This window comes from Pipistrellus hanaki (assembly GCF_964339955.1).
Source record: "Pipistrellus hanaki genome assembly, chromosome: 10".
Lineage (NCBI taxonomy): Eukaryota > Metazoa > Chordata > Mammalia > Chiroptera > Vespertilionidae > Pipistrellus > Pipistrellus hanaki.
This window is the reverse complement of record NC_140512.1, coordinates 38,145,234-38,289,412: the sequence shown is the minus strand read 5'-3', so window position 1 is coordinate 38,289,412 and position 144,179 is coordinate 38,145,234. Positions and strand designations below refer to the sequence as shown.

Below are 144,179 nucleotides of genomic sequence, written 5' to 3'. Positions count from 1 at the left end.
CAGGACAATACTGGTTTTGCACGCGTGGAACTTGCAGCTGGTGCGGGAGGCTGACCCAAAGCGGTGGAGTGTGATGTTGGGAAGGGATAAATGCACCGAGGGAAACTAAGGCAGAGTAGGGGATGGAAAATGATGGTGTTCACCTCTAGGCAGATGAGAGCAGATGAGGGCGGATGAGGGAAACCTTCTCTGAGGAAATAAGTGAGAGTCACAGGTAGAGAGACCTGATAGGCAGAGAATTTCCTCCAGGTTGTCCCTTTGACTACCATCTACTTAGCTGTTCCAGCGAGGAATTTGGTTGTCTCCGTAGGTCCTTCCTCATCTCTCACTCCAGACATCCATAAAACCTATCATTTGTGTGACCTTACTGTTTCTCAGGGTTGTCCTCTTTTTTTTTTTGACCCAACTGCCACTGCTTTAATTTAGCTCTTTATCCCCCTCCCCCCCCCCAACCTGGGTAGCTGTGATGGCCCCGGAGGAGTGGCCATGTCCCCGTGTTAAGCCTGCGGTTCTCCATCCACTGTGGCGACACGTCTGTGCATCCCCTGATGCCTCTGTGACTCCTCGTCAGTTCCCCCGGCCTCCAGGGTGAAGTGCGAGCACCTTCCCTGGGCACAGGAGGGCTTTGATGACTTGGCCCTGACTTCTGTCTTGAACCTTATTTTTCTCTTAAGCAACACTATTGCTCAATGTCCTAGTCATGCTCAGCGATTTTCCAAATAAGCAATACTCCTTTTTGTTAGTTCCAGGGTTACAGTCAAACGACCCTGAACCTCTCGCTCAGCCTGTGCTTACCTCTTTCAAAGGGCTTCGCTGACTCAACCATCTTGACTTATTTAACTCAACCGCCCCCAACTTATTTATTGTGGAGGCTCCAGCCTATGACTCACAACCGGTCCTTTGTTGGATGTATGAAAAATAGATGTGCACTATGCGTTTTATATTAATATTTAATTTTCAATAGGTACTGTACTTTATAGAGTATGCCGTCACATTTCAACCTCAGACCAGCTCCTTTGAGATAGCTGCACTGTCCCCATTTTACAGATGAAGAAACTGAGGTGCTGACCGGTCAAGTCAATTCAGAGTGATACCTTACTGCCTTCCTGGAGCATTAGAAATGATCCTTTTCAAAAGCTGCAGAACTGTGTGTGAAGCACACAGACAGTAACCTTATTTATTTAGAGTTACCTTTTGTTGGAATGGCAACAATTCCTCCTCCCAGCTTTCCCTGTGCTGGGAGGGAGAGTAGAGAAGAAGGGAGCTTGTCTGAGGAGCCCACATCAGTGTGAAATGACCTCACTGTAATTTGGAGATGGGTGAGGAGGTGTGGACAGATGGCCAGTGACCAGAAGGCTCCCGCTACCCCGAAGGGGTCTTAGAACTACATAGGGTCCAGGGAAAATGCCACGAACCCGTGCCAGTTTGGGCTGCGTGGGGAACCCCGGTGACTCAGTTACATTCTCCTGCCTGCATGACCGAATGGGAGTGCATCATAAAATTGAATTACTTCATGGCTCAGTGGATAGAGCGTCAGCCTGCGGACTGAAAAGTCCCAGGTTCGATTCCGGTCGAGGGCATGTACCTTGGTTGCGGGCACATCCCCAGTAGGGGGTGTGCAGGAGGCAGCTGATCGATGATTCTCTCTCATCGATGTTTCTAGCTCTCTATCCCTCTCTCTTCCTCTCTGTAAAAAATCAATAAAATCTATATTTTTTTAAAAATTGAATTACTTCATAGCGAATAAATAATTGCAAACGTTCTGTGTAGTGATGGGCTTACTCTTCCCCCACCCTAGAGAGAGTTGTTTTCCCTAGAGAGAATCAAATAGCTTTCCCCCCCAGAAATTATAATTATTTTTCAATGATGCATGTATTTTCATTTACTAGATGTGCCATATACTTAAGAAGGATTTAACGTAGGGCCAATGGTGTACTTAACGAAAGGCAGGGTTTATCGGACTCCAATCTCTCACGCAGGCAGTCAGCCATCAGATAAGTCGTAGAACTAAAATAGAAGACCGTGTCACGGGGAAATGTGTGTGAAGCATTTATCTGCTCTAAGTTCCCCGGCAAAGCTTGTCTGAAGCCTGGCTGTCTCTCTGAGAGCTGGAAATTCTGACATTTCCCCACTTTGTATATCTTTGAGATTTAATTCCTATTGGCATCAAAGGGGAAAAATGATGGCATGCACATCAAATTCTTGTTCAGAAGAGGGTTTCAGGGGCTTGTCTGTCTTCCTAGAGAAAACAAAAGCCTTTCTGTTTCCTCGCTTGCTCTGGAGCAGCTACCACCATAAATGTAAACTCAGCTTTATGTTTTCAGTTAGGAACCCAGGACTGAAATGTCCTTGAGTTTTTTCTGTGTCCTTTAACTTTAAGCAAATACATATATATATATATATATATATATATATATATATATATATATATATATATATATATAGTTGATTTCAGCAGAGAGGAAGGGTGAGAGAGAGAGAGAGAGGTAGAAACATCAAGGATGAGAGAGAATCAACAATCAGCTGCCCCCTGCATGCCACACCCTGGGCATGGACAGTGGGAGTCCCAGGCATGTGCCCTAACTGGAATTGAACCATGACTTCCTGGTTCATAGGTTGATGCTCCACCATTGAGCCATGCTGACCCGGGTGTATCCTTTAACTTTTTAACGTAGGTAACCCCAAAACACTTGAGTTGATATCCGGTCATGGAACAATGAATTCCTCTTCTCCGTTTGTGAAGTCTCAGCTCGGAGGCTATCCCTGGGAGGGTGGGGAGCCGCTTACTCCTCTGCTCCCCAGAATTCCTGGCCACAAATATTACTGTGGGGGCTCTCCTGCCTGCCCCCCAGCTCTGGGTCAGTGTGTGGAAAGGCACTCATCATTAGATGCTGCCACCACTTTATTTCTTCTGCCCTCTTAGCTTCAGCTCATCCTTTCTGGGCAGGCTGTAAGCTCTGTGGTGATTACTCACAAAAGCTTTCTGTTTGTGGATCTAGATGAGACAAAGGGGAAATTTAACATCTCCTTTATTATTATTTAAAAATTTTATTAATCCTCAGCTGAGGATTCTTTTTTTCTTTTTGCTCTTATGGTTGGTGTTTTTTTGCTCCATCATATTTCAAATCATTGCTTTGATTCTTGGAATCCTCTAGTCTACTATTCAATCCTTGTCTATTAATCTGCAGAAAGATCTGCAGATTCCTCCTCCTTGTATTGGGTTTGGAAGTGCCCAGACAAGACCCAGCTATGAAGCAAGGCAGGCTGGTGCTGGTGCTGGTGCTGGTGGTGGTGCTGGGTCTTGGGCCTTTTATTGATAGGTTTGGGGCTCCCTGACCCATCTGCAGGTTGTTTGATAGATTTTAGCCTGAGCAAGTACAGGCCATTTGATGAAAAAGCCATTGCTCACAGATCGGGTGGGACTGTAAATTGAATGAGGCAGAATCACCAGGGTGGAGCAAACAGAAATGGCTGCCAGTTAGCTCTGTGACCAAGGAGGTCCCAGAATAAGAAGAATGTTCCCTCCATCTGGTAGAAAGCTGCCCCTGAGTTCCTGCCCTGAATCCAGACAATCCAGTTCCTCCTTGTATGTGTCTGTGTCCCTCAGAGCCTTGCCTGGTGCTGGACCTCAGGGAAAGCAGGACCTTGTAAGTTCTGTTTGTCTTGCTGGTCTTTTAAGAGGAACTGCTGGGTCTCCAGCAGCATCTGTATCATGGAGCCCTAATCTGCATTGGTTTTACAGCCTGTAGTTCTTACTGCCCAGAGGGACTTCTTTTCCCAGCTCTGGGAGCCTGGGCTGGGGGTTTGGAGTGGGATGGGACCCCTTGCTCCTCTGGGCAGCCTCTGCAGAGATAATCTCCCTCCCAATTAAAAAAGCAGCCCATGTCAATGCAGGACCAGCCTGTTCTGCGCCTCTGCACCTCCTACCAGCCTCAGTGTGCTTTCTTCTTTACTTCTCTAGTTGTAGGACTTCCATTCAATCAGCGTTCTGGATGGTGGCTGTTCTGTATTTTAATTGTAATTTTGATGTGGTTGTGGGAGGCTGTGAGTACAGGCATTTACCTACGTTGTCATCTTCCTTTCTCCGCCAAGCCTCTCCATTTTTAACTGGTGCTGAGTTCTCTTTTTGTTCTTGCATGGATAAAGCAAAACAAATTTCTTGGACCAAAACATTGTCAATCAGTATTGCACATATTTTTGTTCTTTTGCTCCTCTCTTACCCACTCTTTTCTTTTGTGATGAGCAATGATTACAAAGTGCTATTAAGGGTCTAAGTAACTCTTCCTTCCCTATGGATCCTTGAAAGATTTTTAAATTCTATTTTATTTACGGACTCCCTGTAGACTGAAATCTCATATGCCTACTGGGTCAGCGTGGCCTAAATCGAGGAAGATGACATTGGCTTCTACTAAGAGAGACCACATTCACATTTGATGTGGATCTATAATATCTTCCATATGTGACCACAAAACAGCCCCAGTCCTCCCTCCCAGGAGACATGGTGAGGACTCAAAATAAACCCAACACACAGCAGGTGATGTGGTAAATAAGGCTGATTGGTGGCTTCTCCTTGCCCCAGAGGCTTCCATTTAATAATTAATATGATTTTAGAAGCCACTTAAAGACACTGTCTGGGGATTATATTGATAAGAGCAGTGAGATGTACTATATAACTTGTTTTTTTTTTTTTTTCTTGTCCACTTGAATTCCCTCTGCCTGCTGCTTCTTGCAAAGTCAGGGTGACATTATGGCCTCATGTCTTTTCAAGGGTGTGTGACTAAGTAGGACAATATATATGATATTCCCTGGTACCAGTGTTTTCAGACCCTTTATCATGAATAAAGTCCAAAGAAAAACATTGTTTCATGTAATACTTTTTAAACTGGAGTGTCTTGAAATGAGTAGGATACCCCGTAGCTTTACAGTTAGAGACACCAAATGGCAGAATAATGACAATCTTCTAAAACAGCGATTTTCAACTGGGGTGCCACAAGAATTTTTAAAGCATGCAATACCTGACTATTTAGTCAGGGGGGACTGTCCTCTTTTCCCTTAAGTTGTCAAATAAAAACAAAATGACAACAGTCAATACAACAATAGCCATCTGATGTTCAAAATTATAACTTTTGTTTTTTTCTGGTGTGCCGCAGAATTTTGGTAATTAATTAGTTTATGTATGCCATGAAATGGAAAAGGTTGAAAATCATTGTTCTAAGAGAAAATGAATAAGAACAATACTCTCAATTCTCAGAAATCTCTAGGATTCAACAGAGATAACTTTCAAGGAAGTTATTTTCTCTGTGAAAAAAGAAGGTGGATTGGGGGTGATTCTGTGCCATTTTTTGAGGCCACAGGGTTTAGTGTGTTAGAAAGAGTAAATGCCTTATATTAATCATGTTTCCCTTCTTTTATTGTCAGTGTGGATTAATTTCATTATTCCTTATTTTTTTCTACTTTTTGTTAATCTTCATCCAAAGATATTTTCTCCACTGATTTTTTTAGAGAGAGTGGTAAGGAGGGATGAAAAGAGGAGAGAGAAAGAGAGAGAGAGAGAAATGTGAAAGAAATTCATTGATCAATTGCCTCTGGCAAGTGTCCAGACTAGGGTCAGGGATTGAACCTAAAACCCAGGTATGTACCCTTGATCTAGAATCGAACCAGCAACCCTTCTATAAGTGGACTGATGCTCTAACCATTGAGCATACCAGCCATAGCCCTTATTTTTTTTTATTCTTTTACTAGTGGCCCCGTGTAGGAAATTTGTGCACTGGGGATGTGTGTTCCTGAGCTCGGCCTGCACCCTCTCTAATCTTGGACTCCTCGAAGGATGTCCTATTGTCAATTTATAGGGATTGGGCCTAAACTGACAGTCAGACATCCCTCTCATAATCCTGGACTGCTTGCTCCAGCTACTCACCTGCCTGCCTGCCTGATTGCCCCTAACAACTCTGCCTGCCTTCATCACTGGGGCAACCCAAACCTTCTGTTCACTACAGCTCCATGGCTGCTGCCATCTTGGTTGGGTTAATTTACATACTTTCTCCTTATTGGCTGGTGGGCATAGCAGAGGAATGGTCAACTTGCATGTTTCTCTTTTATTAGTGTATGTGGGTTTTTCCCCCCCATATTACTTGCTATCATCTGGCCTATGTATTTACTTGATTGTCTCTGTTCTGTCACCCCAGTAAGATAGAAGCTTCACAATGGCAGGGACCATGTGCTCTAGTCTATGCACCTATACTTAGCACAGTGATTCGAGTGACAATAGCTAATATTCACTGGATGTGCCTGAGAATGTTCTAAAGCACTTGGCATTTATATTACTTGACTCCCACAATAACCTTGGAGGGAAGTAATAGTTTAATCCCCACTTCATAGATGAGAAAACTGAAGCTTAGAAAAATTAAGCAAATTTCCCCTTAACGGGGGCAGGAAACTTGACTGCCTTGTGTCCCATTGAGTCCTCCAGTTCCAACACCTACTGGGTTCTCAATAGATATTTTTAGAATAGATGGACGTTCAGCCTGAAGAGGGATGCTCCTGCCTCATCAGGGACGATGGCCATAGGAGACGGAGAGGAGGCTGAGGCATTGCTGGGATGAGCTTCTTCTCAAGCAGTCAGGTGGGGTCCTGCTCTCTAGGATGACACAGGGCTGCTCCCATCCCTCACCCGTGCTTCCCCCGTCTTCATCTGCTGTCTGCCCTTCCCCCACAGACAGGCGCTGGGGCGAGGGTTGCTTTGGAGTCAGTGAAGCTGAACTCTGGGGGAAGCCTCTCAGGGAAGACCTTCACATGCATCCAGGTCACCCATTCCCCGGGTGTGCAGCTGAGTTGGTGGTGCCAGCAGCACCAGATCATGCCCTGGATCTCATCCCAGAGCCCCACAAGTGGCTTAGCCCAGGCAATGTGGACTCCATTGACTCATGCTGTACTCCTCAGATGTCCTTCGTTAATAGCTCTGTCTGGGGACAAGCCTTTGACTTCTCCTTTTATTGTCAAACTGAAAAATGCTTTGATGTGTCTGTGTCTGTGTATATGTGTGTGTGTCTGTGTTAAATTACTGTGGCTAGGCCCAGAAAGCATTTGCATCAGATCTTAAAAAATTAGATATAAAACATTTAATTTCCCGCTTCTCTCTTTTGGCACAGCTGTTGAGGTGTATTCTCTTATACCTCAGCAGCAGCTTTGGGAAAGATCAGTGTGTGTGTGTGTGTGTGTGTGTGTGTGTGTGTGTGTGTGTGTGTGTGTGTTTGTGCACATAGGTGCGCGCAGGTTTGTGCACTTAGGTGGGAGGAAAAGGGCAAGAGGTGGAGGGTTCCATGGCAGCTAGGTTTAACTATCAAAGCGCAAAGGTGTTGCTTCAGTGGGGACTGTTAAGCTTTGCAGCCTATTAACACACACCATGGGGGGTCGTGCACTTGGAGGGAACATAGAGCACTTCCTACCTGGACACAAAGGCAGCCTTGGGAATCGGGTTGCTCACCACAGTCCAGGCCTTTCAACATGAAAGAAAATGAAAGAATAAAAGAGGCCTTCATTTGTGGGTAACCAACGAGCTGAATCCTGCCTCTGTTATCAGGGAAATTGGTTTCAGGATCGAGGTCTGATATAAGCCCATAAAAACTGAGCGAAGAAATTGAATTACTGTTTAACAATCAAGGTTCTGATAAATGTAAAAAATGCCTTTGGACTATTCCATGTTTCCAAACAACAAGCCAAGGGTGTAACAGTGTGAACCTCATCTGGCAGCCAAATATCCTTATTTTATATCTCATATTTTCATGCGTGCGTTTGTGAGCTTTTATTTGGCTGAATACATCTAATAAGGAAATGCCATCCAAGCTTTTCATTTATATCAGTGTTTTGGTTTTTCAGCTATCCTTGAATTCCAACATTCTGGTGTGTTGCTAAAAGCTCTTTAGAAAGGTGAGTTATAGGGCATGGTTGCCATAGACTCTATCTTAGAAGAGGTCTCAGGGAAGGGTCTTTACAGAATATTCATTAGTTTCCCAGGTGTGTCCTTCAAGAACTTGGTACTTTAAAATCTCAACAGCACTTTGAAAATCTTGAAAACTATGATGTTAAATAAAGACTCATGTACCTAATAGTTAATAGTCGATGTTACCTACTTTTTACATGCTCCAAGAAGATTATAATGCTCTTTGTACAGAAATAAACCCTTTCTACATTATTATTGAGAGAAGGGTAGTTCATTAGTCATTTGTTAAAAAACAAAGCAAAAAAGATACGTTTTTTTCTCTGGTAGTCTACACTTTTGGGGAGGAAAGGTCTAATACAAATAAATAAGTACAGTATGTCCTAAGCTAGAAGGTGATGAGTGCTGTGGATAAAGAGAAGTATTATGGAGAAAGAGAAATTAGGAACAGAGGTGGGAGATCTATGGCAATTTATAATATGATGCTCAGGTTAGGCCTCACTGAGAAGATGACATTTAATCAAATGTAGTAAGCAGACAAAGGAGTAAGTTATATCTGTGAGAAGGACATTTCCAGAAAAGGCAACAGCCAATGCAAAGGCAAATGTGTGAGCATACCCAGCATGTGTGAGTGTCACCAGAAAGGAGCTAGGCCAGGGGTGAGGCTGCTTTGGGCTGGCCTGTAGTTTTTGACTTCGTGCAGGAAAGATTTCACAACACAGGTCCAGGTGATGTTGCGGACAGTGAAACCAAGGATGGGCTTAGGTAAAAGGAGTAACAGGAGAGAGCGTAGGTAGTGCTCAGCTTTGGCTCCCTAGAAACCGGATAGAAAAGAAGTGAGCCAAAGAGGGGCTGCTGTTAGCTCACTGGGAAGTCAGACAAAAAGGGGGCCTTTGAGACAGGCTAGGGATAAGCTGGAAATGAGCTACCACTACCCGCTGCTCCTCTGGCTGCCAGTCTCCTGAGGATCCTTAGCGTTTCCGACAAAGAAGGTAAAAAGTTCACGCCCTAGAAAATGTGTGGGTAAGCTCCCAGAGAGCTCATGTCCACATCCTTTGCCTTGAGTCTTTTTCATCTCTCTTCTGCAGGCAGGAATCGTAGAGGAGGTCTCAGGAGAGGGTCTTGACAGAATATTCATTAGTTCTCCAGGTGTGTCCTTCAATATGTTGATTCCTCAAAATGAGCATATAGGTGAGTTTGGGGTTATTCTCTGGTCAGCTTCACTGCTTTACTTTTCTCTTGTATCTGTCTGGCTCTAATTGATTTTGTTGTTGTTATTTGTTCCCCTGACTTCATCTGTCCTTGGGTTTACTTGGCAAAAATGGCACTGTTACCTATATCCCCAACCAGAGTGATTTAAGCTGTTTATTCTCTTGCTAAAAGCCCCTGAGAAAGGTGAGTTATAGCAGGCACAGTCGCCATAGACTCTATAGGGTCAGGGAGGAGAATTAAACAATTTGCTCGCAAATGTCCTGAGTTAGGGAAGATAAGGTCTTGTGATTCACCAGCTGGCTATAAATTGGTCAAATTTGTTCATGTGTAATGATCTTGTCTCAGTTTCCCATTCCACTTGCTCAGGAATTTTCCCAGCTTCTTACTATTCTGACTCATGAGGGACAGTGAAGAAGAGTATGACGCTTGGGTTCAAGCAGGAGAGTAGGTTTAGTAGATCAACCTAAAAGATCCTACAACTCTCCTCTGCTCTGACCTCTTGGGATTAGAGGTCAGAGCAGAGGAGAGTTGTAGGATCTTTTAGGTTTTGTAAAGACTTTGATTTCTACTCTAAAAGAAAAGGGAGCTATTGTAGAATTTTGAGCTGAGGAATGACTTGATCAGGCTTATTTAAAAGAAGTAGTCTGGGTAAAACTCTGGATGGTCCAGATACAAATTAGAAGGCTATTACCATGTCTATGTCTTAGTTATCTATCGCTGTGTAAAAACTCTCCAAACTTGGTAGTTTAAAACAACAACAAAACAACAAAATATTATGTCAGAATTTCTGTGGGTCAAGAATTTGAGCATGGCTGAGGGTCTCTTGTAAGAATGCAATCAAGACATCAGCTCAAGGTTTGATTAGGAGAGGATTCACTTCTAAGCTTACATGGAATTTAGTTCCTAGTGGGTGTTGGACTGTGGTGTTTGGTTCCTCTCTAGATACTGGTCAGAGAGTATTCTTAGTACCTTGACATATGATACTCCCCATAGGGGAGGTTTCAACATGGCAACTTACTACAGAAGAGAAAATAAGGAGAGAGAGAGAGAGAGAGAGAGAGAGAGAGAGAGAGAGAGAGAGAAAGAGAGAGAGAGAAAGAGAGATCATCGTAACTTAACCTAACTTCTGAAGTGAAAACCCATTAGTTTTTCCTATTGTTTGTTAGAAATAAGTCATTAAGTCCAGCACACTCTGAAGGTGAAGAGATTGTACAAAGGTGTGAATACCAGGAGCTGAGGACCATTGCCAGCTATTTCAAAAGCTGCCTAACAAACTGGGTAAGAGATTATGCTAGAGTTGTAGCTGTAGAGATGGTTAGTGGTGATGACAAAATACACAGAAAATCTTGGAGCTGTAATTCATGGTCTATTATTCTGTTGGAGATTTCAGAACCTTGTGTAATATCTCTCAGATTCATTTTTTTCTACATTTAATTTCAAGTCTATTCGCCTACTACTATACAAGTGTTAGTTAAAACATAAAGAGTTCAAGTAACTAGTCAATGTTTACATACTTTATACATGATAGACCCTGTATTTAATCCTTAGCAATCTGTTTCTACAACTTTAATCTGGGGAGGATACCAGAAAGGATAAAGCAGCTGAAACTATTTTAAAAAATTCGAAGTGCTATACAGTTACAAGTAAATCATAGTCACCCACCATAAGCATAATAATAGAGATGGCTTGGTTTTAAAGAACGTTCACCCCAAAAGAGGATGCCAATGTCCGTTTTCCTGGGTGGAGAATTTCCGCAGTGCCGGACGAAGGATGGAGCCCTTCTGTCTTGCCATGTGTGTCTCATGTGTTTCCAGGGGGTGTGGAAGCAGAAACGAATTCCTGCTCTAGCCTGTTTCCACACAGTATGGCAGCACTTAGATGCTCCCCGGGATAAAGCTACATTAATTTTGACTTAATGTTCAATAATTGGGACTAGAGAAAAAAGGATTGTTGAAACAGATGGAAATTTGATTTAATGTGGGGCCAGTTCTGTTTTTAACCAAGAAAGCATGTGGCCCTGACAAGGCAGAATGGCCTCACAGGACCCTGCAGTGGCATGAGGTCCGGTCCAAAGTGAAATCCACCAGGGGATAGGAAGTTTAGGAAGAAGCTTAGGGGCTGGGCCAGGCTTGATAGTTGCAGTGTAAGTAGAAGGTAAGTCTACAAAGTCAGACCAGTAGAACAGAATGTGAGGTAAAGCCTAGGTGACACTTGGGTAATGGAATCATTGACATTATGATATTGATATGGAAATTTCAGCTTTCTCACGCACAGTTTTTTGCATGGTAGCTCTTTTTCCCTCCTTTTATTTTACACTATATCTTTATATTTTAAAGGAATTTCTTAGTATCATATACTGTAGTTGTGTTGTTTTTAAAAATCTGGCCTGACAATCTTTGCCTTTGAATTAGTGTTCAGATAAAATACAGTTAATGTACGTGGTGATGTAATTGATTTTAAATATACCATTTTGTTACATCATATACAAAAATAAGCCCAAGATGGATTAAAGATTTAAATGTTAGACCTGAAACCATAAAACTCGTAGAAGAAAACATAGACAGTCAACTCTTTGACATCAGTCTTAGAAATATATTTTTGGTTGTGTCTTCTTGGACAAGGGCAAGAAAATAAAAAAACAAAAAACAAAACAAAAAACAAATGTGACTATGTTAAAGCAAAACCTTGTACACAGTGAAGGAAACCATTCACAAACTGGAGAGGCTGCCTATTGAATGAGAGAAGATATTTACAAATCATATGTCTGAAAAGGAGTTAATATTCAAAATATATAACAAACCTATAAAACTCAGCATTAATCCCCCAAATAATCCACTTGAAAATGGGCAGAAGACCTGAATAGACATTTTTACAAAGCATACATTCAGATGGCAAATTAACATGAAAAAATGACCAACATCACTAATCATCAGAGAAATCCAAGTAAAAACCACAGTGAGATATAGTCTCACACCTGTCAGAATAGCCACCATCAAAAAAAAAAAGCAAGTGTTGACGAGAATGTGTAGAAAAGGGAACCCTTGTGCATTTTTGGTGGGATTGTGAGGTCACTAGGGAAAATACTTGGAGGGTCTGCAGAATATTACAATAGAACTACTATACAGCTCATAAATTTCAGTTCTGGATAATTCAGGTTAGGTGACGATTTTCTCAGCTTTTGCTTTTCTAAAAATAGCCTTTATCTTGCCTTCATTTTTAAAGATATTTTCACAGGGTATAGAATTCTACATTAACGTTTATTATTTTTTTTTTTTTTTGGTAAAAATGCATATTATAACATCCACTATCTTTACCATTTTTAAGTGTATAGTTTGGTAGTGCCAAGTATATTTACATTTTTGTGAAATAAATATTCAGAACTTATCTTTCAAATCTTAAATTCTATACCCATTAAACAACACTTCCCTCTTACCCAAGCCCCAAGCCCATTTTTATTTCCATTTCTATAAATTTTACTATTCTAGATAGCCCATATAAATTAAATATTAACCCCTTGTTAAATATTTGATTTGAATATATTTTCTTCCATTTCCTTGGTAGCCTTCTCACTCTGTTAGTTGTGTCCCTTGGTGAACAAAGTTTTTTCTGTTTAATCTGGAGAGGATACCAGAAAGGATAAAATATATCCCATTTGTCTATTTTTACTTTTGTTTCCTTTAGGTACTTGTTTATTATACAGTACTTTAATATGTCTTCTAACTTGTATAGTTTCTGGTGAAAAGTTTGTGCTAGTCTTACCTTTGTTTCTCTTTTCTCACTTATTCTGTGTTTTTCTCTTAGGCTGTTTTTAAAGATTTTCTCTTTATTACTGGCTTTAAGAAATTTGCTTATGTTGTCTTTTAGCGTAATATTCTTTGTATTTTCCTTCTTGAGTGGGGTTTTTTGAGCCCTTAGATTTGTGAGTTTTTGATATTTATCAATTTTAGAATATTTCCAACCATTATTTCTTTGTTTTCTTTCATTTTAGAACATTTTCAATCATTTAAAAAATTTCTTCAAATATTCTTTCCATTCACCTTCCCTTTCCTTTTGAAATTCCAATTATATTTATGCTAAAGCTCTTGATATTGACCCATAGTTCACTGAGGCTCTGTGAAATTTTTTTTCCAGTATTTTTCTCTCTCTATGCTTCTTATTGGATAATTTCTATTATGGTCTTCAAATTCATTCATTTTCACTTGAGCAGTTACTAATCTGTTATTCACTGTTAAATGCACAAATGGAGAATTGAGTTTTGCAATGACCTCCACAGGGAAATTTATTTTAAGCCAAAAGTTTTTGAAAATAATTAATTACTTGCTGTGTTTTTTAGTTTACCTATTTCATGATATTGTACAATATAGAACACATCACAAACATTTATAAGAAAAGGTGTTTTACAGATAATTGGATTGCAACAAATTTCTTTAGTATTATAGGATAATTACTCATGAGGATATTCTGTAAACTTCCTTCAAAGGGTATCACGGAGATGACATATGGCCCAATGGATTTGGCATCCTTGCTTCTCAAGAGTGCAAACCACCCTAAAATGTTGGCACCAGTGTTTACCAGAGAAGGTTGGATAGAGGATTGTTATAGGTTGGATTTTGACTCCCCCACAATTTATATGTTGGCATCCTAACCCCAGTATCTCAATGTATGACCTTATTTGGAGGTAGCATCTTTACAGAGGTAATCAAGTTAAAGTGAAGTCATTAACATGGTCCCGACCCCAATATGATGGTTTTCCTAATAAAAAGGAAACATTTGGACATAGAAATAAACATAAAAAGAAGATGACATGAAAAGGCATAGGGAGAAGATGGCCATTTACAAAGCAGGAGAGAAACATAGAAGAAAGATGACGTGGAAAGGCGTAGGGAGAAGATGGCCATTTACAGATGCCTCACAGCCCTCAGAAGGAACCAATCCTGCCCACACCTTGATCTCAGACTTCGAGTCTCCAGACTGGGAGACAGTTTCTGTTGTCCAAGCCACCCAGTTTGTGGTGCTTTGCTATGGAAGCTCTTGCAAAAGCATGCAAAGGTTAATGCACAACTACTTATCACAGACTGGCAGGAGGAAAAAGCACGTGAGAACAGTGGGCCGCCATGAAACTCCTCGGACGCTGTTGGAATGTTAGGTAGGGATCGGTGTGTGGATGGATACAAAAGTTGCCTAGACTGAAAAGTACAGGGCAAGGCAGCAGGGCTAGCCAAGGTTTACTAAGAACTCTCTACTTTGTGCTCATATGGGAGGGATTCAGAAGTAGAATAAGACTGGAATTTTCTCTGTGAGTTGTGAGGAGCTTTGATGGCGTCAAAAGAGATTATTTGGAGCACATAGATGGTTTGAAAAAAAACAACAGCACATAAATACTCAAAATTTTGCCACTGACGTTCAAGAAACATAATAGGCTGCAGCAGGCTTAAGTTTTTTACCACTGCTCTGAAGGATTATAAAGTGTATGGAACACACACAAATCTCATTTCAATGAAATGTCTAGGACTTCTAATGATCCACCTTACTTCTCTCTCTGCCTCTCTTCTCTCTCTGAATTGTGTGGCGAAAAGCATATATATATATATATATATATATATATATATATATATATATATATATATATATATATATTATCCCTGGCTCATTATTTTACCTACTGGCTCATTTTGTTTATAATGACAAATTTTGTGGCAGTCAAGATGGCAAGATGGTAACTTTCCCGATATACAAAACAAAGAAGGGGGTCCAATGTCACCTCCCAAATCGTGAGACTTTATTAAGAGCGGAAGTAAAAAGCCCCAAGACGCTCACTGAGCAAGTGAGGGAGGCAGCTGGGGTGTCCCAGGCCTGTCAGCAATCTGTCCAAATGGATGCCGGTCCCCTTCCTCTGACTGTGGTATCATTTACAACTCTGTTGGTCAGTGCTTCTTGACTTGATCACAACAGTTCCCAGGCTGTGAGGAGTTAGGCCAAAAAGGTTTTCATTATTTGCCATTTCCCTGACAATTTTAGGCTCGCTATTTCAAAGAAAGCTTGATCCCCCACTGGGCCAACTATTTGGTGAGAAGTTTCTCTTCTGGGAGAGAGCCTGTGGCTCAGATTCCAGCCTTCCAAATGTCAAGTGTTACTCATCCCCGCTCTGGCTCTTGTAAGCATGTGTAGTCCCTTTTTATTTTCACTTGAGAATGTTTGCTTCCACTAGTAGCTCAGGGAACTGTTACTTGCTGTTTGAAATCTAACCCCGATACACAAAACGTATGACTAATCCTACTTACTGGAATTTCAATGTTTTCATCAAGGCCGCAGTTTCCATTTCAAATTTTATATAACGAGGGCAAAATACCAACTGGCAAACGCGCTTTCTTTCTTTTTCTGTTGGTGTGCATCAAAATATCTGCTGTGATATAACAAAACGGGGCGTTTCATAATGGTGATTTTTGCAAATGAAAGAAAACAGTCTCCATCTGTATTTAAAGAGAGGAGAGCTCCTGATCTGAGTACCCAGGCAAGTTATTAACTACCCAATGAAGCACTCCAAGTTAAGCTGTCAGCTACTTTGTAATCTTCTGGACAACAGGGATACGGAGCTATCTCTAACCGTGAGGAATGGTGTATGCGCTGGAGTCGTGGCCAATGGAAAGACTTTAGAACAACATACAAATGCTCATGCCATAACAATGACTTAGTTAAGCAATCATTGTGATGGCCATTGAAAAGATGAAAGAATATCAGCTAACCAAAACCAAATTTTTGCCTTCTTCCACAGCAATCCTTTATCACTTCCTTATGCCGTTAGTTCCCCAAATACGGGTTTCTGTAATGCTGTGGGGAGAATTCATATCCGGAAGCTCCAGTGGAATTGGGATGAGATTTATTCACCAGGCAGCTCTTTTTATTTTTTTTTAAATATATTTTTATTGATTTCAGAGAGGAAGGGAGAGGGGGAGAGAGAGAGATGGAATCATCAATGACCAGAGAGAATCATTGATTGGCTGCCTCCCCACAGGTCTCATACTGGGGATTGAGCCCCTAACCCAGTCATGTGCCCACACTGGGAATTGAACTGTAATCTCCTGGTTCATGGGTCGACACTCAACCACTGAGCTATGCCAGCTGGGTCAGGCAGCTCTTTTAAGGCAAGACCTGCCTAGATGAAAGGGAATATGGATGTTTATTTGGAACAGTCTGAGACATTTTCAAACCCTTCTGCTAAAAAAAAAAAAAAAAAAAAAAAAAAAAAAAAAAAAAAATTCCCAGAGATTTAAAAAAAATCTAGATACCCAGGATCCATTCCTAGAATTTCTGGTTCAATGGGTCAGTATGTGTGTGTGTGTGTATATATATATTCATTTCCAGATTATTCTCTACTCAATCATGATAGAGAAACTCTGGGCCCATTTGCCAGTTTGCATAACTGTGGCAACAAATAATTATTCTGAATTATTGAATTACTTATGTAGATCTGCTTAATTTGGCATGGAAAGGCAAACATTTTTTTGTTTTTGTTTAATCTGTAGAACAGCTTCAAATCTCCTGCTGTTTTTATGGCTTCTTTAATTCCTCATGGTCACTTGTGTGTCACTGGATAAGCAATCAGCTAAAATCTTTCTTGTCCTGAGCCAGGCTGGATATCAGAAACACCTGTGGAGCTACTTGAAACTATATTTTCTTCAGACCATCTACATCATAATCGAGGTGTCTGACCTCCCTTCTTATACAGACCACAGAGTTGATTTGGAAAAGCAGTTAATTTTGAGAATCTGATTATACTAATGGGGAGAAGTCTGGTGTTGGGGTGGGTACTGAGTGAAGCTGAAATGCCTATACAGAAATCCTATTTATTCTATTGAAATAACTAAAACCACCCATTTCACTGTTTCATGATTAGCTTCTGCATTTGATCAATAAATAGTGGTAATGGTCCTAAGTCCTATTGAGAAGAGCAGGGGAGATCTGTAACACTTGGACATATATAAAAGCTTTCAGACACAGTTTACGGTGAATCTGGACATGTGGAGAGGATCTGAATGGGTGAGTAAGGAGCAGAGAATTTGAGGGAAGGAGGACAAAATGAGGGAGGTGACTAAGATATAAACTTGAATTTCATGCCAATAGGACAGTATTACAACATAGCAAAACATATGTAGTGGGAATAGGGGAATATAAAATTGCTTAAAGTTGAAAAAAAAAAATGAGAAACCATTACAGCACTTTGTGTGAGCACAGGGGTAAAATGGTAACATTTAGGTAGCGTGTGCCAAAGTTTGGGGCCTGGGCTGTGGCAGTAACTCAGAGTGAGGACATGGAACTTGACCTTGGCTAGTGGCTGGGGAATACAAGGACTGGTTTGGTAAATATGGAAGTAGCCTCATTTCCTTGGCAGATATTTAGAACTTTTTTTGTTTAAGAAGAAATCATATGATGCACAAGAAAGCATGGAATAACTATCTCCACAATTATTACAAAATAATCACAAAATAACTTCTTTGGTCAAATTGGCTGCTGGGTTAAACCATCAGCAAAACGTTCAGAGCTAGCATTAGCAAGATTTTTGGTTATGTCCATGGGTGAAACTTAATATGTGTTTGTACAGCAAGCAGACAGGCATTTAGGCATTTGAATATTATGATTAAGCAAGTAGAATAAAAGAGTATAATGATCTGCAAAGCTATTTGAATAGTCTCCCCCCCCCCCATTATGCATAATGTTTGCAAATGATTCTGTACAAACAGAGTGACATTTAACTCAAATGAGAAAGATCCTGGGTTTTTCCTGGCTTCGTTACATTATAATAATGCCCCAGTTTATTATTTCAAAAATGGCCTCACAGGTAAATCTTTTCTTGAATGCTCCTTTGTATACATCACCTCAAATCTCAAGGCTTCAATTGCTCCTGACCCCTCTTCTCTCACTCCCAGAGTCCTGATACCAAAGGACTCCGTCAGCCGCTGTCTTTGGCTCAAGGCAGCAGATGGCCTGTGTAAAAGTCAGAGGCCTCCTTCTGCTCTGACAGCGATGCAGGGGAGGAGACCCAGACCGGCGGGGATGGACCCCTGGAATCTGGATCTTACTGCAGAATGGGGAAGCAATGAACTTGCCAAGAACTTGGAAAAATATACTTTGAGATGCAAACATATCAGGTTTGAAAAGGATGAAAGTAGTTGCTTTCTAGGAAGAAAGTCCCCTGTTCAGTTCTACAGACACTCATGGCCGGGCCCTGGGCATGTGGCATTGACTGAAGCTGGACACAGTCTCTGTTATTATGGAAACTTGCCTCAAAATGAGCTCAGTTTATGATAAAAGGGGGATTTTAGAACGTATATAAATCCTCTACATTCTTTGACCCTATGCCAGTCACGTGGCAATAACTTGAGTCTTGCTGGAAGCAAAGCCTTCTGATTTTATGAGATTCAATACTGTGTTTCTTCATGTCCTCAAATGTGAAGATGGAATGGAAAAGAGGACCTATCTGAACATCAAAGATATCAGGGGCCAGTTCTTAGAGTTGAAGTAAAATACAATGGGGGTGGCGTGTTTTGTAGTCCAAGGGCTTTTTCTCAGAAGTCCCTGTCCATTTTTTTTTTTTTTAAATTAAAAACTCTCTTTGGAAATCCCCAGATTGTAATGCTAACTAATTTCTGGATTTTTATGTTTTATTTTTTTAGTATAAATATGTCTCCAATCACATGTCAAAGAATGAGCCTGGCCGGTGAGGCTCACTGATTGAGCATTGGCCCATGCAGCAAGAGGTAATGTCATTGATTTTATTCCCAGTCAGGGCAGATGCGCAGGTTGTGGGCTCGATCCCCAGATGGGGGCATGCAGGAGACAGCTGATCAATGATTCCCTCTCATCATTGATGTTTCTTTCTCTATATCTCCCTCTCCATTTCTCTCTGGGGAAAAAAACACACACAAAAAACCACACACACACAACAAAAAACATGTTTTTTTAAAACGACCCAAATTATCACTATAAATAAAACAGGAGAAAAAAAATGTGTCAAACATAGTTTAAATCATAATGTCAGTTTGAATTTCCCTTAATGAATGGTGAGTGCTGATACCTAGTTACAAGAATCTTTGGACTAAGTGGCTGCTGAAGATTGGACTTTAAGCTAATACTTAGGCTAATTGTGTCTCATGTTCGTAAGTCTCAGTGGGGGCAATTAAGTAGAATTATAGTGTATCCGTGTCATAATATGTTTTGTCTTCCTGATTCATCTGTGAACTCCTACAATTCCTCCTCCATGGGAGAGAAAACGCTAGAAGACTCCATCCCAACAGGGTGTTCTTTTATGGGTTAGGTTATTGTGACAGGGCAATGTGAGTGTTCATCTTCAGCAGCATCATTTCCTGGAAGGCAGAGCCACTAGACAGGCGAGTATTTTGCTGGAAGAATCATCTCCACATGCTTCTTCTACCTTTTACTTTGACCACACCCTCAATGGGGATCCAAGTATGAGGTTAAAAGATGTTCTTCAGCAGCCCTTGAGGATGTCTGACTTCAATTCATAGCAGCTGTCCCTTAAATATAAAGAATAATTAAGCTCAATCAATACTTTGATATTTTTGAAAGAAAATGAACAGTTTTCAACATTGGGAAACACGGAAGTATAAGCACAGGCCGTAAGAATGTTATATATTTCACACTGTTCTTTCCAGATGTATATTTAAAAGCTGGATAACACGGCGTTAGAAGGTTAATTTATGTTTTGGGTTCAGTTTCAGAGCTCATCATCTGGCGTTTATTATGGGTTCACCTGAGACTTACTTTATTTTTTAATTATTTTTTTAACTACAGTGCCCAGTGTAAAACACCACTTGAAACATTTATTCCACACTGTTATGTTCCCTTCCCCCTGGGCTGTGCTCTTAATATCAGATATTTTGCCTGTTCTGTCTTCCAGTGCCAGAAACGCCCAGCAGATGTCATTGTAAGGCAGATCTGTTTAGCAAGCGTTTTCCGGAATAGCAAACAGAATTGTTGCTTGTAGTAGTGATGGTGTATTGGGTACTGGATTTAATTCCTTCTACTCTCACTCGGGTGGGGATTTTTGTAATGATGTAAATAGACTCCTGGGATTCCTGCAGTCTCTCCATAATGTGAGGAAATTGTTTTACCTCGGTATAAATCAGAGAACAAGGAAGGGCAGCCTTGCATTTCCTGGGGTTCCCAGCTCCGCACAAGGCATGGCTGTGCTCTTTGTGGGGCACAGAGCAGTGTGGAGAGACAGCTGCTGAGGCACATAGATGGTGAACGAGAAAGTTGGTTTCAGAACGATGTAGCCTCACTCACTCTAGACTCCATGCCCTTAGTGTTGAAGGGCAAATACAAATGGGTATAAAAATAGGTGTCCTCACCATGCCCAGTAGAGGACACGATGGGTCCTCATCTGAATAAAGAAGGGGAAGAGTTATTTTGGAACTGCCTAACATTTTTTGGATTTCAAATCCAGTTAGAAAAGATAGTTTTCCCAGGGAAGGCCTGGGCTCATTTACTGACTTACTGTAAATATGGATGCAAGTCCATCTAAATTCTCATTAATTTCCAATTAGACAAATAGTGATAATTTTTTCCAGCTTTGCTGAGGTATAATTGAATGTATTAAAGTGTACAACATGCATCTAGCTGGTTTGGCTCAGTGGACAGAAGGTTGGCCTGCAGATTGAAGGGTCCTGGGTTTGATTCCAGTCAAGGGCACATGCCCGGGTTGCGCGCTGGATCCCCAGTGGTGGGCGTGCAGGAGGCAGCCAATCAATGATTCTCTCTCATCACTGATGTTTCTATCTTTCTCTCCCTCTCCCTTTCTCAATGAAAGAAATGTATTTTTTAAAAAGTGTACAACATGATTATTTGATGAACATAGAAAAATGATTCAACAATTAAGTTATTAACCCATTCATCACATCACACAGTTACCTTGTTTTTCTTTGGGTGTATGGTGAGAATGCTCAGTTTATTATCTTAACAAATTTTCAGTACACAAAATTATCAACTGTAGTCACCGTGCTGTGCGCTAGATCCCCGGACTTACTCGTCTTCCAGCTGAAAGTTTGCAACTTTTGATCAATATCTTCCCCATTCCTCCCATTGCTAAGACTCTAGCGACCACCGTTCTACTCTGCTTTTATGAGTTGGCCTTTTACATGTAAGTGACAATATATAGTATTTGCCTTTCTCTGTCTGGCTCAGCTCACTTAGCATAAAGTCCTCCAAGTCCTTCTGTGTTGTTGCAAATGTCACAATTTTCTTCTTTTTATGGCTGAGTAAGATTCCTTTATACAGGATGGGGCAAAAGTAGTTTTACAGCTATTCATGTGGAAAATAATAAATAATTAATAAGTAATATGAGAATAAACTCTGTGTTTCATGTGCTCACCACTGTCAACTTAGTTTTGCTCTATGTGTGTAGGTATCAGTATCACATTTTCTTTACCCATGTATCTATTGATGGATACTTAGGTTTTTTTTTTCTCCATGTCTTGGTTGTTATAAATAATGCTGCTCTGAGCGTAGGGAAACAGATATCTCTTTAAGATACTAATTTCATTTTGCTCAGATATATACACAAATGGGGAATTGCTGGATCAAATGGTAGTTATGTTGTTGTTGATGTTGTTTTATTAAAAATTTTGTTAATGTTGACATTATTGTAGGAGTCCCCTTTCCCTCCACCTCCTTTGTCCACTTCCACCCTCTCTGCCCACCCCTTCCTTGGCATTTAAAACAATTTTTATTGATTTCAGAGAGGAAGGGAGAGGGAGAGAGAGATAGGAGCATCAATGATGAGAGAATCATTGATTGGCTGTCTCCCACATGCCCCCTATTGGGGATTGAGCCTGCAACCAGGGCATGTGTTCTGATGGGGAACTCAAACTGTGACCTCCTGGTTCACAGGTTGACACTCAACCACTGAGCAACACTGACTGGGCGCTTCTTTGGCACTTTTGAGGAATTTCCATATTGTCTTCCACAGTGGCTGTACCTTCTCACATTCCTTCCTGCAGTATACAAGAGTTCCCTTCTCTGCACATTTTCACCTGCAGTTGTTATCTAACTTTTTTATAATAGCCATTCTACCACCTGTGAGGTAGTATCTCACTGTGGTTTTGATTTGCATTTTCCTAATGATTAGTAATGTTCAGCACCTTTTCATGTACCCGTTGACCATTAGTATTTCTTTGGGAAATGTCTATTCAGGTCCTTTATATATTTTTAAATTGTTCTTACTTGGCATGGTAAAATTGTTCATTTTATTGCTATTAAGATATATAAGTTCTTTATATATTTTGGATATGAAATCCTTATCAGATAGATGATTTGCAAATAATTTTCCCATTGCATAAATTGCATTTTCTAGGAATTTATCCACTTTTTCTAGGCCATCTAATTTATTGGCATGTAATTGTTCATAGTAGTCTCTTATCATCTTTTGTGTTTCTGTGTTATCAGTTGTGATATCTCTGGTTTCTTATTTTATTTGTTTGAATCTTCATTTTCTCTTAGCCCAGATAATGGTTTGTCATTGTTGCTTATCTTCTTAAAAAGCAACTTATAGTTCCATTCACCTTTTTTCTTGTTTTTTTTTTTTTTTTTTTTTTTTTTTTTTTTGGTCTCAATTTCATTTATTTTTGCTCTGATTTGTTATTTCCTTCCATCTGCTAACTATGAGCTTAGTTTGTCCTTCTATTTCTGGTTCCTTGCGTTATAAAATTGGGTTGTTTATTTGAGATCTTTCTTTTAATGTGTTATATTACTTATACACTATATACACTATAGCCTCCTCCCTTGCTGCATCCCACCCATTTTGGTAAATTGCATTTACATTTTCATTTGTTTCAAGAGAGTTTCTTAAATTTCTCTTTTGATTTCTCCAACCCATTGGCTGTTAGAAGTATGTTGTTTAATTTCCAAACATTGGTAAATTTCCCAGCTTTTCTCCTGTTATTGACTTCCAGTTTCATAGCATTGTGGTGAGAAAAGATACTTGATATGACTTCAATCTTCTATTTGTTAATACTTGTTTTGTGACCTAACATATGATCCATCCTGGGCAGTGTTCCGTGTGTGCTGAGAAAAATGTGTATTTTCGTGCTGCGGGAAGGTGTGTTCTGTATATGTCTGGTCTTCTGATTTGAAGTACAATAACTCATGGAGTTTTCTGGCTGGGAGGGGGTTCACTTTTTTGGGGGCTCTATCTTGCGGTACTTAATTTAATCCAGCTTTCAAAATTGCTGCAAATATTAAAAACAGGTACATGTTATTCATAATTCTGACCTCACATCTTAGCAAAATTATGACATTACTAATGATGGTGATGACAAAAGAGTATTTTTTATTGGTTTCCTTCCATCAAGTTTAGTTTTGGAATTGTTCAAGTTTAACCAATGCTAAAGTGAGAAGCTACTCTGTTTCAAAGACATGAGACTGCTTTTGAGGTTTGAGGAGATGAAGGTGGAGATGGCCATGGAAATGGAGAAAAGAAGATGAAAGAAGAAGAGAAAGAGAAAGAAAACAGCCTGGGTAGAAAGTGAAAGAGCACCTCCTAAGCATCAGTTTATTGTGCTTTGATTCCTTTTGAACCCTGGTGAGAAGACCTTTGCTTATTTGCATTACTCATTAAATTAAATAGAATAATATGTACGGATCATTACATATTCATATATGGCTATACAAACCTTTCCTAGACATTTTACATTAACTCCCCCCCCCCCCACACACACACACACACCTCTAATCCTTTGGTTTTGCAAAGGAAAAAATGCCGTAATCCGCTTGAGAATGGTAGTTGGACAAAAATATTCATCAGAATGAGTGTATCGTGTGGCAAACAGCGCACAGAAAACCAAATTCCAGTTGTCACTCATTCTCGGTCAGAGAAATTTAATTACAGTGCCTATAAGCTCATACTTCCAAAAGGCAACGTTTGCTAAAAGGATAAGAATCGTTACTCCCCTGTAACTTAAAGACTTTTTCCATTGCGGAATTTAAACATCTGGGGAGAATTCCCTGAGCAACTTTAAGGCGCATCTGAAAATGGGATTGATCTTTGAGCTTTGGGGCCACACGCCAAGCTGCTGACGGCCGCCGTTCCCTCAGTGGGATATTGCCTCGGGGTGAGGTCTAACATAACCTTGGCAGAGAGCCCGAGATTTCTGCTTCTGGGTGAGTGGCTGGGGCTGAATTGCTGGTGATCCTGGACTTTGTTCCAGCCTCACAACATTATGACCTGAGACAGCCGGGTGGGGAAAGAGGGCGAGCCTCTTTAAAAACTTTATTTTGCGAGTCGGGCGGCTCCCAGTGCTGGAAAGGGTGCCGAGCTGGGTGTCAGGCGATTTGGGTTCCCATCCTACTGGGTGATCTTGGCTCCAGCACTTGAATTCTAGGCCTCTCTCTTCAAGGCTTAGGAATGTGGACCGAGTTGTAAAAATTCTGTGGAGAGAAATTAAACCTTAGCTGCCTTTTCCTTCTCAGGAATTCTTCCCAGGGTTTTGGAAGCTTGTTTGCGGGACAGGGCAGGGGAGTGGGAGTCAACTAGACTGACATCTAAAATCCAGCTTGCACGATACATTTTGGAAATTCCGACCCTTAATTGCATCCTGGTACATCCAACGTGTCGATGAAGACGGGCTAAAAGTCTAGCCCACAGTCAAAATTTGAGGCCATCATGGAGCCCCACGTAGCCCAAGTTTTGGGTTCTGTTATTTTTAAATCTCTTCCTGTGAGGTTCCCTGTTTAGATTGGACAGGTTTGGTGCCAGGTGATCTGAATGTGGTGGAAAGGACAGACCTCTGATCACAAACCACAGGCTGCGGCCCAAGGCTGTGGCTGGCCAGGCCACCCTGCCCCCGGGCAGCCTTACATTGATCCTCCTTTTAACCTGAAATACTATTGTTTCCAGGAAGATACCAGCAGTAGCTTCTCAGGGCAAACCATAATGAAGGTCATGCTGAATGCACTGTGCACTTCCGGCTGTTGTTTTTTTAACCTATAAGGTTATAGGCACTTTGGTTCCACCTTCCACAGATCCAACTTCTGCTACATTCAGTTAAAAAAGGAAATAAAGTTTGACCTTGCAGCAGCAGATATAATAGCAGCTGCAGTTCCTCTCACACGGACAGACACTGGGAGGCTGAGCTCAGTGGCCCACACACGTTAACCCACAGGGTCCCCCTGAGGCAGGTCTGATCGTTATGCACATTTTACACACCAGGAAACTGAAGCTTCGAGAGATTAACTTGTTCAAGATCTTCTAAAACCACTGGTGTTTTTATCTTTCCGAAGTTTTTAAATCTACATTTTACCAAATAACCTTTTTTTAAAATTTCTTTATTGATTATGGTATCACGTAATTGTCCTCATCCCTCCCCATTCCCATCTCAAATCCCTCCCCACGTATGCCCCCACCCCCCTGTTGTCCGTGACCACTGGTTAGGCTCATACGTATGCACATAAGTCCTTTGGTTGATCTCTCCCCCTTTTCCCCACTCTCCCCTACCAAATAATCTTTTAAATGGTATTTCTATTGCCTACTATTTCTGCTTCTCTCTCTCTCTCTCTCTCTCTCTCTCTCTCTCTCTCTCTCTCTCTCTCTTCTAGCTCATTATAAATACTCAAAAAACAACAACAAAAAGTTCTGGTTCTCTTCCCTTTCAATTCCCTTCTCTCACACTTGAGGGAGATGGTACATTTAAAAAACAGGGTTGAATCCAAATATTCTACCTCCTTGTGGGATGCATTTCTCACCATCACACCCGCTTCCCAGAAAGCCAGCTCAGAGGGCAGGGAGAGAGGCCTGTCTGCAGAGGTCACTGGTGTGACCCGAGGCCCAGGGATGCTCACCAAGCTGCTACAGAAGAACTCCGCGGCCGATGTCATTAAGATCCTCCTTGGTAATTGTCATGGGCACAGTTTTCCAACCCTGTTTGGTTTCCCCAGAATCCTTCTCAACAGCCTAACTAAAGCTGTCAGTCAGGAGGCAATTTCTTAACATTTCACCGAACTGATTTTTCCGTGTCGGTCTTGCTTCCTTTGTGTATTTAAGTGTTTTTGACGTCCGTCCGAGTGGTTTCCAGCAGAGTCTAGCTCCGACATTCATTTGAAACATTTTGCAAAGTTGCCTTGTGGATCTGGGTGCACACCTTTGGAGGAGCAGGTCTGTTTTCAAAGCAGTTCTTGATGCCAAGAGGTTACAAAGTCTGTTTCACAGAATAAGTGTGCTTGCCATTTGGAGAAGCAAAATGATAAAAGTTAGAAGGGACTAGAAGAAACCACCTGGCAGCTCAGCCATTAAGCCATCCAGGAGGTAGGTTCCCCTTTTGTGGCTGTGGCTCATCCAGGACTAAAGTGCACACCTTTTCGCCTGCTGAAACCACTCGGCTTCCAGTCCCCGCCACAGACAGCAGAGCACAGTCAGGTTCTCTGATGGAGGGACTCAAACCATTATATCGTACCCCCGAAACGAATCTAGAATTGTATGCCACCTTCTTCAAAAGAGAAGTCATGGAACAGCAAAGGCATCTGCAAAGTTACTAGATAAACACCCTGCCCCTTGGAAGAAGCTCAAAACGCCCCGGATGACAGTGTTTCCTCGGAGAACAGTTTCTAGGCAGAAGCTGTCAGGCCTGCGGGCCTGGAGGCTGTGGTTGCCTAACTGTCCTCGGTGGCTCCTCAGCTCCAGCTGACCAGTGTGAAAGGGCTGTGGTGCGCATCGCCTCTTCAAAGCAGCAAGTGGGGAAACAATGACTCATATTGTCCTGTGGAACGGAAACAACCCAGGCCCAAACCTAAGCTATGGGGGGACTAACTAACCTAACAGAGCTGCAGAACTCGGAGGGGAGTGCTCCTGTGCCCACGGCTCCCGTTGGAGCTGCTGGGCTGATGGATGGAGTAGTTCCCAGGGCCGGGGCTCTGGTTGGACAGGGTCCCTGCTCTCTAGTTCCCTTTATCCCTCAGGCCCTGGGGACTCAGCCCGGTTCTCCTTTCTCTGTAAGCCCAAGCCTGGCTGTGGAGTAAGAACACCCCCTTTCTCCCCAGCCCAGGGCCTTCTCCTTGTGTCTTTGTTTTTGTGGAATGTTGGGAACAAGAAAATGTGCTAGTTTGGAACTTGCATTCCAGGTGAGACAGAGTTGGGTTTGCACCCTTTGCTTCTTTGTAAGCGCGGGCAAGGCACTCATCAGAAAGAGACCTTCTGTTTGTTCAACTGTGATAGTGCCTACCTACTGTATTATTGTAGGTGACTAAATAAAAATACCCACAAGAAACTCTCAACACAGTGTCTAGCAAACAGGAAGTGCAAAAATGAAGGTTAGCGATTACAGCGGATCTTGTTACAAGTATTTGTTTACATACTTGTCTCTTCTAGCAACTCACTTTTCCAGGAGAGAGATCGTTTGGCATCCAATTTACCTAGCAACGTAATTTGAGCATAGAGGTTGCACAGTAAATCTTTGACTAATGAATAACTACATCTAGGTGTGTATACACACTGTATGTGTGTCCACACATGCAGAAGCATTCTTAGCAAATGACATAACAAGGCCTTGTGAACCTCTATTGTACTTATGGATATGGAGAGCATCACTAGGAGAATTATAGATGGCACTATTAAAACCATGGAGAATTATTTTGGAGTTATTTTGGAGAATTTCCATCACCATAATTGGAACTTTTCCAAGTTTAGCTCCTCTGAACCTTCAGGGTAAGACTCAGTCCCCAAGAAAGGAGGAGGCTGCATATCCGTCTACTAAGGATGTGCTTTCTCTGGGCAGATTTGGGTTGGGTGCTTCCAGACAGCAGATTTTGAGGATCAGGAAGATCCCGCGGGTCCCTGTGTGATGCCAGAGTCCCCCACAGGGTCAGATTTTTTCAGAGTAGAAAACTTGGCAGGTGATAACATTGACCCAAATTGGAAACTCCAGAAAGGGTGTGGAAGAACCAGATTTGGGGGGAAGAAAAGTTAGCTAATGACATTCTGAGGTTTTTTTTTGTTTTTTTTTTAAATATATTTTACTGATTTTTTACAGGAAGGAAGGGAGAGGGACAGAGAGCCAGAAACATCAATGAGAGAGAAACATCGATGAGCTGCCTCTTGCACACCCCCTACTGGGAATGTGCCCTCAATCAAGGTACATGCCTTTGACTAGAATCGAACCTGGTACCCTTGAGTCCGCAGACTGACGTTCTATCCATAGAGCCAAACTGGTTAGGGCTGACATTCTGAGTTTTAATTGATATTGTATTTGAGGGGGCGTGTCCAGAAGACAGAGGCGATGATAATGTTATGGAGGAAAAGAACTTCCTGGCAACACCCACGGCGGTGAGAGATCCCAGAGCCTGAGGACTGAGGAAAGCTGTTTGTAGTCATTTAAGTCATTTCTTTCTGGTTATCTGTTCATCCCGGGTGTGCGTGCTTTGCTGTTGGTTGACAAGGAAATCACATAGTCTGGTTAAGAGAGAGCTTATTTTCATTTCACAAATAAAAGCGAGGGGTTGAGAAAGTGTTACCAAGGAGATCTACAATAGACTTCAGTCTCCATATACAGGCCAGTGTGCTTGTGCCCCCTTTGTTAGCCAGCAGTTTGCAGCAGAGGTCAACTCCTGGGAATGGAACTGGGACCTTCCTGAGCTCATTCTCATTTGTTTGCACAAACCCAATTTGACTGTTTGAGAGTTAAGAACCAGAAGCACTGAAGCAAACCAGGTGCCAAAAAGAGAGAAGGAAAAAGACTTGTAAAATAGATAGATGATCAAGGGAAGATTTTTATGAAAATGACAAGCTAGAATGGAAGAAGAGAACAATGGTGGAGAGAGAGAGGTGGCAGATGCTGGAGGAAACAACAGGGAGCAAAATCTAAGAAGGAAAATGAAGAAACAAGATGGAGAGATTGGGGGTTAGTGTGGGAAATGAAACCATCTTCCTCTGAGTCGTGAGGGGAGGATGAAATGGTACAAGGAGAGTCAAGGCCATTTTGGAATAAACAGGGTATTTGAGAAATTGTCATGTTATCCTGTATAATAAAAGGCTAATATGCAAACTGTCCTTTCCACCGGGAGTTCAACCAGGGAGTGGGGCTGGCCTGCCAACCTCCCAAATCCCCTTACCCTGCCAGCCCGCCCTGACAGGCCCCTATTGGGGTAGGCCAGCCAGACACCATCTGTGCTCAAATTCATGCACTGGGCCTCTAGTTGTTACATAATCATCACTAACCACTTATTGAGTTATTACCATTTGCCATGCACTACATTCACATTAAATCTTATGACGATCATCAAGTTGGATATTATTATTGCCATTTCATAGAGGAAGAAACTGAGGAAGAGGGAGTGTAAGTAACTTGTCCAAGGTTACATAGCCAAGCGGACAGCCTGAACCCACATATCTGTGCAACTTCCCAACTTGCCTTTTTGCCAGTTTCAAACAATCTTCGAACATCTGATGAGAGTGGAGCGGTCTTTCCTGTGATTAAAAAAACAAACGAACCCAAAGCCATGTGATCACACCACATTTTACATACATTTGCTGGAATTCCATGACTCCCCCACCCCGGAAACTCGTCTATGGGCCCCCGCAGATATCTTGACACCAGGTTAAGAGCAATGAGCCAATTTTCAACAAAATAACCTTTAAATATGTATCAGTCTTCCAAGCTGTCACAATATGATGTGATTCAAATGACATTTTTGTGGCTCCAAATAGTTCTGAATGGCTGGCTTTAGAATGTCCTCAGAGTCCGTTTACTGGCCACAGAGGAAAATCAGTCCCAGTTACTCACTTTTGTTTTCTCCAAGCAGTATTTGTTGTGCTGCCCTGTGGATTATCTCTGGTTTGGAACGACTTTTGGCTATTTTCAAAATTAAAAACCGTTCCCAAAGCATCCCATCGTTAAAGAAATACAAAGAATGTGCAATAGGCTCAGAAAAAAACAACTCTAATGGGACATTTTACAAGGGGTTCCATCTGAGGTGAAACCTTTGGATAAGGAACTGTTCTCAAACCCACCCATATGCAGCTACACATGCTGTCTATAGGTATGGCGTTAATGATAGTAACTCGTATTGCAGTGTAGGAGGTAAGGAAGGTTTGCCTTTAAAACTATACCAAGTTTAATTATCAGAAGTTACTTAGTAAAATTTACTGCTTTAAGGTTCTTGTTTTTTATTCTGGGAAGTAGAACTTGTCCCTTTGGATAGTATAGGTACACTGAAGTATCACTTTTGCAAATATAGTCTTTCAGTAAAACAGTGTAGAAATAGTACACATCTTAGACTCACTTGGCTTGTTGGTTTCTATAATCGGTTAATTTTCAATGCTCCTGAGGAGTTACTGAATAACTATACTTAAAATAATGGTTTTTAAAAACTATTTCTTGCATTATCCTTTTAAAGTCTGACTGAAATATATATATATTTTAAATTAATTTTTAAAAATATTAACTTGAAAGTATATATATATATATTTTTTTTTTAAATTAATTTCTTTACTTCTTGGATCATTGGAAATAGTTCTAGAATTGTTTTTTCTGAACTCACTTGGGCTGTTTATCAATTATATTGACTAGAGAAATTTGCTTCTTTCTGACCACATATACTTATGGTGCTTTAAAAGCCAGAAACCCTATATTTTGTACATAGACTTGAATATGTAGAAGGGTATGATTAAAACTTCTGCAATCTCATCCTGGCCCCAATCCCACTTAATTGATGACTGACTTTGCTGATGTATGTCCTTACCAACCTGATGGGCTCTTTTTCTGGAATGTACAGAGATGAGAACACTTCTCATACATAAAGCAGTGCTTCTCACCTTCATTTTCCTCTGCCACCAAACACTCATAGACACCCATTCACAAGTTCTTATGGGCAATGCATCGCCATCCCACATCCCCATCAGTAACCAACTGGTGGGCCATCGATCATTACAGGCTGTGGCGCACATGGGTGGTTTCAAGTCCAGGCACTTAAGTTCTACTTTCCTTTTCACGGAGCTAGAGGAGTGTACTGCGGTGATGTGATTGACAGCCAGATGATGTCCTTCATATCTCCTCAATACATTTGGTGTTGGTTATTGGTACTCAAGGTGTGATGCAGGCATGTGCAGACCTGGGAGTTTAGAAATACCGAAGAGCAGGTCCCAGTCCAAACCTACTGAATCAGCATTTGCAGTTTCATGAGACCCACTGCCCGCGTGACGTGTGCTCGCACTGGAGTTTGTTAGATTCTACATAAGCTCACACATGTAAAAGTTGCAGAAAATACTGAGCTTCTGTGTTTTGGGTTATGCAGATGGACGAATAACAACAACAAGCAAAACAAAAACAAAACAAAAACCCAACAACAACACACAAGTAGACCGAATAGACACAACAGTTCCCTCTTTGTCACGTGATGGGAATAAAAATGTGTAAAATGGCTAAATTCCAGATATTTGCTTACCCTCTTTAGCCTTTGGAATTGGTTATTTTTTCATTTCTATGGCCTTTCATGTTAAGTTTGGGCTCTGTTCACACTCCCGTAGTGAAACTGACTGAAGCTAATCATCCAAACAGGCATTTTAAATTCGCTTCTCCTGGGAGCAAGATTTTGTGGTTTCATCTCAGGCGAACTACAGTGTTTGGGAAACAAGCTAGTTTCATCCCAAATCAGTAGCAAGGTTAAGGACACAACCAACTAACTAAAAATATATTGTAAATTCAAGATGCAGCCTCAAGTCCGTGTCAAAAACAAAGCGCTGTGGCGCTGCAGAGCCCGGATAGCACTCTTACCTCCTGAGCCCTTACTTGGTGGGATGTCGAAGTGGATCCCCCTTGTCCCTTACCTGCTGCTGAGAGTGCAAACTGGGATAAGCCTCGTAGAAGACAATTGTGGTAAACATGTACAAAAGCCTTCAAAAATGCATATTCTCTGATCTAGCAATTTCATTGCTGCAAATTTAAAAATAATCATAGACCCTGGCTGGGTAGTGCAGTTGGTTAGAGTATCATCCTGATGTGCCAAGGTTGCCTGTTAGATCCCCAGTCAGGGAAGATACAAGAATCAATCAATGAATGCATAAATAAGTGGAATAACAAATTGATATTTTCCTCCCTCTTTTCCTCCCTTTCTCTCTCCCTCCCTCACTCCTTCCCTTCTTCCCTCCACCTTCCTCTCTCTCTAAAAAAATCAAATAAAAGTAGTCATAAGTATGGCTGAATAAGTGGAGTGGTATGTGAATTCTATGAAGACATGGCTATAGTCAAAAGAGCCCTTCTGTTTGGCCCGCATTGGTACCCCTCCTTCTGCTCTCTGTGACCATCCCCAACCCCCGCGCCACTCAAGTCATCTTCATAGTAACTGAAGCTCTTGTAGTTAAGCATTTCATCCCACTTGGGCTCAGTTTCCTCCTTTGGACAATACAAAGTTTGGGATGAAGGCCATGTTTCTCGGAATATTGTCTATGGAGACACCCCCAGCCAAATCATGCGTGAAAACCAGATTCCTGGGCTGGGATGATCACAGCATCTGCGAAGGAGGGGTTGTTTCCTTTGTATGGAGGAGGAGACTAAGGCTCCGAGAGACTTTCGTTTTATTCCTGGTGAGAGGTAAAGCTGGGATTTGAACCTCCACTGATGGAATTCCAATGCTTGATCTCTCTCTCTTGGTGCCAAGGAAACAGGTAAACAGAGAGGTGCAGTCCCCTGCCTGCCCTGTGAGCTCACATTCTAGAAGTGCAGATTTTTTAAAAATATATATATTTTATTGATTTTTTACAGAGAGGAAGGGAGAGAGATAGAGAGCTAGAAACGTCGATGAGAGATAAACATCGACCAGTTGCCTCTTGCACACCCCCCACCGGGGATGTGCCCGCAACCAAGGTACATGCCCTTGACGGGAATCGAACCTGGGACCTTTCAGTCCGCAGACTGACGCTCTACCACTGAGCCAAACCAGTTTCGGCAAGAAGGGCAGATTTTGAAGTTTATTGCCATGTGCCCCGCATGGCTGTTTAGAGTGGCCTTTTCAATGAAAATACTTTGTAAAATGTAGATTTACTACCATGGAAATAGTAGAAGATCTGGTTTTAGTTGTTTCTTCTTTAAAATTATTTATAGAAATTGAGATTCTACTCTCCAACTGTCTAATGCTCAGTAGCCAATAGAAGTGTAACATCTCACTCTTTAGCAGGAATGCCTATTGCTCGGCGTGGCCGGATACTGCTGCTGTGAACTGGAGCAGGACTGACCCCACCTGGAGGTTGCATAGGCTACATCTGCTCTAGTGGGATGTGCAAGCCTTGCCCCTTATTCTAGGAAAGTCCCTGTTTCATGGCGAGTGGTTGTAAGTTGGATACAGCCTCAATTCTGTGCTGTTTCTATCTCCATTATTCCTTCTGAATTGTTTCTCAACTGTAAGGAAAAAAAAATCTTCTAAAGCATTAATTACAAAAAATATTTACTGAGCACTTTTCACTACCATGTGCTTCACTTTGGGCAAATACAGGGGGCTAAGCAGTGAACAAATCCCCAAGGACCGATGTCCTCATCAATTCAGATCACCCTGTCTGCTTTCAAATTCTTTCCCTTTCATTTACTTAAGCTTCACTCTGAAATTTAGCTGAAAGAAAATGCTCGGTTAAAGTGACATTTTGTATGTAATTTAACTTATTGGAAGGGCAATAGTGTGCAGCATCCTGTATACTTAAAGCATTACTTTCAAAGAGGAAGACCCACAGCATGTTAACTCCCTATCTTAAAATTGTGAATTATTATTATTATTATTGCAAACAGAGTCACAAAATCTGGTTGCTTTGAAAATCCTGCCATGCTATTTAATGCTCCTTCCTTATATTTGAACTTCAATTTTATGGGCTGCTTTGGTTAGTGATGGTAATAGCGGAGAATTGCTGTAACCTTCAAGAGGATGGAATGAGGAATGGAAGTGATTAAAAGTAAGTTAGCTTTTTCATGTACAGGAAACAGGAATAGTAGAGAGCAGTAATGCATTCTTAAAATGATTAATTAACTGACTAGGGCATTTTGAAGCCTCATTAAAAACCAACAAATTGATCTTAGTGCATCTCAGCTTGTGTTAGCGGGGTTGCCCAATACTTTAAGGCTCTGGTAAAAATGGGCTCAGATGATAGTCTCCACTAAATGGCAGTAATCTAACATTTGAAAACCATCGTTCCTTTCTGTTGAGTTTAGTGAGGCAAAGACAGAAAAAGGTGGGCCCTTCCTTAGAGTGATTTTCATAAAATGTTAATTTTAATTTATTGATGGCACAAAGTAGAAATCTGCCAGAATTGCTATTGCATCTGGGATGTGTAGGGCCATGCTGAGAGTATAAATGTCTTTGCTGAACACCAGCTATATCTCCCTACACTTTAATAAATTAGAATCAAAATTCTACATCTCTAAGAACTGTTTACATTTGTCATCATAGTATGAAAGATGCAAGATCAGAAAGATGGCCTGGCCTGTGGCTCAAAAGCAGTTTCAGGTCAGTGCTGGGCCTTTGTTCCACTTATTCTTGCTCAAACAGCCAGAGTCCTTTGGCTGTTTGTTACATTCACATCAGCAAATCAAGGATACTGCTCAGTATTCATCTCCACAGGACACCAAGCTTCTCTTGTTGTGCAGGCATCATTATTTCACATGAAAATCATGGAATTAGGTAGTGTCCTAAAAGATTCTTATTCAAATCCATGCCTTTAAATTTGTTTCTGTAGCCCCACTTTAGGCTACTAGCTTACATGAAGGCATAGAACTAGAATAAGTGTAAGAGAGTCACACTGTCTCCTCCCTTTGCTCATCACTTCTCAAAGCACTGATCATATCCTCCCACCCTATTCATTTATTCAACTTGCAGCGTGCATAACACACACACACACTCACACACACACACACACACACACACACACACACCATTCTCCACTATTTCTAGTTATTTTTTAAGTGGTTTGATGATACTTTTGAAGCAATCTTCTAGACATGTCTTTAAAGCATTAAACAATTCCCCAGGATTTCCAATCAACTCATCTATACCTCGTATAGTAGCAGTCTTTTGTTCTGGTGGCTTGCATGTATGAATCTTTGCAAAGCATCCATTTTAGTTCTTACAGAAATTATGGAATACAGTTGTCGTTTTCCACCCTTATTTCATAGGTTTGCAGAAAACTTAATGGGTTGCCCATGATTCGATAATAAGTGTGATTGGAACTTGTAGTTTGGAGAGCATACGCACTGACACAACAGGTAGGAGGAGAAGTGCAAGGTGCCAGGGGTGGATGTCGTAGCCACAAGTGCCCAGCGTTCCATGGGGATCGGCTGCATCAGTTAGTCTGACGAGTTGGTTCAGAGGATGCTAAGAGAGCTGTGATAACTTACATTTATAAAAGGTTTATTCGGAGTCAAGCCTCAGTCTCTCATCTAATCTTTACTGCGACTGCAAAGATAGGCATTATCATCTCCATTTATACAAAAGCAAAGTACTTTGTCCAAAGTCACAATGTTAATGAGTAACAGAATAAGAAAAAAAAATGCAGATTTGGAAGGCTGCAAAGACTTTATGTTTAACTGTTGTGCTATGTTTTAATGTGTGTGTGTGTGTGTGTGTGTGTGTGTGTGTGTGGTTTTCTGTTTGTTTGTTTTTATGTGTTTTGTTTTCTGGTTTTTTTGTTTTTGTTTTTTGTTTTTTTACAATATAACAACCCTAAAGAAACCCATTCCCACAGAAAGAACATAGATATCATCAATGAAATCTCCATTTTAGTGAAGAGCCATCGTATTCCCCTACTTGGTATCAGTTTGTTGCTATTTCTGTTACAGGAATTCACCAGAAAAGCTTTGTCGAAGGAGCCTGGGAAAACACAGGCAAAGACTCCAGAGTTTCGCAGAAAAGAGGGCAAATAAACAAAATGTCTCCTCCTGCTCGAAGTTATTTATTAGGAAGTTTATAGTTGCAGTAGTGAGTGATGTCAAATTTCATATATCCTCGGGACTTGCCAGAGTTCTGGCAGCTTGCAAATTTCTAAGTGGGGAGCATGGAGACGTGAAGACAGACATTTGTTTTCTTGTGGTTTTCTGTGCTGTTGCTCCACCCTGTTCAGTTTAAGTCCCTCAGATTTAATGAAAGCTTTGATCTTGGATGAGAGAGAATAATTAGGCTAATTAAGGAATGTTTGTGGCTTTTATTGGTGATTTAGACAGTGATATGGTGAGGTTGTGCATTTCATATAGTCTTTTTTTTTTTTTTTAACTGCTCCTACCTTTAGGAATTTAAAAAGTATTTAAAAATCAACTTAAAGTAGAGAATTGACCTTGGCTTTCTGACTTAATTCTCGGACTAAGCCAGGCATTTGTTTTGGGAGGCTTCTAGAGCCCTTGAAGCAAACTGACTTGCCACACCCTTTACACTGGTCATCAGCAAGCGGGGAAAATACTCTTAGGAAGCTACTGAGGGACTGTATCCCCCACAAATAACATGTAGTTGAAGGAATTACAAGATTAAGAGCAGCAGCAAAACAAGGTACTAAAGCTATGCTGAACATTTCATTCTGTTTTGAATTTTAAAATGAAATGACAATAAAACAGCTCATTTTGTCATGCACATCTACCTATTGCTTTGTCAACAGATGTTTACTATGCAGATTTCTGAGATCTGAGCGCTTCAAGGCAATGCTCACGTGTCTGGAGTGAGGAGGAGGTACTTAGGTCCTTTAAGGTCCCTGTGGAAAGTGGGAGATGTCCACCAGAGGCCTCTTGAATAAACGAAGATCCCTCCAGGGAGACATGTTTTTTAAAAGACTTTTAAACATTGATTTTGAGAGAGAGAGAGAGCAAGAGCGAGAGCGAGAGCGAGAGCGAGAGCGAGAGAGAGAGCGAGAGCGAGAGAGAGAGCGAGAGAGAGAGCGAGAGAGAGAGAGAGAGAGAGAGAGAGAGAGAGAGAGAGAGAAGACAGCAAAACTATCGGCTGCCTCACTACTTAGATTGTCCTCAAAGCTCCTGGAGTCACAGCGATGGGGCCTCAAGGTAGTAGAATTAAGGAATTTCATGAGGCCAGAAGTCTTTCAGTGACAGGTATCCCTGTGCTAAGGGATATTGACTGTCCATCAGTTGTGGGGAACATTGCACTTCAGAGCTGGGAGGAGCCTTAGAATATGCTCTGGTCTGCTTCCATTGCTGCAACCTTGTGGACCCAGCCCAGGCTCTGGGGCTATTCAGGATACTCTATTTAACCAGCTTAGTGACTTTCTTAAGGTCATTTAAACTTTGTGTGCCTGTTTCTTCAACTGTCCAATGGCAATACTTGCTTGTAGGGTTTTCATGCCAGTGGATGTTTAGTCAGTTAAAATTCTTTTTATTAAGCATCTACTACGTGCCTGACTTGCATTAGAAGCTGGGAATACAAGAGTGAACAAAAGACCCCTAACCAATATGGCTCAGCGGATAGAGCATTGGCATGCAGACTGACGGGTCCCAGGTTTGATTCCGGTCAAGGACATGTATCTTGGTTGCAGGCACATCCCCAGTTGGAGGCATGCAGGAGGCAGCTGATCCAATGTTTCTCTCCCATCGATGTTTCTAACTATCACTCTCCCTTCCTCTCTGTAAAAAATTAATAAAATATATTTAAAAAAGAGTGAACAAAATAAATATTCTCATTACCCTCAGGGGACTTATAATTCACCTGGAAAAACAGATATTAAATAGTGACTGACACAGAGTAAGGTCTAAAAAAAATGTAGCTATCTTATTGTCCACTAAAAAGAATGAAGACATTGCAGTGCCGAAAGGTTCAGCAATATGCCTCCAATTTCACACTTAATGCTCGCAGAGTTGGGACTTTAAGCTGAGATCTACACTGTAAGTCAGGTACTTGTCACAGACACTGGACTTGTTGATTCACTTGGAAACTGCATTTCCCAACCAGCCATAAGGTAGCTTGGGTCCCTGCAGCATTTCTGGGTTAGACATAGGTCAGGTCAACTGGGATAATTTAAAAGCTGCAATCAGTTTATTCTATACTAGAGGCTCGGTGCACGAAATTTGTGCAAGGGGGGAGGAGGGGGTGTCCCTCAGCCCAGGCTGCACCATCTCCAATCTGGGACCCCTTGGGGAATGTCCGACTGTTTAAAGTCTCTGGTAGGAAGTAGACTCAGATGGCAGCCATGATGGAGAAAGTTCCATACAGAATAGTTGGCAAGGGTTCTCTTTTTAATTCTCACCCAATGATATTTTAGGGATCAGGCCTGCCTGCCTTCCTGATTGCCCCTAACTGCTTCTGTCTGCCAGCCTGATCCACCCCCAACCACTCCCCTGTCAGCCTGATAACACCCTAACCACTCCCCTGCCAACCTGATTGATGCCTAACTGATCCCCTGCCAGCCTGTTTGTTCCTAACTACCCTCCCCTGCAGGCCTGGTCACCCCTAACTGCCCTCTCCTACAGGCCTGGGTCCCCCCCAACTGCCATTTCCTGCAGGCCCAGTCACCCCCAACTTTCCTCCTCTGCCAGCCTGGTTACCCCAACTGCCCTCCCTTGCAGGCTTGGTCTCTCCCAACTGCCCTCCCATGCTGGCCATCTTATGATGGCCATCTTGTGTCCACATGGGGCCAAGATCTTTGACCACATGGGAGCAGTCATTTTGTGTGTTGGAGTGATGGTCAATCTGCATATTACTCTTTTATTAGATAGGATAGAAGCCTGGTGCATGGGTGGGGGCCAGGTGGTTTGCCCAGAAGGGTGTTCCGGATCAGGGTGGGGGTTCCCTTTGGGAATGGGGCAGCCTGGGCAAGGGGCCTTTGGTGGTTTGCAGGCTGGTCATGCCCCCCAGCGACCCAAGTGGAGGCCCTGGTATCTGGGGTTTATTTATCTTCTATAATTGGAATTTTGTAGCCTGGAGTGGAGCCAAGCCTCCTGTTCGTTCCATGGCTGCTGCCATTTCTGTTGGAATTTATTTATCTTGCATAATTAAAACTTTGTATCCTTGAGTGGAGGCCTGGGTCAGCCAGGGTATGTGGAAAGCTTGGCTTCCTCCATTGCCAGGGAAAACCAAGCCTTCTTCCTGCTCTTTGTGGTGGCAGCCATCTTGGTTTGGGTTAATTTGCATACTCGCTCTGAATGGCTGGTGGATGTGACTTGTGGGTATTGCAGAGTAATGGTTAATTTGCATATTACTCTTTTATTAGGTAGGATGCCCTTGTAGGTTTTTAAAAAAAATCTGCACAATGAGCATTGATTCGTACTTGACCGCAGAACTGGTATTGAGAGAATGTTTGTTATGTAACTCAATGACTCCCATTAAGGGACTCAGATGAGAAATTAAAAAATTTAGTGCCAACAAAATTTTCACTTCCTTCTTTCTTACAGTGAGAACCTTATAAGTATGTTTACCTTTTTGCCCAACCTGCCCTAAGTCTTGGTTTCAGAATTAATGCCTAGTCACAGGGAATGCATAAACCCACAAGGTTGGCATGTGTGTTTCCTTCTCATTTCCATGGCTCCTATTTCTATTATTTTATTGTTTGTATGTCTTCTAATCTCAGCTAAATACAAAGGTAATGTTTAAACAAACTGCTTTCTCTTGATGGGCAGATAATGCCTGTATAATGGGGGGCAACATGAACAAGGTTGACTTCTGGACGATCATAGAGTCAAAAACCCCTCTCAGTAGGTAACAGATGGGCTTTCTGTTGCTTTGGATGAAAGAAAGCCCAAGAACTTATTGACCTCTTGGTTGACATGGATCTTATCTCAGAACAAATATCTTCCAGCTCTTTCTTTTATCTCTGTGTACATTTCTGGGAATATCAGATAAGGCACGCTTTTATTTTTGTTACCTCATTTGAGGATATTTTCCCATTAATTTTTTTTTTTTTTTTTTTTTTTTACAGAGAATAGAAGGGAGAGAGAGATACAGAGAAAGAGAAACATTGATGTGAGAAGACACATAAATTGGTTGCCTTCCACATGCCCTTACCAGGCCTATAATCTAGCCTGCAACCAGGCACATGCCCTTGACCGGAATCGAACCAGGGACCCCTCAGATGCTCTTTTCACTGAGCCAAACTGGCTAGGGCAAGGCACAGCCTTTAAAAGCTTTTTGGTCCCATACTTATTAAGTGTTGCAACGCCAGTGTGGTCTTGGCTTTTGCTTTGATGAGGATTTTGTTCTCTGTGACCAGAGCTACCTTTATTTACCTCACAGTTCTCTGCCATGTGCACTGAGCCCACATCAGTTTTCTGCAGAAAGGCTGTTCTGTTCTCGTTGCTATCGAGAAGGGGAATACAAATAAAACATTTGGACTCCACTCTCAAATAAGAATATGTTTTGACTGAACAAAGTTATAAAAATATTATAAAACCCTCCAGATTTCCCCCAGATCTCCAGCCTGGAGACAGAATAAGGTCACAGAAAAAGTCACAGAGCGCTGGAGTTCTGGCCCAGCCCATTGAGTGATATTTCTGCAACTAAAGGTTTTTCCTAGTTGAAGGAGTCACTGGGGGCCCCATGATATAAGCCCACAATGACCTGTATTCTTTGTTGCCTTGGGGGTCCCTTCATTCTCTCTGAGGCCCCTATTTTATGTTCCCTCAGTGACCCTCTCTTGGCTGTAAAGCTTGCGACTCCTTTAGAGGATGTATTTTCCTGGCGCTCCATCTCCGTGGTCGCAGGCCTGGACCTGAGATTGTAACCACTCCTTTCCTCCTGTCCCTCAATCCCTTGAAGAAGTGTTACAGATAAGCAGTTTAATTCAATTGGTGCTGTCAAGTGCCTGTCTCTTAAATATTCTATGTAAGGAAATAGGAAGCATCAATTCTTCCAATGCACTCAGAAATGTTACTTTTTTTGGGGGTGGGACCGGGGGTGGAAATCAGCTTATCACTTCAAAAGGCAAAAATGGATGGTATTTGTTTCTAGTGATAAAATTTGAGTTTTCAAGTGGAAATTTGAATTTTGGAAATTAACGTATCTGCCACCAGGAACTTGACAGCATCTAAATATTTAAAAACTTCCGCTGTGATTGGTGGTGAAATAATTTTCTAGTGATGAGCATAATTTTCTAATATTGGCTATAATGTATGTCAACATTTGGAAGTTCTGCATAACTCAGTGCACCAATAATTTTTTTAAAGTACTAATGCCTAACACTACAAGATCATGCATTGGTTAAATGACCCACTGGAAGTGTAAAACAATAAATTTTGCTTATTGGTTTAATAAATGTTGGCAACTGTATTCAGATATATAATCGTCACCGTGCCAATGGATTTAAATGTAACAGAGTATGAAAAAAGTTTATTTCATGTGGTTTCAGATTCTATATTGCAACTAACCTTTAAGAAGCAACTACTTGCGTTCGATGTAGTATCCAAGAATAGTAGCTATAATGATCTGAAAAGGTTATTAAAAGACTCTCCCTTTTCTCAGCTATATAGTTTATGAGGCTAGATTTGTTTCACAGACTTAGCTAAAACAACTTATTGCACCAGATTGAATGCAGAGGCAGAAGTGTTTAATCATCATCATCATCATCATCATCATCATCACCATCATGAAGACTTCTATTATTGAGCCAGATATTAAAATATTTTTAAAAATATCAAATAATGCCACTCCTTTCATTTCTTTTTGAAGAGATAGTTATTTTATAAAATAAGTTAGTTTTGTTAGCATGCAATGGTTTTATCAAAGATGTGTTTTTATTGACTTGAGAGGGAGGAAGAGAGAGGGAGAGAGAAAGATAAAAACATTGATGAGGAAGAAACATTAATTAGCTGCCTCCTGCACTCCTGCCCCCACCAGGGATGGAGCCCACACCCAGGGTATGTGCCTTGATTGGGAATTGAACTGGCAACCTTCTGGTGCATGGGATGATGCTCAATCAATTGAGCCACCCTGGCTGTGTTTATCATGGTTTTAAAAATTACTAAATATTTTAAATAAAATTTTAGTTCTAATTTTGAATACAGTAAGCATCAATAGCTTTTGTTCACATAAACAAGTCTCTCTGGGGTCCTCCTAATTTTTGAGTGTAAAGTGGTCCAAGACCAAAACATTTGAGAATTCCCACCTTCAATGATGACAGCTACTTGAACTCCATCTGGACCACAGTCTCCTTGACTGGTGTATGAAAGAGAAATATACCTCTACTTCATTTGAGCCACTCACATGTTGTATATTCTGCTACAGCATCTTGGTTCATATCATATCATACAAATATATTGGCCTAGAGAGTGATCTAATGGATGCAATTAGAGTTGTTTTTCTCCTTCAATGCCCAATCAGTTTCCCCAAGTCAAGCTTGTGTGCCTTGAGTTTCCCAGGAATAGTCTGGATAGTTGAGCAATGTCTTTTTTAAACATTTTAGACAAGATCAGTCCTGGGGCAGTTGTTAGTCTTAACCTATCAAGTCAATTGTCCTTCACTGAAGGACCTCAGCATTTTGAAAAGGTGGATTTTTTAACAAATAAACTGTGCCTATATTCTGTGATCTCTTTTACATAAGGTTTTAATCTGCATTCTTTCTTTGTTCTCTTAACGTCAACATGTTTGGTCTAGTTGTTATGGTAATAACATTTTCCTGAGACAACAAGGAAAGCATGTGGTTTAACAAGTACACAGGGGGTAGTATTCAGGACAATGGAAGAATACTTGATTTGAATCTTTATGAGGAAATTCCTCATTATTGGTCATTGCTATATTAAGGTGATGTTTAATCATAGTGTTCACATTCTATTGTGTAAACTCAGATGTATGTACCCTCCAACTCCCAAATCCTGACTATTCAAGAGAGGAGAGAAAAACCTCCTGGTGTTTTCTTAATTTCCCTTTGTTTTATGAACCTTGTTCAATGTTTAAAAGTCGATCATGTCCTTGTTTAAAATATTAGGAATGACTATTCATCTTCTCCAAGATCAAATCTACTTTCCATCTGGGCATTTAAGAACCTATATAATTTGGCCTCATTCTAACCAACCACTGGAACTCTTAGCAGGCAGGACAAAGCCCTGTAGGCAGCTGAGTCTACAAAGGAGGGAAGAAGGGAGACTGTAGATTCATTGTCGATAATATCACCACTTTATTAAAAACTTCCTTTTTTCTCTTGCCTCAGTCATACTCACCCACACCATCACAGCCTGCTTAAACTCAACTCTGCCCACTCTGCACCTGATCTTCAGCTGAGCATTGTTTGAGAACACCAGGCAACACTGCTGAAGTTCTCCCTTTAAAATCATCACCACAGATCTCAAAGGGGCATGCAACAAAGACTGGCAGTTCTCCCACCTTCCTCAGACCTTCAGTCTCCCACTAATGGAGCTGACTTTTTTTTTTCTCTAACTTCCTCAGCTGGTGACCTTGACTTTTAACTTATTTTTAAAGCATATTTTATCTTCCCTCTGTTTAGGGAGATTCATTTTCAGTCCCTGTCTAAGGACAAAGCTCCCATGCCCGGTTCCATTATTTGTGCCTACATATTATTTCTGAGAAACAAGAGAACATATTTCTATGTTCTCCAGGAGACAATATTTATTACACACACTCCCCATTCATTGTGCCACAGACATACTGACTTTCTTTTTGTCTTAAGCTTTCTGTCACAGGTCTCTTGAGCTGCTCTTTCTCTACAATGTTCATTTCTTTTTTTTCTTTTCTTTTTTTAAATATATTTTATTGATTTTGTACAGAGAGGAAGGGAGAGAGATAGAGAGTTAGAAACATCGATGAGAGAGAGTCATCGATCAGCTGCCTCTTGCACACCCCCTACTGGGGATATGCCTGCAACCAAGGTACATGCCCTTGACTGGAATCGAACCCGGGACCTTTCAGTCCCCAAGCCGACGCTCTATCCATTGAGTGAAACCGGTTTCGGCTGCAATGTTCATTTCTAATTCAGACCGGACGTCACCTGCCATTTCCTCACAGAAGTCTTCCCTTACCATAGTAACTCAATTAGGTTTCTGTGTTATTTTCTAGGGCTCCCATAACAAAGTTCCAAAGACAATGTAGCTTAAACAAGAGAATTTTATTGACTCAAAGTCCTGGAAGCTGGAAGTCCAAGGTCAATGGGTAGGTAGGGCTGGTTTCTCCTGGGGCCTTTCTCCTTAGCTTGCAGATGACTGTCTCCTCCCCAGGTCTAAACATTTTTTTTTTTCTTTGTGTCTGTGTCCAAGTTTCATCTTCTTATATTGAATTAGGGTACAACCTAGGACCTCATTTTAACTTAATTACCTCTGTGGATACCTAAAACAGTCATATTCTGGGGTACTAATTATTAGGATTTCAATATGTGACCACTATTCCATTGTAGCATTTTTTCTTTGCATTTATTATGATATGAATTGATATAATTCCTCTGTTTGTGTATCTGTCTTTCCCACTAGAATGTAGGCTCTATGAATGGAGAAATCTAATGCCTGTCACAGTGTCTAGCACAGAATAGAAGTTCAATGTATGTTCATGGAGTAACTGGAAAGGCAGAGAAAAGAGGGGACAAGTTATAGATGCTTTGTTTCGATTTGGTGAGATTTTTGTTCTTCTTCACTATTGTTTTTTAGTTCTCCTTTTCATGCTTCTTTTTTTTCTCTCTCTTCACATCCTTCAAGACTTACAGGAAGTCATCATTCCTTTTGGACATCTTTCAAATTCCATAGCATAGACTGATTTTTCTGGTGTTTGAATCTTCTGCAGCAGTTATTTTTTTTTGTCACATCACATCATTGAATATTACTCTTGATTGTTCTTTAATTGTTTCCTGTCTTCACTGTGTGCTTCATCTCCACGGAGATAGTGATGTACCCAAGGGTGTCAACCATAATTTATTTATTTGTTTTTGGGGTATAATATAGAATCCTAAGTTAATTGAATCTGGATTAAACATGCTTGAATATAATTTCCTTCTTTATTTAGCAGCAAAACAGGTACCTCTGAGCAAGGAACCATGAGTGGATTTGGCAGCTCTGTGTGGTGTGATTTCTGAGGCATTAGGAAAAATCGTCTGCTCTGCCTATACATTTCTTCTCTGCTCTCCCCTCCACATTTGAATATAGATGTTTCATGGCAACTTTCTGAGAAATTGTTAGGCCAAAATAGAGCAAGGGTTTTTTTTATTTGTTTAATTTTTAACTGCTTTTTTTAAAGGTATTCTTGACATATAAAAAGCTTTAGATACTTAATGAACCAAAATTATGTTTAGAGATATGTATCCACCTTGTGAAATCATCATCATTGTTAAGAGCAAGGTATTTTATTTATTTTTAATTTTACTTTTCAATTACAAGTTTACATTTAGTATTATTTTCTATTAGTTTCAGGAGTACATATAGTGGTTAGACATATACTTTACAATGTTTTTCCCCTGGTATTTCCAGTGCCCACCTGGCACCATACATAGTTATTACAATGTTATTGACTATAATCTCTATGCTGTATTTTACATACCCATGACTATTTTGTAACTGCAATTTGTACTCCTTAATCCCCTTCACCTTTTTTACCTAGTCACCAACTCTCCCTCTGGCAACCACCAGTCTGTTATCTGTAGCTATATGTCTGTTTCTGGTTTGTTTGTTCACTTATTTTGAAGAGCAAGGTATTTTGAGTGCAAATATATCTCAGGGAGGCAAGATAGTGACATACACTCACATTTTATTGACTGATTCTTTTCTAGGAAAAAGGAGTGGGAAGGGATTAGATGTCTGAGTTGGGAAAAGTGTGCTAAAAAAGAAACCTGAGGACCTGATTTACATGTTACTCTAAGTCAGCCCTGGCATAGACTAGCAGGCTGAAGAATTGGAAGGTATTTCATTGAGTTAGAATCAATGTTGGCTGAGTCTCTGCTCTACGGAACCAGGCTTGAATCTTCATCCTAGTAATATGAGCCACACCACCTTAGGGAAATTACTTCACTTCTCTGAGAAGTGGTGTAGGGGTAAAATATTGGGCTAACCAGTTTATACTTGGGGGTTGATATTCCTTCCCTATATGCTACCTTAACAAGGGCAGTGGCCCTCCAATTTCTGAAGTGGAGGGGTTATTTTATTTTTATTTTTTCCCCCAGAAGGTTTAAAGTTACCAGGATATAAATGAGAGGAGAGGGGCAGATAATGAAAAATATCTGAGTAAGTTGAAGTGGATATGGTGTGATGGTGCTAATAACGGGCTCTGAGAATGCTGTTGCCCTAGAGAGATAGTGGAGGAAACTGGTTCCTTCTCCCCTAGGGATTACAGTGCGCAATGGAAAGGAGGCTGACCCTAAGAGAAAGCAGTTCTATGATTAACCCATTTTAGGATAAACTAAAGCTCAGTGAACTGACTCGAATAAAAGTTTCATGGATGAAATCCAAGCCAAGGGCTTTTTTGATGACTTTATACTGTCTTTCCCACACACTTCAGAAGTGAATTAAACTGCAAAAGTGCTGAAGCTCTAAGAATATTCTAGAAATCCACGTGGAACTTCTCAGAGGTAAATTTGACCTCTAACTTAGGGTGGGGGATGACCTTGTAAATAGTTGAGAAATACAATCTCTATGTTACATCAAGATTTCCTTAGTCCCTACGTACTTTGAGGCCAATTTTATGCTCTGTACACACACACCACTTCCTGACAGCTACCAACACAGCCTTGACATGATGGGCATAATGACTCATGGTCACATAACATTCCTTTTAGACACATATCAGCATGTTTGTTATTGCATGACTGCCCAAACATCCACAGAATCTAAGGAGTTAAAGTAGCTTTAATGTTGATGAATGTAGTCCCATTCACTTCTCTTTTATTCAAATCAAACTTGAATTGATCACTGTTTGGGAATTCATTTTTGCTCTAATAAGAAATAAGGAATAAAGGCTGGTTTCAGTCTTTAGAGTTAAACCATATTTTGGAACTATTTTATTTGGAAACCACACCTACATCATGGCAACGAAATCAATGACATGAGTCACAGGACCCAGGTTGCAGGTATTGGCATTATATAATATGACCTATTATAGGTCATCAGAAGATATCCTATAAAATGCCCATTAGCTACTCAAGGTGGAAAAATGGCTTGCTTATACATGAAGTAGGTAATATGGGTCATTAAAATGGTCTGATCCACCCATTTAGGCTGTAAATTTCATGCCATCAATCCTGGCCAATGACTGGATTTTTCTACATGATTTCCTTAATTGGTCTGCAAATAGTATAAAGTATATATCATATCTACACCAGACATTGGATTAAGGGAATGCATATTTTATGTCAACCACAAGGCCTAAAGTTATTAGTATACAGTGAGAGTCAAGTAAGTGTGCATTGATTAATTTTATATCATTTGTTAAAATGCTGAAAATGTTTTAATAGCCCTCAAAATATTTATATTTGTTTTTATTTTGAAGAATAATAGAGACATTCATTTATTTATCTACTCATTTAATTGATATTTAGAATATGCAATCCAAGCACTAACTCTAATCCTTATTAATTGAGTGACCTTTGGCAGCTACTGGACCTTTCTGCCTCAGTTTCCTTATATATAAAATAAGGAAGATTATAGTACTTACCTCCCAAGTTTGTTGTTATCATTAAATGAATAAATACCTATGAAGTGCTTAGCATATTATTTCAAGCATTATGAACACTAACATTTATTATTTTCAGCATAAGAGACACATTGATTATATTGCTGTGTAAAAAATATTCCTAGAATTTTGTGGCTTACAACAATACCTGTTTATTATTACACAGTTTCTGCAGGTCAGGAAACTCAGTGTGGCATAGATAATTTCACACACTGCAATCAAGGGTCAACTGGGCTGTAGTAATCTCAAGGCTGAACTGTGGAAAAATTTACTTCCAAGCTCACAGATAGTTGGCAGAACTTAACTCCTCAATGGCTGTTGGTCAGTGTTTGCCCTCAGTTCCTTGCCATTTGGGTCTTTCCAACTTGCCTTGCCAGAGCATGCAACTTGAGAAGTCAATGGATTAGAATTGGCTTGCAAGACTCAAGGCACAATCTTTTACAGACTAATTACAGAAGCGATATTTCATCACCCTGCCTTACTTATTGATAAGATGTGAGTCACTAGGTTCAGCCCACACTTAAGGAGAGGGTATTGCAAAAGAGTATGAATACCAGGGGTCAGACATCATTGGAGCCCATCTTACCACAATGGTAAAGGAGTTGATACAACCTATAATAGGTCACCAGACGGTATCTTATAAAATGCCCATTAGCAATATAAACTGAAGAATTACATATTTATTGGGGGAGAGAGATGATAAAAATAATTCTGGAATAAAATAGCAATAAAAATTGTGATAAGTACCATGAATTGGAAATATAATGTTGATGACCAATTGTAATATTGGTACCTGAATTGAGTTGGCATATATCAAATGAAGGCATCTCTGAGGGAAATAATATTTGTTTCAGATTTGAAGAATGAGTTGAGTAGCCAGGGGTGGCACACAGAGAGGCAAGAGCCCTCTTAGAAGAGTGAACAAATGACAGGTAGGCCCTAAGGTAGGTGAGTACCTGCAGTGGCTTCTGCATGTGGCGAGGTGTTATCACAGCATGGTGGCTAGTTTCTGAGATAGACTTATCCAAGAGAGTGCTCCAGGGGGAAAGAAGCAGGGGCAGAAGCTGCCAGGTCAGGCTGTAGGTCATCCCTTCCATGGAATTATATTGATCAAAGCTGTTAAAAACCTCGATCAATGTCAAGGGAAAGGATAATAAATTCTAACTTTAGAGATTCAACATGCTTGTACAAGAACTAGCAGAGTTATTTGGAAAATTATCAGCACAGTGGATGATTTTAGCAAGAGTAATTTAGATTTGAGTTAAAAAATTAGAAAAAGAAGTAAGAAAATGAAGAAAGTATGTATAGATAGCCCTTTAAGAAGGTTGGCCAGGGCTGGGAGATGAAACTTAAATGGTAACTCTAAGAAGATGGGTAAAGAAAGGACTTCAAAGTGATGTTTCTATGTAGCAGGAAATGATCCTCTAGAGAAGAAGACTGTGAAGATTGTATAGAGATGGGCTAGTGAATGAACTAAGTTTCTGAGAAATGGGAGGGGAAAATTTAGAACACAGATTTGGGAGATTGGTCTTTGATAGAATATTTAAAAAGGCACAGTAAGAAAGTGTCAAAATTCTTGGCATGGAGGGACATAGATTACAAATATGAACACAGAAGTTATTTATCATTAGCTTGAGAGAGAAAAAATGAGACACATCATTTGAGCCACCCAGAGATTTACTATTGTTGTGAAATAATTATTTCCTTGTTCAAACAAAGTTGATGACCTTATTTTTATAGAATGTTAAGAGAATTGATATGTTAAGTAGAAGATTGGAATAAATTCTCATGTCCTTCCAACTCTTAATATTCATGCACTGAGTCTGAGATTTCTCTACTCGCAGTATGATAATGGATTCATCTGAGAATAGGTGAATCATTTTGATTACATAGCAGGGTGGGTGTTGAAACATCCCAAACATAAGCAATCAGACCTTTCTCTGTATATAATAAATTAATCCCTCTGAGGCCAACTATAAGTGTTGCTTCAAGATTTGACTCTAAGTATGCATTCTTTCAGGTCACAGTACTTTTCCTCTATTTATAGCTCTATCATAACAAAATCCTGGTTGAGGGTCAGGGAGGTTAGGTTCATTTTTTCACAAAATCAAGGTTTGTTTTTTGTTTTTTTCATTTTTCATCTAGCTTGGCACAAAAGACAGATATAGTAGAGGGATTTTTTCTATCTGAGTATCAAGAGTTCACTGGATGCCACCCAAGATGTTGATTTAGGCTTGGGTCTCTTTACAAGATTTAATGCTTCACTTCCACTGCTATGATTATGCGGGTGTATGCTAGAATTTAAAGGCATGAATTTGGGTGAAATAAGGCAGTTATCTAGAGTCGGTATGGGTGTTATGAATCTTTACACCCTGAATCTGCCAGAATGAAACTCACTCCTGTAAGGGCCAGAATGCTGTATATTTATCAACACTCTGCTCTCATACCAGTCCTGTATTTGAAGTATCCAGAAGCACAAGATTCCATTTCCATTGCACAGAAAGGGGACACCTGACTTAGGTGTGCCCAACTTCTTGGTAGACGTTACATAACCACTAGAATTATAGACAGTCAGTGCCAAGGATTGTTTTTATTTTGGCATTGGAAAACAAAAGGGTCTGGGGTTTTCTCTTAGTCCTGACAATGTCAAACTTTCCAGGAAGATGGGCAAAAATGTATGAATTATTGGGTTGTTTCTATTATGCCTTCTACTAGGTTATCAAGTGGCTCCGCTCCCCCCTCCCCCAATTAAAAACAATGTTCCATATACTCATTGTTTAAACTGTAGACTGGAAGTATTTAAAAATAAATGAATGTTTAATGATTTTATTTATTTTCAGAGAGAGGAAGGGAGAGGGATAGAGAGATAGAAACATTGATGAGAGAGAGGAACATCATCTCTCTCATTGGCTGCCTCCTGCATGCTCTCTGCTGGGGACTGAGCCTGCAACCCGGGCTTGTGCCCTGACCAGGAATTGAACCAGCGACCTCTTGGTTACTGGGTCAATGCTCAATCATTGAGCCATACCAGCTGGGCAAGACTGGAAGCATTTTAATAGCAGGGACTGGGCTTCCTTAAACCCTTTTATATCTTAGTGTCTTCTCAAGACTAGGTCATAAGTAAAAAAGTAACTAACCTATTGAGACTTCTTTGATTGAAAGAGGATTTTATTCCAATTGTTAAAAAATGATTAAGGAAGACACATTAGTGATACCAACAAACTTATTTGTACTTCATGAAGTGGAAGGTTTCCATAGTGAGAACAGCAAAATGGGTGAAAAGCAGAACATTTTTATAGAATGAAGAGTGAAGAACAAGGAAAAGAAAAATTGAAAATATTTTCTTGGCTGAGGCCACATACTCAGCCTTGTTTTGGTTTTTGGGCTGAGAAAACAAGAAAATAAATATAGAGCCCCGAGTTGGCTTGGCATTTGGGGACTGGCTAACTGGTATACTGCATTCCTGGTTAAACAGAGCATTTGCAGGGGGAACACATTTGTCTAACTTTGGTTTGCTCATGTGGCAACATGGGCAGGGAAGACTTCATCATGGGCCTAGGAAGTGATTTTAACATACCCAATGCACTACAACTTGGACTTTAAGTTTCTATGTCTTCAGATTATTCTAGGTGCTCTAACAATTGAAAGATGTAGAATGAGGCTGCACTCTTTCTCCCCAGTAAAGAGTTAGTGGGCCAAAATGAGGGGGGCAGGAGAAAGCAGAGGCAGAGGAGAGGCCCAGGACTGCCATGAGGACTTACTGCCCTAGGCCATGGTGTATTGCCCACCTGGTATATGGTGGCCACTTGGTAAAGGTTGGTCGACGAATGAATGAATGAATGTAGGAAAGCTGAATTAATCTGGACAGACAAGTTGGGTTAGCTCCTAATTGTCCCTCTTTTCTTGGGAAAGCTGAATTAAGTCCAGCTGTTCTTCAGATTGCCAAGCCACTTTTGGGAAAGTTCCTTTCCATTTCTTCCATTTCTACTCATTTTCCCCTTGAGTGCCAAAGAAATAAGTGCAATTATTTATTCTTTATAGGGGTTGGCTCTTTGTATTGGTCATTTTCTTAATTGCTCACATACTGCATATTTATGTATTTTCCCCAAGGTTGTTTCATTCCCAGTAACAGCTTCTGTGACTCCATTGATGAAAATGCAGAGGGATTTCCTATCTGGGTTTCTTCAGATTTTCTCTAATGCCAGCTTTTTTTTTTAAATCTAAGCTGACAACACCATTACACACACACACACACACACACACACACACACACATGCACGACTCTGGAATTTCAAATGACTCAAAATGTGTCTCCTTTATTTAGAACAAACCATTTAAAAAATATACATTTACAATTCAGCTCTTTCTCAGAAATTCTGCTAGGCTGTTGGAATATATGCACATCAATCAGATTCATCTGATACCTAACCAGCTGAATGAGAACATATTTGTAAGTCAATTTACATAACAGGAGCAGCCTCCTGGCACCCATAGACCCTGCAGAATGCAGTTATAGGAACTAATAAGGAAAAGTAGGAAGACTCTGAGTCAGAGCACCCCCTGACACCACAAACCTTCCCACACTTTTAGCCAGCATAACTTTAAAAAAATAGTTGGCGCCAAAACCGGTTTGGCTCAGTGGATAGAGCGTCGGTCTGCAGACTGAAAGGTCCCAGGTTCGATTCTGGTCAAGGGCATGTACATTGGTTGCGGGCACATCCCCAATAGGGGGTGTGCACGAGGCAGCTAGTCGATGTTTCTCTCTCATTGATGTTTCTAGCTCTCTATCCCTCTCTCTTCCTCTCTGTAAAAAGTCAATAAAATATATTTTAAAAAATGGTTGGCATTAGAATCAATTTTTAAAAAAATACAAAAAAACAACAACATTCGTTTATTTTCCAATGCTAATCATAATATCTTCTGATTCTTGTTCACTATACTACCATCTTTAAAATAGAATGATTATAAGACACATGAAACTTTATATTCTGTTCTTTCTTTGACCTTTATATCACCACATTTTCCTTGAGAGTTTATCTTTTTTTTTTTTATTAATATATTTTATTGATTTTTTACAGAAAGGAAGGGAGAGAGATAGAGAGCCAGAAACGTCGATGAGAGAGAACCATCGACCAGCTGCCTCTTGCACACCCCCTACCGGGGATGTGCCCGCAACCAATGTACATGCCCCTGACCAGAATCGAACCTGGGACCTTTCAGTCCGCAGACCAACGCTCTACCACTGAGCCAAACCGGTTTCTGCTCCTTGATACTGTAGTTTATCTTGAGTCTTCCCTCTCACTTACCATATCTCCCCCTTTGTCTTAAATATTAGCTAATACTAGTCTTAATACTGCCTAACTTTTTAATTACTTTGCAATCCAATGGACAAAACCAGCCAAAGCACAGCTGTGTTCAAACTTCCTCTCCATTTTTCTTTTCCCCCTCTCCCTTCCCAGCCCTTCTCTGCCCTCTTCCTCCTCTTCCTCTTCCTCCTCCTCCTCTTCCTTCTCCTTCATTTCTCCCTCTCTCTCTTTCTGGTACACAGAATAAGATTAATTTAATGAGTCATACTCACAAGTTATTAAGAAAATAACAATGTGTTTAGGCATGGCCTCATTTTATTACCTTTCTTTACCTCATCCACAGACTTGGATCCCTGACTAATAGGCACTGCAGTGCTCCCGGGGCAAGTCTTTCCTTCTTTTTTGTATTGAGGAAATCTCTTCATTTTTTTGATGGTGGTGGTTTCGGTGAGAAATACAGTAGAACAGTGGTTCTCAAATTATAGGGTGCTTCTTATTACCTGTTCAGACAGATTTGGACCCGCCCCACCCTCGGAATCTCTCATTTGGTAGATCTTGGGTTGGGCTATTTGAATTTCAGATGATATTGGTTATGATGGCCAATTGCTCTTTGAGAGCTGCCTCATTAGAGGATTTTCACCTTTATACCAAGCACCAGTGAAAAAAGCATTGGAGATTATTTAAGAGAGAATGATTTGCCTCAGGCTAGAAACCCAAGGATTTACTCAGCATTTATATTATTCTAAATTTGGAGGACATCTCTGCTGTCAAAGCCATTTAGCCCAGGGAGGAAATGTGCACTTTTATTGTTTATTTAGCAATGAGAACAGGTATGTTTTTTCTTTTTATTTGTGAGTTATACATAAAACCCTATAATAGAATCCAAAAATTAATCGCATAAAATGTGGAATTCCCACTATTTCCATGTTAATGAAAGAGCCATGGAAGATAGGGGTGTACAGCCAATGGCCTCTTATCCAAATGTGTGTTAATTGTAGGCCAGTTATCTGTGGGATTCACTGTAACATTTTAGTTATTTCTAATCGTTGTCCTCTTCAAATTGGGATAATAAAAAATGAAAATTTTAGACATAGAATGCAAAAAAAAAAAAAAAAAGCTGATTTGGCTAGCAGTGAAATACGCAGAGGGAGGAGCAATATTGGAGATTTAGTAAGACAGGGAAAGACGCAGTTTCTGCAAAGTTATAGAGACCTTCACTTTCCTCATCCAGTTTTCTTCCTTTTCTAGTTCTTTCTTTTTACAAATATTTATTGCCGTGATGAAAAAGTGAACAAAGCTTAACCCAGAACCATGCACATAGATGCTCAATAAATATTTGCGGCATTAACTAAAAACCGAATGAAGCAGATACCACATTCCCTAGGAGTGGAGAATAGATGATGACATTACTGCTGAGCATAATTGCCCAAGCCTGAGGGAGCTCTCCAGATTTCCCTACATCCCATATTACAGCAGGAATAGTATGCCACAGTCCAAACTCATGTAGTGATTAGATCTTAGTATATGGTATAAGTAGTCCTGAGAGCATGACTGGAGAAACCAATCCCCTAATCATAAATTAAAAAATGAAGGTTAAAAAATAATGTGGTGTGTGTGTGTGTGTGTGTGTGTGTGCGTTCACAAATAATCACAGAGGAAAAGGAGACCTGTTGGCACTTTCTTTCTTTCTTTCTTTCTTCCTTCCTTCCTTCCTTGCTTCCTTCCTTCCTTCCTTCCTTCCTTCCTTCCTTCCTTTCTTTCTTTCTTTCTTTTTTTTTTTGGCACTTTTCAATAACACAAATGATTTAGATATGTGTAAGTCAGGTATATAATATTTAAAATTTCTATCTTAGCCTGGGAAATCCAGTATACAATAACCAGAAGTTTTTATAATAGTAAACTTCTTATCTTTTGTATCATTTTTATGTTTTAACAAGAGTTCCTTGAACAAACATTGACTCAGTGTTTTTAATCTAAGTGAACCCAGGCTTATATTTATTTTCCTTTTGATAAACAGCTCTGAGGAGAGGATGCTTTTAACATGAGTTCCATGAGAGTGACAAGAATCATAATTCATATCTGTCTCTAGTTATTCAGGATTTGGTTTTATACAAACTGCTGTTTCTTCTGATGACTATAGATAAGATGCTGGTATCCGCTCACAAATGTTATGAAATCACTTTGAAATATACAGAAATAGGTAGGAGACAGAGTAAGAAGCCAAATCTATTGAATAATATTCTAAGTAAATCCAAATTAAGCTATTATGGAGAAAAAAAAATAAATTTAGAATACTATAAAGACATCCTGATTCTCTGTTCCGTGTATTCTTCATTATGCATACATTTAAGTGTGATGGGCTACAACTTCCTTAGGGTCAGATTTACTTTTATAAAAGGGAATTTTGGAATTATGTACTAGAGGAAATTTCCCTGCGAATATATGTTTAAACACAGAGTATAATCGCTCAATCAGCTGCTTCTGTTGTGAAAAGGACGTAGAGTTAAAGAGCTTACTATAGATTTAAAACATAAAACAACACCCATTGTACTGATAGAAAGAAACAAAATTCCGGATTTTAAAATTTGTATTATTGTATTTCTTTTATATTTATTTTCAGAAATAAAAAAATTGAAAATCAAAAGTTATTTGGATGCTAAATTATCTGAAACAGAGGAGGAATTTTGGAGGCGTGTAGGGAACAGGAAAGGAAACGTGACTGGATCTTGACGGGGAAGTGAGATAGCAAAGTGGCTTTAGTGGAAGGGTCCTTTTGGATAGGTGATGAGGAGAGAAGAACATTTCTATGATGGTTCCCTAGAGTAGGCATTTTAAAAACCTCCACAGTCTATCAGGCCTACAGAAGATAGCAAGATTGTGGAAGGTCATCATTATTGTTGTTATAATTACTTGTCTGCCAGCCAGCTCTCCCTCTGTCCTTTCTTCAGCTACTGAGCATGTAAGCCAGATGTGGTCACTTACACTACTCCCCCCCTGGGGCTTAAAAACAATCTAAGTCGAATGTGTGATTCAAGAGAGCCAATGAACACCCCTCTCTGTGGTTCAAGGGGGTGCGAGGCTGGGACTGCTACCAGCCAATATCTCCTGCCAACAGAGAAGTCTAACTTCCAGGAAAATAAAAAAAGAATGAAGCCAGCACACGAGGAAAAGCAGTAGTGAACAGATACAAGAGATGAATGAGAGACAATCCTGGAGGCAAGGCATCCTGGGTGCCTTGGTTCCTGCAGCGCTGCTTTTGTCAGTCTTGAGCTGACCCCAGTAAGCATCTGTTACTTGCTTTTTTTTTTTTTTTTTTTTTTTTGCTTAAAGTAGTTTGAGTTGGGCCTCCATTACATAAAAGGGAACAAGTCCTAATCCAGCTGTCCTTCTTCCTTCATCTGTCCTCACCCGTCATGATGACTGCCCATTTAGTGTAGGAAAATATTTTAAAATATTGCTTTATGTAAAATTTTACTAAAACTGATATGGTCCTTTTCCCTACTGTATTGAGTCTATATTCCTTTGGCTTAATATCAAAGCCCAAAAAGATATTCCTGGTGAGCTTGCAGACTTCAAAGCACTAAGTGATCTAGGGCATAACCTAAGAATAACTATACACCCAGTGCCCTCAGCCATTTTGGAAGCTGTAATGTGTTTGTCTTGGGGAGGGACAGAGTTCTTAAGGTTGTCTAGTGGGAGGTGGTTACCATCCTTGATAACATCTGGGTTGAATCTGAATTAAAATTTTGGACTTAAATGTCCTCAAGAGTATAAGACTTTCCTTCGAGGGGACCAGTGAACTCTAGCATTTATCAGATTCGTTTACTTTCTGGTCAGTGGCAACTTCAAGTGGGAAAAACAAAGAAATTGGAAGATTTTCCCACTTGAAGTTGCTACCAGAAAGCAAACAAATCTGATAAATGCTAGAGTTCACTGTCTTTGTACATTCCTTTCCCAGGTTGCTGAGGGGCCTTTTCTTTGGAAGAACTTTGCTGTTCTCTGGACTCCTTTACAGCAATAACAGAGCACTGGAGTGCCATTTCCAAACCCTCAGCTGGTTTTTAGAAGGCTGGTGGTTTAGCACTTGTGAAAGTGCCTTCTTTAATGCAGAGATACAATCCAGCATGTGTCAGGTTCACAGACTGTCATGATTTATCACCTAAGTATCTGGGAATTGGCAGGCTGTTTTCTGCTAAGAAGATTTTCCTTTATTTTTTGAACCAATGCATTTTATTTGGTTGGAATAGAATTCATATGATATCCATTAATTTGCAATCAACTTATGTCAAGATGTTATTTTATAAGAGAAATTTAACATCCTTCAAACCCTCTGAGTATTTTTTTTTTTTTTGTATGCTCTGGGTTCCATTTTGTCCTTAGAAAACATTAGGCATGGTATCAAAGGCAACTGACTCCAAGGTGAAGACATGGGCTTGGCTCAAAGATGAGAGCAGAAGATTGCAGTAAATATTAAAAGGAAACCCAATAAAGTTTAACTGAAGAAGTAGTTAACTAGAAATGGAAGCCTGGGTTCCAATGTAGCTAGCTGTGAAACAAAGAAAGTGTCTTGGTTTTCTTTGCTATGCAATGAGACTAATGGGGAGTTTTAAATAATAAAGTGTGTAGAATTATAAAAACATCTTGGAAGAAGGTACACAATTCAATAAAAATAATCATCATGATGATTGAAGTCCATCAAACCTTTCTTTCTCAGTTGTGATGACAGACTGACTTGATATGGAGATGAATGCTTCCCCTGACATGTACTCTCCAAGGTATATTTACTAGCAGGGGTGGTGATTCCCAGACACTTCCCAGTTCCTTTACCTTGTATTTCCATGAATGCAAGCTTTTTTGTTCAGTTAGACAAGCTCAGGATTGTGAGTCAAAATGACTCGTTTGAGACAAAGAATTGAAGGCAAGTTTTCTACTCACTCAATGCTTTTCTCTCTCTTTGGATGAACACGAGGGCAGGTGGGGGTGATCTGAAGAGATGATGGAAAATTTGACTAAGAGATATTACTCATCTACCTGCCTGAATCAGAAAACCAGGACCATTTTTCCTTCTTAGGGTTGTTTATTCAATATACACATTCATGTATAAATATATGTAATATAATCTAACAAATGCATTGATGATGTAACTTTACTGGAAGTTGTTAGGTTAGTAATTATTGAACCTGCTTTATCCTCAGTACTTGGATGAAAAGAGATTGTTCTTTTTTAAAATATATTTTTATTGATTTCTGAGAGGAAGGTACAGGGAGAGAGAGATAAAAACATCAATGATGAGAATCATTGATCAGCTACCTCCTGCAACGGCTCCTGCTGGGGATCAAGCACGCAACACTGGCATGTGCCCTTGACCAGAATCGAACCCAGGACCCTTCAGTCCACATGCTGATGCTCTATCCACTGAGCCAAACTGAAGAGGGCAAAAGAAATTGTTCTTTTTCTTAGTAAACTAGGAAGATTCTTGTGACATCGTTTTACCCAGAAGAATCTGCTGAGTGGAGGGGGAAGGTGCTTGCAGCTGTGGGGAGGCGGGGCCTGGTTACAGCTCACTTCTCACTGGGTCTCCTGCAGGAGCCTTCTGGTTTTCCTCCCCTTCTGTCTTCGTTCCCAATTAGCCTACAGGCTGCTGCCAACCTTTTCCTTCTAAAGTACAACTCTGATTATGTAATTCCACAGAGCATACATCTTAAACTCCACACTGACTTAAATTAAATAAATATATCAAACTGACATTCTGAATTTCTAAAATACGCTTATTTTTTGGGAGGTACTTGATAAGATCCTTTAGTTTTTTTTAAAATGCTCCATTGAATTAGGTTACTTGGTCTTCCTCAGAGATAGCCTGCTTCCTTTCTCTGGGAAAGTCATTTTTTCTCTGATTATTTCTGTTGGATTACTTTATATTAGGTAAGGCCATCTCAGACTCCCACTGCCTCCATGAAGCCTGCTATGTTCTCTCAACACCTATTTGTGTAAATGATGAAGACTTGTACTCCAGTGTGAGTGAATGTGAACCTTGCAGAGACAGGCTTGGTGCCTGTCATCTTTGTCTTTTTTTTAGATTTTTAAAAGTAATTTTCAGAGAGAGAGGAAGGGTGAGGGAGAGAGAGAGAAACATTGATATGAGAGTGAAACATCGATTGGCTGCCTCCTGCATGCTCCCTACTGGTGATCCAGCCTGCAATCCAGAACCCAAGCATGTGCCCTGACCAGGAATTGACCAGGCAACCTTTTAGTGCTAGGGATGACTAACACCCAACCAATGGAGTCATACTGGCCAGAACCCATCTTTGTCTTTCTTGATATTGATAACCCCCGAATTGACCATGTCACAGACCTCCAATGATTATTTCTTGAATTGAAAATCGAGACTGAATGCTTTCTTCAACTTTTCTCTACTCACCTCATTATTGCTATTCTCTAGGATCGAGCTCAGGCCTTCACAAATTCTCTAATAAGCTCAGTCAATAGCTTCCCTCCTTTACATGATAGCACATTTTTATTTTACTATTCCTCCCACTGTTTGACTTCAGACTCTTACATCCTGCTTTTTGTTTCTCTTGCCTATTTTCTTATGCATTGGCCCCCCATGTTGCATTTTAAATTTCTTAAAAACACAAGCTAGTTGAATGCATAGCACTCTTCACGCCACCTGGAGAATGCCCTGTTTTGACAGGTGCTCAATTGCCCATTATTGGTTGACTAATCTCAACAGTAGGAGTAGTGGTCTGAGGAAGAGGTCAATTTGTCATCTGCTGTGATTGGACCTCCCAGAAAGTACAGATGCTGTAGACCACCAAGAGAAAGAGGGCTGATGATCTCAAGACCAGAATTTAGCCTTGATTAATTTACAATAAATCTTTATGGTACTAATCCTATTTCATATATTTTTTTTTTTAAGGTTCAGGATGCACTTAGATTATGGAATTGAAACAAATACAAATTAAAATTATTCAGAACAGTTTGTCATAGATTGCTATGTGAATGAGTGGAAGGCTCTCATCTTTAACAGGAGAGAAGGGTGGTGCTGGTGAATTAATTCTTCCTTGGAGGATAATCCCTACAATTTGGGTAGCTGCCACCAGTTGAGTAGACCAGGCTGATAATTTTAATGGGAGTTCATGTGACCCCTGGGGACATAGAATATTATATAACAAATTCCTGTACTCACCCCACCCCCCACACACATACTTTAGGATTTTCTTATTTACATGTTTTAAACTGAGAACCAAACATGTGTATTTTCTTTTAAGTCCCCAGATGATTCTGATGTGCATTTATAGTTAAAAGCCATTGGCTTGGAGTTTGGGACAACTTGATTCCCAAAAATAGGTTTTCTTCAGGTAAGGATAACAGAGACCAAAATTAGAAAACAAGAAGCACTTGACTTTGTTATTTCTATGTAGTTTGTTATGAAAAAATTATATGTATCTTGATGAGTTTATTGTGCCTTGTTATAATATCTAAGTTTGCGTCGAAGAGAGAATGGAGGATGTACTTGGCAAGTAATAACTAACCCAAGCTCTGTGTACTTGTTTACTTTCATTTTTATCTTGAAAGTTTTTGTGTCCTCTCGGTTATGGGAGATTTATGGCTCCAGCACCCTTTCCAGCTATATCTAATTTCCATTCAAAGGGAAAGTGTGATTTTTCTTCTAAAAAGTCCCCTGTTGTTCTGCATCCTTAATTACCCATAGTTCCTCTTTCCTTTGCACCCTTGACCTGTGGACGCCTGCTTAGTTACTGAGTTTTTGGACTCTTTCCCATTCTCTGTCTTTCTCTCTTTCTCTGTCCTCCCCCTCCTCCCCCCAAATTGCCTTCTAAAAAGAAAAGTGAGCCAAAACTGGTTTGACTCAGTGGATAGAGCGTCGGCCTGCGGACTGAAAGTCCCGGGTTCGATTCTGGTCAAGGGCATGTACATTGGTTGCGGGTACATCCCCAGTAGGGGGTGTGCAAGAGGCAACTGGTCGATGTTTCTCTCTCATCAATGTTTCTAGCTTTCTATCCCTTTCCCTTCCTCTCTGTAAAAAATCAATAATATATATATATATATATATATATATATATATATATATATATATATAGAAAGGTGATATTCTTAGACCTATACTTGTTACTAGTTTCTTCATTTAGAACCCTGTCCTGTTTGTTTATTTTATGGTCTTCTTAAATGGGCTACACACTTTTAAATCTGAATCCATAAAAAGCATCAAACAAAGCTGCTTTTAAACAGGATTATAATGACGTAGTACAGTGGTTATTAGTATGAACTATGCTTTAAAATTTCAGAGGAAACCACAGCATTACTACAGAGGGAGGTAGGCCTTCCCTATGAAACAGTCTTTCCACAGAGTCCTTTTGGTACTTATGTCCACTTCGATGGGGGTTACTGAGCAGACTTTTATTTTAGAAAAGCGTTTCTTCAAGATTGAAATTTGTCTGAGCACCTGAGTAGCTCATGTGCCCACCATTGCGGAAGACACGATGCAATCCTTAAAACAGCCTCATTCACATGTTTTATAGGAGGAAATTGAGGGCGAGGGCATTTCATAATGTGCCCAAGGTCAGCATAACTGTTTGGTGAGCATTTCGCCTCTCCCTCATTGCAGTCAAGTCAGCATCCATTGGCACCGAGGCTAGAAACAGAGACGTTAAAAAGGAGCCAGATTTGGAGCGTCTGCCCATGGTGTTTCTTCATTCTGATGAGGGGTGCTGCCACGGCACCCTGACGATGCCCTTAAAATGAGTCCTTATCAGCCGCTGATGTGTCATAGTGAACACACGCATTTCCTTTCCACAGGGAGGAACTGCCTCCAGGAAATGGACAGGCTCTTACAAATTTAGCAGGTTTCTGTGGGCTCTCAATTCAGTTCAGGAGTTAACTTCGCTTTAAAAAAAATCCAATTCTGCCTTCAATTTTGTTGAATGAAAATAGTGAGAGAGTGGACATCGTTGTCTTGTCATCCGTGAGGTCCGAAAGGTTGGCGACCACTGGATTAGAAGACTTGCTTTCTGACTTTAGAAAACACCTTGGGTGGATTCTATATATTTCTGGTCCATTTTGATGACTGTAACTCAGCCCAATTTTCAGTTTTCAAGTTCAGGTCTAACCCAAAGCTCCAACTTTTTCTTACTCCATCTTTCAGGCCCAAACACCTTCCTGGACCTGGAGGAGAGAGAGGGGAAGGAAGCGTCTCTTGATTCAGCTGGCCCCGAGTGAGATCTCCTCAGCTGGGTGGATGCTTCTCCACTGGCCTTCAGGGCCTCGGTGGGGTAGCATTCAAGTGTGGCCCTTCTCCAGGGGCACAAGGGCGTGTTCTCCCCACTCACTCTCTAGTTCTTAGATCTGGAATCCCATACTGTCCAGCTCTGGAGTATAGAAAGTGACGGGACAAAAGAGCTCTCTGCATGCTTCAGCGGTGGCCCCTACAAGACAGGCCACCATACAACTCAGCAGCACCATGGACTTGGGCTGGGAATGAGCTGTGGGGTTGGGTGCAGGCAGTTTGTTTTTAAGTCCTTCATTTCCAGGACAAATAGCAGACACTGCATGTGGTTATCTATTTATTTATTTATTTATTTATTTATTTTCTCTTTCTCTCTTTGTCCTCGTTTAAGAAGTGCATGCTGCTGAGGCTGTTTTGTTGTGGTTTAACTAGACATAGTTTGATTGTAATGAGATGCAAGCTGAGGGGAGAGAAAACTTCCATCTGTGAAAATGAGAAACACAACCAACTCTGACGTTTGGAAAGAAAAGGAAGCATTTTGATATAGAAATAGCAAAGAGGCTTAGTGACGGACCAGGAAAACCTGCCTAAAAGAGTGAGAGTGGACATCCTTATCTTGTTCCTGAATTCAGATGAAAAACACTCAGTCTTTCAACATATAGTGTGATGTTAGCAGTGGTTTCTTCATCAATGCCCTTTCTTGGTTTCAAGAAGTTCCCTTTTATTCCTAGCCTGCTGAGAGCTTTTATCATGGATGGAAGTTGAATTTAGTTAAGAGCCTATTCTGTATCTATTGAGCTAGTTATGTGTTTGTTTGTTTTTCTTTTGTAGGCTCTAGAACTGACGAATGGCATTGATAGCTTTTGAAATGTTAAAGTACACTTGTTTTCTTGAAGTAAAACTAGAATGATTGTGGTGTTTTATTTTTTTTAAATGTAAATTGATTTAAATTTGCTAAAATTTTGTTTAAGAATTCCATGTCCATGGTCCTGAGAAATATTGATTTTTTAAATGGATATCTTTCTTTGGTTTTGGTATTAATGTAATACCATAGAAGGAGTATTAAGTGTCTTTATTTTCCATAAGAGTTTGTGTATACATGACATACTAGACAACCTCTTTTATAACTGATCCCTTTGTCTTTTTAATTTTATTTTTCCTATTGATTGGTTAATAGGAAAAAAGCTCTTTAAGTGAATCTTAGTTTTATATTTCTGAGGATCGTGAAAATTCACATGATTTGAATTATTTTATAAACTTGTGCTTACAAACGGTAACATTTTTGTATTTTTAGAACACTGATATGTCCTTCAAAATACTTTATGCAAATATTATCCTATATAATAAAAGCCTAGGTGGTGTCTCATGATGTCATCACAAGATGGCTACCACAAGATGGCTGACAGGGGAGAACAGTTGTGGGAGATCAGGTCAACAGGGGAGGGCAGTTAGGGGTGATAAGGCTGGCAGGTAGAAATTAGGGGGTGATCAGGCTGGCAGGCAGGTGAGCTGTTAGGAGCCAGCAGTCCTGAGTTGTGAGAGAGATGTCTGATCTATGGGATTAGGCCTAAACCAGCAGTCAGACATCCCATGAGGGGTCCCAGATTGGAGAGGGTACAGGCCAGGCTGAGGGACAATCCGTCCCTCCTCCCCCTCACCCCCGGTGCATAGATTTCGTTCACTGGGCCTCTAGTATGTATATATTTTAGCAAGTGGATAAATTGTTATATACTATAGTCTTATCATGGTATTTTAAGATTTAAGAACAGAGTACACAGATAAATTGAGATTCTGGGTATTCCTTTTGAGTAGCTTTATAATACTACTAGAGGCCCAGTGCATGAAATTTGTGCACTGGTAGGATCCCTAGTGGCTGCTGGCTACCAGCTGAGTACTTGTTTCCTTTCCCAGGCTGCCTGCCACCACTGCCACCACTGACACAGGCCATGGTCTCCCTCCCTTCCCGCAGCCGGCCCTGCCTCTTGGTCAAACTCCCAGACAACTCCCGGTTTAGGGGACAATTTTCATACTATGCTTTTATTATATAGGACTAGAGGCCTGGTGCATGGATTTGTGCACCAGTGGGGTCCCTTAGCCTGGTCTGCACCCTCTCTCAATCTGGGACCCCTCGGGGGATATTGGACTGCTGGTTTCGGCCTGATCCCCGAAGGCCTGAGCACAGAGTTATCAGTGTAAATGGCTTTTAAATATATATAATAATAAGCAGAGGTATAAGAATCCGAGATCTGTTATATGCCCCCAAATAAACCAATTCTGTGGCTGATATTGTCAGGTTATATAGTAAGAAGATTACCTATTATGTCTAAATGGGTAACTAGTTATTTCTGGAGTGTTTAATGGAAAAAAAATAGTGGCAGTGATATGTGTAATACTTTAAAATGTATTGGTAATTTCCTCAACATCCTATGAGATAAACAGGAAGAAATTACCATTATGTAAATTTAGTATCTAGGGCATTAAGAGTCTAGGTAATTTTCCAAGTCTGTACAAATAGTCACAATCAGAATAGCTTTTGGGTTTTCAAGGCAAATTTATTCTCCAAATCCTGGTCTATTTCTGTGGCTATCCCTGTTTTGATTAATTTAAAACCAATGTTACATACTAATCTTTAATTTTAACACAATTGGTATAAGTGTCAGTTTACTATTCTTTTAAAACATATAATGGCAATGGCAGTGACGTGAAGAACCCCTATTGCACATATTGATTTTCTAAACAGTCAAAACAATGTTTTGAAGTAGAAGGTACTACTGAGAGAATTTTAGAGATGTGAAAAATGAGTTTCAGGGATCAGTAACTTGCCTGAGTTCTCACAGCTTTCATCGCCATGATGGCAACTCTGGCCACAATAAGAGTTGGGGAATAAATTTTCTGAACCCATTTAATGCATCTAACATAGTGGTACTCCACCATGGCCCACACTGAATCACCTACGGAGCTTTAAAGAAATACTCATGCCTGGCATCCATCCTATGAATTAATTCAAGTATCTGGTGTCTGGGCCCAGACATGGGTATTACAAAAACAAACAAGCAAACAAACAAAAAAACTTCCTTAAGTGATTCTCTTGTGCAGCCAAAGTTATGAACCGCTGGTAATGCTATAGATCTGAGGTCATGATTTACTGGGCTGTTGAATCAGGGTGATCCGAAGCCAGCAGGTTCTCAAACATTCAGTTCATGTGGCATTTCATGACCTGAAAGCAAATATAGACAAGTAGTTCCTTTTGTTTTATTTGAAATATTGTTGTCAGGTCCCATCAGCTCTTCTAGCCATTCTTCTCTTCTGTTTGCAGATGACTCATGCTGAACAGTACTCTTATTTCATGTTGCAGCTTGGTCCTTCACGTGGCTGTCCCAATGCCCATTTATCTCTGTGGTTATGGGCACAGCCTGGGAACGCAGAACAATGCAAGTTATTTAGAAATTTTAAACATAATTTCTGGTAATGCTTCAGGAAGTATTTTAAGTTTAATTTTGATTTCTAATGTGCTCTGAACTCTTTCCTGAAATAGATGAGAAAAAACAACAACTGGCTATTGACAGATAGGAGAATAGGTGGAAGGGACTTGGGCTAACACTGAAAGTTGTGTGATTAGTCCTGATTTAAATGATTTAAATACTGGAAATGACCTTTGTCACTAATGGCTTTTTAAATTCTGAATCTATTTTTACTTTATTTTTATTTTAACAATACCTGGATAAATTTTGTTAAGAGAGTTAATTCAACTCATTCTTTTTAAAGGAATCAGGAGCCTAATTTTATCATGACCCCCAATACACACACCCTACATACATTTTCTTCCTTTTAGATAAAGTGGGATAGGGGACAGAGACAAATTCTGTTTGCTATATTCTGACTTAGGACAAAGAGTCCAAACATTATTGTCATCCCCGAGCCATCCTCTGTTCAAAGTGACAAAGCAACCCACAGGTTGAGAACTGCTAGCAGGGTCACCTAAGACCATTGGAAAACACAGATATTTACATTATGATTCATTAATAGCAGCAAAATTATAGTTATGAAGTAGCAACAAAAATAATTTTATGGTTGGGGATCACCACAACATGAGGAACTGTATTAAAGGGTAGCGGCATTAAAAAGGTTGAGAACCACTGCAGCTTAAACAGACAATTTTCCATGGTCTCTGCTCTCTCACCCTCTTGAGGACATACCTTATTTGCAAAAGAAAATTTAGATTACTTGATTTCCAAAAACTTAGCATAGAGGAGCTAAAAGCAATATAAAGATGGGTTAGCAGCGTTAAGGTAGTCAGACTTAACTTGCACAACTTTTAAAAAGTTTATTGAGCCTGGCCAGTGTGGCTCAGTAGTTGAGTGTTGACCTATGAACTAGAAGGTCATAGCTCCATTTACAGTCAGGGCACATGCCTAGGTTGTAGGGTCCATTCCCAGTAGATTTTTCTCATCATTGATGTTTCTATCTCTTTCTCCCTCTGAAATCAATAAAAAGTATATAACCAGGCTTATGGAAGGCATTGTCTATGATTGACAAATGTAAGGAAACTGCTGTCAGATTTCTAATATAAATATTTGACAATACTTGTGAATGCAACCACATAAATAGAATACTACCCCCATCCTCAGTCAATGGCCACATTTTTCATTTGGCTGGAAGGCAGCATTTAGATATTATTCAAAATAAGATTTTGTCCCATGGAATTGCCATCTTTGTTACTGTATATCCTTCAGGTTTCCTGTGGCACTATGGGAAAAGTGTCACAGCCCCAGAGAACCCTGAAGTAAGTTTGCTCCATTTTGCTGATTTATATAAAGAAAAATACCAACTTTTATTAAGAATACCCTAAGACTTAATCCTTAATTAAGTAAAGTCTTAATCCTGTAATTAAGTAATGCCTTAATCCTGATTTAGACTAAAAAAAACTAAAGATTTTTTTTTTTTGCTTCTTTCTCTTTCTCTCTCTGTAGTATTTATATTTGTATATACATATTTATGTATGTATGCATGTATGTGTTTGTGTGTATGTATGCCTTTTCAAAAAAAGATTTGCAAGTTTATTGAGATCCTAATCACACAACTGTATTGTATTGAAACTTCCTTTGTTGCCCATTCTACCTGATTAGTTTCAGCTCTTTAATAGCCTAGGGCAGTGGTCAGCAAACTCATTAGTCAACAGAGCCAAATATCAACAGTACAATTGAAATTTCTTTTGAGAGACAAATTTTTTAAACTTACTAAACTTCTTCTAATGCCACTTCTTCAAAATAGACTCACCCAGGCCTTGGTATTTTGTGGAAGAGCCACACTCAAGGGGCCAAAGAGCTGCATGTGGCTCGCGAGCCACAGTTTGCTAGCCATGGGCCTAGGGGTTGTAGTAATTGATGTCACAGGAGTTCAGAATATTGTTACATGACTTCACACAAAAGATTGAAGTGAAATTTTAGAGGAGATCTAAGTGTGCTCTGTAACTGCTGGTGAAGAGTACCAAACTTTCATGATTCATTAACCAGATCTATATACACCACTTAGAACGAGGTGAATACTTGCTTTCTTATCTAGTCATTAATTTGTTGTCCACCTACACTGACAGAACACATTAATTATGTTAGTTGGTTAATGGACAGATCTCTACTTTGCTATTTGTTTTATAGGCAGTTCGAGCTTATTGATGCCAAATGTCTTGTTCTAACCTTGTGCACAATTCTTAGAATGACTTTTGGCCAGTCTAAACATTGCCTAGGAATTGTTTATCATGGCTGATTAAATACCCCTCCTCAAGCATGTGTACTATTCATTTCTGCTTAAGAATCTCCAACGAAGCAAATATTTACACAAAGAGGGTGATTCCCCTCGAGCTGCAAGGATGGATCAAGCCAGTGGTACCGAAATAGACATGACTGTGTACAGGTCCCCAAGATTTTAATCACATTTAATGACTGTGCAAGGTATGCCAGGAAGAAGGAAGATGTGGTGTTTCTCTGGGGCTTTGCAATGTAGCTTATTTTTTATTTACATGGCTGCAATAGAGGGGTTATATGATGGCTTTCTCCCCAACTCCACTTACTAGCTATTTGTATAAAGTTATATTTGGTGTCTTTAAAAACACTGAGAACAGGGCAAGGCAAAGGAAGAGAAAAGATGTTAGGATAAAGGGGAGTTTTCCACAGGAATTACCAAGAATTTATTCCATAGAGGAAGTCCTCAATTACTTCTTGCTCATGAAAATCTTTTCACTTGCCTTGCTAAAGCCTTGAAACTCATATCTGGGACGTATTAAGCAACCCAGAAAGTTTACTCATTAACTTTAATTTAACTAATTAATGAAAGAGCAGAGAAATCAAAGTCATTTTCCTCCTCTCCCCAAAACTCAGGGTTTTCAATGCTTAACAGCTTGCACACTGCTTAGAGCAAACTTATTAGTCAGATTGGATATACTGACTTATAAATCACATATTAGTGCCAAACATGTTCTGTTACAGAAAATTAAGACTCCCTCTTGACACGTAATTTGGCTCTGAATATAAACCAGATAAACAACATCTTTTTTTTTTTTTTAATGCCACATTTGGAAAGTAAACTGAAATATATAGGCAATAACTGACCTCTTCATCTCTCACATATATCACTGGATTCAGGGCAAGAACCTTTGTGTATATTAGGCTCCTCTCAGAAAGCAATACCTTTTTTTACCCAGTGCGTTTAAACTTGAGGTTGGGATAAGTGCTGATTGGAGTCTGCCTTAAAGAGACAGCTCCAGGTCCAGTGTGAGTAGCACCCCTGTTGCAGGAAATTGAACTTGAACCCTAACACCTCAGAGAACACCACGGTTTAACCATTGGAACTAAAGCATAAGATCTGGGATAAATGCATTACACATGATCTACGATCATATTCTTTTGGTAACTATGAATCAGCAATGCTGAGAAATACTTTTTTAAAACTAAAAAATGTTTGAGATCTGAAGAACAGACTCAGAGCTGACTCATTTAAAGGAAGTCTTCAAAGTAGTTACCCAATCAAGACCATGTATTTCCTGATTTCCTACCAGAAAAACAAAACATCTGCTACTTTTTCAGTTAATACTAAAATAAATCTAAAAGCAGAGTTTTCCACCTCTTGGAAATCAAGAGAGTCGCTTAAATTATGAGGGCATTATATTCATCTCTTTAATTCTTTGTGGGGATTTTAGTTTTTTTCTATCTTTATAGATTGCTTTTGATATCTTTATAGAAGTATTATAAATAGAGGTATTTTCAACTCTTATTAATGTCAAAGCAACACTTACCTGTGTCCTGTGTTCACAGAGGTCCTTGGTCCTTGCTCACTACCTCATTTTCCTTACAGGTTCAAGCTGAGCTTTGACTGCTTGAAACTGGGCCCCATTAGGAACAGCCATACTATGTGAGCAAAGTTATCATGTGACACTGGTCCAGGGATGCAAAATAAGAAACATATTGTGCCAGTATGTTCGAAGCAATTGAATCTAAGAATCAATTAATAATGTAAGTTGGTCACTCAGTTGTTTGATTTTGTTTGTTTTTGGCCTGACCATCTACTATGTGCCAGACACAATTCTATGCTACGTCTTAGCACCCTTGGCCTCTCACACTATGATACATTCTGAGTTCTTCCTTCATTACCTATACGAACAACATTATGGTCTCATGGAAAGCAGGAGGTCTTTAAATAAATGTTCCAAATTCACATTTGAGCAGGGGCCCTCACTTGTTGACCTGCGGCTACCTGAATCTCAGATTCCTGATTTGTAATATAAGAATAAAAACATCCCATGCTTAAAATAGTTGGCAAGCTTAGTAAACTTTTTTCTGGCCTTCCAATTTTATATATGAGGAAAGTATTTAAGGGAAATGGCAGCAGTAAAAATAACAATAATAAAAGAAATGAAGGTGAGTTTAGAAAATACTGTGTAGGAGGCTAAATGAAAGACCCGCTGTGACATAGGCAGCTGATGAACCAAGGTGGGATGTGTCACCCAGGAAAGGACATTAAAGGTATGCTAATGAGCCAACTAGGGTTCCAGATGTCCTCATTGGCTTGTATGGTTTGATTGACAGTCAATGGGCCATCTTGATTCTATTTGCCAGTGCATCTGTCATAGGATGGAGCCCATCCTTTGTGTATCAGGAAGAGCAGGCCTGTAGTGCAGGTGGTTGGTATAGAATCACTGTCCTGTGCTAAGTTTGGAGATTTGTACCTAGGGCCTGTGGCACTTGAATCAAAGTTGAGGATTGTGCTGTAAGGTGTTTTTGGTGATGGCCTTTTCTTTCTGCCAAGGCTGCAAGTCTATAAAACTGAAAGGAACAGGGGCCCAGGCAGGCAGCTTCTCAGAAGGGGAAGAGGTAAAAGAATATCTCCTCTTGTCTTGTTGGAATATTTTCAAAATTTCCTCTCCCCAGCTGTCATAATGCTTCTTGATTTATTTTGAAAAAAATAAGCATAGTTTCCTAAACTGTCTTAGAGTTCATGCTAAACTGGCCAGGAGTCCAGCCAAGGTGAATAACAGCAATGTGTCAAGTCTGGGCTATTAGCAAAAGCTGAGTGACTGTGGACATTTCTGGGATGCATAGAGGTGGGAAGGGCACTAAGTCTCTGAGATCAGAATTGGTAAGTGCCTGCTTCATAAATGGGTTAAATTATGCTCCCCACACAGAATCAGCTTATGCTCTGCTGCTTTATGCAGCCCTTTGGGGTAGGTACACGAGTGCAGCCTACAACCAGAACATCAGATATACATTTTACCCCAACCAAAACGTCAGATATGCATTTTAGCCCAATCACAAAACACTGAAATTGCTTTGATTGGCAAGCCAGAGGGAAGTGGAGACTATAGTCTTAATGAAGAGAAGGCATGTGCCAAAGGTGTAATAACACACAGAGAAAACTGAAAGTTGGTTATGTTCAGAAGGTTCATGGAATGCTCATTAATTCCAACAGTGATAGCAGCCAGTTCAATAGTGCATCCTTCAGGATGTGAGTCATGCTAAGAACTAGTTCACAACTTAGAAGTATGCATAGTTTATCTGTAAGAACAAGCAGGGAAGGCAGAGAACATGGACAAAGATAGTTAGGTGGGTAGACCAGTGGATGGAGAACGAGGAAGTTCTTTTCTTATTTCTCCTAATTTTAATGAAATAGGAAACCAGGCCATCAACTGATGGTGAGAAGGGCAGGGGCTGAGGGAGGTATGACTGGGAAGTGAATGGCAGAGAGAACAAGATCACTGGAGGTGAGGTAGTCAGGGGCTGCAAGGTTGAGATAGCAGGAAGATTTTCTACAGGGGTATGAAGATCACAAGTCCTGTGGAAAGACCAGCAATGGAGAGAGCTAGTGAGCCACAAGCTAACTCTTCAAGAAAGGAGGTGCTGTCAGATGGATCCTCTTTTGTGATCATAACAAAGAGAGATATTGGATGCTATCATTGCAATCATGACTTTTGAATTGCTGAAGGTTTTTAATTGAGATGGGAAGGAAATGCTCTGGAAACAGCATTAAATTGCAAAGAAGACAATTACTGAGCTTCCTGGTTTGGTATTTCATAGACAAAACAGCAACCCACGAAAAGGCTATAGGATAAGTATTGTCCTCCAGGGGATCCACATTTCAGATGTAGCAAGAATAGCCCCCAGAATGTTTTTGAACAGAGAAGAGCAAGGAAGATGAGTGTGGACTGGGAGAGTGCTTTTAATTTGGGAACACACAGAGCCATATGGAAACTACACTGGTTGATGAGGGATGACCTGGGGGGTCCTAGGAGAATAGAAAGATTCTTATGAGCATAGTTTTTCAGTGGGGGTTTGTGGACAAAAAAATTGAACTTTGACATCATGATGAGGATGATGCTCATCAGACCTGTTCAGCACTTGTCCCTTTGGATACAGTCTACATCAGGTTTGTTCTGTTAGTGTGGTTTCTGTCTCCCAGACCACGTTTATTAATATTGATCTGCTAGGCTTGAAATAATGTCAGAGGCTTTTTAGTTCACTCTTGGGTATTGTGTATGCATGTATGGTTGGTTTTATGGAGGTATCATTTATATGCAGTAAGAAGTGAGATTCACCCTTTTTAGTGTATTATTTTATGAATTTTGACAAATGGTTATACCGCCAAATCAAGATCTGTTTTCAAACAGTTCTAACAGCTCCCAAAATTGATTCATTCTTGTCACCAACACCTTATTCCTACCCTCAGCACCTGGTAACTACTGATTTGTTTTGGTCCCTATAATTTTGCTTTTTCCAGAATGACAACTAAATAGAATCATATAGTATATAGCCTTTTAAGTCTAGCTTCTGCCATTTAAACATGATGCAGTTGCAATTCATTCTTGTGTTTTTCAATGGTTTTTACCTTTTCTTTGCTGAGTATTATTTCATTATATGGATATAACACAGTTTAATTATGAATTTACCAAGTGAGCAATATTTGTGTTGCTTCTACTTTTTGGTGATTATGAATAAAGCCTCTATAAACATTTAGGCATATGTTTTTTTCTGGGAATGTAAGTTTTCACTTTTCCTGGGTAAAAATCAGAGATTATTTATTCTGCTTGGAAATTTCTGGGCTGGAATTTGTGCATTCAATGTCCTTATTATTTTTGTGAAGTTCTTAATCATCTTTCCCATTGTTTCTCTTGCCTTCTCAGATTTCAATTGGTGTATGTTAGACCATTTGATAGCATCTTATAGCCCTTGGATACTCTCATCTGTTTTACTCCTTTCCCTTTTGTGTTTCAATTTAGGACATTTCTATTTAGCTATCTTCAAGTTTGTTGAGGTTTTTCTTCAGCTGCATTGAATTTCTTGAAGTGACAGTTGAGGGCATTCTTTATTTCTGTTTTTGTGTATTTGTTTCTAGCATTTTCATTTGACTCTTTCTTATGGTTTGCATATCACCACTAAAATTCAGTATCTATTCATGCTTGCTGACTACCTTTCCTGCTAGAGTTTTTAAGATGTTTGTTATAGCGATTTTAAATTCACTATAGTATGGTCCAACATATGGGTCATCTCTGGTTCTGTTGATTGCCTTTTCTCTTGTCAGCAGATTGTTTTGTTCTTGCTTTTATTGCATGTCTTAGAATTTTTCGTTAAATTATGGGTAGCATGTGTCCATTGTCTTATGTAGGCTATTATTGTGGGGTGTTAGGTCAGTCTATTAGATGTAAATTGGCTTTGGGTTTTGTTATTGTTATGGGTACATTCACTGTATCCCTGGCTTCAAATTCCTCTCACATTACTTTGTGCTTAGGGTGAGGTCTCATTTGCCATTTTGTTTATTTAATGTTCCTGCTCCACCCTCACCAGTAGATGTTCTCTGTGTACCTGTACTTCAGAGAAGTTTCTCTCCATTCTTGCCACTCCCACATGGTAGACTGCTATTGTTTTTTGTTTGGTTCTTGCTACTTTAGCGGGGATAAGTGTTCTCTGTTTTATTATTAGAGGAAAATCATGGCGGCAGTAAGAAGAATGGATGAGGTGGTACAAATTGCCCTTGTGTCTACAATCAGAGGTTCTGAAATTCTTGCCCACCACTGAAATGTAGAAATATATGAAAAAATTTAACTGTGTTTGTCTTACCCATTTCTATGGCAGCTCTGGCTTCCTTTTGTTCCCATTAGTGAACCCATGATCAGATTCCCTCTGTCTCTTTTCTTAGTGTTTAAACTAGTTGGACTGCCCATAGCATGAGCTTTCTAGGGTCAAGGTAATTAAGATTTATAGTTTCTCAAGCCTTTTCTAGTTGATAGGGCAGGTGTGACACTCTTTCTACATTTCTACATCCCAGGAAGAAGACAGAAATAGGTACAAACTTTAAAATAGAAGACTTTTAGCATTTTTTACTTCTAGTCATACAAGAATGGACATTGAAAATGTTTTGATCTTGATTATATTGATTTGTATTTTGATAAAAAATAGATCTTGGCTTATGAAGCTCTGAGCCCATCCTTTACAGTTTCAAGAAGACAATTGTACATTCTACAGAAGGTGATTCTACAGGAAAGAATGACATCGTTGGGCGGTTAGTAGTCCCCATTGCCATTGGGGTAGTCTGCCCCTTATTTACTGCCAAATTATGAGCATAATGAGTCACAGGCCCGTTTCTAAATATATCAATAGCCCTGCAAAGTGTCAGAGGCACATCTAGCAATTATGGTCATGAGAAAGGTCATGATAGTACAGGCTTTCATCATAATTCAGCTCTCCCTCCCCAGTTTGCCTTGGGTATGTTGAAATATGTGACTGTTCAGTTAGAAGCATTGTTCATTTTTGAAGATGACTTACTGGAAATGAGTAAAATATCTGAGGGAGGCCATTCCATTTAAAGGCCCATTTCCTCATTCAAAAGCTTTTTTGTATTAAAAAAAAAAAAAAAAAAGTATCTCAAAAACTCTTCTGTGCAACACACCAATCACATTCATTCCAAATCATTGATTAGAATCCACAAGTCTGACTGACAAAAGATTCCCTGTGGACTTGGATGCCAGCCATGTTCACTGAATCCCCCTCCCATCCGCTCCTGGTAATAACAAGAGCAGTGTTAGAAGCTGCTGTGCCGCTTCTTCCCAGAATGGTGGGCATTTCTGACAGTGTGACCCTGGCAGCACTGAGCAACTCAGAAAGGCCTCTGACATTTTACTGTGGCTATAAAATAGGATGGAATCCTACAGAAAGCTACCCTCCACCCCCCCGCCACAGTAGCCTTGCATAAAAGAAAATTGTTCTGAATCCCATTACTTTGAATAGTATTCCCTAACAACAGCAAAATAAAATAAAAAAGCATTTTTTTTATTTCTTACAGCCTATCTAAATAAAATCAAATAAGAAGGATCCAAAATCAGAAAACACTTCAAAATAATTAAATATTCAAAATCTCCTAAACTCAGCAGTCTTAACCTTTTTAAAAGCAGTTCAAACTTTCCTTTGTGAACTTTTGCTCTAAAATCACTTGAAGTTGTCAAACCTAAGGAGGTTATTTTTTTTTCAAAAATGGTTAATATCAATAACCTGCTCCCACATTCTGTCCAGATTGTGGCATATCAGTTTTCCCCCTGAAGTTCAAGGGTCATATTTTCCACATACTATTCAGATAGGGAAAGAATTCCAAAATGAAGTCGCACTTTCTTCTCGACTGCTTAATAATTTGAAACTCATACATCCCCCCCCCCCAATTAATATGGAGTCATTTTTTAACAGTACTTATTCACTCATTGTTATTCATTTTCCATGTATTTATACTAATGATGGGTGTGAAGTTCTTAAACTACTACGCTTATGATCACCCGCAGCTCTGTGAGAGGCCTGGAACCACATCACAGGTCTTTTGACACAAAAGTAGAATCTATTTATTTTGGGAGAAAAGCAACATAAGTGCAAACAAAACCATTTGGATATGTTTTTGTTTGTACTAGAACTAAATTAATCAAGCCAGAAAAAAATTGCCTGGCAACATCTGACATTAAAGAAGATTCCAAAACAAAAACTAAACCACATGGAAGATGAGATAGAAGACAGCCCAAGACTCATCCAGATAAAGAGTCACAAGCTGCCTTTAGCCCTGAAGAAAGAAAGTAGAAAAGAAATTAGAAACAGGAAGAACTAAGTTAATGTAGGCCAACTCAATGAGTGCTTATGAGACTTCAGAACCTGCACTAGGAGCAATAGATCCATCTGATTTAATTCTCACAGAACCAAGGCATCGCCACTTGCAAAGGCAATCAACTCTTAAACTTGTTGGATTCTTATCACTTATAGAAACCTAGGAAAATTAATTATCTCCCAATTATAGCCAAGAAGTAGTGTTTTCAAAATATACATCTTTGAAGGTTTGAGGTAGAGAGTTAGTTACTCAGAAAGTTAGTTAACAAGGTTGTCTAAATTGTCAAACTCTCTAATTTACTGAGTTCTTTTTATTGAAACATACAGATGTGGTGGTGGGCCATCTTTATGAGAGTTCCATAGATGCAGCTCTGATGGGCAAAGCCATGGCTATACCGTCTCTCAGTGGGGAGGGTGAGGATCAAGAAGTGATGTTTGGTGCTGGGGTTGGAGAGGTTTCCAAAAGATAGACTTTAAATCTTGAAAATCACAAAATTAAAGTTATTGTCTTTTTTTTAATTTTTAATTTTTAATTTTTATTTTTTTACTGGTAAAACAACAAAGAGAGAGCAACACCATGTTGTAGCAAAGGAAATAAGATAGGAGCTAAAAAATACATAAAACAATGTTAAAGATACAGCATTTAGTAGGGTGGGATGTTAGGGGACATATTTTTAAGGTGCTAGTATGAAGGTATGCTTCAGTGATAGATGGAGACCCAGCAATGGCCATTACTTGATGCATACCTGACCTGGTTTCTGGTTTATAGGACATTGGTTTCTTTTCCATTGTTTTTGAGGCCATGAGGCAAATATGTATCCAGTGAAAAAATGGGAATTTTTTGAGAATTTCACACTGCTGGGTAATCTGCATACTCAATATTTGCCTTTTTATTCTTTAATGAATCCATTGTTATTTTGCCTCTTAATTTGGGTCTCCTAACTGGCAATATTCCTAAGATGCTAGTTGATATGAGAAGAATAAGCCAGGGAAGAAATTAATGGCATGTTTAGAGCTTTCTGAAACTATGACCATGATGGGCTCTTAACCATCTTGTGGTTTGCTTGGCTTAGATATTTACTTGACTTCCTTGGTTTGGTTACATTTTTGGTGTGTGGCTATGTATGTTTGTATATGTGAAGTTTTTTGTTTTTTTCTTTCCTGTGTGCCATAATCTAGGCCACTAAGCACCCAGTACATTTTTACCTCACCAGTCTCAAGGGATTATAAGGTTCAGAGCCAATTAAGAAGGAACAAATAACCTTACAAAATTACATCCTTCCCAACAGGTTTAGTTCTTCTATACAATTGTCAATGTCTCTCCTTAATGGTTACTTTGTTTTTTGTATTCTTTTTTTTTTAATTTAATCTTTATAATTGAAAAAATTACAGATGTCCCTTCTCCCTCCCACCCCATTCACCTCCTCCACCTTCCCCAGGCCTTCATCACACTATTGTCTGTTTTCTTTAGAGTGAGCAAAACTAAGCCTCCCTTCCGATGCTTTCTCTAATCTACATGGGCTGTCAAGAAGGTCATGTTTTCCAGGACAGAAAGAAAATTCAGAATGAGATAGGATCAGGATTTTAGAAATGCTTAATTCTACTCTTCAAACTTGGCAGGAAAAAAATTTTGTCTCTCTTGGCAGATGGGGTCCTCATCCTCTCTATTCATCTTCATGCTGAATTCATTAAGAATGAACAGGCTAATTAGTTGGCTCCCCTGCGAATCACTTGGCCTAACTTTTAACAGTATTGTGAAAAAAATCTATTCTTTCTACTGAATCTTCTTAGCCTTGGTCTTCCTTCCCACTTTGCGCTTTCTCTCCACTGGAAAAAAATACCAAAAGACATATCCCTCATCGATAAAACATTCCATGCTGGGTCAATGGGCTCAGGGACACAATTCTCCCTTCCCTGTATCACTCAGTACTCCTTGCAAGTTTTCGAGATGCTTTGTTAGAAACTAGCTTCAAGAAGTCTGTAATTCTCAAATCCACCCTAAGAATATTATTTGGAACATTTAGGTTCCAGTCCAAGAGAAATATAGTAGTTATGATAGTCTTTTACATGTTTTCCAAAAAGTACAGTTTCTAAAATATGCATATATTTCACATGGGCAAAAAATACATTCACTTTTATATGGATTAAAAGTAAAAACAGGGTAAGGCTCCATAGCTCAGGGGTTAGAGCACTGGTCTTATAAAAGTAAAAACAGTGTTCTGTAATCAGAGATCCAAAAGAGTTTTGTGTATAACAAGGTAAACTCTGCAACACTAGAAAATGTTTAGTCATGTTGTCTAAGAATCTTATTTTTTCTCCTGCCTTATTTATTTATATTAATTTGTTATAATAACACATAAGACCTACCCTCTTAGCAATATTGTAAGTATATAACACAGTATTGATAACAATAAGCACAATGCCTTGCAGTAGATCACTAGGGTTTATTCATTTTTCTAATGGACAATTGTACCCTCTGTCTAACACTTCCCCATTTCCCCTTCCCTAGCCTCTGGCAACCATTATTCTGTGCTCTGCTTCTGAATCCATTTAGATTCCTCATATGTAAGTGGTATGTAGTATTTGTCCTTCTGTGTCTGGCTTATTTCACTGAGCATAATGTTTCCAAGATTCATCCAGGTTGTCACAAATGACAGGATTTCTTCTTCTTACAGGCTGAATAAACATATATGTATGTAAATACCACTTTTCTTTCATTTGTCCATCACTGGACATTTAGGTTGCCTCATGTCCTGACTAGGATAAATAATGCGGGCACGAACGTGCAGACTCCTTTTAGATACATACCCAGAAGTGGGGTTGCTGGGTTGTATGGTGAGCCCATATTTTAGTTTTTGAGGAACCTTCACACTATTTCCCACAGTGTCTGTACCTATTTACATTCATACTAATAGTGTACAGGGTTCCCTTTTTTCCACACCCTGGTTGCTCAGAGGAAATGATTGTTAGAGCTTAGTACTGTGGTCGGCAAACTGCGGCTTGTGAGCCACACGCTTAGAAAAAGTTTAAGTTTGAAAACTTTGGCTCTCAAAAGAAATTTCGATCGTTGTACTGTTGATATTTAGCTCTGTTGGCTAATGAGTTTGCCAACCACTGGCTTAGTATAACTGATTGGATTTTTGGGTGGTAAATACTTGATGTGTGAAAAGCATTTTTTGAACATTCCATTTAGATGGACACAGTGGTTGATTTCTAGTGAACCAGTTTTAGTAGACTATTTTCCAACAGGACCAGCTGTGTGTCAGTGCTGGGCCAGGCAGGCTGGTATTGGAAAGTAGGTGGAGTTTGGTCTTGTCCCTGACTGCTTCTTTATGCATTTTTGCTTCCCTTTCCTACTGCACATCTTCCTCTCCTTCAGGGTGTTTCTGTGTGTGTGTGTGTGTGTGTGTGTGTGTTTGGTTGAATGGGTGTGTGTGCACAAAAGAGAAAACTGAGACATGGGAAATGTAGAGAAATGGAATGAATGGTGCCTGTGATCTTCAGACTCTCATGTTTCCTAAGTGACCACTGCTTATCTTCTTGCCACATTCTTCACACACAAACAGTCCTGGAGGGCAGACTTGTTAAGCACACAACCACAGGAATGCTGATTTTCTGTACTCTTGTTCCAAACTGACCAGAGGCCAATTCCACCTGGAACCCTAATTTTCCAAACACCACTCAGCAGCAAGGCCAGTGGCTTGGCTTGGTGAAGGGGACATGGCCAACAGGAAAGTCCCTGCTACCGAGGACTCAGTGTATTGTGGGGAAGGGAATTCGTCTTTGGAAAAATATCTCAATAGTTACATTACACTCCTCAGTCATTGACTATTCTTTGTTTTGAGAGCAGATACATGGTTATACTGATAAAAATGGGTGAAAAAATATCTATAATCTCACCACTCAAATGATTTTTATTAATATTTTGATGACTATTCTTCCAGTTCTTTTAAAAAATGTTCTCTGTGTGTGCAAGTGTGTGTGTATGTGTGTGTGTGTGTGTGTGTGTGAGAGAGAGAGAGAGAGAGAGAGAGAGAGAGGGTGGGGGGGAATTTATTTGTCATAATGCTTTGTAGACCCTTCTTTCATCTGTTAGCTAATTATGGACATTTCCCCATGACAATTAATATTTTCCTATAACTGCCATTCTCAACTGGGGGTAATTTTTGCTGCCTGCTGCCTGCTGCCTGCTGCCTGCTGCCTGAGGACATTTAGTAACATTTGAAAACAGTTTTTGTTTCTGGAATCTTTTGGGTAGAAGCTACATCCTACAGTGCACAGGAAAGTCCCCAATAAGGAGCGATGCAGTCCAAAATGTCAATAATGCTGAGCAACCCTCCTATATAATATTATTTTAAATAGTTACCTAGCATTCTATCCTAACGTAGGATCATCTATTGCTCCATTGATGGAAATCCTATTATTTCTACATTTTTGTTGGTATTATCAACAAAATGTTGAATATTCTTGGTCACATATATTTGAAGCGTTACATTTAGATGGAATCCATACAGTGGTTGATTTCTAGTGAACCAGTTTTAGTAAACTTATACCCAGCAGGGCCAGCTGTGTCAGTGTTGAGCCAGATTGAACTAGAATAAAAACACTTAAACATGAAAATTGGTGAATCAAAGAAAATGTACTTCATTGAGTCCTTAACTGCTGTTCTCAAATTTTTCTTTCTTTCTTTTAAAAAAAATATATTTTATTGATTTTTTTTACAGAGAGGATGAGAGAGGGATAGAGAGTTAGAAACATTGATGAGAGAGAAACATCAATCAGCTGCCCCCTGCACACCTCCCACTGGGGATGTGCCCATAACCAAGATACATGCCCTTGACCGGAATCGAACCTGGGACCCTTCAGTCTGCAGGCCGATGCTCTATCCAGTGAGCCAAACCGGTTTGGGCTGTTCTCAAATTTTTCTGAAGAAAGGTGATTTCATTTAATTCTCCCACTTTTGTGATAGTCCTATCTTTAAGCCTCTTTTTGTTAGTAAAGTCAACCTCCTGAGAATGTCTCCTAGTTATTTGAAGGGCCTTTTTAGCTCTTGTTTGAGTCACAAGATTCCTCAGAAAGGAATAGGAGCAAGCCAGTAGGACCCTTTTGCTCTGACCACTCACAGCGAGTTGGGGATGACGAAGACGGTATAAGCGGAGGTATGTGATGCTCTTCTTATTCCTAATCTACCTTGGACTAAACAGCTTGTGTGTCTTGCCCCTGCTGTGGCCAATGGACAGAAAGAACAATGGTTTGACCAGAATTTACGTCCAGGGGTTTGTCAGACCCAAATCTAAACCGTTGGTTTAAAATGAATGATATATATACCAAATGCTTGGTATAGAGCCCCAGCTATAATACAGGCTTAATACATTTTAGGTTACTTTTACTATTTTAGGGTGAGAACAATCAAGTCCGCCAACTAACCAAAATTTTCTGTTTGGTCCTGCAGCAAATCTAGTGCAGATGTATGTTCATTATTTCCTTGGTCATCCTTTGAGGCATGACAGCTCTCTATGTTCAAAACCAGCATTACTATACAGGGGTTCAAATCACCAGTCTGCAGCTGAGCTTAAGAAATGTTAATCCCAAAACAAGACATCCAGCTTTTTAAAAAAGGCATTTTCCTGTGACAGCATATTATATATTCACAACAGACCAAGTGATTGCAGGTCTGTTTTTCTACTTCAAATTAGTCATTTAAAAATTAATTCGTTAAATTATTAATTTGTGCTGTAGTCGAATTGTTTTTCTTGATGTTTCTCTTCCTTAGGAAGCATAGGTTTATCATGTCAACATTGACTGAAAATGCAATGATAAGTTTTTACATATCGTCTTCATAGCATTTTTAAAAAACCTCTCTTGACTGGTGCTCAGATGCCTGTGAAACGCCTTTCTGGCTGTCCGGACGGACACATAAAGGCTTCCAGTTTCCACTAAACTTGAAACCCCTTGAGAGAAGAGTTCATGCCTTTTCATCTCTATACGCAGTGCCCAGCACTAGGCCTAATGCATCAGAGATGCTCAATCTATGTTTATTGAAAGAAACAGAATATGATACATTCCCCAGTATCTGGAATACCGTATCTTGTAAAGAGTTAAAAAATATAAAGAAAATGGTTGTTTGTTTTTATTCTTAGCTTATTGAATCAATCCTTCCATTTTCTTTTCTTCTCACTCTCTGTCCTCCCTTCCTTCATTTCTGGGGCTAGGCAGGTAGTGGAATGTAGTAAAATATCAGAAAAACCATTTCTTTGGCTGTTTTAGATTGAACCAATTGTGTTTACATTTGACCTCCAATATCCTTTTAAAAAATATAGTTCAACAGGAGGTACAATACGTCAATGAATGCCATTGATGCTGTTTTTCCTTAAAGGATGAGAAAGCATTGACCACACGCAGACTTCTTTTCTCAGTGTTCTGAGAAAACATAGATGGCTATCACTGTTTTCAGAAAATGAAGCTAGTCTGATTCCCAAGAGTTCAAGCTATTATCTCATCAGACATCTTGCATTGCCCGATATTGCACAATAAACACCAACCTTCAGAGCTACTTGGAGCGTGTTCTTCTCAGCTCTTCTTGAGGTATTAGCAGTGTTTGCATGTCATCTGGAAGATGTGTCAGCTACTCCTGCATCTCTGAGAAAGTATATTAATGCTGAGGTCTTAAACCCCACTAAGTACTCTGTCCATTGCCTACATGTGTCTGTGCAGAAACCCTGCTTGGCTGAGATAAGCACTGTGCTGTGGTTAGCTTCGTAGGGTTATAGCAGGCATATTTGTCCTGTGGCTACTCTTACCAAAGAAATGCATTCACATTTGACATCCATTACCATATTGGACATAGCTTCTGTGGACACTGTCATGTTCCTTTGTATTTCCAGTGTGCTTACAGTTTTTACAAAATCATGGGTGGTACTATATTTCATCTAATACCTTTTCTGCACCTATTGGAATAATTATATGACTTCTCTCTTCTAGCCAGTTAATGTGTTGAATCATTGATCTCACAGACTCTAACCTTCTGTTTCAACACAAGTTGGTCATAATCTTTAGCTTCTTATATTCATTGCTAGTATTTTATTTAAGTGTAATATGTTCAAAAGTGAGCTTGACAATTCTACTTTTCCTTTCATTTAGGGATCTCTGGTATTGGTCTCAAATTTTTACTAGTTGCAGCAAATAAGCTTAGTAGGTTTTTTGTTGTTGTTTTTTTTTTTTTATCAGTATTTTTAGGATTTGAATATATAAACATTACATTGATTAGTAGTCCTTGCCTGTCATGTCATTAATCTTGGTGTTTTCCATATGGGATGATTAAAAATCATTGAACAATGTTATATATTTTAGTGTTTCTGTATTTTGAAAATTTCTCTTCTAGTGATTTTTTTTTTATTTTTTCAGAAGATTATTTATTTTAGTTAAGTTTTCAATTTTTGTAATATGAGGTCATTCCAAATATTCTCTTAATAACATTTAATCTCTGTCATTATGCCCCCCTTTTATTACTGTTTATGGATTTTTCTTCCTTTGCTTAATCAATCTTACCAGTGTTTTTCTATTAGTATTTTTTCATTAAAAAATAAATACAACTTTTGTCTTTGTTTTCTATTTGATTTTTATTCATGTAAGTAAACATGCCACTCAAACTATAGCCTTATTGATATTTTTTATCTATTAATTACTGAGGATATTATAAAAATCTCCCACTGTGGCGATGGATTTGTTAATTATCATTCGGTAGTCATATAAATTCTTGCTTTATGCATCTTTATCCATGTTATTAGTTTTCCACAAGTTTAGAACTTTCATCTATCTGGTGATTTAAGCCTTCATTATTATATTATGACTGGACTTATTTCTAGTAATATTTTATGTTTAATTCTGCTTTACCTTACATTAATTGTCAATTCACCCCTTTGGGGGGGCTCATGTTAGCCTGATATATTTTATTCTATTCTCCCACATTATCTTTTTTGAAGGACACAATTTAATAATTTTAGTAAAATTATAGAGTTGTACGTCCACCACCACAACTGGTTTTAGAACATTTCTAGCAATCTCCAAAGTTTCCCCTTGACCATTTGTAGTTAATTTCTGCTCCCAACTCCAGTCCACAACTGATCTTCCTTTCATCTCTATAAATTTGCCTTTTGAACATTTTATATAAATGGAGTTATATATTGTATAACCTTTTACATATGGTTTCTTTGACTCAGCATAATTTTTTACACTCATCCATTTTGTAGCATGCTCACTATTTTCATTGGTGTATATTATTCCATCCCAGATTATGTTTCTGTTTCAGGTTTTTTTTTTTTTTTTTTGCTTGTTTGTTTGTTTTTTTGTTTGTTTGTTTGTTTTTGCTTCAATGTTCTGCCATATTGTTATGTATCTTTCTTGAGATTCATTTAGGTTCCTAATTCTAAAACTCTCACTAATTCTGTAAAATTGTCAGACATCACTTTCTTTAATACTAACTTCCACCTTATTCAATCTTTTTTGTATTACTGGAACCCTGATAAGCATAGATACTACCATCTCATTTTATCCCTTCTTAAAAATCATTTAACTCCTCACCCTATTTTTCTACCTCATTTCTACTCTGAATACTTTCTTTAGATTTTTCTATTAGTTTAAATGTATTCACATCTTCCATTTCCAAGTTGTTGTCTAACCTACATATTGAGTTTTTATATCCAAATATATATATATATATATATATATATTATTTCTATAAATTTGATATATTTTTTTCAGAACTCCATGGTTATTTTTGTCTTTAAAAAATATGTCTTTATTACTTATTTCAGAGAGAGGGGAAGGGAGAAGCAGAAAGAGCAAGAAACATCTGTGTGATAGAGTAGTATCAATTGGCTGCCTTCTGCATACCTCCTACTGGGAATTGAATCTGAAACCCTGGGCATGTGCCCTGACCAGAAATTCAGTCAGAGACCTCATAGTCATGGAACAATATTCAACCAACTGAGTCATATAGGCCTGGCCTATTCTTTTCTTATTTATACATGATTTCTATAGACATATAAAACATTTACCTTGTATTTGATGTCAGAAATTCCAATATCTGAAATTTGTGCATATCTAAATCTGCTGCCTGTTGTTTCTGATAACTCTCATTCATGCTGCCCCACTTCCTTGTATGTATTGGGATTTTGGACTTTGACATCATGACCCTTGATTTAATGAACTCTTTGAGTCCTGATTGTAAGTATATTGCTTCAGAGCATTTTGTGTGTGCGTGTGTGTATGTGTGTGTGTGTGTGTTTCTTCTTGGGAGGTTGTTTTATTAATTAATTCAAGTGGTGGAACCAGGTAACTGTAGAGAGAGATTATATTGCCACTATCAGACATGACTTTTGTTTCTCTTTATTTCTTTCTTCTCCTGTCATTTTTATGTTATATAGTCTAGGAAAGCGCTAATGCCGTATCCACATTTTTCCCTTTTATGAACTTTGTTCACTTTTTCATTTCTTATTTAATGTTTTTAGTTACCAGAAAGAAAAAAAAATCAGATTTTAAGCCAACTGAGGAGGTTTGAGGCCAACTGTGCAATGGTAAATGCCTTAAATAGCAGGTTTTGAACAACTTGAATACAGGCCAAAACTCCATGATGAGCTAATAAAGCAGACACTTGTCTCTCTCTACTTTATAGGGCATGGCTAATGACTCTGCAGTGTCCTCTCTTTATATCCTGCATGTTGTAATGGATGATTCCATCAGAAAGTCATCTCTTTGTGCAAGGAGAGATATTAACCTTTGGATGTTACTCAACCCACAAGCTAATTAAATCCTTATTCTCCGCTTCTTTTCTTTCCATAATTGTACGAATCACTTAAATGCAGTATATACATATTTTGTAGGCTTATTGTTAGGGACATCCTATGACCAAGTGGTTTCTCCCACCCACTTGCTCATATATAGCAAAAGCAGCATTTTATATACAGACTAGAGGCCCGATGCATGAAATTCGTACATGGATAGGGTCCCTAGGCCTGGCTGGCAATCAGGGCTGATCTGTGGGGTGACTGGTGGGGCCATTGGAGGACCCACCTTGTCTGGCCTAGGGCCTGTTGGCTGGGGGCAGCTCCGGCATTGAGCTTCTGCCCTTGGTGGTCAGTACACATCATAGTGACTGGTCATTCCACCAGTCCTTCTGACATTTGGTTTATTTGCATATTAGGCTTTTGTAATATAGGATATAAAAATATAATTTACAGTAAAAAGGAGCAGAGGATAGCATTAAATCTGAGTCACATTCATATTTCTTATTAATTGCTTACACAAGACATGTATTTCAGTACTTTTCCAATACATTTCAGGGTTTCTTCTGGAAGAAAACATTTCTATGTTTAAGGTACTATCATTATCTGTGGATCATAGAATACTAAAATCAATACATTGAAAGCCAATGCTGTCATATAATACTGGAGGCTTGGTGCATGTAATCAGTGCATGGGTAGGGTCCCTAGACCTGGCTGGTGATCAGGGCAAATCTGTAGAGTGACCAGCGGGATGGGCACTCGCTGGCACCCGCCTTGGCTGACCTGGGGCCTGTGAGCTGGGGGCAGCTCCTGCATTAGCGTCTGCCCCCTGGTGGTCAGTGCACATCATGGCAACTGGTTGTTCTGCAGTTTGGTCCATTTGCATTTTAGGCTTCTATTATATAGGATAGTTGGGATTTTAAAGACAACTAATGTAAATTATTTTCTTTCTGTAAAATCAAATAACTTAAATTATTTTCATGAATATGGGGATTTTTCTTTACTATAATTTAAAAATATGTCCATCCCATGTAGATGTTTAATAAACTTTTGTCCTGTGAATGAAATGAATGTCCCATTTTTGATCTGAGAATTCATGTTATGTATTTATCTGAATCTAAAATTTTAGAGGCATAACTTCAAATTCTGTGTTCTCAGGAAAAACATTTTGTAATTCAAATAGTGACTCTTTACAATACATGTAGTAGTATGTGTGTGAGTGGGGGGGAGGGAGGAGGACTCTACTGGTTATGGCATCCCAAACTAGTATTGGAGGTAGAACTTGGAGGTAGTCCCAGTCCAAATTGTTTTTCTCCAGACCAAAAGAATAGGTGAATTATCCACTGTGTCCTTGAATCTCAAGGGTTGTCTGAGTTCTCGTGGAAAAGCACTAGGAAGATGGGAGATTGCTAGAGACGAGAGTGGCAGCTGCCCGATGACTCAGTGGTGTGCCTGGACCTTGTGTGTATCAAGGAACAAGGAAGTGAATATTTGTGCAACACAGATCACTCCTTCCTGGTCTTTGCTATCAGCACATTGGTTCTTGAAAACACTCTCTCCCCTATTCTTATATTTCATTACCCTTCCCAGAACAGCATAATTCATTCGTCCTGCCTGGGATGAGTAAACAACTCCAGAAGCCTTCCCTTGGACCCTCCTCTTCATTGCCTCATGGTCCACAGGGGGCTCTGTAATTGCTAGTGGGTCTTTTGTGTTTCATCATTTATGTTTCTGTCCGATGAGTAATCCTTTGTAATTTTTTAGGCAGCTGATGTGGCATTAACAGGCAGTTATGAAAACCAAGCATCCGTAAATCCTTTTGATAAATATTTGTAAAGTTTCAAAATCCTTATGTCTGAGCAGTGTAAGTCTGTCTGCAGGACAGTCTCCTAGGAAAGCCGTTCTGGCCACGGGACTTCCTCATAGGAGTGAGGGGTGGGGAACTCAGAAGGGTCTTCAGAAAAGATGAATTAGTCTTCACAGAAGGCAGACACTTTCAGACACTGATACTACACTTTCCTGAGATCACACAATAGAAAGTCTTCACTTTGAGGATTGGGGGATTTGGGGGATCAAAAGTCTGCTTTAAAAAAGTTCAGAAGAGAAGTCCCTGAAGTTTACCTTCTGTGTCCCTTTGAACAGAGGTGAAATTCTATATAAAGTATTTTTATGAGAAAGAAAGATTTAAATGAAGGTTATATAAATTAAAAATGATAAATTTGCAAAATAAATATACTTTAAAATAACTCTCATCTTTGAGATTTTTTCTTTGTTGAAATTTTGAACATAGACAAAATTCATTCATTCTTTTTTATTGGTTTCAGAGAGGAAGGGAGAGGGAGAGAGAGATAGAAACATTAATGATGAGAGAAAATCATTGATCAGCTGCCTCCTGCACAAGCCCTACTGGGGATAGAACCCGCAACCCAGGCATACGGCCTTGACCGGAGTCAAACCCGTAACCCTTCAGTCTGCAGGCCAACACTCTATCCACTGAGCCAAGCCAGCTAGGGCCCAGTTTCATTTCTAAGGTATTAAACGTATCGTCTGAATTGAACTGAACTTCTCACGCCCAGTTTCAAGCTTTTTTCTTTCTTTTGTGTGAAAACCAGAGTGGGGAAGGGATGTGAGGAGTCTCTCCTCTTTCTGGTTTCCTATCTTTTTCACTTGCCATCCTTTGCCTCTGGATTCTTCCCGATTGGATGGAACGGTGGAGTCAGATATGAAGGAAAGAAAAAAAAAAAAAGTTGTATATACTTAGCTGGTGCTGTTTGAAGCTTTATCTCACTGTCAAGTGCTCTGGCATAGCAGGCTTCTAAGTCTGGCTCTTCCTTTAATAGGGCACCCTGCCCTCCCCCATCCCTGACCTCACAGCCTCTTGCCATGGGAAATGTGCTCTCCAGCTAACGTATCTCATCTTGCTCTCTTTGCTGCTCTGGTGGTACCAACCACTCCACAGTTTTGCCTGTCCTGGGCTCACTCAGTTGTTGCCAAGTGACAGGTTGTCTTGGGTGAAGCTCTTTCAAGGCTACTCAACCCATTGTCTTCTCTAGTCCCCCAACTCTGATCTGATAATTGAGGCCACTCCCAAGAAGTTTTCACCTTTTCTACTTATAGTACCATATAGCATAGTGTAGAAAGAGCCACATGTTTCTACAGTTCGGGAAGTGTGAGGAGAGCAGCAGCGTAGGCATGAGAACTCGTTAGTATCCCCTTATCCAGTTGGATCCCATAGGAAGCACACTTTATATAAGTGGAACCAGGCATAGATAAACTAATTGGAGATACTTACATTGTTTTAGTTCAGTATCAAGACCAAATAGTCATGCTAAGTTTTCATTGGACAAATATGGATGGGATAGAGTGGGACAAATCAATATTTAAGAAGGCATTTAAGAAGATTTGTTTTGGAGACAAATGGGTGTGTTTTAAGACTCTACTAAATTTGGAATAAGGTCCGCCTTCTATATACCAAATACTATCAGTCTAAACACCATCAGTCTGAACACACACAGGGATTCCTGATAGGGTCAATTCAGTTACAAAAAAAGGGTTGAGAATATTTTTCTCTAAAAGTGCCTGTAGATGTCACTAAAGTAAATGACTCTTTTATCCTTGATGGTAGTGGGGCCAAAACCCCACCAAAAAAGTAAAGTTAAAAAAAGTGATATTTTGTCAAGTCCATCTTGCTGTTGGAATAACAACAACATCATGCAACATAGCAACAGCACCATAATTCACAGGAAGTTTATAAATTGTCCTTTCCTTTTCTAGCAGTGATAGCTATTAAACAACGAAAGTTTACTAAGTCTTTATTTTCTATCGGGGAGGGGAAATCATCACTCCACACACACACACACACACACACACACACACACACACACACACACTGCCTTCTCTCACAGATGTGCTTCCTTGAGGGCAGGAGACACATTTTTGTTTGCCTATACCATTACAGACACTGTCCTCTAAGCAAAGAATATTGATGCTCATGAAAGAGAAAGAAGTCACATAGGCATTCACTATAAAAGGAAGGTAGAGAACACATTTTAAAGCATGCTTGAAAAATGCATTTGCTTCTAAAAGCATTTAAATGTTTGTGTGTTTTTTCCCCTCTGCACTGGTTGCAAAGATAACTGTAAACTTTGATCATCTAGAAAAGATCACCTTTCCCCTCTCTCTCTTTCCAGGGAAGGGAAACAATGCAAAATGATCAACTAGGAACTGATTCACGGGGGTGGGAATGGGGTTGTATTTAATGTTACCCAGGAAGCACTGGGCACCTGTATTTTGATACAGTTAAGGGTATCTTTTCTGCTGGGACCGTATTCTGGGGGTCATTCTTCTCATTAAAAAGCTACATTTTACCACAGGAGGCCAAGGTTGAGACCCACGGAAAGAAGAATGCTCAGTGAAGTGGAATTTACAGAGACTCAGAGCCCTGTTAACAGAGTGTGGACAGACTTTCTTATGTTAGCAAAGATGTTGTGGGCCTCATTGGAAAAAGGAATGGTGCTTAAAGTGAAATCCAAACAATTGGAAAAGTAGACAAGGAGAGTAAGACTCTGAAGATTAGTATAATGTGTCCTGAAAGATGTCTTATGGCAGGAAAGATAAGATACTGAGCATTATCAGTAGAATCTAGAAAAAAAAAATATCTAGAGAGAACAGAGTACTCTTGTAGTTAATATAGAATAAATATTATCATCTTTTCCATGTGAGGATGGATTGAAAGTTGGTAATAAGACCCATTGTATATTTCTTATAGTTTTGATGGATAAGTATATGTAACTGTTAAAATTCAAACTTATATATTTCAAAGAAATATATTTAGATTCTAATTCTAAGGAAAATTTTCAGCATTTTAAAATCCTATTTTTGTCTTTATAAAGACCTATACTAAAGAACTCTTGTTGTACAATATTAATATTAAATATTTGAAGATAATGGACCGTAATGCATTATTGGTGAGACTACTACAAAAAGAAAATTATTTCATTCATTTGGTTTAGTAAAATAAAAATATTATATGCTAATGAGGTTTCTCAAAAAGTGAACAGAATTACCATATGGCCCAGCAAGTCCAGTCCTAGCCTAAGAGAACATATACTCACAGACACAATTTTTAAATGAATGTTTAAAAAAGCATTAGTTACTATCCAGAAGGTAGAAACAACCCAAATGTTCAGCAACTGATAAATGAATAAATGAAATGCAATACACACACAGAGAATGAAATATCATTTGGCAATGAAAGGGAATGTGGCATTGATACCTGCTATAACAAGGATAAACCTTGAAAATATTATATTAAGGGCAATAAATCATTCAAATAAGACCAAAGACTATATAACTCCTTTCGATAAAATGTCCAGAATAGGCACGTGGGTCTATAGAGACATAAAGTAGATTAGTGGCTACCAGCAGTGGGGTTGGGGATTTGGAAGCATAGGGAATAGGACACTAGGAGGTGACTGTTAATGAGTATGGGAGTTATTTTTGGGTGGGGAAAATGTCCTAGAATTAAATCATGGTGTTGCACAACTTTGTGAATATACTAAACAAAATCACTGAATTGTACAATTCAGCATAATAAATTTCATGATATGTGAATTATGTCTGTGGGGAGGAAGGGGAAAGGAGGAAGAGAGAGAGAGAGAGAGAGAGAGAGAGAGAGAGAGAGAGAGAGAGAGAGAGAGAGAGAGAGAGAGAGAGAGAGAAGAGAGAAGAGAGAAAAAGAGAGAGAAGAGAGAAGAGAGAAAAAAAGAGAGAGAAGAGAGGAGAGAGAGAGAGAGAGAGAGAGAGAGAGAGAGAGAGAGAGAGAGATGGATTTTCTGTTGGGCATCATAAAATCAATTTGAGGTTCCTTCTTTAATGCTTCCAGGAAGAAAAAGTTTCTCCTTCCATCAATTCAGATGAAAAAGCGTACTCATGAGATTCCATCTCTGTCCTTTTTCTTGCAGGGATTAGGACAAGCATCCAGGAGACATGCAACATGCTGGGGTGGGAAGAGGGATGGAGTCTTTTATTAGTCACTCTGAAGAGGACCATTCCCCTCTGCAGCCAGATCAGTGAATACAAATGAGTCACGGCCCAAAGTGAATGAGTCACATTTAATTTTGGGGTGGAAGGATCCTAAAATAGACAGTGGACTTATATTAAACAATAACACATCTGCAGGTTTTGTGTGTATATGCGTAGAAATTATATGGGAAACCAATTTAAATATTTCTTCTGTTTCTGTTTTTGTTTCTTTTGTGCTGAATATAATCACACCCCCCAAAAAAGCCTTAATAAATCACTCAAAATCTACAAGCATAATCATTTTAAGGACAATAATATTTTAGCAGAAATGGCTTCTGCAGTAACCTTTTCCTTCTAAACAACATGAAGAAATTACATTCAGGTCAAGACAAGCCTATCATTACATAGTTTACTCCAGTGGCTTTCAGTATAAAGTGTGTTTATAAAACCCGATGGAGTTAGGCTTCTAAATGATAACATGTGACGTCCACTCTGCAAACTGATATTTTGAAGTATTTTCTCATAGTCCTGGGACAGTTCCTTTGTGTTTCACCATGTGCTTTAGCTCAGGATGAATCTGTATGTTTCAGCTATTGGGTATCCTTATGCATTTGTAGGAAGCATTAAATATATGTCCAGAATAGGCAAGTGGGTTTATAGAGACATAAAGTAGATTAGTGGCTACCAGCAGTGGGGATATATATATATATATATATATATATATATATATATATATATATATATATAAAACTGTGCATCATTATCATTTCCCACTCAAAACTGTTTTAACTGTAATCTCTGTATTTGGGTGGTTCAGCTAATTAACAATCTGCTATTATAGTAAAGATGAGATTGTGACATTAAAAAAAAAAACTGTGATGGCACTTCATGCTTATTGGAGTGCTTGTTTCATGTCATCTTTAGTGTTTTTAATAGTGCACTTCAAAGGTATTTAGGTAATTTTTTTTCTTCTACGAACAAGAGAATAAATTCAAGAACAAAACTTCCAAATAATTAGTTGCATCATAACTCATTTAAAATATTTACTGATTGCCAGGCTGGTGTGGCTCAGTGGTTGAATATCAATCTATAATCCAGGAGGTCATGGTTTGATTCCCGGTCAGGGTAAATGCCATAGTTACAGGCTCGATCCCCAGTGTGGGGCATGCAGGGGGCAGACGATCAATGACTATCTCTCATCATTGATGTTTCCATTTCTCTCTCCCTCTCCCTTCCTCTTTCTGAAATAAATAATAAATAAATGAAATATTTAAAAATATCTACTAATTTATTATTTTTATTTCCAAAGGACATAAGGTAGCTGCAGTTATTTTACTGTGCTAATATCAAAAGGAAAGTGGGGAGTCATACAATGAATAAAAGTATCTATAATAATAAAAGCACCATATGCTAATTAGACTGGACATCCTTCCAAACGTCTTTCCGGATGAAGCCACAGCGATGGGGGCCAAGGCAGAGGTGGCAGTGGTGGGGGCTGAGCTGACTGCAAGAATTTCGTGCATCGGGCCTCTAATATATATATAGATAGATAGATATATACATACACAAATATACAGATATGTGAATAAATGAAATATAAAAAAATATATCAAATTTAATCCAATAGTCATATTTGAGAGATTTTAACCAGAGCAGGTAAGATGCTTTTTTACTTATATTAAACATCAATTTCTAATTTAAAATGGCAGACTTAGCAACAGGCATTTCTATTTCTTGAAACCCCAATATGTAATAACAAGGAATCAACTAATAAAATTGAGAGAACAGGGGGAAAGTTATTCTTGAAAAAGATTCCAATAAATTTCCAAAAGATGTGAGGAAAAGATAAAACTCTGTTGACAGATTAAAAATAAATAAGTCACAGCTGCTCAGAATACAAAGGCAGGAATGCAAAAGTAAAGAGAGGCCTGAGCAATGTAGCAGAACTCCAGAGATGATCCCAGTCCTGGAGCATAAAAAGGTGAATGAGCAGGGAAGCAAATCACGAGATTAAATGAAAGGCTGACCATTGAATGAAGAGTGGGATTGCAATGCCCCACTCCTCCCTGCCATCCCATATCCCAAGATAGTGGAACTCGGGGCATTTCTAGGCAGCCTGATGATATATATATAACTTGCAGGCAAAAACAAAGACAAAACAGTAACAGCAAAACAATCCTAAACTCTCTAAAAATATCAAATGCACTGAAGGTATAAAATCAGGTCTTCAAGAGAAATTCCTCATTATTTCATTTGGAAGCACCATCCCCACCTTAGCCTAAGTGGGTTCTCCTTCATTGCACACCCAAAGATGAAACCTGCTAGTAGTTCAGCGTTGCCTACATACAGAACGTTGTCAGACATCATCTTTGTGTGGGAGACCTAGCCATAATTAAAATATGTAAACAACTCCCTAGGACACTCATAGTTTTTAATCTTAGAAAATCAACCAATTTATTCTTCTTTATAAAAATTCAGCCAACAATGATTTAAAATATGAATAAAACTAGCAGCAAGGAACAACTCAGCCCTGGCTGGGCTGGTATAGCTCAGTTGGTTGAGTATTATCCCATTCACCAAGAGGTTGTGGGTTCAATTCCTGGTCAGGGCATATGCCCAGATTGTGGGCTCGATCTTCCATGCAGGAAGTAGCTGATCAATTTTTCTCTATCATTGATGTTTCCATCTCTCTCTTTGACAATAAAAGCACTTTTTTTTAAAGAGCAACTAAAACAAGAATATTAATTTAAGAAGAAACACAGATAATTTAGGAGATAAAATAAAACTATGAAAAAGTTAATTATCATCCTCATGAAGATTTGAAAGGATATTGTAACCAAAAATGAGAGCAGAAAACTATAGAAAAAGGAATAATAGAGAATAAAAATAAGTTCATTTATATTGAAGATATGATTTTAAAAACTTAAGCTATGAAGATGAAATTAAGAAAATCAGAAAAAAGAGAAAAAAAGTCACCCCACAACTGAAAAAAGAAAAAAAATGAGAAACTTGAAGGATCAATCCAGGAAGCTTGATATTGACCTAATAAGAAAAGAAGAAAATGGAGGGATGGAGGGGAGGAAGCTTACAATAAAAAAAATTGAAGAAAACCTTCCAATACTAAAGTACAAGAATTCTTTAAATTATAAAGGTCCACTGAATTCCCAGGAAGATGAAAAAATCCATATCTAAAATTACAGACAAGGAATTTTTTTTAAAGAAAGAGCTTAAAGTTCAGGGTTGGGATGCAGAGGACATCATATTTATGATTCATGAAAATGAGTCAGACTGATATCAGACATCTCACCAGCGACACTGGGTCCTAGAAGGGATACAACATGGTCTTTAAGGCTCTGAGAAAAATTCCAAGCTTAGTCACAATCCTAATGGAGGATGACAGTAAAATATAGCTATTTTCAGACTTTCAGAAACATTTCCAAGAAGATTATTTTTGAACTTGTATTCTAACTTTATGAACTTTTCTAAATTTTTCTATAGAATTACTTGAAGACATGCTTGAGCAAAACAAAGGTAAAAACCAAGAAAAAGACCTTGGGGGGAAAATACTAAAGAATTAAAGTTGGAGTTACCTTAAAACAAACCCTAGTGCATCCATTACAGAGATCTAGAAAGCTGGTGGCCCTAGTTCCAGTCAGGCATGGTCATGGCAGAGACCAGCAAACCTGGATCAGAGGAAATGCCTGCGGTCAGAGTGAAAGAGCAGAAAGAACTAGGCACAGGGGCTGCAGATGTGTATGAGATAAGTTATGGTTCATTCAGACTGTGTGATTCTTCTAAGAGCAAATGTAGGCCAGATTCTAGAATTGAGAATTGCTGACAGGTAGAAATAATGTGATGCATGAATTAGAATTAGACTTGAAAGCATGTGACAGAAAAAGAAAATAATAGTGGCTTAAAAAGTTTTGTTCTCTTCCCCAAACCAAATCAGAGTCCTACTACAGAATTTCCCTGAATTCATCAAAGCTGCAGTCTCCATTCACTTTTTTGTCTACTAGGGTGTGGCCCTTATTAGTATTGCCTTTCATCTAGAAAAAGGGAGAAAAATGGAGGTAACATGCCCTTCTTAAGAAAAAAAAAATGTTTTTTAATTGATTTTTTTTTTTTTTTTTTAAGAGAGAGAGGGAGGGAGAGGGAAAGAGAAACATTGGTGTGAGGATGAGAGAAAACCAACAATCTGTTGCTTCCCATGTGCATATCAACTGGGGATGAAACCCATAGCCTGGGCATGTGCCCTAACGGAGAATCAAACCAGTGACCTGGGCTGACACTCAACCAACTTAGCCATACCGGCCAGGGCATAACATGTCCTTCTTGGTGGAGATTGCTTAGACAATTTCTATGTACATCTCATTGACTAAAACTTAGTCACATGATTACATTTAAGGGTAGATGGGTGGGACTGTGTACCTGCTTGTATTTGGAGAGGTTGGGGGAAGCTCTTTGTAAAAAAATAATGGAGAATAGATAACTGGGGGCTACAGAATGCCTTTTCCTCGGATCCCCAGGAAAAGTCCTTTCTCTGGTACTTCTTATAGGTCTTAATGGCCTTACCCACTGTATTTCCTTTAAAACTTCCAGTGTATTTAGGAAGACTTGGGATGGAAAGGTCTTTAGAAAATAAATAGATTTACTAAATCAGGGCATGAATTGATATGAATAGAAAATATTTTTATTAGACTAAAACCTAGCACATATAGTACAACTTTTCATGCGAATACACTCTGATTGACAAATACAGTTTCACTTAACTGAATTTATTGTAGTTTATTCTTGCATGCTTCATCAATGGATACTTGCACAATCATAATTTTTTATCATGGTACGGAAGAATAAATTTTAGAAAAGATCTCCTCATACTAAAAGGTCTAGAAACCATTCTTATCAGATTTTATTATAAAGATTTATTTGTGTGTTATTTATTCTTGACTTTGCTTTGTAAACTCTACCTTGTTTTCTTTTTGCCTGAATTCTTTCACTTTATTTTAATTTTTATTGTCATGTTGCAATGTTTCTATTTTATTTTTGTAAGACACTTTATATTATTTTTAGAACAGTTGAGTATAAAGACAAAATCTGATAATAGCTTTCCTTCTCTCTGCAGTTAGGTACTGGCTACTGGAGTCAAAGACTTCCATGTCTAGGAATTGCAAGAGGCTTCTCATCCAGGTGTAAAAGAGGATAGTTCCAACTGATACTGACAGTGGACTTTGGCTGTTTAATTGTCCTTGAACCCATATTCAATGTTTCCCTCTTCTTCTTTGAAATGGCTTCACACTTGTAATATGTCCCCTTCTCCTCCTCCTCCTCCTCCTCCTCCTCCTCCTCCTCCTCCTCCTCCTCCTCCTCCTCCTTCTCCTCCTCCTGTGTTCTCCTCCTCCTCCTCCTCCTCCTCCTCCTCTTCCTCCTATCTCTTCCTTCTCCTCCTGTCTCCTCCTTCTCCTTCTGTCTCCTCCTCCTCCTTCTCCTCCTCCTGTGTTCTCCTCCTCCTTCTGCTCCTCCTCCTCCTTCTGGAGAGGAGAAAAAAGAGGGAGAGAGAAAGAGAAAGAAGAGAGAGAGGAGGTTGATTTGTTGTTCCACCCATCCATGCATTCCTCCCTTGAAGCTTATATATGTGCCCTGACTCAGGATCTAACGTGCAGCTTGGTGTATCAGATCAATGCTCTAACCAAGATGTATTCCCAGCATTTAAACCCTTCAAGAGTGTCTGTCCGTGCTCACTGACCCCAGACTTTGGCAGTGTTTTCAATTCTTCACCACCTTATTGATCATGCTGTTGTGTATTTAGTGTCCCTCCTTCATTTCTCATTTTGTTTTTGTCTAAATTTAATTATATTGTCATCAATAGTCAACTCCTTGAATCCTGAATGGTGTCATTTGCTTTGTCTCCCTTTTCTTCCCCGCTGTGATGGGTGTGAGATACCAAGTGCTTTCCCTCCAGGACTTTTCAGTGCTCTTTCCCATTTATTTTTAGCCTGCTCTGGGGCTATTAAATCCAGACTTCCTCTCGGCTAATCCTGCGTTTCTATGGATTATCTCGTCATCATATCCAAACATAACTGCCAAATATACAATCTTCCTTTTGGCTTGGGTCAATCCCCCTGATCTTTTATGAGCCGCACAGAGACCTTTGAAGTACTATTTCCTCTCTCCACTCATGGCTGCTGGCAGAGAGGCAGGCTGCCTGGGATTGGGGGGGGGGGGGGGGGGGGGGATGGGCAGGCATCAAGGCCAAATAGCTGTGGTATCATAAACAGTGCGAGGGCCTTGCCAAAGCCTAAGTGTTGACCTTGTTTGGCTCTCAGAGCAATGAGGTAAGGCTATCGAATAAGTTGGAGATTGCGAAAGATCAGATACTGTCAAATTCATAAAAGTAAGATAATCTTTCTCCACAGAGTATGCAAGGAAGTTTTAAAAGGACGAATGATTGTCATTCTGTACAAACTGGATTTTCTTTTGGCTTTGACATTTGCAGTGATCTATCTGAAGAGGTGTTGATGGATCCAGGTGGAATATAACCCGAACAGTATAGTAGATCTCATCTTGTCCACACAGGACCACAGAGTGCAGAGGAAAGGGATCTTGTGAAAGGAGAGAAAATAGACTGGGTGTTACATGTCTATAATTCACTTGACATAGAGAATGCAGGCTTTGGTAGGTTAAGCCATAACCCAAGGGCCAAGCAATGGAAAGTCCAGAGAAAGCCAGCTGGGGTTCTGATCAGGAGGTTCATGGCCCACCAGTGGCTAATATAAGTGCTTTTGTTTTTTTCCGTCTCTGTTGACAAATATGGGAAGCAGCATAATCATATCAGAAATGAGCTTTTATCTGTGAAGTTGGCAACTTACAATTAGCATAATAGCAATGCGTAATGAAATGATAAGTTTCAGGAAAAGTGATTTGGTTTAAAATGTTTTAGAGATATTCTGCACATTTATATGAAGGTTAAAAAAGAAACCAGCAAGGCCTATGCTATGTACTTTACCTTTCAAATCATACCCACTGCTTGATTCCTAAACAGTCCTGTGGCCAACCATTGTTTACAAGAGTTCAGTTTGACTATCAGGGTACTAGGTTCTGCTTCTTAAAAGTTGTTATAGATTTCACTTTAGTTAATTTTCCATGGATATTGGGGTCTGACCAGTTAAAAGGACAGAGCTGGCATTTTAGTGACACTATAGTACAAATTGTTTTGTTTTTGCCTACTTGCTCATGAATGTTTATTTACTAACTGATAAGTATGGGAGAATGTTATATAAGACTAGTTTTCATTGTATTAACCTGGTAGATCATTTTACTGAACGGTTAACTTCCAAACAACATCCAAAAACATAAGAACAAAATATGCAATATTGGCTATTCTTACTGTTTAAAACCTCTGCTACCCTGAAGAATGAAAAACATGTTATTTTCTTTAACAGCTTTTTTTACTTGTTTCATTATTTGTGTGGGAGAACATTATCTTAACATGTTAGCTATGTGTATTTCCAATTTTGTCAAGTCTCAGTCCTTGTTGAGTTATTGTCCAAATATTTTACCCAGCTGTTTAAAGTTTGTTGTGTTTTTTATAAATTTTATTTTAGATATTTAAATCTAGCAATCAGTTTCTTTGTTTTTGAGCCTAGGCTTTTGTTTTTCTTCCACAATTGGCAAATTAGCTTACTTAACTTTTTATTATTTTTTATGATGTAATTTATTATGATTATTTTTGCATGTAACTTCCATCATCCTGGAATTGTTTCAGAACTATTTATCAAACATATTTTCTCCTCCTCCTTACTCATTTGGAATGCCTTATTTATTACATGTTTAATTTTTTGTATATTTGACAGTCCATGTTCTTCACATTATTAGAACTTCATAACATGTTTTAACATTTGGTAGTTTTAAACTTCCTTCAGCCATTCCACTTCTTTTTCAAAATAAATAAATAAATAAATTTTTAATTGAGTGAGGGAGGTGGAAATAAATGATGATGTAAGAAGTCAAAATTTTCTTAACTCTTTTCATCATTCATTATTTTATTTTAAACCTAAATTATTTTTGTCTAAATGCTAGTGGGAATTGTGAACATGCTTTTTCTATTCTAGAATTTAATGTATGGGGTTGCCTAGTAGAGTTTCTCTATTAAGAAAATGGCTATTGATTTTAGAAAGAGTGATATTTTTACGTATAAATAAAGCTTTTTCAGCCTAGTGTTTTAAAAGATTCAAATCTGGGAAAGGAGATGACTTTTACCAAAATGATTTTTAACAGCTGTGTTGAGATAATCAAACATTTTGTGTTTGTTTTGAGTGGTTTGATATGTCAAATGAAAAATTCCCAATTATTAAACTTTATTTACCCAAAAAGAGATGTTTTCAAAGTAAAACTCAATGAACCCAAGAATGCATAACAATTTATCAAATCTCTTGCATAAAGAACATAATGTGATTTTACCTAAATGTTTTTTACTTTTATTAGCTTAATAAATTAGTTTATTACAATATAATTGTTCCTCAATATATTGTAAATTTGAAAGAAAACAATTGTTTTTCTCTAATATTAAGGCCAAGCTTTCCTCACCTTTTATTTATTTATTGTCTCAGACTCAGAAATGGATATTTAGTTTGGAAATATTTTTTCCCCCTCTTTTCAATTATATTTGGAAACTTTACTGTTTCTCAAAATGGTTTGCTAATGTTTTTCTTTCTTATTGCTTATTCCTTCTCAAACAGGTTTCAGGAAATTATCTGTGCCTAAGGCTGTTCTGTTCCTTTGTTATGTTATTTTCCTTCATTTACTTTTTTTCTACATCACCGTTTATTCCCTCATACTCTTTTTTAAACCCTTTTAAAGGAAAAGATAAAAAAAATTGAGTCCATACAGCAGTGATGACTTAAAAATTGATATTGAACATTAATATTAAAATAATAATTATTTTTGTATAAATTTATTACTTGTAATCCAGTTATTTTGTGAGTGAAAGGTTGTTATCTTTTAAGATAGAAATTTTTTGGTTGAGGATGTCAATAGCATCTTTATGGGAAACCCACATCAATCACATTTTTCTTGGGACTCATGTTTTTTGTTTCTTGGTAAGCATTCTGTACAAATTCAGTATAAGTGAATGAGGTGAAGAGAGTCAATGTGTTTTAGAAAGTTTCTTCACTAGACCACATATCTGGAGTAACCCAAAGACCCACAGATATATCTTTGTAGTGTACACATTATAACTCTTTAGTATAGTCATTTGTAAAGTTTAAAGATGGAGCAAGTATCTGGAAGATATATGAGTAACTGGCATTGAACATTATATTGATTAAATATAATCCATGAAATAGGAGAATCTGAACAGCTACTTAAAAAATGGAAAGTCAATCATATTATGAAAAAAAAGAAATTCAACACTTTTAAAAACCAGATTAAAATCTATAGTTTGACAATAACAACAATAGCAACTTCAGGGCTGCTGTGTCATGCAGTGGGAAGAAGACAGATGAGGTTGTAGATCCCTTCCGTCACTTACCTGCAGAGTTAGACACAACCTCATTCAGCTTCAGTTTCTTTTTTCTTTTCTTTAAAAAAAATATATTTTATTGATTTTTTTACAGAGAGGAGGAAGGGAGAGAGATAGAGAGCTATTATAGAAACGTCCATGAGAGAGAAACATCAACTAGCTGCCTCTTGCACACCCCCTACCGGGGATGTGCCCGCAACCAATGTACATGCCCTTGACCAGAATCGAACCTGGGACCTTTCAGTACACAGACCAATGCTCTACCACTGAGCCAAACCGGTTTTGGCAGCTTCAGTTTCTTATTGATGATATAGAGATAATAATAACCATCTCCTAGACTTGCTGTAATTATTTCCTAAGTGTATGTATATTTATTTTCCCTACAAATCTTTTGCTGTTCAAAGAAGTATCAGACCAGGCCCAGCCTGTGGCTCAGTGGTTGAGTGTCAGCCTATGAACCAGGAGGTCATGGTTCGATTCCTGGTCAGGGCACATATTTTATAACCAAACATATAGTGTATCTTGACAAATGTTGCACGGGCAGCTGAAAAGTAGATATACTCTGCTTTTGGTGGAACGCTCTATAAGTATTAATTAGATCTAGTTGGCTATTAATGCCAATTAATGTTTTTACATCTTTACTGATTTTCATTTTACTTATTGAATCAGTTACTGAGAAAGGCACATTGAGATATTTTTAAAAGTTATAGTCAAAAAGTAACATAGGGAATATACCTGTTCTTTTTATTTAAAAACTTTGAAGTCAAATTATTAAATATTAAAATTTAACTCTCTTTCAAAAGAAAAATGTTTATTTCAATTTAATAATATAAAAATCCAATAAAACTGAAACAGGGATAAATGAATAATGTGTAATTTGTTAATTTTTGGCCTTTTAAAATTTCTTTATGTAGCCCACATGGTTTCCTTGATGTAAGTCTGCTTGCTTGACAACTAAATTAAAAAAGTTCAAGGATAATTCTACCCCAAATTTCATGCTGAATAATTTACTTCTTTGTACATCTTTTGTGGACTATTTTTCCAATTAGAGTTTAATAAATCTCTAATACCAAATATTGTTACATATATTAGAACACAGTTTCTACAACATGTGTTTTTATAGCAGACCTTATTTTTCATTGATATGTCCTTGCTCATTTAGAGAATATGATGAAATTAGATACCAGCTGAATGAAATGCTGTCATTTGTAAACCTAAAAAGTATTAAGTTCTAAATTATATTTTTAGTATCCATGCCCATTGCAAACATGTCATTTTCAAGAATACAACATGAAAAGAGAGTTTTAATAGTTTTTCCCCCATGTAATATGCTCCATGTTAAAGGCCAAATTTGCCATTAAAAAATCCAATGGAATATATACAAAAATATTATTAAAACTAATAAATGACTTTAGCTGCCTGAAAGCCATGGTGGCAACTTCAGAACTGCAATTTCAAAACAGGAATAACAGAATATAGTGTATTTTGAGGCCAGGGAAATGGACACTAATTGAATAGACCATGTTCCATGTACACACTAAAATGGAATTACATTTATCTCCAAATTAAAGCTCCACAACCTGACTTCAGTACTTGCATGGATTGTTAGCTGATAAATATATCTGGTAGATGAGATGATGAATACATTTTGCGTTGGTTTCTATAATTTAATCCCATTAATACTTATAATCCCAGAACTAGTTGTTAATTCATATTCATATTTTGAGAAATAATGCAAAGGATGCATTATTTGTTGAAGATAGAATATTTTTTATAGTGAAAGGTACCATTTTTCTCTTTTTGGAAATGTAGAACTAACAGTATTTTTCACTCAGCAGCATTTATTTGTGCTTATTATTTTGGCCAATGTCAGAACTTGAAGTTAATAATACACTTAAAACACACATCTTGGGGAACACAGTATGGTGTTATTATAACCAACAGAAAAATGTCTTAATTGCCTAGTTGCATTGATATTTGTTTACTTCCATCATAACTCAAATACATTTTCAAAGAGGCTAAACTCCAAACATCTGTGGACATTCCCTACATCCATTTCTGAAAATAATCACTGTGCATCTATAGTTTACAGCTATTGGCATAAAGTCTGATTTCCCCCAGTATTTATATACTGTAAATCTGCCAAGAATACACGAATCGCCAGTGTTTGAAGGGATAAAGGACTGAAGACAAGAGTTAATGGTTAGAAACTGGTAGACAGTTAAAAGCTTCGTTGTTGGAATGAGATGAAGGGTCTTAGAACCCATCAACCAAAAAAAAAAAAAGAGACCAGCGCTTTGTCATTTAGTTGCTCCTATTTTATTATATATTAGCCATTTACCTAAGACAATATGAATCAAGTTTAAAGGCAAAGAACTGAGAGTATGATAGCAGTTAATAAATATTCAAAGAGGACCTGGACCCAGATAATAGTGTGGAGAAGGCCTGGGAGGGGTGGGTGCCGAATAGAGGGTGTCAATGGAAAAAGCAAAACAAAGGGGACATCTGTAATACTTTCAATAATAAAGATATTTATTTTTTTTAAAAAGAAGTGATAAATATAAAAAATATTCAGAGTATCAATACCATGAAACATTTTAGAAATAACATAGAACATGAAAACGGTGGTGGACCTTAAAGCAAAGCCATGCATTTAACACAAGTGAAAATGTAATTTAAGCATTTAGGAGACATATTTTTTTCGTGAATAATGATTTCCATTGATTATTTTGATTCAAAATACAATAATATGCTAGAGAACCTGATGTTGTCCTTGCGTACATCCTATGTCTACTCTTGCTCTTTAAGTTTTAAAGAGCTCTGGCCCATTTAGAGCTGAGTGAAGCAGACATTTGAGCCTCACGAAGCTGAACTGTAGCAGATTAATTGAACACTGACTATAAAATATGGCACACGAATAGAAAAAGCTTTTTGGAAATCCAGTTCTGGTGCTATTGTCAATAAGATACAATATTTACAGAGGGGAGAGTAGCATTTTAAAATGCTTCATAGCGAGATAAAGCCTACCTTGTTATCTATAACATAAGTAAATTTATAAGGCATTAGTTTTACACACTGTCAGAAATATCCATCAGCATGTGTATTTATTAAAAAGTTTTTCTGTGTCTTCACTTTTTTTTGAGTTGTTAATAATTTGTTTATGGGCCTTCCCTAACCCTCTGCCCCATATGCTTGTAGTTCCCTATAGTAACCACTCATTACTCCCTTGAGATTGTTTATCGCATCTATCCCAGAAAACTATGAAGTGAGTGAATGAGCCATCAGGATAAAAATGCTACAAGGCCTTACATGTGTCTACCTACAAGCTCTTTCCTTCTTACCACAATTATGTCACATTGGAAATCATAGCAAAAGCCATTGTTTCAATCATATAGCACCAATGTTAGTTACAAGTTTCATAAAATATGCTACCCAGAGCAGTTAAAGAGGAAGCCCCTATCATTCAATGCCAATTCAGCCATATCTGGGTTCTGTAATTGTATTTAACTACTCTCATTTCAAATGAAATTGAAGTGAAAAAGTAATTTGATGCAAAAAGATCCCATCCTACGGATTGTTTTAGAAGAATGTAGATGTCCTCGAGTCACTAAACATGAAGCATTAGTTCTTTAATTTTTCAACATTATGTTGTGTAATTTCTCTATATAAAATCACATGGTTTTCTTTGCATTTGAGGAATCATTAAAAGGAAAGCTTGATAGTACATGGGTCTAGAGAATTTAGAATTGTTAGCCAGCAATTTAAACAATGTAATATTTTGATAACAAATAACTGTACAACAACCTGACAGTTTTGAATGACAATGCATTCTATAATTAAAAACATACAACATCAGTCTTATAACTGGAGGGTATAGACTTAGTTGGTTTTTAAAACAAAGATGCATAAAATAATGTTGGCAAGTTAAATTTGGTCTGCTGAATTGGTAATAAAATTCTATTGTAACACTTCTTTTTTATGCCCACTTGTTTAGATAATGTCTGTGGTGGCTTTCATATTACAGTGGTTATGTGGGCTTTTTACAGAAAAGAATTTTCCAACTTCTGCTCTAAAACAACATTGGTGCATTAGGCCTTTAATGTTTAAAGAGAAATGTAGACTTAAAACAACCTTTAAAATTTTTCATTCCATTTCTGCCTCACCTATTCTTGCATTGATGCTAAAATGCGAATTTTGCAGACACATTAATAGTTGGATCTTACATTAAGCTCCCATAACTTGCCCTATATTCATTTTCTGTTCCTGTCATCAACACTAATAGTAGTTTTGGTGAAAAGGCAAGAAATTCAGCAAGAAAGTAGTAAATTTTTTTTTATTAAGAGAAAGTTTATTTAGAAAGTCACAGAAGTAGAAGTGAGCTGTAGAAGAAATGGGCTCAGGAAACAAGTTAGAGAGACAAAATAAGGAGTTTAGGAGAGAGAAGGGTCAAGGTAATGTTCCTGGGTGAGCAGAGAGGAGGACAGAAAAGGTGAGGGCATGCTCCCAAGAGGAAGAGCACGCTGGGTCTTCCTTCTTGAGAGTAGTTATTTGTTGATCTCGGAGGAGGATGCCAATAGAATATGCATCAGCTTTCCAGAGGCCGTTCAGGGTCATGGTCTCTACCCATTGGCGGTTGCCAGGGCAAGGGGTCATTAGTCCTTGCAGCTGGTCCTGAGGCAGCCAGGGCATCACTTGCTAAGTTTTGCTGCTTTCTGGACCTGCAGTTGAAACTTAACTGAGACCTGGATGTGATCATTAGGGGTTAATGCTTCAGGGAGTGGTCGTGTAATGTCCCCACGTGGGAGTACATGAGTCCACCATTCAGGAAAGTCTTCATAAAATGATTTGTGAATATTTCCTTTTATATAACCTGAAGTGATTTAAAAGACATTTAAATGGCCCATTTCTATTTTTTTTTAAACAGATGGAATTAAATCTTAAAACCAAGTGATCCCGAGACCTTTTTAATGGAGGAACTTTAACAAGTGTTGTAAAATCTCCATTGGTGATGGTAAGTTTATGCTTTCTACTCCTTCTTGGGTCAAATTTTATATTTGATATTTGTGGGGATATGCATTAAAATAATACAATATGACTAAATAGCTTTTACCTCAATAATTTTCAATATCAGGAAACTTGCCAATATAATTTATTGCAGTAAACAAAGGATAAAAATATAAATGTCAGAGTAGATACTTGTGGAACTCACTTTTGGCTGTCCCTCAGTACCTGTTTGCCACATCATCAAGGTAATAAAAGTCATAATTCCAGCCAAGTACATGGTTTCTTAGGATAAAGAATGCATTTCTGACTTAGGGTTTCTGGTACAAGAAACTTGGAGGTTGTCACTCCGTTCTGACAGCAAGGAACAGGCTGGAAATTGAAAAGCTCTACTTGGATCCGTAAAAGAGGAGAGGGCAAATGGTAAAGCACTGCCCCTGAGATTGGAGAGTCAGGCCACAAGTGCAGGGTGTCACTGCTGACCTAAGGAAAGAGTCAAAGCTGCACCAGTTCCATGCCTGCAGGAACTTGTGCCTGGGTAGGAGAGGCCTGAGCTCATTGTGGGCAAGTCTGAAAAACTCCAGGTTGACCCTGTCACAATATTGTGACATTTGGCTGCAGGAGCAGCTTGGGTTCCCATAGTGAATATAGAAGAAAAATCCCCTGGTGCTTCTGGCATGGGGAGGAAAAAAGGATACCAATCATGTATTCCATTGTGTATGTTTACGTATATGTCTTGTGTGTATATACCTATATTATATGCATATACATGTGATTATGCATGCCTATTAAATGAAATACTCCTGAATACTCTGTCCTTTTTAAGACCTGAGCTTAGGAGAAACTAGCTAACAGGGGCCTAACTGGTCTGGGGGAGGGGAATACCCAGTTCTGGGCCACAGTAGCCATCTTTTTCATCACAGGGGGAGGGAAGGACTTGGGATACACTTGTGACATTCATAGTTCAGAGACTGAGACCTATTTATAGGACTATAGAATGCTTTCCCTCCCCTACTACTTCACCACCATGTTCCAAAAGGCATACCAAAGGCAAGACACACGTAAGAGACGGAACCAGACAGGGCAGGGATGTTGGAATTAGTAGGCTGGGAATTTCACATAACTATGGTTAGTATGCTAAGGGCTCTCGTGAGTAACGTAGGTAGCATGCAAAAACAGATGGACCACGGAAGCAGAGAGATGGAAAGTCTGAGAAAGAACAAAGAAGAAATACTAGAGATAAAAAAATACACTAACCATGGGCTAATTGGTGGACTGAATGCAGCTGAGGAAAGAATTTCTGAGCTAGAGACCTATTAATAGAAAAGCAACAAGAACAAAGACCCAAAAACAGGGGCTGTGTGTCCAAGGACTGGGAGTAGGTGGTGGGAAATGACAACTACAGGAGATGTAACATGCTAATGGGAGGTCCCCAGGAGGTGGAATAAAGGAACAGAAGAAATATCTGAAACAACAATGACTGAGAATATCCCCAAACTAATGCCAAACACTAAACCACAGATCCAGGAAGCGTAGAGAACATCAAGCAGGGTAAGTTCACAAAAATTATACCAAGGCATATCATTTCAATGTACAGAAATTCAGAGAGAAAGAAAAACCCTGAAAGCATCCAGAGGAAAAAAACACCTTACCTACCCAGGAACAAAGACAAGAATCACACCCCAATTCTCAAAGAGCATGCAAATAGGAGGGGAGGGGAGTGAATTTTTTGTGTTGAGAGAAAACAAAATAAAACACACCAACCTAGAATTCTGTGAAATTATCCTTCAAAAGTAAAGGAGAAAGACTTTCTTAAACAAATATTAAGGAAATTTGTTGTCAAGAGAGCTGCCTTGCAAGAAATATTAAAAGAAGCTTTTTAGAAGGAAGAAAAATAATATAAGGCAGAAATTCATATTTACATAAAGGAAGAGTACCGAAAAAGAAATATGTGAAAGTAAAATAAAAACTTTTATTTTTATTATTCTTAATTGATCTAACAGGTAACAGTTTCTTCAAAATATCGATAATAATAATAGCAATAAGCAATAATGTATCCCATTATGTACGCTTATGTATATATTTTGTATACACACACTCACACACTCACACACTCACACACTCACACACACACACACACACACACACACACACACACACACACTGAGTGGCCAGATTATTATGACCATCTGACATTTGTAGGCAGATTATCCGTACACTGCATCTTATGGGATATGGAAGCCAAAGGCCTGTCTGCAGTTACCAAGATAAAATCACAAGGATTGGACAGTTGAGCATTGGAAAAAAGTCATGTGATTGGGTCACATTTCCAGTTGCATCATGCAAATGGCAGAATGAGAATTTGGCGGAAACAGAATGAAAGCATGCACCCTACATGCATGAGTACAACCTTTCAAGCTGGTGGGGGCAGTATTATGGTTTGGGGCATGTTTTTCTGGCATGATTTGGGCCCTTTAATTCATGTGGAACAACGTCTGAATAGCACAATGTACCTAAGTATCCTTGCTGATCAAGTTCATCCTATCATGTTGGAGATGGCTTCTTCCAACAAGACAATGTGCCATGCCATGGTGCTCGTGTTGTGCAGAGTGGTTTCAAGAACATGAGGGAGACTTTACTTTGCTTAGGTGGTCCCCACCATCACCAGATCTCAATCCAATTGAGCATTTGTGGAATGAAGTTAAAAGAGCCATCAGGCAGCTGGTTGCACAACCATCAAATCTCACAGAACTGGACGGTGCTATTCATCAGGCATGGTGTCAGATTCCTCACATCACCTTTCAACATCTCATGGAGTCAATGCCAAGAAGAATCACCACAGTATTGAAGGCAAAAGGTGGCCATAATAATATGGCCACTCAGTGTATATGTATGTATGTGTGTGATTATGCATGCCTAATAAATGAAATGAATGATAGCAGTGCTACAGGAACAGAAGAGAGAAGTAAGGATTATTTTGTACTTATAAGGACTCGCATTACTTGTGAGGTAGTATAATCTATTTGAAAGTGAATTTGGGTTAGCTGTAAATGCATACTGCAAACTTTAAGGCAACCACTAAAACAACGCGGGGGCGGAGGGAGAATGTTAGGCAAGGAGAGAAAATGGAATCCTATAAAATGCTCATTTAAAACCATGAGACAGAAAAAGAAAAAAGAAAAAAGGCTGATCTCCCAGCCTCCCCTACAATTAGGCATGGCCAGGTGACTAATTTCTGACCAATCGAATGAAAAAAAAAAAAAAGTGGTGTGTGTCATCTTCTGGCAAGGTTTGTCTAAGGGTGGGAACTTGCCCTTTATTTTGCTATTGTCTTCTTCCAGCTGGAATTACATCAGGGCGATTGACCCTGAGGCAGCTCTGGCACCACAAGCTACTTGTTGAGGTTGCAGAACAATAGGCTAGAAGGAGCCTGTGTCCAATTGCTTGAGATCTGTCCTACCACACCTTGACTGACTGCATTTGTACAGCAGAGAAAAGTAAACTGCTGTGTTTTAGGGCTCTGTGAGTTTGGCTTACCTGCTATTCACAGCCGAACTTGATCTATATAATAAATACAGTGAAAATAAAAAGGACTCTAGACTCTAGTTCAGCAGCTGTGGAAAAAAAAACAAACACTCAAAGTAAAGAAAAAAAAAATTTACTTAAATTAAGTAAATACCATTCACCAGTATTTGGTAAAATACTAAAATTTATTTAAATTATTAGAGGCATGGTGCATGACATTTGTGCACTGGAAGAGGGGGGCGGGGAAGGATCTCTCAGCCACGCCTGCACCCTCTCGCAGTGTGGGATTCCATGGGGGATATCTGCCTGCAGCAGAAGCAGGAGAGGCTCCCACCATTGCTGTTGCACTCGCCAGCCGTGAGCCCGGCTTCTGGCTGAGCGGCACTCCCTCTATGGGAGTGCACTGACCACCAGGGGGCAGCTCCTGCATTGAGCTCCTGCCCCCTGGTGGTTAGTGTATGTCATAGCGACCCTTTGTTCCACCCTTCAGTCAATTTGCATATTAGGGTTTTATTATATAGGAAAATCAGAGACTAGATAGTTTGATTACCATAGCATTGTTGGTCCTTGCAGATGTAATAATGCAAGAAAATATAATAAATTGTCATGAAATAAGATACAAATTTCTCTATTTTGCTAATGACATTATATATTTGTAATGAAATCCCACTGGCTACAAGGTAAGTATAAACAAACCAATACTTCCCCTTCCTGCTTTGGTGCCAGCAGTAACAAGATGGGGAAAAGAGGAAAAATGTTTCATTTACAATAGTAATAAAAACTGTAAAAAAATACTTAGCAGTAAATTTAACCTGGAAGATTTAGATCCAGTTGTATAGAGTTTTATTAAAGGTCAGAAAAAAATTAATCTTAATTAGTAGAAGGCATACTATATTCTGGGATGGGAATACTTACTGATAAAAAATAAAAATATCAGAGTTATATTTGCATAGATATATGAATATAATACAATTCCTATTAGAAATCTCAATGTAAATTTCTGTAATTATTTGCCTTAGATTATTTTAAGAATATGTGAAAAAATTAATAGCCAATAATACTAAGGAAAAGAGAGCAATAATAATAATGATGAAAGGGGAGTTGCCTTACCAAATATTAGAATACAGATTAGAACTCCGTATGATATCCAAGTGGTTTTGGTATAATACATAGAAATGTAGATAAGTAGAACTGCATCAAGAATGATCTTCATTATATATAAACATGTATCCCAGTTCATAGGGAACTAGATAGCTTTGTTATGAAGTTGTGTTGCACACTGACTATCCTTATGAATTAAAGTACTAGGACCTCTACGTTTAGTCTGTGGCACAAAAGGGCTTGAGCTCATTTCTGGGCACACCCCAGCCCACCTTGCCAGGCTTCACCCACAGTCCACACATACATCACACTCTTGGCTACCTCTGGGACTTATGGGATACACATTCCTCCAGACAAATCTGGACCCTTGAGGGATAAGCTCAGGGAAGAGTACACTTGGGCAGGAAATCTGGAATCCTGGTACCTACAGCACGGTCCAGATGGTGTAGACTCAGAAGGGAGAGAATCCTTTGGCCCTTCTGAGAGCCTGCTCCATTAGGAGCATGTGGCCAGCAAGGCCCAAGTTAGTGTAGTCTGAAAAGTGTAGACGAAGACAGGATATCTCTTGTGTGGGTCTTAGCTCAGTGGTGTCGCTAAATTATTTTTCCTTCTGTAACAACCTCTCCAAGATCTAGGAGTAAAGATAAATTGGAAAAGAATTTCCTAAAATGGAAACATATCATGACCAAGAAATAAATCATTATTGTTAATATTGGGGTCATTTGTTATAGCAATATAACTTAACCTTTTCTTACACACACACACACACACACACACACACACACACACACGAGCATACGTTTATGAGCAATATATAATCATGGACATTTATCAACTAGTTTGTTAATGTGGCTTATGCATCGGAAATGAGGTATTGCAAAGGGTGGAAGAATAAAATGAAATGGGAAGAATACAATAAGCAGAAAAAAAAGAGGAAAATAGTAAGTCAACAGACTACATTTAAAACCATATATAAGATACAATACCATTTATCTAACATGATAGATCTAGGGGTATTTGTGCATAAGGGGATGCATGAGAAGATGGACAGTAAGTGTATCTTTTCAAGGCTGGGATACCAAGTGATAGCTTGCTTAGAACTTTATGTCATTTGAGTTGTCTAAACAATTGTGTTGTTTAAGTAGCAAGAGAAAAACAATAAAGCCATTTTCTTTATAGAAGGGAAAAAAAAAAAGATTCTTTTGGGAGAGCGTGAGCCAATTTCTCTCCTTGAATTAAACTGCTTGACTTCCAATGATTGTGACCTTCTTTCTTCTGGTAGACTGTGTTTTCCCAGAATCTGTTCACAATCCAACTGTTTTGTAGAATGGAAATGGTGACATTTCCCCAGTTTCCCTAAGCAGATTGGCGAATTTGTAATGCAGGTATTCATGTGTGCTGTCCCTAGGGACACGGTAACTTAATGTTGAGAGGGTACTTTTGGCTTTTCGGTTGATTCAGTTACCTCGCATCAAGCGTTCCTGATAATAGTCAGACTTACCATTCAGACTGATTTCACAATCAAAAGATTTATGTAGGGAGAAAATGTAGGACTCATTTGTGGAGATCTGGAAAAGATGTTATAAAACCCATAAGAGGGAAAAATATCTTTCAACATTCCTTGCTTAGGGCCTGGACCGACCTCCCAGATGCATGCTTTTAGCCAATATTTATTTCTGTTTGCCAGTTTTAAATGTTGGGTAACATTGAAAAGAAAACACGAACTCTTTAAAGGAAGATAATAAAATAATCAAGATAATGTAATAAAGTAAAACAGTGAGATAAAGTGGTATAACATAAACACTATAAAGTGGCAAAGATAAAAGTCAAGAATTAAATCAACTGTGATAAATTTTAGAAACGAGACAACCCAAACTGGAAACTAAGAGATTAAAAAACAAAAAGCAAATGCTATCAGCTAGAGGAGAAAACTCAATGAAGTCATAAAAGAGAATGCATAGATGAGCTTACAGAATATGATAAAAATGGTTAGAATCATAAATGGGGACTGAATCCAGCGATGGACTGGATCCTTGGGTCAGAGGCTGCTGAAAACAGACTCTGAGCATCCGGCTTGATTCTTCTTCTTAGGCTGGAAGATGTCTGGGTCTGAAGGTCCCAGATGGATGATTTCAGGAGAGCAGAACCCTACGGTTTTGGCTGTGAATCTCTCTTCTTGTACTTTCCCTATCATAACCTCAGCCATCATTTCCAGTCAGGCGAAGTTGACCCCGGTTACTCCCCAAACATATGACTGATGCAATCTTTATTTAAACACATACTCAAATATTTGCATTTCTTTGTACTGGTTTCTTTGGGTAAAAGGAAAGAATAAAAAAAAAAACTTAGCAAAAGCCCCTAAATTTTACATTAAGCCTTTCCTCCCATTTAAAATTAGATTCTCCTGGTAAAACTAGTACTTCTGTGCCAATATCAAGTCATATTACAAAATTATAATGTTTATTTCATTTCATATATATATATATATATATATATATATATATATATATTTCTTAAAAATCTGTTTTTTTTCCTCTCGTTATATACTGTATATTGGTTTGGGTCTCAAAAATCTATGCATAATTTAACCATAATATGAAGTCATCATTTTCATTTCAGTTCTCTAAAAAAATAGAAAACAAACTTTTCTTAAATGGAATTGATATCACAGAGGTATGAACAATTAAGTTTTTTCTTACTTGGACTAGCTTGAGATCATTTTATTTGATCAAACTGCAATGATTCTGTTATAAGCAAAATGGTTTGTATTCAACAAATGCCTTTGACTAAAGTTTCACCTTGACTTGATTCCCATTTAACTAAATCTGTTGTAGTAAACCCCCATTTGCATGTAAACAAGACCACATGCATCTATTCCCTATAAATAGGCAACACATGGTAAACATCAAACAGAAAGTGACACAGAAGAAGGATTGTGGTTTAGAAAGATCATGAAATCTGGGCACATTTGATAAAGCCTGTTGCTCAGCAGGCCAGCAATGGGGCCATTTGGAGAAATATGCATTGGCTATAGTCTCTGATTCATTCATTTCTGAATTAGTGACCAACTTCCTTAAAGTAAGATTTCAGCAATGGTATTATCTATCATACCTCTTGGGAAGTATTCATTCAAGAGCAACGGGCCCACCTAGGTTAGTCTCTGAAGGATTAGCTAAGTTAATATTTTAGTTCAACATTTCAAACCTAGAATGGGCTTATCTCAAAACAATCCAAACTGGTTTAAACTGGTTTTGAGGTCTCAGTTCTAAGGCAAGTAAACATATTGGTGGGCTTATGGAAGCTGAGAAAACAACAGATATGGCGGTGCTACCACACACATCCTGACAATATTGCCAGGCAGAGAGCTCTGGAGATGCTCTAAAAGAACCATAGAATTCACCCATATTGTCAGAGTCCCTGGAGCTCTTCCTATGTCATGAGTCATTTTACGGAACCAGGTTAACATGGATTTCAGACGCTTCTAGCTCAAGCATGCTTAAAAAGATACATGTATTCCAGATTCCCAAGCACTATGGGAAACGGTACTGTTAGAGTTTATTTTTTTAAAATAAAATATGTTTTTATTGATTAAAGAGAGAAAGGGAGAGGGAGAGATAGGAACATCAATGATGAGAGAGAGTCCTGCATGCCCCACACTGGGGATCAAACCCCAAACCAGGTCATGTACCCAGAATAGGAATTGAACCATGACCACCTGGTTCATAGGTTGATGCTCAACCACTGAGCCACACCAGCTGGGCATAGAGTTTATTTTTAATTCCCTTCTATTACGAGTACTTGACATCATGGCAAACATGGTGGTGAACTGAACAAGAAGGTCTGTTTACCCCTTTTATAGGACACTAGAGGCCCACGCACTGGTGGGGTCCCTTGGCCTGGCTTGAAGGGTTTGACTGAAATTGGCTTTCTGACATCCCCTGGGGGGTCCCAAATTGCAAGAGAGGGCGGTTCTCAGGTGATGCACCCCAGAATTGGAATCAGGCTCCCTCCTCTCTAGTTCCGGGTGCATTACCCAAGAACCACAGCTGCCAAGTCACTGCAGCTCGGCAGCTCCTGCATTGATCTGCTCCCTGGTGGTCATTGCGCATCATAGCTACTGGTCATATGGTTAAAAGATCATATGGTCACTTAGGCTTTTATATAGAGGGATTATTGATCTCAGACAAAACAGCAAACTTCTGGCAGGAAGCATTTAGCTCTACAGCATACTCAAAGCTATTGTTTTGAACCCTGGCTTCTTCATCATGTCTTTGTTTCAGAGGAAGTACTTGAACTAATTTGAATTATGACTTACAAATTTTTCTACACCCTGAAGCAGAACAGACCCATCCACTGAAATTATAGGTATTGCTGGCATCACCTGTAATTTCCCTGCTTTGCTCAATGAACTGGATTGTGTCCATTGCTTAGAAAAACTCATATGCAGGCAGTCCTCGGGTTACATCGGAGATCATTCCTACTGCGATGTAATTCGATTTTCACCGTAAGTCGGAACCCACCTACATAAGCACCTATGTCACTCACCTGGAGCACACGCACAGCAGTAATGAAATGAAACAGTAAAAAGATTTAAAAGAAAGATACCAATTCCTGACCTTTACTTTGGTAAATAAATAAAAAAAATAAATAAAGCATACATGTACCTACGTCAAAATGATGGAACATTAAAAAAAAAAAAATACTGTAAATGGGAGATGATGACGTAACCGTGAAACAATGTAAGTCAAGTCTGATGCAACCTGAGGATTGCCCGTGCTCTCCTGTTTACCCTGCATTGCTGGCACCCCACAATGGGGAGAATCCATTGGTTCAGAAGGCCAGATGTCTATTCTTGTTTTGTCTCATTTGTACAGGTCAGTCCTGCCACAACTTCAAGAACAGGTCTCTAGGCCTGTGTTGACTAATGTTACTAATATTATTGTCCTGCTGACTGCTTTGCTCTGCCTTGAAGCCAGCCCTAGTGAGAAAGAGGAAGCCGGAAAGTGTAGGCCAGGCTCCCTGGGCTCCCAGAGCTGTACAGATATAGAGCCCGAGGGAGCAAGAGGAGCACTCCACAGAGGAGTGCATCTGAAAAGCCTGCTCTAATCTACCCCTTGATTTTTCCGTATAGCTTTGCCCAGCCTGCATTAAAGAATAATGCTGAGTCTAACTCACTTCTTTAAAAGCCTGGCAATGACCCCACCCCATCCCCCAAACTAGGCTGCTCATAAAACAACATCCCGGTGGATGCTCAATGTTTATCAACTAAAATTCCCTGTTTGTATTTTCTTCCACCGCTTGGATTTCCATTTGCAGATTCATCATCCCCTGGCCCTGCCTCTGTGAGCACCAGCTGCCTCTTTTCTTGACTTTTGGTCCCAGAATTTTGATCATCTCTTGCATTTCACATAGTCCTTCCACCCCCCCCCCTTTTTTTTTTTTTGTATTATCAGTATACCTCCATACCTGTGTACCATTCTCACAGGCAGTTCATTCCAGGCATGCCTGGCTTGACAGGCTGGTATTGTACAAGGCTAAGACCAAGAGAGGATTAGTGAAGATGATTCAGTCCAACGTAAGTTAGTTCAACCCAGTTCTAACTTTAGCAAACCAGGTTCAAAAGGATTCAAACTCAGTGAGAGTAGTTCAAACTTGTCTTTTAACAGCTAGCACAGTTCTAATTTGAGATGCACTTCATCTATTGATAGTTTAAGTTCCGGTCAGTAGCCTGTTTAAGATGCAATAGGGGTCAATTCTCTCACAAAACATTAAGGTGCTTCTTTGGGCACCTTAATATTTTGTGAGAGAATTATTACTACAAAATATATCATCAACCTCTTTTGAATATTAGATAGTAATGTAATTTTGAGAAACATCAGGTGAAATAATGTGGTCACTTAAAGAGGAAGAGGTTACCTGAAGTCTTAGAAAAATAAAGATTAGAAAAATGGATACCAGTTCCAGGATTATTCCTTTGAATATCTAAATTTAAAGGTGAAGCCATTCATGTTCGAGAACATGAAGACAGAAAGCAGAATAACTTTAAAATCCAATGTTATTAAGGGAAATGTGGAAAAAAACAGAGGATGTTGAAGCTATGCAAACTATTTCTATTTGAGATAAAATTCTTAAACTTCCCAGCTTTGACCCACACTTAAAATATTGAAACAATATAAAAAAGTCTATACTTTTAGATGCCAAGTTGTTCCAAAGTCTAAGGAAAGGAGTCTTTTTCTATTAAGAAGATAAATATGGTGTAAAAGTTATTTTTCTTTTAAGCAATGTTCATATCCAGGTTTTTGTGTTGTTGTTTTTTTAAACCCACCTAAACATTTTTTTCAGGCGCCATGTTTTTTCAATCAATTTTTGGCAACATATCTTAAATTTAGAATTGAAACTGTTCCATTGAACGCTCCCAAAAAAGAGAAAATGAAATATTAAGTGCTGATTTCAGGCTTATTGAAGTCTCTGCCTAAATCTGCTTTTGAGAATTAATAGTGCCAAAGTTATTTCACTTGTAACTTATTTAACATTTGGCTGAAATGAAAGAATAGAAATTATCTTATCATATCTTCGCCTCTGGGGCCAGCAATTTCCTTCAGTGAATGCCTCCTAAGACAGTAATTTTTTTTTTTAATAGAAAAGTGATGTTTATATTAGGAAGCAGATTTTCCCTTGGTCTCTACTAGAGATGTTTCTTCACACTTAGTGGATAAAAAGATGCTTAAACTTTGTGCTGTCCTTTGTGAAAAGCTCTTCAGTACTTCTTTTATACCAGGCAAAAACAATCAAGTCATTGTGAAACTTTTTTGCCTTTAAGACGTGACCTAAGGAAGGAAAATAAGTGGTATAACCACATGACTCTGAGCGATCTCTGGGCAATGCCTGGGGAAGAGGGAGAAAGCAACAGATCATTGAGTCAGAACATTAAGGGATGGAAAATATCTTTGAGATTATGCAGCCCAAACTTGTTTCAGTTAGGGTCAACAACATTAAAATCTAGATAGTTTTGGATTATGCTCCAAATCCCACAGATTGTTTAAGGCAAGCAGCAAACCCAGCTTCCAGAGTCTTGTTCTGGAAATGAATACAGTAAATGTTCACAGTGTACTTTTAAGCAAAAAGGAATCTCTAAAGTTGTTCAGTTGCCCACAAGCACTGTCAGTCAAGCTGTATATTGTGAATATCACAATTCAGTTAGAAAAAGACAACACTCTACTTCTGTTTTTATTTGAAGTTGGGCCACAAATACTCAAACATGCAGTTGGCAGAAAGCTAAATTTCCATCAAAGAATTGTGGGGTTTTTTTTTAGCTGATTTTTCCCATATGACCCAATGGCCAAGCCAGCCAACTTTGAACTTCATTTTAGGGCACTATTGAGCAGCCCTAGATAATAATAATAATAATAATAATAATAATAATAATAATTACTACACTTAATTTGTGAAGCTTACTACAATTCTTTGGATGTAGTTTCATTTCTGAGATATGGCTAACAGGCATTTTCAACTTTGAGTGAATATTAGTATCACGAAGGGAGCTTTGAAAGAATGAATGGTGTGCAGCCTGTGTGGCTCAGTGGTTGAGCATTGACACATGAATCAGGAGGTCATGGTTTAATTTCTGGTCAGGGCACATGCCTGGATTGCAGGCTCGATCCCCATTGTGGGGCATGCAGGAGGCAGTTGATTAATGATTCTCATTATTAATGTTTCTACCACTCGCCCCCTCTCTGTCTCTGAAATCAATCCTCCCATATAATAAAAGGCTAATATGCAAATAGACCAAATGGCAGAACAACCGGACAACCAGTTGCTATGATGTGCGCTGACCACCAGGGGGCATGCGCGGAACACAGCAGGCACCAGTAGCAGGCAGCAGAGCATGGTGGGCATTGGCCATGGAGGGATGGTGAAGGAGGTGAGGGGGGGCACCAGACCAAAGCGAAGCACCAGTTGCTGTCATTAGGTGGTTACTGAAAATTCCTTGGTCCCACCCAGAATTTACACCTACTGCCAGCGCAGACCCTGCTCACACCTGCTGCTGATGCCAGAGCCACTGCTTGCATTTGCTGCCTGTGCCTGGCGTCTTCCCTGATCACCTGGTGCCATCAGTGGGTGCGAGCAGTGGCTACTGGCCCTGATCGCCCCTCAGAGCTTCGCCACCTCCCCCTGCTCCTGAGGGGTGTTTGGGGCAGCAGCCCTCTCCCTGCCCCTGAGGGGTGATTGAGGTAGCAGCCTTCACTCCCACCCACTGATGGCACCAGCCCTAGTTGCACCAGCTGCTGGCGCCAGCCCCAATTGCTTCAGTGCGTGGGAGTGGCAGCAGTGGGAGCGGGGCTGCTGGGTGACAGGGGACTGGGTACTGGGGACCAGGGGCTGCAGTGGGAGGGGCTGGGCAGAGGCACAGAGGATGAGCCAAAACCTGCCTCTGTGCCCACAGCAACCTCTTGGCCCATATCCTTTCAAGGTGCATGAATTCATGCACTGGGCCCTAGTAAAAACATATTTTTAAAAAAGAATGAATGTTTGGATCCCAACCACAGATATTTTTATTTAATTGTTTGGGAGTACCACATTGGCATTAGATTTTATTTTGAAAGCTCTCTGGGTGATTCTAATGTACTAAGTTGAGGACCTCTGGGTAAGGAAATATGGTTATTCTCATTATAGTTAATTAGAGGCCCTTGAAAATCCCAGTTTTTCCTCTGGTCTTCTTAAAACTCTATTTCTGTTTTTTGTGGCTCAAAGTTAATGTGTTTGGGGTCTTGAAAGTGGCGGGGGGGGGGGGGGGGTGTGGTGATGCTGATTTCACTTCTCCTGTTGACCTTTAAGGAGCCTGTTCCGGAGGAATTGCCATTGGATTCTAGTATTCTCCCATCCCATTGTAGCTTAAGTGTAGGAATGTTCAGTGCAGTGTCATATTGGGCCAGAATTCCCCATGTCATGCTGCCTGGCCATTAAGGGGCACACATTGCTATTCTGCAGGATACTTAGGCCAGCAAAGCAGTGCAATGACACATCCGTTTTCTATTTCTTTTAGACCTTGGACACAGTTTTATATTGTTTTGTATATTGTTGTTGGTTTGCATGATTAAGCTACTTAATCCTATGAGTGACAAAGAGAAATAAAAATGGATAAGGTGACAATGTGAAAGTACCTCCCAGTTGCCAACGTTACAAAAGGGGCTTGTTGAATTTTTCTCTATTCTGAAACTATCTCTAGAGTGTGTGTGTGTATTCTGTTCCATTTGCAAAATAATCCCTTCCAGACTACTCTAATTTTATGCTAGCTAATCTCCAGGTCAGCCATAGTAAATAAATATATCCCTGATACTAACTTTAGAGCTCTCTGGGTAAAATTACCTGTGTGGAATGGCACACCTTTGTAAGTCAAAACCTACCCCTGCAACTTGCAAGATGGGGTTTGTACTAAAATCATATTTTGTTTGGTTCACAGTATTTTTTTTAAGTTTATTTTTAAAATTTGTATTGTTGAGAGTATTACAGATGTCCCCCTTGCTTTCCCCTATTGCCCCCCTTCACCTGGAACCCGCCCCAGGCCTTCACCACCCTATTGTCCGTGTCCATAGGTAATTCACATATGTATGTGTGTATATATATATGATCTTCAATTAATCTTCCCGTCCCCCTTAACTCCCTTCCTTCTGAGATTCATCAGTCTGTTCCATGTTCCCATGCCTCTGATTCTATTTTATTCATCAGTTTATTTTGTTTATTAGATTTCTTGTTCGTCATAATATTTTATATTAATATCACTTCCCTCCTGTTTGGCTGTCCGCAGGCCTCTGGTGCTGTCTTAGTTTTGGTTTCCTACAGTAAATATTATTCATGTCACACGGGCTGGCTTTCAATTAAAGAATTTGGGGGAAAACTAAACTTTTATTTTATAGTAAGGTAATAAAAATTAAGTAGCCACCTATGCAATTATATTTATATTGACGATAAGGTAATTAATTTCACAGGTTCTAACAGACCCATTGACCTCTCTTTCTAACACTATTTTGTAATCTCCTTTTTACTTCTTTGGAATGAAATTCATGGAATACATAAATATATTCACACCTTCATTTAAAATAATACATTTCTGCCCAATATAAAGAACATGAAAGAAGTATCAGAAAAGAGCTTTATAATAAAATCATATATATATGCCAATATGCAAATGCAGTCACCAGTTCACTAACTGTAAGCAGTTCCCCCATTTCCCAAAGGTACCAAATGGCCAGTCTTACCTCTTTGAGAGGCATTGCCTGTGACGTGTGCTTCCTACTGCAATGCCCGGTCCCAACTTCCCAAACGTCTCCATCGTTTCATTCTTAAAACTATTCCACTCCCCACCACTGTGTCCAGCTTTTCTCTTTTCACAGAAACAATATGACACATTGGTCCGGGTCCTTCTCCCAGTGTTGGTAGACAGCCCATTGAATTCGTACATTGGAGTTCGGTGCAAAGGTGTTCACTCAGGTAAGGGAAGGCCGTGCTCGAGTTTAAAGTCATAAAAGGAAAATGGGCAGTTTTCTAAAGATAAACTTTTTTTTTTAAAAAAGTTTAGGAACATTTTTTTTCTAAAAGTTCAAGTTCTTAGCTTTCACTGTTCTAACTCAGTGAGAAAGAGCTGGGGATCTCAGTTCCTACAGGAAAGTTCCAGTTTCTTTTGCTAGGCTTCTGATTTGACAGTTCTGGCTGAGGCAGATCTGGGCAGCCAAGTTTAACATTTTAACAATCTGACCTCTTTGACAGAAAACAAGCAGATCTGTTACAGATTGAAAGAGAATACATTTGAAATCCGTGTGAATGACTGTTTTTTTCCAAACTATTTACTCATTATATATTTAAAGGTCACCCATACACATCAGTGTTTCAACTTTCTGGGAATTTATTCACTGCTAGTAACTTCAATGTGGCTGCCCTGTTTTTCATTACTGGCTGGTATTTTTAAGTCCGGGAGTTCTGAACTTCTAACTTAGAAGGAGAACAGAATAAATAGCTTGGTTGCAACATTCTGAATCATAGTAAGGAGGTTTCGTATTTCCAAGAAAACCGTCAGAATCGGATGCGATGTTAGCCTCCTTCGGCAAGCAACATTATCCCAAACAAGAGACTCATATTTTTACCACATTGGGCTAAATCTGATGGGTGTACATTTCAATGAAAACTGCCAAGTTTCTGTTTGAGCAGGATGAAATGCGCTCTTTCAATAGTTTGTTTTTATTCTCTCTTTAGAAGCACTGTTATTTGGATGGAGGAATAAACAGTTATCAATAGTTCTCTCCACATGATGGTCTCGTGTGGTTTCCATTTGCTTGATTAGGCTTTGCCATATTTTAAAATGTATCTGTATAAACAAGATTTTCTTTTTTTGCAATTGAAAGGATCCTGTCTCTCTCCTCTCCCATCCCCCTGGTCATTCTGGGTAAGGGTCTTGAGGAGGAAATTGGCTGAGACCCTAGTGTTTCTTATACTTTCATATGCACGGACATCACCTGGGATGTTATGAAACTGCAGGTTCTAATTCAGTAAGTCTGCAATCCTGCTTTAAGCAGATACAGTTTTTGGTGATGCTGGGGCTGCTTCAGGAACTTGTAAGCAGTTCTCCCATTTACCAAAGGTACCAAATGGCCAGTCTTGCCTCTTTGAGAGGCATTGCCTGTGACGTGTGCTTCCTGCTGCAATGCCAGGGCCCAACCTCCCAAACTCACTGCTCCAGGGCCCTCCTCAGCATCCCCTGGAAGCTTGTTAGAAATTCAGATTCAGCCCTACTCTAGACCCACTAAATCAAAGCCTGCATTTTAGCCCAACTGGTGTGGCTCTGTGGTTGAGCATAAGTCTATGAATCCAGGAGGTCATGGTTCGATTCCTGGTCAGGGCACATGCCCGGGTTGCGGGATTGATCCCCGGTATAGGAGGCAGCCAATGCTTCTCTCTCATCAGTGATGTTTCTCTCTCCCTCTCTGAAATCAATAAACACATATCTATTTTTTAAAAACCTGCATTTTAACAGGACTCTCAGATGATTTCTGCAATACAATTTGAGAAGCACTACCTAGACAGTCCCCAAGTTACTCTAAATCAGTGACTCTCAACGTTCACCTCCTGTTATAATCAACCTGAAGCTTGATGCCCAGGATGAACCTCAGCCTAGTTCCAACTGAACCTCTGGGGGTGGGCCATGACATCATTAGTTTCTAAAACTCCCTAGGTCATTGCAGTGCGCAGTCAAATTTGAGAACCACACCATAGATGGAACTGGAGAATGAAAAGCAATCTTGGTGTGTGATTTTTTTTTTTTTTTTGCCAGTAGATGAAGGTTTGGAGGCACTTGTTTTCTATGTTTTCTATGTTGCCACCCTATTAGACAATGAGTCATCAGTCACTGAGCCAACAGGAAACAGTTTGGGCCAGAGCATTACATTGCATAACCCTGCTGAATTTCCGGAACCTACTGGTATACATTTGGCAGTGTGGCCTCACTTTACTCGAGCTTTGTCATACCTAAAGAGGAGCTAACTATTCCTGCGCTCTGCTCTCTCTGGGTGAAGACCTTAAAAATACAGTCCATAGGCATTTAGGTTATTTCACCCTAAACTGGTATGCTCTGTTCTTATCAGATCTTAACGGGAACAGAAAGATCTCCTGCATGGGTAATATGTACCAGGATGTGGATTAAGGTACTTTAGAATGATAAACAGTACATTACTTAAAAGTTATGGGTGGTATTTTATGTGACAGAGTAAGAAGAATAAAATGCAGTCCTTGACTACATATGGGTCATTTTCCCTAAAAGCAGAGGTTAGACTTGTGTGGGCATGTGAGTTGGAACACTTGCTCTGCGGGCCTGTCCTAATATCCGCAAGCCTTCAAACCTTTCCTGGGCCAGCCAAGTGTTTGTGGTTGATTGTTGATTTTGGAAAGAACTCATGCATTACTCACGTATGAAGAAGTGTTAGATTGTCATCATTCCTAGGGGTAACAAAGACTGCTTTTAATTCTGGATAATGTTTCTTAATTTCATGTTCCAGGAAAGGGTGAACTGCATTTCCACATACTTAGCATAGGAATTTCTGTGTGCAGCGGGGCTGTGATCTATGTTGTTCTGGCAAGAGCTGCTTAGCTTAAGAAGAGGGTGGAATTTATTCTAAATCCCTCCTCAGAGATGAGGAATATGTTTGAGCTCTTTTTTTTTTCTTCCTTTATATTTTTGTCAACTTTTAAAATTTATTTCACTCTCCGATTCAACAAATACCACCCATCAGGCTAAACCACCCATCCGGCCTAACGTTACCACCTGTTGTTTGAATTTGTATTCCTTTCATTTGCCCTAAATTTCCTTACCCCACTAAGGCTGGATCTGTTACCTCCATTCTCCCCTATGATCCCGATTCCGGTCCCCGAAGGGGTCTCTCCCAACACCTCAGCAAATCTTTCAGAGAGTGGGGTTTGCTGTGGGATACCCCCACTCCATGCTGGCTTTCCTGAGATGGCAGCACAGCTACACACAGTATTCCTGACATGAATGTGGCTGTGGTCAGGACACAGCCTTCTTCTTGGTTCCTGTCTTCTTTCTCCAGTGTGCCCTGGAGTGTATTGGTTTGCGGGTAAAGAGTTTTGTTTTCCTAGGGAGTGTATTCTGTTGTACAATTGTGATGTGTTAGAGACAAATCAATTCCTCTCAGCTCTCTCTCCTAGCTGTGGCTGGGGAGTCCAATCCAATGGCATCACCCTGTAAGGGCCAGAGGGATTATTTTTTCCTAACTCTATTACCCAGATTAATCAAGTTAACCAAATGATTACCAAATGGCCCATTCCCTGTGGCTGACGGGACCCAGTCACAACTTCCTCAGAAGCTGAAGGAGGTGAGCATCATGTAAAAGATGGGTGAGCACTCAATGCCCTATTATAAACTACAGAGGCTGGGCACCCATCTCTAGGATTTATTAATCTAGCACAACTGAAGCTCTATCCCCAACTGAATAACTTCCCATTTTCCTCGCCCCCAAGCCCTGGAAATCACTGTTGTGTTCCCTGTGTCTATGAGTGATGACTACTTTAGGCATTTCATATGAGGGGAATAATACAGTATCTGTTCTTCTGTGACTAGCTTATTTCACTTAGCAGAGCGCCCTCCAGGGTCATCCATGTTGGCACAAATGGCAGGATTTCCTTCTCTTTTAAGACTGAAGGATATTCCATTGCATGTATCATGACTTTTAAATGTCCCCTTATCTGTGCATGGACACTTGGGTTGTTTTCAGGTCTCGGCTATTATAAATAGTACTGCCATGAACACAGGCGTGCAGAGCTGTCTTCCAGAGCCTGATTTCAATTCTTTTGGATATACAGCCAGAAGTGAGATGGTTGAATGACAGAATAGTTTTGTTTTTAAATTTTTTTTTATTGTTGAAAGTAATACAGATGTACTCTCCCCCGCCCCCGCAACCCCCGCCAATTAACTCCTTCTAACCCACACTGCCCCCACCCCAGGCCTTGCCACTCTATTGCCTATGTCCATGGCTTATGCACACATGCATACAAGTTCTCTGATTGATCTCTTTCCACCATCCCCACTTTACTTCTGAGATTCAACAGTCTGTTCCATGCTTCTATGTCTCTGAATCTATTTTGTTGTTTTTTCTTTTAATTTTTAAAGGGCCCTCCATATTGTTTTCTATTGTTTGCTGCAAGGTAGGTTGCATAATAAGTGATCTTACCATACACACACACACACACACACACACACACACACACACACACACACAAAAACAAACAAACAAACAAAAAAACACAAAGCTCCCCAAAACAAACAAAATCAAGTCACAAAAACTAGGGAACACCAGAAACTCTGGGAGGTGGTGAAGATGTCTGCTACTTTGACTGTTGGTGATGGTACCAGGGGTATTTGCATTTATCTAAACTTACCAAAGTGTACCCATCAAATATGTGCAGTTCTTTGTATATCAACTATAAGGCTATTAAAGAAACAGACAGATGTATAAGTGACTCCCATGCATGGCTTTGTAGCTAAGGGTGAAAAAAGGGACACGATGAATCTCAAAAAGCAAGTCAAAAAGTTGAGGGAGACTGGATACATGGGTGTTACCATCACCTTTTAGGGAATACTGGACCTCTGCAAGGAAAACCCTGCCAGTATTAAAAGCTCAGAGCCCAAGCCGAAACCGGTTTGGCTCAATGGATAGAGCGTGGGCTTGGGGACTGAAGGGTCCCAGGTTCGATTCCAGTCAAGGGCATGTATCTTGGTTGCGGGCATATCCCCAGTGGGGGATGTGCAAGAGGCAGCTGATCGATGACTCTCTCTCATCGATGTTTCTAATTCTCTATCTCTCTCCCTTCTTCTCTGTACAAAATCAATAAAAAATATATTTAAAAAAAGAATATAGTAAAAAAGCTCAGAGCCCCAAGCCAGCTGGTAGTCCCTGGTTAAATACTCTCATCCCGTATTATCTAAGACCTTTCTCTGCCAACCATAAAAGTAGAGGTTTAATCCTTAAACCACTGCAAAATATCATAGGGACACCATTTCTTTCAGCTTGAAAACAAAACCCCACCATAAATATAATAGAGATACTTACTGAATAAAACAGTAAACCAGGGCATTTTTATTACCTGGAAGACTCAAAAATAAAGGTAGTCCTCCTTGTTTCCATAGTGTTAGTAGATGCTAATAATCATGTTTGGAGGTAGGGGTGAGGGAATTTGATAATTTGATAATTTCTGTGTTATAAAGACTCCCATCATGATTGATTTCAAGCTAGTGAGCTGTTCACAATACACTCTTGCAAGTACAGTCTATTGCCCAGCACCATTGTATACTAGGAACCAAAATATTTGTGATTTTTTTTCTTTTAGACCTCATTTTCCCATCACTTTCAAATGCCACAGAGATTTATTCATCAGAGGGTGTCCCAAAGATACATTTTTCCTGGCAGATGTTATCTTTAACATCTACTCCACTACTCTCTTCTTTTTCAGGGAGGCGTGGGGGTTAGAATCACCAAGGACTCTTCAGTAAAGTGTATTTTCCCACCTGGCCAGCATCCCCAGAGTTCCTGCAAAACTCTGCGTGTAAAAAGCAAAGCAGCCCAGTTAGCATCCGACAGTATGTTCAGCAGTCAAGGTGCAGAGCCGGTACCATAAGTTAAAGTACCAAGAATGTGTAGGGCTGATTTAAAAGTCATCTACAGCCATGTTTCTAAAATAAATAAATAAATAAATAAATAAATAAATAAATAAATAAAAAATTTCCTCTTAAATCCATGTATGTTCATGGCTATTAAAAATGAACAAAAATATGATGGCTGCCTAGAAATGACATGTCCTCTACCTCCTAGATGAAACCTTAAACTCTGTAAATATTGACACCAGTTGAGATTTTGCCAATTTTACGGTCTGTAATTTATTTTTATTTGTTTTTTTAAATATTTTTCAATTGATTTTTTACAGAGAAGAAGGGAGAGAGATAGAGAGTTAGAAACATCAATGAGAGTCATTGATCAGCTGCCTCCTGCACGCCCCCTACTGCGGATGTGCCCGCAACCAAGGTACATGCCCTTGACCAGAATTGTACCTGGGACCCTTCAGTCCTCGGGCTGACGCTCTATCCACTGAGCCAAACCGTTTTCGGCACAGTCTGTAATTTAAAATGTTTGAAAAAATCTCTTATACTTAACATGATTTTTAATTTTTTAACATTTCAATTACAGTTGGCGTTCAGTATTATATTAGTTTCAGGTGTACAGCATAGTGGTTAGATCACTTATGAAGTGATCCATCCCTCTGATAAGACTAGAGCCCCCCTGGCACCATACATGGTTATTACAGTATTGTTGACTATATTCCCTAACTTTCTCCAACCTCAAGACTCCAAAATGCTTGAGAAGGGATGGATAGGGTGTGATGGATCCCCACTTGTACCTCTTCCTCCTCCTGAGAAAATCTGACCTAACCTGCCAGAGGTCACCTAATACAATAAATGGTAGGGTAGCCTTTTCCAAGCTGTAGAAACAGATAGAACACAACTCTTCGGTTAACTATATTTCATATTACAAAATTTATATACATATGTTTACATTTTATTTGATCCTTCTGAATGGTGAAGTCTTTTGGAAACTGATTTAGTAATTTGGAAGGTAACACATTCAATTAAAAAAAATTGTTCTGCCGAGACTGGTTTGGCTCAATGGATAGAGTGTCGGCTTGGGGACTGAAGGGACCCGGGTTCGATTCCGGTCAAGGGCATGTACCTTGGTTGCGGGCATATCCCCAGTAGGAGGTGTGCAAGAGGCAGCTGATCGATGACTCTCTCTCATCGATGTTTCTAGCTTTCTATCTCTCTCCCTTCCTCTCTGTACAAAATCAATAAAATATATTAAAAAAATTGTTCTTATGTTCAAAGACAATGGTTATGGCTAGGTAAATCTCTGTCAGTAGCCAATACAAATACAATTGCTGAGGAAGTTAAACACATTAGAAATTGTATGGTATATACGGCATGTTTCTTAGGCTAATATTAAAATTGCATTGAATTTTTGGACCCACAAAATAGGCATTCTAACTGTGAGCAGGATCTAATAAAGGCAGAATTGGCAGCAATACATTACATCACAAAATTCTAATTTTCTCATTGTTAATCTAATAGCATTGTTTGGATAGCTCAAAATACTGGGGGACTAGAAAAATGAGGTGAACAAAGAAAAATTACCTAAAGTGATCCACCAATTATGTTCCATCTGTAAATTCTGTTTTTAAAGTTGTAAAATGGGACATACAGTACAGCATTTGTCTTATAGGTTTGTTGTGAGAATTATTCTATGTGAAAATGTATATAGAGCACTTAACACAGCCCTAGCATTTAGCATATAACATATTATATGTGCACATAAAGGCATACTAGTAAGTTTGGAGGTATACATAGATACATACCTGTATATGAGTGAATCAACATATATATATATATGTGATTAAAGCCTTCTGCATATTTCTCAAGTTGGCCTATTTCTCTTGAAATCTTTGGGTAGGTTTTTAAAAAATATATTTTCATTGGTTTCAGAGAAAGAGAGAGAGAGAGAGAGAGAGAGAGAGAGAGAGAGAGAGAGAGAGAGAGAGAGAGAGAGAGAGATGAGAGAGATCGACTGTCTTCTGCACTCCCCCTTTTGGGGACCAAGCCTGCAACACAGGCATGTGCCCTGACCTGGAATTGAACCTGGTATATGGGACAACATTCAACCAACTGAGCCACATGGCTGGTCTGGATAGCTTTTATAGCCTGACTGTCATCAGAGATGATGTCAACTGCTAAGAAGAAGGAGAATACATTAATTCTTTCATGAACAGAAAATACCTTTTTGCCTGGGAATAGACATGACAAAATTTGGATTCACAAACCTGTTTGATAGATTGCTATGTATAAGTGCCCAGTGACCACAGGAACAGGGGAACTAGATGTTTAGAATGAGAGCTGTAGGGGTGACAAGCATCATCTAGTCCAACTTAATTTACGCAGGAGGAAACTGAAGCCTTGAGAGCTAGAAAAACGACATTTGAGGTTTCACACGTTGAAATCAAGTACAGAATTATTTGCCTTTTCATGTTGACAGTTCTGAAGAATGCACTTCTTGTTAGGACTTGTATGATTATAACCCAAAAGCATTTTGAAGACAATGGGAACTATCCAATCAGGGGGAAAAAAACAAGTTCTAAAGATGAGATATCTCAGAACCTAGTTCATAGCTTTCAATTGGAAGTAAGAAAACAGCAGAAGCAGGGACAGATCTAGCCACTTTTTTTCCCCTGAAGGTCATGTGTGGTGGTAGATTAATTAGTATGGATTTTGTGAGGGTAGGCATGGAATCTAATCCCATTTTGGAACCTGGCTAATAGGAGGCACCTCAAAGATTATATAATGAAGCAATTAAATATTCTAGGTTTCAAATTAATGTGTGAAGCACTTAGCACATGCTGGATAAATGTTTGGTAAATTAAATGTTGGGGTTGTAGTAATGCCAGGCTTTTTGGCATTATGGTAATTATTTTTGCACCACCATGCTCCTAAATTCTCTGATGTGGAAGAAAACAAGGGAAATGATGAAGAGAGTAAGGAAAAAATTTTCCCCCACATCTGTCTTAGTCCATAAAGTACAATTTACATGCAAATGCATAAAATAAAAATAACACAAGCTGAAGAATAGCATTTGGAACGCCATTAAAGAAAAGTCCATTTGTGATGTGTTTGTGTTTAAGAGTTTTACTCTTGGCAAAACCAAACTTATGTTTGAAAGATAAAAGGTTTATTTTTCAAATGGCTTCAAATGCAGTGAGTCTGCAGAGCACTACCAATAGCATCGTAATGTCTTAATATAAGTGAATACAAAATATGTAAACCTGAACCTCCTGAATTCCCATGTGGCACAAAATGAATGGAAAAGATATTTGGCCCTAGCTGGTTTGCTCAGTGGATAAAGTGCAGGGTTGTGGGCTAGATCCCCAGTGGGGGTGTGCAGGAGGCAGCCAATAGATGATTCTTTCTCATCATTGATATATATATATATATATATATATATATATATATATATATATATCCCTCTCCCTTCCTCTCTAAAAGCAATAAAAATATTTTTTTAGAGGAAGGAACACTTTCAATCCTTTTTTTTAATGAGGCCAGCAGTATCTTTTAAAAAATATATATTTTATTGATTTTTTGCAAAGAGGAAGGGAGAGGGATAGAGAGTTAGAAACATCATTGAGAGAGAAACATTGATCAGCTGCCTCCCGCACACTCCTCATGGGGTATGTGCCTGCAACCAAGGTACATGCCCTCGACTGGAATCAAACCTGGGACTCTTGAGTCTGCAGGCCGATGCTCTATCCACTGAGTCAAATCAGTTAGGGCAATAAAAATATATTTTAAAAATAGTTTAAAAAATTTAAAATATTTGAATAAATACTTTTGAATCTTTAAAATAGACTCATTTTTGTAAGTAACCTGCTATTTAAAGGATCAAAAATGTGAATAAATGTGATATCCTTGGTCAAGCACCCATTCATTGCTTCTACACACTGTCATTGAGAACCTGCAGTGTTCCAGGGCAGCAAGCAACTGCTACTGAGGCATGGAACAAAATTTCCCATGAAGGGCTTTGAAATTCAAATTAAGAAAGTGTTCTCTTGATCTTTTGTAATGGGGTGGGAATGTGCATGTAGCACAAAACTCCTATAATAGTAGTTTAAACAAATAGGGGTCTTATATTTGTCATGTAGTTCAAGTCTACAAGTAGACAGTCCAAGACTGGTGGAGATTTTTAAGGATCTCACCAAACACCCATGATTCCTGTTTCATCATTCTTGCATAACCTTAGCCTGAGTCCCCTCAGATTTCCGTATTCTAACTCTGGGCTTACAGCAGGTTTTCTCAACCTGGACACAGATGTATCCGGGGCCTGATAATTTGCTGTGGGGGCTGCCCTGTGCCTTGTAGGATATTCAACAGCACCCTGGACTCTATCCAATAGTTGCTGATAGCAGCCCTTCCCCATTTCCTGCCAGTGTGACAACCAAACATGTCTCTAGACATTGCCCAACAACTCCTGGGAGCGTAACTGCTCCAAGTGGAGAATCACTGGGGTGAAATAGAAAACTTGGTGATTGCCCATCCTAGTGGTTTTACTGAATTTAGCAAATCCTACTCATGCATGAAGACAGGAAGCAGGTCTTCATGTGGGAGCTACAGGGGACCCTTAGAGTGTTCATGTTTGCTTAACTCCAGGCCTGAGAATACAGGTGAAAGCACGCCCCTTCCTTTATTTGGGGAAACTATCATCAGGAAAGAGAGAAAAGCAGGAAAATGGCAGGTATACCAGAATCAGGGCTGACACAGCAGGAGAAAGGCCAATGAGATTGTCTTCTCTTTTTGGTGAGTCACCATTTTTTTTTTTTTTCAACAGAATCATTTCATCTGAGTTGGGAAAGCAGTAAATAATTAAAAGAAGCCTCCAGAAACCGCCACTCCATAATTCTGAACAGTGAAGTGGAGCGCAGAGGCGTGGCCTCATCAGTGTAATGGGCTGGATGCGGGGCTTGGGGAGAATTGACTTCAATTATTCATCCTTGACATCTGGAAGGTCAGTTTGGCTTTTACAATTTGATTACATTTCAGATTAGCATACACTTTGTTGTCAAATGTTTCTAAGGCCACCCTTAATTATTTAAGCACTCTTAGATTACTTAAATCCATGGCTAATAAGTATAGCATTTTAGGCTGGGGACAATGGCTGCACAGGGATCCCCTTTTCTTGCATAGTCTCTCTGCCCTAATAGAGTTTCCACATCTTTCATTTTTTAACTTTTAGTTATTTTTTCCTCCTTTGATCCTTCACCTCCTGATCTCTTTGTTCTTGTTGCTTTCCGTGGTTACTGTCACTGTTTCTCATTAGGGATTGTATCCTGTCTTAGGAGTTTAGCCATTGGTCTGCGGAGCTCTAGGTAGTCTGTGGAAAGTCCTCTCTAGGCTCCTTAAAACCTGTAAAATTATTTGCCACAATTTGAGTGGATGAACCTGCTTTTGTCTATAAAATGGGTTCTTAGGGACTCCTTTCCCCAACCAACACAGATTCCCAAAGGATCCTTGACCTGAAAATGATAAAAGCCAGGGAGGAGCATTTGCCACCAGCTTTCAGCCTAGAAAGTAGAGGGCATGTGTATGGGATACTTGCCATTTGGCAGGGTCTTTGTCCTGTTTTCTCATTTAACTCACACAACCTCTAGATGCTATAGGTGTTATTGTCATAGGTATTTGAGGATTCAAAGACCTGGAGAGACTACATAATCATCAAGGTTATCCAGCTTTCATAGTGGCTCAGACTTTAAATGATTCTTTTCAAGATTAAATATAAAACCCTTTTTCTGGAACTTCAGAAAGATTGGGCAATTGATAATCAGGCTGAAGTGGAGGAGAGGGAGGAAAAAGAGGGAGGACTCACGTCCTGTACATTTCCCAAGGACACACTAAGCAGGACTCAAGTGGGCCAATAAATGGGCAAAGGACCTAAATAGACACTTTTCCAAAGAATATATTGAGATGGACAACAAGTATGTGAAAAGGTACTGAGCACCACTAATATCAGGGAAATGCAAATCAAAACCACAATGAGATACAACCTCATACCTGTTAGGATGGCTATTATAAAAAAACAAAAACAAAAAAACCCCGACAAGGTATAGCAAATGCTGTCAAGGATTTGGAGAAAAGGGAACTCTTGTACACTGCTGATGGGAATGTAAACTGGTACTACAATATGGCATTTTCTTAAAAAATTTAAATATAGGACTACCATATGAGCCAGTAATCCCACTTTGGGGTCTATCTGTAAAGGAAAAAAAATCATATTTAATTATATCTAAATTCCCATGTTCAGAGAAGTATTATTCATAATAGTCAAGGTATGGAAACCACCTAAGTGTCTATTGATAGATGAATGGATCAGTAAAATGTGGCATATACCAACAATGGAATATTATTCAGCCTTAAAAAAGGAAATCCTGTTTTTGCAACAACATGGATTAACCAGGAGGACATTATGCTAACTGGAATCAGCCAGACATATAAAGACAAACACTGCACTTATATATAGAATTCTAAAAAAAAAAAAAAAAAAAGTTGAACTCATAGTAACAGAGAGTATAAAAGTGGTTACCACAGACTGGGGGTTAGGGGGTGGATAAGAGAGATTGGTAAAGGGTATAAATTTTCAGTTTTAAGATGAATGAGGTCTGAGGATCTAATGTATAACATAGTGAATATAGTTGATAATTTGCTAAGAGAATAGAACTTAAATGTTCACACATACACACCAAAAGAATATTTGGGAGGGATGTAAATGCCCTTATTGTGACTAAATGTTACAGAGCACACTGTAGAGCTATTTCATCTGTGGCCCTTTGAACAATGGCATACAAAAACAAGTGTCAACACCAGTAGGCTGCTGCCAAGAGTGACATTTGGTATCATGGAGGATGGATTACAGGCTACCACAGCAACAGCCATGGCAGAAGTGTCCCCTGTTGGGATTACAGGAACCCCTTGCCTGTCATCTCTCATCTCAGACAATGTGGCACTGAGCCTGGTAGCTATTCCGGGGGAGAGTGAAGGCTGTCACATCTAGCCTCCAGTGCTTCCATGTGATCTTTCTTTTCTCTTCTCTTTGCTTTTTCTCTACAAAAAGTAGCAATGAACTTGCCTATTGAAGGGGAAAATAACAAATCATTGCAAATGAAAATAAACCAGTTAATGGACACGAGAAGCTGATCTGGAAACCAAGGGATATTGTGTGTACAAGGAAAAGTTACACTCGTTAAAAATAAAACTTTCTGGTTTTGTCTTATAGTCTTTGTTTTTTATTTTGTTTGATTTTTTTTAAGTGCATCTGATAGCGTTCCATGTGTTTGATGAAAAAAATATTTTATAAAAGATGAATTAGAGGTGTAAAGAAAACTTTGAATCTAGAGTCTTTTGACATAGATATAATGAAATGTACTGAATCTTGAAATAGGGAGCTAAGTAGAAGTTATTTTTATTATATGATTATTTTATTATAGCATATAGTGATCATCAATAGTGACAGAAAATGCATGGGCTTGGCCTTTAATTGTGTGAGAAGGTTGTTTATAAGACTTAGAAAATCTCATATGCCAAGAGAATATGTGTTCTCTACACTAGGAGTTGATGATATGAACTGACAACTCTGGATTCAAATTTAGTGGGTTTTTTTTGTTGTTGTTGTTGTTGTTGTGTTGTTTTTGTAAAGAAAAGAGAAATTTTAAGCAGAAATAACTAGCTCCTGGTACATTGATACTTAATTTGAGATCCATTTTAATGCCTCAAGTATAAATGAACAAAAACCACATGGATTACATCTTTCTTCAAATATCCAAGTGAAAAAAAAGAAAAAGAAAACAGAGAATACGTATTTGACAAAATGATGGAGTTTATTTCAAGTTACTAACACCCGCACATGTTCTGATTGATTTAACCATTTGAAATGGATTTCATGCTTCTATTTGTGGAATTTGTTTTCTGTCATTTATATACTATTTTAGAAACTCTGTGATCATCATTTTAGGATATTTAAGTGGACTCAAATATCTCCTGCATTTAATTATTTTCAATGCAATGCTAAAACTAAAAGGAATAGAAGAAGCTTATTTAAAATATAGGGGATTTGGGAGTGTTTTAACTAACACCTTATCTCTGTTAATAAATCTATTACTTTTGTTTCTTCTTCAAAGTTTACTTGTCTTAGGCAAATATATTTATGGTCCTTTCCTGATGACTTCACTCCCATTTCAGATACGTTTTTCAGGTTACATCTGTGTGTGGAACCATGTTTTTCCTTTGTGTCTCTCTTTGATCTTGAGAGTGGCCTTGGGTTGAGAATGGCTGTTGGCCCAAAGACACATTAGAGTTGTACATCTAGATGTGAATGCGAGAACAGTGTGTCATCAACATCTTTTGAATGCTTGGTTATGGAGGAATAAAAAGTCCTTTTCTGAAAGTGGTTGAGAGAGCCTAATTATTATTATGGCCGAGAGTCACACAGAAATTTTTGACTTAGTCAACTATGTCAGTGTGCAAGAGTTTTGCCACATTGTCTCTTTAGAACCCACATATTCAAAAACAAATAGAAAAAAAAAAGGCACATGTCCTTCATTTGCAATAAATATTAAGTCTTTAAGGAAGCAAATATATTCCTATGTTCAAGGGGTTATGAATTTTTGCAAAGCTTTTAGAAATCATTAATCAGATATCTCAATTATTATATAAACATAGTGTCATAAAAATTAAACTTTGGTCAAGACGTACCAGACAATGTTTTTCTGCTTCTTTCTTCTAAAAATAAGAATTTAAATTATCTGAATTCTTTTACTACATAAGAAAGTATAGATACTAGATAAGAGTCCTCCCACAATTATTGGCTTAATTTCTGATAAGATGCCCTCCTCAGTCTTACTTTGCAGAATCTTAGATAACATTTTTATGATTAACATAGAAACATCTGTTAACTTTTTTCTTAAAGAAGTCCAGAAAAGGATTTTATTGAGTTGACAAGAATACAGGAAGAAGTTAAAATACAAAATGTAATGGCTTTTATTACTGATTGTTATTGTTTATTACTCTTAACTCTTTGTGTATTTATAGTTGATAAGTATTCTGATCTTGGAACTGAGTAGTAAGTTTTCAAGTTCTATTTTCAAGTACTGATTCTACCAATTACCCAGTGAATGATCTAAGCCTAGGCACCTGGTGTATCCTTGCAAACATTTTTTTTTTTTTAACCAAAATCTTTGGTCTGATAGAACATACTTTCTTGAGGTAGAAAATATGGATAAAAATAAAAGTATTTCCCTCATGGTATTGTTGAGAATCAAGTAAGGGATATTTGTGAAAGAGTTTAGTTAATTTTAAAAAGATAATATTAATGGTTGGATTAAAAAACAAAATTGGCTACACCAGTCTGCATTCCCACCAGCAGTGCAAGAGGTTTCTTTTTTCTCCACATCCTGGCCAGCACTTGTCGTTTATTGATTTAATGATCGCCATTCTGACAGATGTGAGATGGTACCTCATTGTTGTTTTGATTTGCATCTCTCAGATGATTAGTGACTTTGAGCATGTTTGCATATGTCTCTCAGTCTTCTGTATGTCCTCTTTCAAAAGGTGTCTATTTAAGTTTTTTGCCTATTTTTTGATTGGATTATTTAACTTCCTTTTGTTAAGTTGTATGAGTTCCCTATAAATTTTGAAGATAAAACTCTTATCGGAGATAGCATTGGCAAATATGTTCTCTCATGCAGTGGGCTTTCTTGTTGTTTTGTTGATGGTTTCTTTTACTATGCAGAAGATTTTTATTTTGATGTAGTCTTAATTTTTATTATCTCTTCAGTTTCCATTGCCCTAGGAGCTGTATCTGTAAAGATATGGCTACGACAAATGTCTGCTATTTTGCTGTCGATGGCTTCTTCTAAGATTTTTTAAGTCCATTTTGAGTTTATTTTTGTGTATGGTGTGAGTTGGTGGTCTAGTTTCATTTTTTTGCATGTATCATCCAATTTTCTCAACACCATTTATTGGAGAGACTGTCTTGACTCCATTGTATGCTCTTGCTTTCTTTGTAAAATATTAATTGAGCATAATAGCTTGGGTTGATTTCTGGAAAAACAGTATGGCATTTCCTCAAAAAAATTAAAAATGGAACTTTCATTTGACCCAGTAATCCCACTTCTAGGAATATATCCCAAGAAAACAGAAACACCAATCAAAAGGGATTTATGCACTCCTATGTTCATAGCAGCACAATTTACAATAGCTAAGATTTGCAAACAGCCTAAGTGCCTATCAGCAGACGAGTAATTTAGAAAACTGTGATAAATCTATACAATTAAATACTATTCTGCTGTAAAAAAAAGAAGAAATTCTTACCATTTTCAACAGCATGGATGGAACTAGAGAGCATTATGCTAAGTGAAATAAGCCAGTCAGAGAAAGATAAATATCACATGATCTCATTTGTGATATATAATGAACAACATAAACTGATGAACAAAAACAGAACCAGAGTTATTGAAGCATTAAATAGACTGCCCAACCTATGCGGGAAGCCAAGGAATGAGGGGGCAAGAGATCAACCAAAGGACTTGTATGCATGCATATGAGCATCACCAATGGGCACAGACGGAGTGGGGAGGGAGGATAAGGGAATGTGCTGGGGGTTGGGGCAGCTGGGGAGAGGTCAATGGGAGAGAAAGGAGATTTATATAATATGTTAAACAATAAAAAACTAAAATTTAAAAAAACAAAACAAAATTGCACTGAATAAATTGTAAGGATTTTATTGGCTTTATTCAGTGATTCATGAATGGGCAGCATCCAATCTCTCAGATAGAAAGGAGCTCTGAAGAGCTGTGAGCACTAGCTACCAAAGGATATATAAAATATATTCATCCAAGACTGGATTTTCCTTAGATTACATTGTTAAATATTTATACTGTAGATCAGTTGTAATATATGTAACAATCCATTTTTAAAAAAACCAAAATAATTTGGATTGCCTTCTGTCCCACTGCCTACAAATAAGTATCAGTTTTGGACAGGTAAACTATTGGATGAACATGCTTTTATTAAAACATTTAAACACTGTTATTGTTTTTCTCTTTTTGGCTAAATGATAATTTAGGTTTTATAAATTAAGAGACAATTTGTCTTTCTTAAAAGTAAATATGTTAGCAGGTATTTAATGAGATATTGTGAATAGACCCCATTAGTTTCTATATGACACATACAATGTCTGATATGGTCTGAACCTACAAATCTCTTACCTTATAATTGGAGAGTGAGACATACATGCCAGAAAAAAATCCATACTAATACAGGGTAATATGTGATAAATATCAAACATATGTAATTGACATTAAGGTGTGTAGAGTTTAGGGAATACAAAAAACACTTAGACCACGATGCAAGAGACATTCGGTTCTTTATCTTTCATCCAATAAATATTTATTGAGGACCTTCTCTAATCTTGGCATTCAGCCAGATAATATCCCTGTTTTCATGAAGCTTACTTCTTTTAAGTGAGGTAGACATAATAAAAAGAAATAGATAATTTCAGATGCTAAGAATTTCATTAAGAATATGAAACAGGGCAAAGTGAACTAAGTGAGGGATCTGGATACTATTTAATCAGGGAGGCCTCTCTGAGGAGGAGACATTTAAACTGAGATGGGTCAGGAGTCAGCCATGATGTATAGAAAGAGAATAGTAAGCAGAGAGACCAGCCAGTCTAAGATGGGAATACGTTTAAGGTGTTCAAAGTTCTGAAGGAAAACAGTGTGGCTAGAAGGATTGCAATAAGCAAGGAGAGAATGGCAGAAAATAAGGTTAGATATGTCTAGATCATAAAAGATGATGGAAGTCAAGGTGAAAGATTTTCATTTTGTTTTAAATGACATGGAGAGACATTTCAAGATTTTATGGGAAGGATTAAAGTAATATATATGTCTACTAAAAAGATAATTTGGCTGGTAAGTGGAAAAAGGGGAGGAAAGTCAACAGTGTCAGTGCTGTTGTGAGCACAAGGAAGTGTGATATGGAAATCATTGGGACTTTGACAAGAGCCACTTCAGTGGACTGGTGGCATGTAAATTCCCAATAGGAGTTGGTTGAGGAGAGAATACAAAATGAGGAATTGGAATCCATGAAACACGCACAAAACAACACATTTTAAAGCAATATCTTTTCAAAGTTAGAAGAAGCTGTAAAATGATGTAGCCCAACTCCTTCAGTTGACAGGTAGCTTAGACAAAATCTAGGGAATTCAATTACTAGTTGCAGAACCAAGGCCAAATGCCTAACTTACAGTTTGCCGATCTTTTTTGTAAAATTGGATTGATTGGGGTGAACATTGGTTAATAAGATTATATAGGTTTCAAGTATATAATTCTACAATACATCATTTGTATATTATATTGTATATTTACCACCTCAGTTCAAATCTCATCACCATTTATTTCTTTTTTACCTTCTATCTTCACCACCCCCCACCCCTTCTCTCTAGCAATCACCCTACTATTGTCTGTATTTATGAGCCTTTTTTTTCTTTGCTTAATTCCTTCATCCCTCTCACCCTACCCTGCTAAAATGATAATAATTAAATTTATTGAGTAATGACTAGGTGCCAAGTACTATTCCAAGAGCTTTACATTAATGCATGAATTTGATCTTCACAATAAACCTACGAAGAAGTTCTATTAAAATCTCCATCTTATAGCTAGGAAAACTAAGGCACAGGATATTGCAGTATCGTGTTCAAGGTCATACATCTAGTAAGTTCTGGCAGAGCCAGAATTTAAAGCTCAGATACTGAGATGCAATAGGTCATATTCTTAACTACTATACTATTCTATTTATTACCCCATTTGGTCCCAATACTTAAGACCCCTTTTAAATTATCTTCATAATTTACTGTGTTAAATTTCTTAGGTCTCCATCCCTTTTAATCTCAATACATCTCACCATTAATTACTCTTTGTAGAAAATACTATTTATGTTTAAATTTCTGATTGAATGTTCTTAATTTTTATTCATTTTTATCCATGGTAAAAGTAACTACTATATTGGCATGAAGTCATTGCTCATTGAATCAAACTTTCGGTGAAATTGCTTCATCATTTACTGACTACCATAAGAAAACTGTGGAGAAACTGATACAAAAAATCATTACTCATGTGTGTGCTTGCCTGTCTCTGAACTTCACCTCTAACAGGTTACTCATTAAATTGCTTCTTTGCTTCTTGTCAACATTTGAATTGTAAAAGAAGTAATATCTCTTAGGTCAGTGTTTTTCAACCTTTTTTGGGCAAAGGCACACTTGTTTCATGAAAAAAATCACGAGGCACACCACCATTAGAAAATGTTAAAAAATTTAACTCTGTGCCTATATTGACTATATATAAAGTAATTCTCTTGAATAGGAATCAAATAAACACAAAGAAAGTATTTTATAATTACTTTATTATGAAATATTAAGTAAACAAAATAGTGAAAAATTATAAAATTCTTGTCTTGTCTGCACCTACGGCACACCAGGCAACATCTCGCGGCACACTAGTGTGCCACGGAACAGCGGTTGAAAAACGCTGTCTTAGGTCAGTGGTCACCAAACCATGGCTCACGAGCCACATGTAGCTCTATGGCCCCTTGGGTGTGGCTCTTCCACAAAATACAGTGCAATTGAAACTTCCTTACCCATGCACAGAAGTCCGTTTTTGGCCTGGGTGAGTCTATTTTGAAGAAATGGCATTAGAACACTCAAGGGGCCAAAGAGCCTCATGTGGCTTGTGAGCCACGGTTTGCCAACCACTGTCTTAGGCAGAAACTTTAGAGCAGGGGTCTTCAAACTACGGCCCGCGGGCCACATGCAGCCCCCAGGGGAGTCTGATCCTGCCCGCCAGGTTTTTTGGGCAGTGAGTGCAGCCAAGGTGTTACAGTAGGAATTAGTAGTTCATATAGTCCGGCCCTCCAGCTCTCTGAGGGACCGTGATCTGGCCCCCACTTTAAAAAGTTTGAGGACCCCCTGCTTAGAGCATCTACCACATGGTAGTAAGCAGTAGAGATTCAAAATTCTTCCTAAGAATAAAGGTTGTTGTTCTTTTTTTCTCTTTTTTTAAAATAAAATAGGGAAATTTCAGGAAACAATAGAGCTGCTCTTCTGTCCCTTGATTTTTTTAAGATCTGAGCTTCACGATCCAACTGAATTTTCATTGAAATTTCCATGCTCCCCTCCCCAGCTGTGGTCTCAAAATATCACTTCCATTTATTTTAGCCCAGGGAATAACTGTTCAGCAAAACCACAGTCAATCAGACTCAAAGTGCCCCAAATCCTTCCTGCCTTGGAATTTTCCATCTACAGATCAAAAGGTTTTATGCCCGTCAGCAAATTTTTAAACGCATTTGCTCCTCGTATGTATGCACAACTTCCATTTAAAGACTCTCCTTGGCTGACTTCTCTGATGAAGTTGTCCGCTTGCCAAGAATACAACGTTATTGCAGGAGTTTCAAAGGGGCCTTCAGGTCCTGTTTGACAATGACCTGATGTTTCAGATAACGTCCACCTTCAGTTCTGGAGAAAACCCCGTTCTTTGCACCAGGGGCAACGGGATTGGTTTCCAGTGTGTGCAAATTGTGAGGTAACAGAAACAAATATAAACCTCTTCAATGAGCAGGTCATTTAAAAAGAGAAGTAAACATACAAGAGAAATCACTGTAATCTATCAAAATAATGTCATGTCATTAACAAAATAATGCCATGGTTTTAAGAGCAGTTTTAAGCTTACATATGTGTAGTGGGGTTGAAAGAACTTGGAAATGTTTGTTTTTTTCTCTCATTTTTTTAAACTCTGAATTTATTTTAATAATCTCAATTGCCTTCTTTTAATGACAGAAAATACAATACATGTAATAATAGATTTGGAAAAGAAAAACAAATTTGCAAGGGTGGTAATCTTTTGGAAAAAGTTACTATGCATGAATTATGGGAAAGTGATGGGAGCCAATATATCACTTTTCTTTGCTCCAAGTTTTCAACTCTCTGCTACAGCCAAACCAGGCCTTATAATAAAATCATGATGACTTTTCAAAGCAGGGAGGGCAGGAAACACATATTATTGAGCCTTTATAACCTCAACAATAATAAAACACCTTAAGCCCATGCTGTCTTCATGTTAAACTTGCATCTATTTTTTAAATTTTTATTGGATTTATTGGGGTGACATAGTTAATAAAATTATATGGGTTTCAATTCTATAATACATCATCTGTATAGCATGTGTTCACCATCCCAAGTCAAGTTTCCTTCCATAACCATTTATCCCCCTTTACCCTATCCTACCTCCCTCACCCCCTTTCCCTCTGTAATCACCATGCTGTTGTCTGTGTCTATGAATTTTGTTTTTTCTTTGCTTAATCCCTTCCCTTTTTCACCCAGCTTCCCCAACTTTCCTCCCCTCTGACAGCCATCAGCCTCTTCTCTGTGTCTCTGAGTCTGTTTCTATTTTGTTTGTGTATTTTGCTCATTAGATGCCACATATAAATAAAATTGTACCATACTGTTTTTTGAAGCAGCTTTTTATTGCGTTTCATCAAATCAGTATGTTGTACCAAAAAATGGGGTTGAATAAAATTTGACCTAAATATCCATCTTTTATTTCTGTATTTGATTTAATCAATATACCAAAGATCAGATAAGCTTGCTAATTTATTTATTGAGTACTTGTTCTGTACCATATAGTATTTATACTTATACAAAAATGTAGAAATTATTTTCTGCGTTTCTCAAGAGTGCTAGATTAAACAGATCCATTTTCATGTTTTTTTCCTTTCCTTGGGAGAAGAGTTATAGTTTCTGAAATGATGGGAACTTTGGGGGAACATTTTTTTATGAAGAAAGAGGGAATGAAGAAGTGAACAGTAGGGACAGCAGAGCTTGCTTGGTTGGCAGTGTGGAGATTCACTACACAGTGAGAGAGAGGGTCCCTCTTAACTTTACATAGATCATTCTTCCAGGAAGAGATACATATCCTTGGGTTTTGTTTTGTTTGTTTGTTTTTTTATCTTGTTCTTAGCAAAGAAAAAAATGTGTTCACAGGATCACTTTGACAACATACAATGTTCTCATATTTTGTTTGTATAATGGAGTCTATGAAAGTACAAGAAGCTTAAGTCTATAAAATTAAAGCTTAAAATCATGAGGGTTAATCTTAGCAGCAGGTGAGAAAGAGATGTACTTTGTCTAATGTCAGATGGGATTGACCTAAAACTAATTGCTGATTACCCAAAAACATGTGTATATATTTTTAGCAATTAGTGGAGTGATCAATAGAAAACATATATTTAATTAGCCATATGGTTTGTTTTACTAGAATTGAAACTGCATGTCTCTCTCACTGTGTCAGGCTTTTATGACTTCACAAATTATATCTATATACATACTTTTATTTCATCCATTTTGATTCAGAAAAGTGAGTAGAATTAGCATGATATCCAAATCATATTTAGTTCTGTTACTAGAAAAGTAATTGAAATATAGCAGAGGTATTTTTACTATTTTAGAAGTAGTAAGAAGTCTGGAAACTTTATTTGTTTCAAAGTATTTTAATTCCTTTACATATAATAGGTAATACATTAGAAATAAATGATTTCAAGAATATTGGCAAATTCAAGCTCAATAGTCAGGTTCTATAGCATTGACTTTCAATTTAATTGAACATCTAAGAAATCTCTGGTGCAATGTGTATTTTTTCCCCATGCCCAACAGAAGCAGCCATGATCACAACTATTTTAATGCAAGTTACCTCTTGAAGACTTATAATGAAGAATTTACTTTTCTACTCATGAAATATTAGTCCTATCTGCTCTGAAAGGCTCCTTAGAAATGTGAGAAAAATAAGTTATTTTTTTTCTGGATCTCATCATCAACCTTGTCTTTTTAAAATGCCAGACAGGTACCTTCCCTTGTCAGGGCTCCATTGTAGAGCCATCAATATCAGCTTTGTCTGGATACAGAGGCAATGATGCTATCTTGGTATAATTAATTAGGTGATCCTTTCTATCAATTATTTTCTTCCTGTTCTTGATATCATATCCTTTTTCTCCTATAGAACAATCAAACCAATCATAGAGATACTGAAATAAAGTTTCTCAGGCAAGAAAACCTAAATAGGACAACTCTCAGATCCATTAGCCCCTTTTATATAGCAAAATAATTGATACGTTCTCT

General features: G+C 38.8%; 1 long non-coding RNA gene across 1 annotated transcript; it reads left to right on the top strand.

Moving 5' to 3' along the window:
* Positions 1 to 24,079: 24,079 nt before the first annotated feature.
* LOC311629230 lies at positions 24,080 to 131,966 on the top strand. Its single transcript, XR_014796174.1, has 3 exons — positions 24,080 to 24,322; positions 106,115 to 106,201; positions 131,796 to 131,966. It is a non-coding gene; the product is annotated as an uncharacterized lncRNA (long non-coding RNA).
* The last annotated feature ends 12,213 nt before the right edge of the window (positions 131,967 to 144,179 follow it).